The sequence below is a fragment of the Clytia hemisphaerica genome, unplaced genomic scaffold (genome assembly GCF_902728285.1).
Source record: "Clytia hemisphaerica strain Z4C2 unplaced genomic scaffold, Clytia hemisphaerica genome assembly, whole genome shotgun sequence".
In the NCBI taxonomy this organism is placed as follows: domain Eukaryota; kingdom Metazoa; phylum Cnidaria; class Hydrozoa; order Leptothecata; family Clytiidae; genus Clytia; species Clytia hemisphaerica.
Window position 1 is genome coordinate 711,055 of NW_027103836.1, and position 142,223 is coordinate 853,277.

Sequence of the window (142,223 nt, forward strand, 5' to 3'; positions counted from 1 at the left end):
AAAAAATAGTTTGGAAATCATAATGAAGGATATCTATTGGGAGACATGCTGATAAATAACGAGATTGCTCACGGGAATTTCTAACCCGCGCAAGCAAACCCGCACCTGTCAATCATTTTTTAGACCTGTCAATCATTTTTATCTGCTTTTCTTTTCACTTGTGGTTTCGAAAAAAGTGTTTGTAAGATAATAAAAAAGACGAAATTTATGCATTTTCATGCATTTTTTTAGTTCAAAGTTTTGGAATACTGGATTTTCAAGAGAAGGGAAAGTCATAACTCTTGACTCTTGACTCTCCACCCACCTAATCCATTTTGAAATACATTACTTGACACACTTGAGTCAAACTGCACTGAGGTGACACTACATAAAATTTTTGTTTCTTAAAAATATAACGGGAATTTCCAAAAATATTAAGAGCTCATAAAACCAGAAAAAGGTTTGTCAATGCTGACAAAATAACACAAACTTCAATGCACCGTATAGGATTCGAACTCTCAAAAAATGATTTTCACATATTTGACAGCTCATCGCCTTATCCACTCCGGCACTCATGTTGTTATTAACGAATAATGATTAACAAGATTATTTCTTTATTTGCAATGACCTGTATAATTTTATTTAACTTCTTAAGAGCATGAATCTGGTAATGTCACCCAAATAGATGAAAAAATTTGGAAAAAATAAAGTTTTGACTTTCACTTTTATTCCTGGATAATTTTTTAATTAATGACTTCAATTTTCAGAAAACATAAGTATCAGGGCTTAATCAAACTGGCTTGGTCAAGAAATTTGACCTAGAGTAATTATAATCAAACAAATTTGGCAAAAAACTCTTTGTAGTTTACACTTCATTTGAGATAAAATATGCATAATCTAATACTTGTCTTAGATTTCAGATCATGGCTAATATATTAAGCTGCATTGAAAAGCAATTTTTACCGTCCAGTATGTCATATTTTTCAAATTCTGACACTTTTTCCGAAAGAAAATCTAAAATATTAAAAAATATTCCCATAAAGTTTGACTTCATGAAAAGAAAACTGGCTATGGTCAGGTAATTTCATTCTAGATTTGAAGGACTCATCATAAGCCTTCCAAAAAACCAAAAGTTTGCTATATTTCAGTTAGCCAATAAAAGATTAGAAAATGAAACCTTGTTGGTTGCGGACATAACTTTTTGTTAAATTTGATTCAAAATCAGCAATAGACATTAAATTTATTTATTTTTTGGCTTTTAAAACTTGGCTGTACTTGAACCAAAACTTAATTATTGAAATTTGTTGTCTTGAAAGGTCTTTATAACTATGATTTCCTGAAAATTGAAGATTTATTTGTAAAAGAGAACCCAACCACATATATTTTTTGTTAAAATCTAATTTTAAAAGTTATGATTTGAGCTTGACATCAACTGCTGTACATCTTCATAATCAGTAAATATCATTTTTCTGTGAAAGTCACTCAACTTTTTCAATAGAAAGGGTTAAATGTATAATAATGATGTGTTGCGGACATAACTTTTTTTCTTCCAGGGTAGAACCACAGAACATTATACATCATTTATTTAAAATTTTGGAGTGTCTTTTTCTGTTGCCAAAATTTGAGGAATATTATAGAGACTAAATCAATATAAAACCAAAAGATTTGGTTTGGTTTGAATTCAGCTATTACATGTTTTTCTTTGAAAAGAACAAATGAAGACTTATAAATGATATTAAAACTTTCTCATATTTCTAATAGACGAACGACCCTAGAGGACACATAAAATTGAAAAAAGCAAGTAAATGCAAGGTTTTTACAAATGTAACTCTTTAGTATTGTCAAAGTGTTAGCATAAGTGCTTAAAAGGGTTAAAAATCTGATAAAAACCTTAAATAGTTATGTCCGCAACATACAATTTGCTGCAGAATATGACTCTGTTTTGAGCTATTGGAGCAAATCTAACCAGTCTGTAAGTGAATGTGTAGTAGATTATGTTGTGTGAACACTACACAATGAATTTAATATGCAAATTAATGCATAATTTATCCTTTATTCAAGCTCGCAGGCTCAGAACCGTCATTTTCAAAGAAACAAAAAAGTTATTTTTCTGTTAAAATTCTCATTTTGGACCTCAACTTGGCATCAGAGTATTTGTTTTCTATTTCTAATAGCCTAAGCACTACTTCCATATAATAAAACATCATGCCAGCTTGCAAATACATTTTATCAGCAACATTTTAAATGAAATAGTTATGTCCGCAACATGAAATACATATGATATGAGGTGAAAAGACTGAAATCTTGCCAATGGAAAATTATCAGACTTTTTTCTGGTTGTAACCAACTTAAAAGGACCTCAAATGTAATAATTTGTCAAAGAAACCTAAAAATGGTGTTTGGGGGCTGAGAAAACTTCATGATTTGTTGCGGACATAACTTTTTGTTACGGACATAACTAATTTTTGGGGAAACTGTTTTGTTTCACCGTCTCCCAACAAGTAGACTTTGAGACTTCAAATTTGTATAAAATGACCCCAAATATGACCCTTGATGTAGAAAAATGACTCAGCTGAGTAAGGATAACTCCTTTGAAAATTTAAAGGATAAAATAATGTGCGGACATAACTCAAAAGTGTGAACGGAAATCATACCCTGTTCACTTCAAAATTGAATATTTTTCAATGAAGGACAACTGGTATTTTAGTGTTACTTGGTTTGGTTCTCTAATGGATGGGAAGGGTTAAAAATCAAATAACTATAGATATTAACACTTTCACTTCTCTAGCAAATCAATAACTTTGTGAACGGAAAAAGTTATGTCCGCAACTTTTTGCATTTATTCTGGGAAAAACTTAATTTCAAAAAATCTTTTTGTAGATTCTGTTTTTCATATTTATTGGCTGTAATAAAAACAAAAATTAAGTATGATCAGAGATGATTGGCCTAGATTATCAAATAATGAACTTAGACAATTTGCTAAAAACCTAATTTTCCGTTCACATTTTGATGTAAAAAGTGAAAAAAATGACTGTTTAAGCTTGCCAGTATCAAGACTGATAAAATACATCAGCTTGTATCATTATTGCATGCACCTAGATTTTTCACTGGAGCCTTAAAGTTGACAAGTTGACAAAACCGAAAATGGGTGACATTAGCAGACTCATGCTCTTAAACAAATGATTTTAGATCATTTCCAACATGCGGGAGCCGATAACTCATCGAGATTTTCAGGGAATTTTCAGGACTCTTTATTAGTCTTTTAAAGTGGGACTGCAGCAAACGGGTTGTAAACCCTGCTAGTGCCTTTAAAATAGAATTTCCATCTGGGGGGTTAGGATACTCTCCAATCTCCTTGAATTCTCAAAAGAATGAAGAGAGGAGCTTTTTCTAGTATACAGTACCCATATACAGCAGACAGAATTCACAGAGCGTACACGCGGGCGATTAAACACGATCGTGCGGAATGCAGGTCAAAAATTCCCGTGAGCAATCTCGTTATTTATCAAAAAGTATTGGGAGACTTTTGCAAAAAATATAAAAAAACTATTACCCACTTTTCTATGTAATTGATTGTTTTTTGTTTCTGATAAAATCACAAACTAAGTATCATCTCTAATTATTAATAAGATAATTTGCTTTTTACTTCATAAATCTTGGGAATCGAAAGTTAAATGATAAAAAACTAAGACATTACAGTTAAGGATGAGTGACCAGACTGGACCAGATAGTAATAAAAAACCACTTTATTACTTCACTTTTTTACTTCAGGTAGGTCAAAACAATTTTTCAATGGCCGTCAGAGCAATTGAGAAAAAAGCTATACTTTAAAAGAACAAATAGTAGGGTGCGCACTCGTCGGGATTTTTCGCCCTGAACAAGGAAGAATTTACAAAAATGAACTTCAATGCTTACCTACTTACCTTTAAATCATACAAATCTGATCATTCTTTTTTTTTAAATCAATCAGGAATGTCAGGGAAACAATTAAAAAAAACTGCATCCAGGTATCTATTTTTTTTCTAAAGATATTGATGTTTTTCAATGTCAAGGTGAAAACACGACTTAGTGCTGACCACGGCACCGGAAAATTTTCGTCCCACATTGAAACAAATGGCTGTTGCTATTCATTGAGCTGGTTCATCTTTTCAATCGCGTTTTTTTTAGGAAACCCAGGGTAAAATTAGGCTACAATACGCTTTATTTGAAAATCTACAGGCCGACTGGAATTTTGAAAAATAGAAGAAATTGCAATTTTTTAACAAGTTTGCGGATTTTTTCATTTAAGCGCCATACACCATCTGAAAGCTGTGGATTTCAGCTTTCCAGACGGTGTCAATCGAACAACTTCGAACAAAAATCGCAATCCAGCCAATCGAACATAATCGAACGCAATCAAATAATTGGGATTCAATTGTCAAACGTAATCGAATCTGAATCAAACGGCCGATTCCTGGGTAATATACGATTGTGCTCGATTGTGTTTGAGTAAGAGGTTAGATTGGTTCCATTGATAGTTGAACTATGTTATATGTCATTTGCATTCGAATAATCTTTGATTTCGTTCGATTAGGATTATGTTTGATGAGTTTGATTAAATTAAATTGGATCACACTGTTAGGGCTTTTTAGTGGACGACCAAGTGCTTAAGGACCACACCAAAGCGAATAAAATCAAATATAATTGAATCAATCGAACATAATCAAATACAATCGAACGTAATCAAAGCAATCGAACAGCAAATCCTGGGTAATATTCAATTGCAATTCGATTGCGTTCGACAATCGAATTGCAATTATTCAATTGCGTTCAATTGCGTTCAATTGATTCGACGTTCGATTCATTTGATTGACACCATCTGGAGCTTTCTAGTGGTGAAATTTTTTTTTTTAGCTATCATTTCCAGATCATTAGCGATAAGCTAAAGTTTACCAGTCATTGAGCCAATTTTCAGACCGCACCCGCAAAACTCCCCACACCCTGCCACACGGAAGACTAGATTTCATCTACCATTTTTGGCGTGATTTTGGAGCTTCCGAAAATTATTTCTTGCTGGCGTGGTGTAAGGAGGCGATTCTTTGTAAGAAGGTGCTTTTTTTGTGTTTTGAAAATGGAATAACTTTGGGAATACTTAACCAATTCTAATAAATGACCCCTCATTTTTCTCACAAAGGTAAGGACTTTTAAATAAAATTAGTTTGGTTTCTAAAAATTGAGGGGAAAATTTTGGCCTGTCCACCCTACAAATAGCTTTTACTGTACCAGATTTTTTCCGCATCTCCGCACAATTTTTCGATGACTGCCTTATAATGAACAAAAATACACTACTGAGAAAATTGTCAGCAATTGGGCATCAACAGATGATGCAGACTATTCGTCTACAGATGATGATGAATGATTCATTTTGTAAATAGGCAGTCGAGCTCCTCTATAAGCTTTAAAGCTAGTAGTATACAGATTTGTACAAGTCATCTGGGGTATTTAAGGGACGATTTTGACATATTTGGGCATTACTCTAAAAGTATTAATCCTAGAGATCCGATTTTTTGATATTTCATTTATCAAATATATATTCTATTACTTTTCCTTGAAATTTAGTAGATGCTAAATTAAATACCCCGCATTTCGGGGTAATTACGGGACACCCTTGGGGTAATTATGGGACAGGTATAAAATGTTATTTAAAAATCCAGATATCTTTCCAAAAGGCTACGATATTTAAGGTTTTGCATCCACTTGATGACTTCAAATTCAAGTGCTATCATTTAAAGGACTTTAAGTTTAACAAAATTAGTGACAGTGTCCCATTTTTACCCCAGCCTTTTTCCCATTGGGGGGTAATAACGGGACACTTCAATCAATAATATTTCTATAGAGCAATCTAGACTAACTGAAGTATATTTAGATGCAAACCTTTGCAGGTCTTGAAAGACTTAGTGTAGTTATGATTCCATTAAACTAGAAAATCAAGTTTGTAGTTTTCTTATAAAAATAAACACTTCAAACTCAAACTTAAGTGTCCCATAATTAACCCAAGATTAAGATTTGACTACTGGGTAAATATGGGACACACTTTTTAGAGATGAGGTGTCTTGTTTGATGTGACTATTATGATTTCAAACCATAGTATCTTGATGTCAGAATTCAGTCAAAATATAATCAAAGTGATTGCAGTTCTTCCTGACACTAAAACTTGAAAAGTTCCTTCTAAAACTATGAAAATTGATTTTTATGGTGACATGTGAAACCTTTGTTGAATAATCAAAAGTATATGTTAGAATAACTTATATAAAGTATTCCCAATCTCCAAAATCCTCTCCATCTGAATCCAAATTTATAATAATACCACCATTTTTAGGGGTGTCCCATATTCACCCCTTAATTTTAACTGTCCCGTAATTACTGTACCCCAGATGACTTATACACTTTTTTCGACTTTATAAAGACAGTTAGGAACATTTGGAGAGTTCCTGTACGCGCCCGCAATCAAATAAATCATATTTCTGCACTCATAAAAAAATTACGTTTGTGTCTTTTTTTACCGTTTTTTGCCTAGGCGATATAGCAAACACAATAAGTATAAGCTGACTTTGCCTTTAATTTGGCTGTAAAAAATCTTTGCGTCGGTAGAAATTTCTCCAACTTTCAACAATGATAGCACACACCTATTTAAACAAAATTAACCAGTGCATTTTTTCTCTTTCTACTTCTTCATCTTCAATGAAGCTCTTAAAGTCAAATAGAATTAAGCACATAAGATATTCTTATAACTGTGAAATGGCGTTTGCGCTTTCACTACGGTGGTTGTAACTCGCGCGGTAACAAACTCGTCTTCTGTTGGCTGATCTTATTGGGCGTTTTGGCATTACCACCCTCGAAGCATCGGGCGCCTTTATCATTCGGCAATTCTGTCCATCATTTTAAATGAGTTAGGTGTCAATCACATATAAGTTGTGTTCACGTCATTTCCAGCCCCAAAAAGTGAGTCGGTCGGTCGATCGGCACTAAAACTACCGGAAAAGTGCACTCTGAACCTAGGCAGTCGGTCAGCACTAGAATCATTAGAAAAATGCGCCCTGAACATAGGTTTGTTCGCGCAGCAAGAATTATCAAGAACACCACCTGCATTATGATCTTTGTTACATATCACGGTTGCAAAAAACAGCACAGTTGCATAGCGCTTTTTAACGCAAACAATCTTTGAAAAATTACGGACGGAAAGCTTCTTTGAACTAACACTGGATGATCAAATCGGCAACTAACGATGAATGTACCGGGTGACCCACAAAAAAGTTCAGACGTTTCCCGACATCTTGAGGCCGAACAAATGTCCCAAAGTGCTTGAAATTTTGATATTTAGAAAGTAGATATCCTAACTTAAAATTTGAGCTATCACTTTTTAAATTTGACCGACTTGTTCTCTACTTATGAGCTTTTAAAGTCGAAATTCACTTTTCGGAAAGTGTAAAAAACACGTAAAAAAGAGGTATTAAATGTATGCAATCAATTAGAAAATCACTTACAAATTGACTTTAACGAGTTTTATGACTTTATAATTAATAAAAACACCTTTAAAAGTAATTTTTGTTTAAAACAAGACTAGTTTTTATAAAAATTGGCGCTTTTGTAGATTTTTCAGATTTTTTTCAAAAACTGTATATCAAAACCGTCTAAAAATACCAAATTTGATACCCCTTTTTCATGTGTTTTTTACACTTAATCCGAAAAGTGAATTTTGAATTTAAAAGCTCATAAGTAGAAAACAAATAGGTCAAATTTAAAAAGTGATAGCTCAAATTTTAAGTTAGGATATCTACTTTCTAAATATCTAAACTCCAAGCACTTTGGGACATTTGTTCGGCCTCAAGACGTCGAGAAACGTCTGAACTTTTTCGTGGGTCACCCGGTACAAAATGCTTTGAAAAATATTGGTAAAAAATCTGATAGATTTCCGACTTTCCGACTGAAAAGTGTCGGATTTTTAAGAAAGAAAGTGAGTCGGTCGGACGACGGCGAACACAACTTATTTGTGATCTACGCATTAACAATAGATATAGGGCGCCCTCATCAAGATAAATCATTTGCTCTGGTCTCCGGCTTTGGAAAGTGGTAATGCTTTCGATTGTTCTCGATGGAAAATGGTAAGAAACTTAAGTTTACAAGTGTCATTTAGTTTTTGCTGGATTAATCTGTGGATGGTTTCCGTAACTGAAAGAATATATACATTAACATTGTAAAGGAGGGAAATGTACGCCAGAGCTGCGCCAACTTAACTGGGAAAAGTTGAAGGCAGCAGATCTTAAACCTCAAATCTACGCCAGAAATATCCGACGCACAAGCTGCAATTATTTCCAGACCTGGCTGCCCTGGTATTGGAAGGTGTTGGATATTCCTTAGAAAATTTGTTTCAAAACCTTTAAGAAATAGACCCCTTTCTTGCCTTACTTGGAAACTAAAGTTTATAGCCTTTTGAATGAAAAGAAAGTGTGATACCTGAATGAAGGGCGGTTATGTTAGGATATAGATAAAATGTGCCAAAAATTTGATTTCATTCTTCACATTCCGATCATCGCAGAAAAGTCGGCCATATTTGTTATGGTCTTGCTCATCCACCCTATCCGAATTAAATATAGCCCGCAATATAACCGGGTATGCCACACTTATAAATCGCGGGCATGAACCTGTGGCGATTTAACGCGCATGTCTCAATAGAGATAGTCCTTCCGGTGAACGGAACAGTTCCTTACCCTTCATGGAATCACACATCACCGAGTTAAAACGAACCCCGACCTCCTAATGCGCATCTTAAAACATAACGTTCAGATTTTTCAGTAATTAGGAATCAATTAAAGTGTACAATGGAAAAATTTTTCTCAATTCTAGAAGAAAAGAGGTTTTACAAAAATTTCTGCTGCATGTAAAACTTTAACATCTCTTCTTTAGTTCCCGAAAGTTCTTTTTCAAAACTTTCAATTTCATAGATATTTTTCAATCGCTTAAAGATAGGTAGTTTTTGCTAATGGCCACCAAACCGTAGGTTTGCTTGATAAGATTTTTACAGTATATCCCTGGTTGTTAAAACCCCCGGGGGGGCAGTGGGTTTACCAACTGACGGTATGTGCGGCGAAAAAATTGGCTTTTAGAATCGCACCCTTAAATTGGTGAAATTCATCCCCTCACAGTGCATTTTTTCAAACTCTTTTAAAGCAAAAAAAATCAACATTTTCGAGCAAAAATTTGCAATTTTTCCCCAGATTTGCTGAAATTTCCACCCTTACAGTGCATTTTTGATATTTTGAAAAACATACCCTTAATAACCGCCGCACATACTGTGAAATGATTATATCTTTTCATTAAAGTAATTATCGATTTTATTACGCTCTAAATTTGTTTTCATTTTATGTTTAGCAATTATGACGTCATCTCAGTTTAGTATCATTTTTATGTCTCTAGGGTAATTATATATTTTGATAAAAGCGATGTGCAGTGAAACTTTCTTGCTCAATGAAATCAGTTTTTAATAAGAGACGTATGAGAAAGGTTGTGTGTGTGTGTTTACACGTTTCAAAACGCCTTTTCAACTCCAGGAAACTTGGTCGCCAAAGTTATGCTTGGTAAAGCATAATTCAAGTTTCCATCATTAACAACAACTCTGGTTGTGCATGCTGGTAAGCTTCTATTCTTTGTTTGTTTCTCTGCTTTTTGCTTGTGTCCTTTCACTGCACTGCTTAGCCTTTTTTAAGTTAGTTTTGTCTGTTTTATCTTAATCAATTTTTCCTTAAGTCCTTAATTTTCTATGTTTATAGTTCAATTTTCTAGCATTCAGTAGTCTATGTTCATAGCCTAGCATTTCATCCATTTTGATAGTTTTCTTTTGTATTCAATTTTTAGTTTGAACTACCTGCAAAGATCGTTCCAAACAGGCACATTTTTTGTTGTACTCCCGTCGCCCTTCTCAGACCACATTCAAACAGCAGCACGCTGCTTTTCTCCGACTGGTGTTTACCTTGTCAAATCGTCATATGAGGAAGGGTGGACCTATCTTCTAAAACATCGAAAACTGCCACGCCCATCAAAATGAGCAATCGCAAAAAGCTTATCAAGCGTGTCAGAATGATCCAAGAAGCTGTTCTGGACTACATGGATGAGAGCAGAGACGAACCATCCAAAATGACAGCCAAGCTGGACGAATATAGGGTTTCTCTGCGAGATGCCCACATCGATCTGGAACAAACCATTGATGAAGACGAATACTCCGAAAAGTTTGCTGAGAGTCGCAAACGAATAAGTGATCTCATCAAAGCCAAAATCATCCAAACCCTGGACGCTAAAGACAGCAAAAAGACTGAAGAGCAAGCTGAAGAGAAAGTCATTCAACATGCCAAGCAAACCTCTCAAGATAAAAGTCTGGAATTCCTGTCTGGTGAACTGGAGAGAGTCATTGCGGAGTTGGAACTGTTTTTCCTGTCATCAATCAAAGACAAGAAAGACTCCCAGCTAATTCATTGGAATGAAGAGCTCCCTGATCAGGTGAAACGTTTTTTGATACACTGGCAGAAAGGTATCATGTTATTATTCAGTCTCCCACTTCGAATACAGAGCTTGAGGAAAAAATCACCAAACTTGGCACCCGTTACCAAGAGCTTGCCAGCCGAAAGAAAGTCTTTGTAACAATTCTTAAGAAGGAAATTGTATCCAGGGAATTGGGGAAACAAGATCTCACCAAGGAAGCCCGTCTGAACATAAAATTACCAAGGTTCTCGGGATATGAATCTGAGATGGACATCTACTCCTATCAAATCGAATTCGAAAAACTTCATCTGCGTACTGTTCCCAAGAGATGTTCTCCCTGACGTTCTTATCAATAACTTTCTGTCTGAGCCTGCTTTGTCATTAGTCAAAGGTTTAGACAACATCGACGAAATTTGGCTTCGATTGAAATCGTCATTTGGAGATACAAGAATGCTTCTCTCACGTAAACTCAGCCAACTGGATAACATTGATACATCCGGCAAATCCAAAGAGGAGAAGTTGATCACCAAATACAGTCGAATCATCTGTGTCATGAAAGATCTCCTCAAACTTGCAACAAAGCATGGCATTGAAAGAAACTTGTTCTACGGAGGAGCAACCGAAAAGATATACAAAATCATGGGAGATCCTCTGGTCAACAAGTGGCTCGACTTGATGTGTGATGATGCTTCAATCGAAGTGCCACTCTGGACCAAGCTAATCGCATTCCTCGAAAGACAGATGAAAATCCAGCAACAAAAGATGCTTGTCACCCCACACAAGGAAGACAAGAACAAGGAGGAGAACAAGAGGGGGCAAAAAGGCTTCTTCATGGATTCAGACCAACCGACATGCTTCATTTGTGGAAACTCGTCAAATCACACACATTACAACAAATGGTCCAGGAAAATCCAAGATTATTCAATATTTTTTGCTTGTAAATTATTTACAGAAAAAACTCCGTCTGAACGTCTTCATCTTCTGAAAGAAAAAGGATATTGTATCCAATGTCTCTACCCGGGTGCAGATTCGTCAAAAGGGAAACACAAAAAGGGGAAATGCCAGAAAGAATTTGTCTGTCCAAACTCCGCTCATGAAAGATATACATCCCAAAAACACGTTCTTTTGTGTGACGAACATAAACATGAACCCGAAAATGAGGAAATTCTCGTCTTGTTCAAGTCCCGATACATATCCCGGAATACCAATCTGCCGGAATTCTCCCAGAACATCAAGCTTGCGTTTATGGCTAATACAAACTTCCATGCAAAGCCGAGCAATCGCCTCCGCCGCAGCTACCGCAGTGCGGACAAATGCGAGAATATCCTCGATCGAGGAATCTATATGTTGCAAGAAATTACCGTGAATTCCCAACCATTCACGATATTTTATGATACCGGTTGCAGCGATTTCATTGTTACGCGAGATGCCGCTAACCGCTTGGGTCCCCATGCGATCCCTGAATGCAGCGATCCGATTACTATCTCTGGGGTCGGAGACAAAACCGTTCAAACATCCGGTTCTTACGGGGTCCGATTACCGCTTTATGACGGATCCAATGTAATCCTTACCGGATCGTGTCTCGACAAAATCGCAACACCGTTTACCATCTATGATCTTACCACAGCTTCAAGTGATCTGATTACCGCTGCTGCTGATGAAGCAGACCGCTTACCGAAACTTCCTTCGTCTGTGGGAGGGAAAATCGATATGATGATTGGGATACGCTATCTCAAGTACCATCCACGAATTATCTTCCAACTCTATACGGGTTTAACAATATACGAGTCTGTTTTCCAAGGCTCCGACGGATCTAGAGGCGTCGTCGGTGGCCCTCACCCATCATTCTCGATCCACAGTAACTTCTACTCCTCTGAAGTGAATCTTAACCATGATCTACAATCTTCTGATGATGAGGAACCTCACTCCACATTCTTCTCCAATCCTTTGAAGTCTTTCAATCAGGCTGAAACCATCGGTAGTGAAATCTCATACCGTTGTCCGACATGTCGTGAATGTAAGGATTGTAAAAACCATGACTCTACCGAAGCCATTAGTATCAGGGAGGATGCTGAGCAAACCATTATTAATTCTTCTGTTCATGTAGACCTTGCAAATAAAGTCACAACAGCAAGGCTCCCATTCATTTGTGATCCAACCGAAAAGTTGTTACCTAACAAGTCGATTGCACTGAAAGTATACCAGCAACAGCTTCGAAAGCTGAACAAGCCAGAAAATGCTAATGACAAACAAGACATCATCCAATCTGAAGCAAAGCTCCATACAATGGGATTTGTGGATTACGTTTCAAATCTTCCACCAGATATCCAAGAGATGCTACATTTTCAACCGATTCAAAACTACATTCCATGGCGAGCTGTGTGGAAACCCAGTTCGTTAAGCACACCTTGCAGAATCGTATTTGACGCTTCTCAGAACACACCTTCCGGTCATAGTCTAAATGATTGCCTTGCAAAGGGACGAAATGGTTTGAACCATCTTCAGGAGATACTCATTCGTTGGTCCATCCACAAAGTCGCTATCCACTCAGATGTACGTAAAATGTACAATACCATCAAGCTAGATTCAAAGGACTGGTGCTTCCAAAGATATGTATGGCAACAGGACCTAGATCCGACAAAAATACCTGAACAGAAGGTCATTCAAACGTTAATCTACGGCGTCAAACCCTCCGGTAATCAAGCAGAGTTCGCTCTTCGTGAAGTAGCAAGGTTGCACTCAGACGAGTATCCAGAAGTGTCTCGGATTCTTCATCAGGATGTCTATGTTGATGACTGCGTTACAGGTGAGGAGTCCATGGAGAAAGCAGTCCAAAGATCCAAGGAGCTTGAACATGTCGTCAACCAAGGAGGATTTCAGCTCAAAGGAATCACACTTTCTGGTAAGAGACCAGATAAAGCACTCAGTGATGACAACGAATCGGTCATCGTTGCTGGATTCAAATGGCTGCCAGATGAAGATGTCTTATCACTCAATCTTGGTAACCTCAATTTTGCCAAGAAACGTCGAGGGAAGAAACCTGATCAAGCAAACAACATCATCCCAAGTGTACTCACTCGTCGTCACTGCACCTCCAAAGTGGGAGAAGTTTACGACATCCTCGGAAAAGTCACTCCACTCACAGCTGCCATGAAAATAGATCTTCATGACCTTGTCATACGAGGATTAAACTGGGACGACCCCATCCCCAATGATCTAAAAGCTTTGTGGACCAATCACTTTGAGATGATGCAAGAGATCAAACATCTGCAATTCAAAAGAGCTATCATCCCAGATGATGCCGAAAGCCTTGACATTTCAACCATTGACACTGCTGATGCCAGCCCATATCTCGCTTGTGTAGCCATCTATGCAAGATTTAAACGAAAATGTGGAGGTTATTCATGCCAACTTGTTCTTGGTCGTTCAAGGATCGTCCATGATCGAATGACACAACCACGTGCAGAGCTTTTCGCAGCAGTCCTCAATGCACATTCAGGAGAGATCGTCCGACGTTCTTTCCACAGTTGGCACACCTCATCTCTCAAGCTTTCAGATAGTCAAATTGCTCTCTATTGGCTATCCAACGACGAGAAACCTTTGAAACAATGGGTTAGAAATCGATCCATTGAAATCAGAAGATTTTCCCGACCCGATCAATGGCACTACGTGTCCTCCAAATGTATGCCCGCTGACATCGGTACACGAAAAGGAGCAACATTAGATGATGTGAAGCAAGACTCAACATGGATTCAAGGATTTGATTGGATGAAGATGGATACTTCAAAATTTCCAATGAAGTCAATCAAAGAATTGAAGCTATCTTCTGAAGAGCTGACTGAAGTCCAAAAGGAAACATCCATCAATCAAGAATCCTTCCTGACCATCAATAGAAAACTAGTCCCAGCCGAAGTGGCAGACAGATATGCATTCTCTGGGTACCTCATTGATCCTAACAGTCACTCATTTTCAAAGGTCATCCGCATCATGTCTTACGTCTTCAAGTTCTTGAGCAATATTCGAAAGAAAGTCACAATTCGTCCAAAGTCTTTACCTGTTGTTGTTCATATTCCTTTGACAGACGAAGAACTCAAACAAGGAGCCAACTATTTCTTTCGCAAGTGTACAGCTGAGATCAAGCAATTTCTACCCAAGACAAAATACCAAAACATCTCCAAAGAAGTAGATGGCATCCTGATGTACACAGGTAGAATCCTACCGACCAATGAAATAACGTGCACTGGAAAGTTCACCAAAGCAATGAAAGACCTTTCGTCAACCACCTTTTGTGTTCCAGTAGTCGACAAGAACTCACCTGTTTCATACAGTATCATTAATGACATCCACTGGAATCATCCCTCTGTAATGCATTGTGGTGTCGAAACAACTTGGAGACACACCCTGAAGGTTGCATTTATCATTGAAGGTAGAGCACTTGTCAAAATAATTCGCAAATCGTGTGAACGTTGTCGTTACCTTATCAAGAAGACCATTGCTGTCGAAATGGGACCCATCTCAAATCATAACCTAATGATTGCACCAGCCTTCTACATTACACAAGTTGATCTCTCTGGTCCCTACAAAGCTTATTCACCACATAACAAGAGGTCAACCATCAAAGTTTGGCTGATCATATTCTGTTGTTGCACCACTTCAACAACATCCATCAAATGCATGGACAACTACGGTACAACATCCTTTCTGCAAGCATTCGTTCGATTGGCATCTGAAGTTGGATTTCCGAAGACTGTGCTCTGCGATGAAGGAAGTCAACTCGTGAAGGGATGTGATGACATGAAGATATCATTCACAGACCTCGCCAACAAACTCTACAGAGATGTGAACGTCAATTTCGAAGTTTGCCCAGTTGGTGGGCATAATATGCACGGCAAGGTCGAAAGAAAAATCAAAGAAGTCAATGCTTCAATCTCAAAGATCGCTTCGAATGAGAAATTATCGTTGATGCAATGGGAAACAATCGGTGCCAAGATCTCAAACTCCATCAATAATTTGCCACTCGCATTGGGAAGCATCACCAGTGATTTTGAGACAATGGACCTTATCACACCCAACCGCTTGAAATTGGGTAGGAACAACGAACGCAGCCCTGTTGGTAAGATGATTATCACCAACAAACCAGACAAGATCATCGTGGAAAATTCTCGTATCTTTGAAGCATGGTTCGAAAATTGGCTTCAAAACCATGTACCCAAATTGATGGATCAACCAAAATGGTTTTCAACGGAAGACATCAGCAAAGGAGACGTTGTACTCTTTCTAAAAAGCGAATCGAAGCTATCGAATACTTATCAATTTGGAATCGTGGAGAACCTTGAACCTACCGATAGTGATGGAATCATTCGTAAGGTCGACGTGAAGTATAGGAACAGCAACGAGAACGTGTTTCGAGTGACGAGAAGAGCTGTTCGTTCATTGGTCAAAATCAAGTCCGTTGACGAGGGCGATATTGTTACCGAGCTCGGTCAAATGGCTTGTATTGTTAACAAAATTGGTTAATTGACTTTGGTGGGGAGTGTGAAATGATTATATCTTTTCATTAAAGTAATTATCGATTTTATTACGCTCTAAATTTGTTTTCATTTTATGTTTAGCAATTATGACGTCATCTCAGTTTAGTATCATTTTTATGTCTCTAGGGTAATTATATATTTTGATAAAAGCGATGTGCAGTGAAACTTTCTTGCTCAATGAAATCAGTTTTTAATAAGAGACGTATGAGAAAGGTTGTGTGTGTGTGTTTACACGTTTCAAAACGCCTTTTCAACTCCAGGAAACTTGGTCGCCAAAGTTATGCTTGGTAAAGCATAATTCAAGTTTCCATCATTAACAACAACTCTGGTTGTGCATGCTGGTAAGCTTCTATTCTTTGTTTGTTTCTCTGCTTTTTGCTTGTGTCCTTTCACTGCACTGCTTAGCCTTTTTTAAGTTAGTTTTGTCTGTTTTATCTTAATCAATTTTTCCTTAAGTCCTTAATTTTCTATGTTTATAGTTCAATTTTCTAGCATTCAGTAGTCTATGTTCATAGCCTAGCATTTCATCCATTTTGATAGTTTTCTTTTGTATTCAATTTTTAGTTTGAACTACCTGCAAAGATCGTTCCAAACAGGCACATTTTTTGTTGTACTCCCGTCGCCCTTCTCAGACCACACATACCCGTCGGTCAATTTGCCTGACTGCCCCCCCCCCCGGGGTTAAAACGCAGGTTTGTTTGAGGCCCCCAAAACGTAGGTGTAGTTAAAATCAAATTATTAAGCCCAGTGGTAATAAGGGGAGAAACTATGAACATATTTGTGTTTTCCCTTAAATTTACGACCCGATGCATGTAAAATTTATGATTTTTATAAAATATTTCAAGATTTTCGATGATGCAAAGTCCAAACTGAAAATTTAGAAATTTAGAAATTTTCAAAATGACAATTTGCCGTTTTTGCTGATTCAGGGATAATTTCTATATATTATGTAAGTTTTTTGTTCATTATTCGAATTTGCTTACTTTAAGTCAGGATAGAAGTCAATCTCGTTCCCAGAACCACTCGCAACACTTTTTTAATTTTAGTTTATATTGATCCCGGGGGGGGGGGGGGGTACTTAGGCAAATGGGTGCCGGGTATGTGCGAGCCATAAGGGTACCTTTTTTCATTCCTCAAAAGTCTCTCAAAGGGGTACAAATTCAAAAGTTAGTCTCTGAAAGGGTCCCAAAATCACAAAAATCAAAAATTTCTCTCTCAAAGGGTCACGATTTCCAAGAATTTTGACCAAAATTTGGTGAAAATCAAACCAAAATTTGGAAAAAATGGACCAAAATTTAGGAAAAAGTCTCTCAAAGGGTCCCAAAATCACCAAAATTTTGTCTCTCAAAGGGTCGATTTTCGATTTTCGGCTCGGACATACCCGTCACCTCGCAAACCTAGTACCCCCCCCGGGATATTGATAGACGTGATACAATTGCTCTGGGAAAATACTGTTGTAAGTTTCTTTTGATCTTTTGTTCACGAGTAAATAATCTGCGTGATGTAGACAAAAACACAATGGAAACCATTCCACAAGCATTATAATAGATTAGAACACCCACCATCATCATAGTACTTTCAAGTGCCCCTCTCCCGCTTGTTGATTTTCTGAAAATTTTTTATTTTGTATAGAATCCCCCTCCGTTTATTCAATTTTGAAAAGATTTTCAGCTGTCAAAAGAAGAAGTCCCTTTGGCCAACTTTTTTGTCATTGGGGTGTTTAGAACATTTTCCAACCTCCGGTAATTAGGGAGTGGTCAGAAGGTATCTACTATGGGGGAGTGCTAAAACTTTTTCCCCTACACTCTAACTGACTGATTAATAAGGCGAGGGTTATACTTACTTTTACTTACTTTTGGATAAGGGCGACTTATAAGGTTTATTACTTTTGGATAAGGGTCACGTATAAATCGGGTTTAACTACAGTAAATTTCCAGATTGTGAGTAATCCTATAAGCCTCAATATCAAGATGTTGTGCACTCATGTGGGGAGGACTACATTATTATACATTATTATATAAAAGGCAGCAAGTGACTTGATTTCAAACGTGCAGGGGCAAAGAATTTAGTGACGAAGGAGGCGCAAACATAGTTTGCGCCGACGAGAAGATTTTGATTTTGGACTCCTGATTTCATTCAAACATAGCTTTTTTTCGGACCAATTTTGTCCGGAAATGAGGCTTTCAATGTCTGAATCATGGAATTTAAAAGTAAATTTTTTCTTTGCATATACAATATCTTAGTATCACAGGAGTAATATTTTGAGTTACGTTTAAAGGTAATAATACTATCAGAGATTAAGGAGGAGCGACCATGGTTTGCACAGACAGAAGGAAATTTTGATTCTGGACTCCTGATATGCCTCAAACATGGCTCTTTTTCGGACTGGTTCTGCCCAGAAATGAGGCTTTTGTCTGAATCATAAGGAATTTAAAAGTAAAGATTTTCTATATAGAGAAAAATTTCAATTTTCAACCACTTTGTTCGCTAAAAGCACTGTATTTTCAGCTCTTTTTAAAAAGGCTAGACTAAGCTGACATATGAAATTGTAAGAAGAGGGATCCCTCTCTTAGTCCACTGAACCAATTTTTATACACAATGTTAAGACCTATAGGAAGCAAAATAATTTTCCAACCCCTCTGAAATCCTCCACCCCCTAGTAGATACTTTCTGACCACTCCCTTAGGTTCCCTCGTATATCAAGATTTGAAGACTTTGAACGGTTCAATCCACCCTCCTACGGATGTTAAATGGAACAACAACAACAATTAATAGATGCGAGGCCGGTCAGTTTGAACCTTTTTAACACCCCCTTCTCACAGACCCACTGGGAACCCTTCCCATTCGAAAAAGTGGCCAAAATATCGTCCCCGGTGGAAAATGGCAATATTAATCCCCATCGAGTTTCAGTCCGTTATTTTTATCCCCACTGGCTGAGAAATCCTACCGGGTCTGTGAGAAGGGGGTGTTTTTTAGGTTTAAAGCTCAAATTTTCATATAATTGTATAATTTTGTGAGTATCTTAAAAGTTTATGAAAATAGAAAAATAATATTCTAACGAAAAAAAAATTGAAATTATGTAGTATTAATAAAAGACGCAAGGGGAGACGCTCGATTTTAAACATACTGAGTGACTTATCAAAGAACATAGCGTAGATGATTGTGTGCTGGTTGAAAAGAGAGAAAAATAACAAGTGAGACAGCCGTCGCTTTTGGCTAAATCTATCAGTTGGTTGTCAGAATCAAAAACCTGAATTTTACGTTTTGTTAGAGGGAGAATACTCTCTCCACAGTTCCATTGATTAGATTTGCAAAAATCTATAACAAAGAAATTAGCTAAAAAATATAAAACTACTTTAGGAAAAAAGGAATTAACATTACACCAACAAATACTATATTCAAACAGTAGAAATGAAAGAGAGCCGATTATCATCTCCACCTCTATTGAGACTTATCTGTGGCATTAAAAGCCTTCTCTGGAGGAGTTCCTCAGCTTCTTGGCAATGCTGACATTCCTCCTCTTGATCAAAAGACAAACAACGTACAGCACCATTTGGTGTAAACTCGGTAGTGATATCTCTTGGACTGGAAACATCCTTCTTTTTATCTTTCCCTCGAGGTGTAACAGGACTTGCTCTACTAGAAATCTGAGCTAATTTTAATTTCAAATTTTGAAAACGTCTGGTGACTTGGCCAGATCCTCCTTCAGCAATCCCGGCTGCTTCCTTTTCCTGTCGTTCTTGTTCCTTTTTAGCATCTTCCGTTTTCCGGCGATTCCGCTCTTTATTATAAAAATATTCAAAGTTTGAAACTACAACAGGGACTGGTAAAGCAATAGTTAACACACCACAAACCACAGCCATTGAACCTACTATCTGACCCCAAAACGTCTTTGGGTACATATCGCCATAACCTACTGTTGTCATAGTAACGATTGCCCACCAAAAAGAGGCTGGTATCGATTTAAATTTTGTTCCCTCTTGTTGATACTCAGCAAAATATGCACAACTACCAAATATAAGAATCATAACGAACAAGAAGAACGCTAACATCATTAGTTCGTTAAATGAAGCTTTTAAAGTATTTCCTAGAATTTGTAATCCTCGAGAGTGTCGTGCTAATTTGAAGACACGCAACACGCGAATGACACGTAGCATAGAGAGAGAGCCTCCTCCTCCTGATTGGGCGAGCGCTATCGCTAAGTAGTATGGTAGGATGGATAAAAAGTCGATAATGCTTCCAGTATCGATAAAAAACTTGAGTTTTGATGGGCAACACAAGAATCTGAGAAATAATTCTATAGTGAACCAAACAATAACTGCTGTATTAACGTAGAAAAGCCATGTATCATGTTCGTTTGGGATTTTAATTTCCTTGGTCACTCCATTGATCGTTTGGTTCACGTAGCGAGGTGCAAATTCCGGTAACGTCTCAATAATGAACAGAACTAAAGATATAACAATTATAAACACTGAAGCAAATGCAAAATATTTCGCTGAACGACTTGATTGTGGATTCTCTAAAAATTGCCAGACAACTTTGAAAAGCCAATTATCCGGTTCCTCTTCGATTTTTTCTGGTTCTTTTAATCCGTTATCTAATTGCAGTTTTGATATGACGTCATCACCGATGTCAAAAAAAATAAGTTCGTTGATGAAAACGTGGACTGGAATATTTGGTGGCTTCGCCATGATGCCTTTGGATTGATAAAAATATAAGATACTTTCAAAAGTTGGTCGATGACGATCAAAAAAATATTCTTTCATATCTTCGCGGTAATAACGACTCCTTCGTTCCGCGTTACCAAGAAGCGAATCTGGAAACCTTCTTAAAGTGTTTTCCCATGTTTGAAAACGACGTCCTGAGATGTTTAGAGTGATAATTTTATCATCTGCAGGGTCGAATACCTCCGGTTCGATGAAGTCAGCAACGGTTGGTTGGTTACCCGGATTCAAGAAAGAGTTACGTCGTGCGCTCGCAGCATACATTGTTTAACAGATATTTCAAAGTTTCGTCCACAGAACAAAAAGCGATTTCAAATATTGATTCAGCCAAACCTTCATCAATCTTTACCAATTCTACTGCGGCTACATGCCGGATTCTATATCATAAAATATCCAGCAAACAATGTTTTGAAATGAGCTACGTGCTAGAAATGTATAAGCAGCGACATTTCTTCCTCTAAACAAGATCTTCTTCTCTTTCGCTATGAACTCACTCAAAAATGGCTGAATTTCTTTCTTTCTGTCTTTGACACACCGCGGTTATCAAAACACTTTCAAATGCTAAATGAATCTCTATTATTCAATTATTAAACACATAAAAAAATCTCCCATTGAACTAACTTAAGTCCTGATTGCAGATTACACAAAGATTTGCCTGATTTAACAAAGTAAGGTAGTGTTTCAATAATAAGGCTGGTAGGTAGGTTACCATCCATATGCTCTAAGTAAAAACTCTGGTCAAGAGAATTAAAACAACTATAAGAATTAGAAAAAGTAGTAAAGATTTTCAGATATTGCCCTACCATGAAAACGATTGTTACAAAAATCTTGAATCAAAGTTATCATAAGATATTGAAGTTCGATTAATGTTAATGCATAATGAATTAATACTTTCATTCACAAACACTGTATCGTTGCTTTCAACTTCCATTCAACTCATATCAAGTTGATGAAGAAATTTGTGTCTATTTTTCTTTTTTAAATTACACTGGTAACCTAGAGTTCAAATTCCTAAGTGTATCTTTTTAAAAATTTAACACTGGCCCGTCTAGTTAATAGGACAACTGATTGAAAGGAATTTTTTTAAATTTTGGTACAATTCGCACAACAAATGGTTAAAGAAGCTATTTCTTCAAATTGATTGGCCTACACAGATAGCTTTAAAATCTGATATTAAGGATGAATGGTACAGAAACTTTGATAACTAGAGCCTTGATGGGATTAAAAGGCACAGAAACACAAAAAATATCTAAAAATTTCGTTAAAATATATTTCCTTTCCAACATAAAAAATATTTCTTATGTACCATGTATATTTACAACGTATCTGTATATCGGTATTTAAATATAGAAATGAAAAGTGTAAAATATGGAGGACTAAATATCTCTCATTGCCAAACTGTATAGGGACTTTTGATCTATAACATCATAAGAAATCCCTGCCAAGAAATGCCTTGATAGTCCTAGATTACTGGGACTTCTTGGATAGATATACTTAGGAACGTGGTTGATCAGAAAGCTATAAGTTCATCAGAGAATAAAGTATCTTACAGTCCTCTTTTAACCTTCTTAGATCTCCAAGGAATTGAGTATTTTCGTTTTTTTAGTTATGAGCGTACCTGCTGCGATCAGGCCAAATCAATCCAGCACGAAGCGAAATAAAGCATCGTTTGGTGTATTTAAACACTTTCCTTCAATGAATTTTGGCTCGAGTTGGTATCGTTGATTCCTGAATATCGTACACTTCAACCAGCTCCTAGAAATAATAAAGCGACGAATGTTTTCACATAAGTGCCTTTACGCCCTTCAAGTTTTTTCTAAGGTCCTGAAAAAAGTCTTTTAAGTCTTTTAAGAATAGTTTTTGTTCAGGTATTTTACATTGAACCTTTTGACTATTTGTCTAGGAGTAGTATATATGGGTTTCTATCTTTTTTTCTCACGGAACGTATAAGGAGAAAATAAAACAAAAATCTATATATCAGGGTCAAAACAACGAACTAACGTTCAAAATGGAGAAAATCCCAAAACTGTTCACTTCTTCACCAGCCAAAGAATTATCATTGTTTAACATCTCATGAGCTAGAGCTTCCCGTAAAGTATAAATTTTACACATCTCGACAAATTTACCATCAGAGTTTTTTGTAATAAAACAATATTGGCCTACCTTCCATTCTTTCATGGTGAGCGGCATGACCACCTGTTTACGTTGCGTTTCTGATGTATGTTCTTCCGTTCGATTCTTATTCAAATCTACAAAACAAACAAAAGTTTCAATGTCAGCGAAAATTACATCATAGAACGAGAAAATCAATTATAAAGAAATTTGTCTACATTAAAGTAGTATATGAGGCTACGTGCTGATTTTGCAGAGGCAAAGCAAAATATATAAATGTAGAAAATATATAAATGGCTTCTTTGCTGGTACCACTTTCAAAATAACTCTAATCAAAGATGACGTATATAGCTTGGCCCAGGGTTTATAAAGGTCAGTGCAAGTATTATGTAATTTTAAAAAGAAAACATTTTTTTGTCAAACAATCAACTGACGAAATACGCAATGTTTTTTCTAATGATTCGTTTTAAAAACTGCAATATTTTTGCAAGCTCGACATTTTTTCAAAACGATTTGTTCCAACACATTTATCAATATTGAGATCAAGCCATCCTCCAGTTAGACCAGCGAGGTACCCGAGAGTAGAATATGAAGAGTGAGACTTACTAATTGTCGGGATGTCGTCCTCGTCAAAGTCAACGATCACACGACTGTCCTAAAAAGTGAGTAAAAATCGACGGTACTCATTTAGAGAGCAATAGCCAAGTGGTCAACGACGGATCAGCTTCTCGAGCCCGAATCCCCGTTCCTTCAAATGTTTCTCTCAGTTCATAAATAGAGAGTTCCCAAATCACAGCCAGAACGCATTCTTGAACCTCCGAGGAAACCCCTTGAAACGTTCTATTTTTTCGGGCGGGACTTCAGAGACACAAATAAGACAAAAATAACAACAAACAAGACAAGATGGCTAGTAATGCAAATCCAAATAATATACTTGATAACAAAGACAGTTCTCCACACTTATTACTCTGAGAATTTTGAGTGAAAAAAATGGCATGTTTTTTTTCTCTACGTGTTTTGAAAAAAGAAAGAAAATCGAATGTTTTGATTTTTTCCCGCCAATATTATTATCCATTAAAAGCCATAAAGCTACAAAATAGATATTTTGTTATTATGAATGATATTATACTTTACGGTGTGTGAGAAAAGAAAGCGAAATCGGAATATAGAAGACTGCTGACGACAACGACGACGATAAAGACCACTCACGTCGCCGTCACCGTTCTCAATGTGATTTTGAAAACTCTCTAATAGCTAGGCCGAAGGACCGTGGACCATGTGAAAACAATCAAAAGACTGAGGAAGAGTCCGAAATAACATGGCTATCCACGTAAAATATCGACTCCACCAGTAATAAAATCTATTTATTTAAGTATGAATTCGATAAATTAAAGAAGGCAATTTGCATCCTTGGTACACTTATTTCTTAGAATAATTTGTTTAGCCAAAAGGGTTGACAAGGTCTTGCAAGATATAAAGTAAATAAACAACAAACACTACTTACTTTTATGAGGAAAGCGATATGGAATATATTTTCAACCGTTTGACCAAACGATTCAGGATTGACTGCAAAGTTGAAGAAACAGATAGGACGAGAGCCATCTTTGGTTTTCTTTTTCAAGATTTTGTAAATTCTGTCCACCTCTTTCGTAGTGGCTTCCTCTTGTTTTTCAACACTGACAATCTGTGGGAAAAACAAACATATCATTACAAGTCAGGACTTGAGCTGAAAATGAGATCAAGAGGGGAACCTTGTATTTAACCAAGGAGGAAATCGAACGCTGTATTCAGTGGCATCGAGAACATGTTACATACTTATCTTTTCTAGCTTAGTTATTTAAGTAACTTTATTCTCAGTGTATCTAACCAACCCCATTATATCGGATCTTGTATACAACAACTATCTTAACTTTATTCTAGTATCTACACAGCAAATTATGCCCCTATAAACTATCAGCGTTTCTGATGAAACGACTGGATGATGTCCCCTGCTGTCAGTTGGGCTTGCTTATTTCTGTTATCACCCCGTAGTTTTAGTGATGAAAAAAAACAGAAAGGAAGTAAAATGAAACCTGTTCCAATTTTTTGGTGGCGACATTTTCATCCTTCTTTCTTTGGCGAACAACCTTTTCTTTGACTTGAACTTCAATTACCAATGGTCCCAGTCTTAGAAAAAAAATAAAAGAGAATATAACATTATTAATATCAACCGATGCTCTTTTAAGCTGAGAATTTCCGACAAAATTGTGAGGAAATTTTAATTAGACTAATTCCCGCCCTTGAGAATGATTTCCATAGGATAGTAAAATAAATCGTGAAATAATTTAGCAAGAAATAAATTATAAAAAGAAAGTAAAATCATACAGGAATTCGAATGCTGGGGCCTTCTTGAAAAGTGATACAGCTTTTCTCCCAAGTGTTTTCCAGGCATCTTTGGGAAGGTCTATTTCATCATCATCTTCCTCGGAACATCCAGTGAGTTGATATCCATTCACTGAACCAATCTAGTGAAATAGGGAAATAGTGATTTCATAGTCAGAGTCATAACTGTATTTGAAAATAACAACCCTATGGCTAACAATCAAAAAGTTTGCTCTTAATTCAAATGAATACATTTCCTCTGAAAATGCAAGTTACTGAATATTTTGGACATAAGCCAAGCTGGCTGCTCATTAGAACTGTTTAACAAAACTCTCCATAATAATGTGCCAGCTTGGTTTTAAATTATTTCAAGTAGCTGTACAAATTTTTTGTGATTTACACATTTTGAGTTCTCAGGCTATTGTCTCAACTAGGAGCAGCAAAAACCCTAAACATTAATTTGGCGAGGAAGTTATTTGGTGAAGCAGCGATTTTTTAATATTGAATAGTACTAATTTTTGCAAAGGGTATGGTAAATTAGCTTTTATTGTCTAAAAAAGGTGATTTTAGACAAAAACAAAGGGTTTTTATTTTAGAAAATCATGAAAAACTCAAATGTTGGCAAATCTAGCATCACGAAAATAAGTTCCCATAAGGTGTACCAGTTTTTTGATGAATGTTACATTATCAAATGCAACAATATCAGTTTTGAGTTCTTGTGCTTGCTCTCTTGATTTCTTTGACAGATACAACAGATGAGCAGAGTCATGGACTGCTTCTCGTGGTCTTCGAACTAAAATGAAAACATCGACCATTAGGGTGAATTGAATCATGAAGGTAATAAAGATAGATGGAGAGTCAATACCTTTTGTTCTATTCTGATTTATCATCGGAAGCAAACAGCTGTTTAGTTGCTTTGGGAATAAGATGATTAATTTTGGGTATACTCGTGGGAATATTTAAGATGAATGAAAAGACATTAGATTTTTAGCAAGTATATTGAAATATAATAGCCTTGTCATGAAAAATTGAAAAAAACTTCACATAATAAGCATGATACTCTAAACTTCTAGGGGAAGCTGCCCATAAAGCCATCGATAGATTTAAACAAAGAATTACGTGTTACGATTAGGAACCTTGTATCGATCATTTTGTCGGAGTATGAAAACCGCTGCCCACTTAGACGTGAAGATATTAAGATAAGAAACTTTCAATGATAATGTGATGCGACACTCAATGTTCACAAAATGCCAGCCCAAAAATATATCCTTATGAAATTAATATATTCTTTTATCCTTAAATCAGTTGAAACTATTTCGAATCGTATTTTAACTAAGATTTCTCGCAAAATTAAGTTTTTCAAAATCAACAGACCAGCCTTTTTCTGTTCTTATAAAGTTATAAATTGATGTTTTTTGCTTCCAATGATGGTACATCAAAGAAAAGCCGCTTTGAATAGATTTATAAAAGATTTCAACGACCATTTAGGTCATTACCGAGAAGTTTTCTCTCCATCTGTATATTTATTACCTTCATGATCGAATCAAATAAGATATATACTTGCACCGAAAAGGAAACTTACTTCGCCATCCAGAAATTTAACCCAAAAAGAAATTCATACCCCTTTGGACATCTGATTAAAAGTATGTAGTAGTTTACTATCTACAGAAACTCTTGGAACAAATTATCTTCCACTCGCTTAAAAACCAAATACTTTGTATTTATTGAGAGATATGTTTGATACAATTTTACTAAAAAAAACAAAAAAACCAACCTTTACTGAAAAGATCTTCTCCTACTTTGATAATTTCACTGATTTTTGTAGAAGTTGGCCGAATGATCTCCTCCGCATTTTCTGAATGCAAAAGTTATGTATTTGTTATTTGTCATGTATTCAAATGTAACCATTTTAGCTGTCAACTGCATCTTTAAAATCAGGTTCAATGAAAGAAGCTGAGTGATATAAAAAAAGAAGCGATAAATAGAAAAATGACACCAATCATTATTCTTAAAAAAGTCTAGTTGACATTGAATTTGAAAGTTCCTATATTTTTCTTTTACCTTCTGATATTTGGTTGAGATGTCGATATTCAGCTCGAACTTTCCTCCTCTCTTCATCTTCATCATAAATTGAATATTCACTCAACTTGGAATCTTTAGGTACATTTTCTTTATCATCTCCCATGGCTTTTTTTCTTTAGCTAAAAGTTTCAACACCTTATTTCCATAAATCTATAATAACAAGCCACATACTGAATGGACCTATATACCTGATGATAAGAGTCAGATAAAAATAAGCACAGCACAGAAGAAAAATAGCATCAAATAAAAATACTGTTACCCAGAGGTTTAGAATACAATAATTAGATTTCTAAACCTTTTTAAAGAAAATTGAAACAGGCTACCCTGACTTTGGGTAACTCTAAGAGGGAAATTTTATACACAATACGCATCCCTACATTAAAACCTAACAGAGGGGCTGCGTGCACTAACGCTTTGCCAACTAAATTTTAAAAAAGAGGAGAATTTCTACATGTAAACTATTTTATCTATACCCTGAGCGAAGAAAAACTGTATGTGGTGATTTTCAGAAGCTCGTGATTTTGACTTGAAGAAAGCTTGGGCTGGGCTTAAAAAATTGTTGGTTTGCCGACACCCGACCCTATATTTTGGAGGTGGGTCGGTCGGTCGGATTTTTTTTTATTTTGGCGATTTATGAAATTTTCATCCATGGAGGGTTAACAGTTTGTTTACATTTAGGTAATCTTGAATAAAAAACGGAAGTGCTAGCAGGGAATTTACAATTCTTATGCTTGAGACAAACAAGATACGAGTTTTGATTTTTTATTGTTTAAAGTTTTTGAAGGAAAAAAAATCTTCTTTAAAATGGCAATAAAATTTTTTGGGTCGGCCGATTTCAAGCTAGGGTTGGTCGGGTGACGGCAAACCAACAATTTTTTAAGTCCAGCCTTGAAAAAAGTCACATAAGGTTGTTTAAAGCAAACAAGAATTTTCGGAGAAAAATTGTTTCAGCAATTTTTTAGATTTTTAAATTTCTGGCGATACTGAAAGCATCTTGTTCGGCACAGTTTTTGCTATAATATAAGGAAGTCTAAGGGTTCTCAGCCACCTTTAATTATTCCAGCAAGTGCTCCAGTGAAAGCAGGGGTCTACTCGAAGTATTTCAACTTTTTAGATTAATCGATTCTTATAAATAAAACTGAAAATAAATAAGTTATAGCGCAAAGGAAATATCTTTCTCTTTTAGGAAGAAGTGTGTCTCAAAAAATGTAGTCTCTAAACTCCGTAGAAAAAGTATGGGAAAAAGTTATAAACAAAGTAAAAGAGAGAAAATATTTTGAAGTCTTCAAAGTACGATAAAAGTTATGACTTTTTTACCATCGAAGTTTCAGATTTTGCTAATTTTAACATGCTGAATATTTTAAAAGATAATTTCGAGTCATTTTGAGCTTTCTTTATACAGTAAGTAGTAGGTAGTAAGTATTAAGTAGTAGGTAGTAGGTGTTTTGTACTTGCTGTATTCTTAAAATGCTTTCATATGCAGTGACATTCGGAAATACCAAGTTCCACACTGGAAGAGCGCACCTGATAAATTTTGGTCCGGACAAGGTGCACCTATACCTCGGAAAAACGGCAAAAAATTGCTAAAATTAGCTGCACTTGAGGAGAAAATAGCGAAGCTATTATAGGGTTTAAAAAACCCTTTGCACTTGCACCTGAAAACCTCAAATTTTGCACCTGCACTCAACTTTTTCTGAGTTGTGCACTCAAGATCTCGACGAGCAAACGTGCTATACTCGGCAAAATATATGTGTGTTTTTTAATCAAACAAAGGCAGACAAAGTCATTCAAAAGCTTTCAAAAAACTACAAAGAAGGTACTCCAGTGATCAAAATAGCAGTTGGTTATGAGTTAAAACCGACCAGAAAAAAATCACTGACCCGAAAATTTTTGAAAAATGTGAAAATAACCAACCAATATTTGTGTGACCTAAACTAATCTTGATGTTCAGTATTATTCATGGACTATCTACTTTATGACTAGCTCCTTAGTTGTAACTTTCTTCTCTTATTTGTTGGTTACTTTGAACTATATTCCTCCGCCGTAACTTTCTTTTCTAATTTCGTCGTTACTTCGAACACTATTCCTCCATAACTTTCTTCTCTAATTTCTTTGTCACTTTGACTTATTCCTTCGTAACTTTCGCCTCCAATTTCTTCGTTACTTTGAGCACTAAAGAGCACTATTCCTTCCTAACTTTCTTCTCTAGTTTCTTTGTTATTTTAAACCCCAACCTCATCTCCCTGTATCCCAGGCTTTATTTACGTTACTGATTGACCCCAGAGAATACCCGGGTGTTGGCTGATGTGAGTTCCCCCTCTCAGAGTGGGAACTTCTCAAAACAATACGTTATAAAAAATCTGACCTTACAAAGTTACACTACAATGCAATGGTTTCAAATCCAGGAACAAATGAAATCTGACGTTTTGTTTTTGAATTACGTAATCCTACAAGTTTGAAAACAGACAATACCAGAGTATTATCTAGCGCCTATCAGTAAGAATAAAAAAATTGGTAATACACAGGGAACGAGGTTGTTTAAACCCTATAAAACATTTATATATTTTATACTATTATACTCCTGAATTTAACGTAGCATTTTATTACTGATGTCAGTTCGTCTTATATTTTCCACTTTTAAGTTGAGATATTTATACGATTTATATACTAATTGAAAATAAGGGTTTTAAAGCCATAAAAATAGACAAATTTTCAAAGTGTATGTGACACTTAACATGACTGTACTGACACACTTAAATAACAGGTGCATCTCACAACTCCGACACTTTCTAGTCCGACAACAAAACAGTCAGAATCCAGACAAAGTGGAATCAGCGCTGAAGTTTGTCTACTCCAACTACTTTTTTGGACTGAAAGCAGTCACACGATCTTTGATGAGTCTCATAATTTGTCTGGCGGTCAACCCCAATCTCAATCGAAGGCATCCAGGAAATCAAGTTTATTTTAGAGATGAGCCGTTTCAAACCTATACCAGACAGACTTTCACCTGCTATAATAACATTAAGTGATAAAATAAACAATTCACATGGTTGGTTGGCTGGCTAGGCTAGTCAGGGCAGGCTACTAATGTTTTTTGCTGAAACACTTAATTCTTTTCATCACTCGTTGTCAGACAAAACCTATTTCGGAAAACTAGCACAACCTTCGATTGCATTGTCAGAATTTTTAGTTGTCGGACTAGAAAGTGTGGAACTTCTGAATGAAGACTCCCCTAAATAACCGATGAGAAGGAAAAACCTTATTTCAACCACTGGTACTCAGGAGGTTACTAGAGATTGAAAGTTTAAAATTGAAATGAAAAGTTAATTACTTGGAATACTTGGAAATTAATCCACATGAAAATTAATCCACTTAAGGTAGCTGTTATTTAGCTAAAAGGGACCAGCCAGATAATTCATTCTTTTTAAACTGGATATTACATACAATTCTACAAAGGTTGGAACAACTAAATGCTGGCTTATCCATCTATTTATCTAGATAGAGAGAGAGGGGCACGTGCATTTGGTTTGGGAACGCGAAACGCGAACGCGAACTACCAGTGTCTAAACTTTTCAATACATCTCCAGAACTAACAGATTTTTTGAAATTCTGTAAAAAGGTCCAAGTTCCTGAATAGTTTTACTATGTCTGTGAAAAAATCATAACCCTCAGTGAAATACTCGTTCATCTATTTAAAATTGAAGCCAAAATTTGTGAAGAAAAATAAACCTTGAGCACAAAAAATGCTTTTTAAACACTTTTTTCCACCGAAAAACAAATAACTTTATAGACTTACCTTCCCCAAACATTGAAGAAGCCTCTACTAATCAAAGTAAATGAGATAAGATAAGATAAAACCTTAAAATCAACCAGAATTTACAACCTTCCGTCCAAAGCAAAAGACGTGCTTTTCTCGCCGCCATCTTGTTTTAGAATGAGAATTATTTTCGGTTCCAGTTCACATGGAAATTTTTTCATCCAATCAGATCGGGCGATTTCACTTTTGCTTTCTCTAGTCCAATAAGACTGCGAGATTTGAGTCATGTGACATCTCTATTGAAAAACCCGCGCAAAATAAAATAGAAAAATAGGGGGTCACACTACTTTTCTTTTTTTTAAATAAAATCAAATCTACTAACTATATCATTTTTGTATAGTCAAAAACCCTATCCCTAATAAAAAAAGATATTTGATCATATTGAACAGAGTGTGACCAAACAATTAAGGCCAATATTTTTGGTTTTTCTGAAAGACAAAAAGTATAGGAAGCTTTACAGAAGAAGGGATAAGGCTGGGGCTGTCTATTTAAAAGATATGGACAAAAATAGGCACTTTTTTGGGTGATAATTAAGATTTTACTTAGAAACTTTAATTCTCTTACCCCAGTCCCAGCCCCCCCTGATATGAGCAAGGGAACCATGTTGGCCACCCCTACTGAAAACTTCAGATCAAAACAAACAAGGAATTAATTCCTGTAACTCGATGAAAATTGGAAAAAGCTGGTTTTTGACTGTTTCTGATCCTAAAGTGCTATTTTTTGGTAAAAGGTATGCAATTTATGTTTGGATTTCTAGAAAGCTCACCCATTCATTGTCGATATATTTTTTAATTGAAAGTAATTGCTTCATTGAATAAAAAGATATAGTCAAATCTTGTAGGGTCATTTTTCAAAAACTGGTCATTTGCCAAAATCGATTTGGCGGCAATAAAAAATATGTTGCGTTCGGGTTGCCCGACCGACTGTTTATTTACAAGAAAACCCAATTCGGAAAGTCGGTAAATTTGTCGGGTTTTTTTGGGCGCTGTTCGCAGGTTCGGATCTTTCCCATAATGGCGAGCATGTCTTTGAACCATTATTTTTTGTTTTACTTAACCCACATTGAGTCCCGTTCAAGTTTTTTCATGTACCCTTATTGAAATTTTCATGTCAAAATTCAGCAACAGGTAGCGCATATTTAGTTTGGCAAATTAAAGATGGTGGCATAAGATTCTGTTGATTGCCGACTTGATTCATCTGGATTTACTAGATCTTAAAAATCCGACAAAATTTACTACTGACCAACTGACCGACTGGATTTGAAGATGTTTTAGGACCTGAATAGAACATATTGTTGATAGCCCCCTTTTCACATTTTGCCATTTTACCCTACACAAGTGTTACGCGTAAGCCAAATTGCGTATTACGAACAACCTCTAAATTGCCGAGTACAGGAGAAAAAAATCGAAATTCAAAATGGCGGCCAATCCACGCTGATAACTATCAAAAATCTTACTTTTTCAATCAGCTATTGCAGCTCAATAAATCAATGAAATAATTTGAAATAAGAAGTAAACAAACCTTGAACAACCTTTCATGAATCCAAATAAATAAAAGTATTCATCAAAAGTGAAGATTGCATTTCAAAATAAAACGATTTCCAAACCAACCTAAAGTCAGTGTCTGCCAACTAAAAATTTCTCTGTGGGGTCACTGGCAAGGAGTTACTACTTCAGACTTTAGATTCCAATTCTTGTATACGCTGCAACTACAATGCCAAATGATCTGTATTACAAATACTTACAAATGGGTCCATAAGTTAAGAAAATGAAATTATCATCTAGCACGGGGGTTTTGATTTTAAAAACAAACTTCAAAATGAAATTGTTAATGAACTTATTACTTAAAATATCACTTACTAGACTTACTTACATAATTTATTTATGATATAACACCACTTTCTTAAATAAATGGGCTCTTAAAGTCTTATGTTTGCCGCAAGAAGGGAAAAAAATTTAATTTGACCCCCGGTTTTTTCTTTCTTTTTCTAGCTAGTTCCCGCGTGTTAGTGTAGACACAACTTTAATCCGGGGAAATGAAGCGTTTTCATTGGTCTAAAATCACGGATGGTCATGTGACCAGAATTTTTATCCAGGGAAATGCCGTGGCAGCAATGTTTTGCTTTAGTGAGTTTGACCATTTTGTTGTTTCGATTTGAGCGGGCGAAATTTCTTCTGTACAAACCAAAATATGGCTTCCTTGGAATACCGGTTGAAACACTTGTGCCTAACACAAACACAGGTGGAAGCTGACCCTCCGATTAGGCGGATCTCTAAAAATTGTTTGGTTCCCGTCATCCGACCGACCCTGATTTTTACTCTGAAGTTAGAGTCGGAGAGTCGGAGACCCCTTTTGCCACTTCTGGATTCCTAATTGTCAACCTCTGCACGCTCAGTGTTTACAAGTTTTCAAATCGAAATAGAGAGCGCGGCGCGTCAGCGGAAAATGAACCAAAAACCAGTTTATCCATGATTTCCAGATTTTTTAACCCGATTTCATAATTTGGACCTTCGTGGAAGCAGACCATGCTCGCGAAGCATCACTTTCTAAAAAACAAGATGTTGCATGATGATTATGATGGGGCTCACAATGCAGGTACCGTGAGTGGTCCTAAATCCGACAGCCCTGCCTAATTCCGACCCCCCAAATAAAGGTTATGAAAAAAAATTCTATGTTTACAAACACTCCTTCTCCAAGTTAACGAAAAACTATTGCAAGAATTCTCAAAACAAATCCAAAACATCTAACAAGATGGCTATAATGTCAAAATGTCAATAATGTAATTAAAAAGTGTGAGTTGTAAAAGTCTGAATGTAATTACCTTTTATTATCATTTATGACAGTTAGGGAAACCATCCAGGATCCTGCCATTCTCTAAGCCAGCAAAAACTAAATGACACTTGTAAACTTAAGTTTCTTACCATTTTCCATCGAAAACAACCAAAAACATTGCTACTTCCCAAAGCCGGAGACCAAAACAAATTATCTTCCAAGATTATGGCGCCCTTTTGGATCTATTGTTAAGGCCATCTAAAATGGTGGAAAGAGTTGCGGAAAGACAAAGGCGCTCGCTGCGTCGAGGGTGGTGACGCCAAAACGCCCAATATGATCTTCCAACAGAAGGCGAGTTAGTTGCCGCGCGAGTTACGTCATGCACTCCTTCGCAGCGCATAACGAAGTGTGTTTTTAAATCAATATCATTAATTATAAGAATATCTTATGTGCTTACTTTCAGTAAACTTCGAGTGCTTCATTAAAGATGAAGAAGGTAAGAAGATAAAAAATAAGCTGGATAATTTTCATTGTAACAGTTTGATCAATCATCGCTGAAAGTTTGAAAAAGTTTTTCCGACGCAAAAGAAATTGTCAGCCAATTAAAAGCAGTGTGCTTATACTTACTATGTTTGCTACAACGTCTAGGCTAAAAAAAGTGCGAAAAGACACGAACGCCGTTTTTTATTGAGTGACGTTATGATTTTTTTTATTGCGGCCGCGTACAGGAACTCGCCAAATGTTCCTAACTGTATGACATATTGCAAAAAAAATTAAGTTTCGTATAAGAAGCAATTATTGTTAATTATCTGGTTCAACTGGTTTACTGTATCAAATTTCCCAGTTTAGTTGACACTTTGGTATTTTCGTTGCGTCACAGCAAAAGGTTTTTTTTATTTTAGTTTGTATCTTTGAAAGACCACGGCGGATTTAGGCAGGGCTGTCGGATTTAGGACCACTCACGGTACCTACAATGAACAAAGATGGTATGTATGCACAAAAAAATATTTTCGACCGATCGACCGACCGACCCACTTTGTAAAGTCGACATAATTATTCAACATGGCTGCCTCTTTAAAAAAAGGTATATTTTTAAAGATCCGCCTTATCAGACCGGGCCCTATCCGGTAGTTTCCTACCCCTAGATAGGGAAATCACAGCGCTTACCAGACATTGTACTCTGTGCTCGCGACACATCAGAGCCATGCTTTATCGATGATGATACTCGTAGTACTAGAGAACCTTGCGTTCTCGCAGGGTAGCGAACATATGAGTACCTTCGCCACACCACATCTCACCACATTCAATGTCCAGCATATCACCCTATACTCTTGTATCAGAGTGATGGTACCCTATTCCCCTCACATGGTATGGGTCAGTATGGGTTGACCCGGGCAAAGGAGCATTCACTTGCCAAGTGCGAAGTAAGTGGCAAGCACCGAGTGGGAATCAATCCCTGACCTCCAGCACGAAAGTCAAGAACGATGATAACTACACTACTGCACCCTTTTGATCTAGTTTAATTATTTAATTTAGATCTAAGACGGGAAAATCATCTCAGACCAAGTTAAACCTCTAAAAGACATAAAAATTTGATACCTTTTCACTTTACACGTTTTTTTCATCCGCCATGTTGATCTTTCCCGCTCAAAATCATTCCACTTTTAGAATATTCGACCTGGGCTAGCACCTATACTCGAATTAAGATAAGCCTTGAATCTGCTAGTTCAATGATTTTCGTATGATTGTTGATGGCTTTCGGGCAAGTCTGCAAATTGAACAAAGGAGGAGTTATGGAACGATCTCCTTGCCTTGCGCAACACTCCTCTTACTGTCTTAACAACATTACAAGTGATTTGCCTTTGCAGGGTGCAGGTTACAAAAACGGTTGGCAGAAGATTTCGTGACTGGGCCACTGTAAGTTATTTTTATTTAAACTTGCAATTTTCACGTGCAGTTGACAGTGTGTTTGTTTGCTTTTATTGTTTAAAATAGATCCGCTCTATTCAAAGTTTTAGAAGGACTTCCTGGGACCTAGCTAGTCTTTCCCTTAGCATTCTTTGGTAAACAACTCGAGCTACTTTACAGAGTGTTTTTGATTTCATTGCCTAAGTTAGAGGCTTCAAAATAGGTCAAGGATCTTTGAATATTCAGGCTTTTTGGTCTGAAATTGGGTGAAAAGTTCTGTATTGTATGCTGGCTGAAAAGTTTGATTTCCCAACTTGCAGCTCTACCCATATCTCAGCACTCAAAAAGACCAGTTTGGCAGCTACATGGTTTCTCATGGTTTATCGGGAAACCTGGATTTAACATATTTTGTCTTCTTTAAAGTCAGAAAAACTTGGAAAACATAAGCTCCAATTCCATTTAAATCTGAAAAAGGAAATCTGAAATCTTAGCCCCATATTACTGGGGGAATTTTTTCCAAAGGACTGGAAAACAGAGGATGAAACCTTTTCTTGAAACTGAAAAATTGGGGAAACTTTTTTTAATAATTGAAAATGTGTGAGACATATTTGTTTGAAAATTGTGTGGTACTGTAGTGACTGTATGAAACTCATGCTGAGAGTTGGCACCTCTGCTTTATCACAAATTTATGAATTACATATATGTATATTGGAGGCTCCCTCAGCGTTAACTCTGAGCACAATATCACACGATATTTGGTCTTCAAAAACAGAAAAAAACTTAGATAATGACGCAATCCATTGAAAAAGTCCGAATTAGGCATCGCAGCTCAAAAATCTTTCAAATACGATCATGTTTTGACCTCTGATCAAGCAATCACAAAGAAAAAATTTCCTAATTACGTAATCCAGAAAACCACTTAGGGGAGCCTCATATCTGCTCATATTGGGACCTTGAACACAACACTCATCAGAAAAATTTAAAACTGCTTTGTCAGATTGAGAGGCCTGTCTGCTTTGTAAAACAGCAAAAACAACACTTTTAAGATTTAATTTTTTACTTTTTATTATTTAACCTATTTTGGTCCTATCATTTGGCCAAAAAAAGTCCTACTCTAATACACAGTTTACACAAAATTGACCAAGAGCCTTGCTCTAGTCAACGAAATTTTTCCATTTTTTTTTCTTTCTTTTTTTTATCATTTTCTGATATAAATTTTTTCCTTAGATTTTAACTCTTTGTTAACATTTACTGTTCCATATTTTGTATTTTCATTTTCTTGGAACCAATATTTTGATCTTTAATCATATTTTTTTCTTGCAAAGTGTACATAGCACGAGAGCCACCAATGGTTAAAAACTTATGTACATAGTTTCTTTCTTTATGTTATTCAATTTGAAATAAACCTAACCTAACCTAACCTAACCTAATGAACAAATCAACAAAAATTGAGGTTAATCTTGTGTGGAAAAAAATCGTTCCATACAATGTAACCTGATCCCTTTCAGTAGGATTATACTACAACAAAATGTATTATTGACAGATTTGTGGTTTCCTTCAGTTTGTAAAAGCAAAGACAAATAAAACAAGATTTTAACAACCACAAGAGCTGTCAGAAGGGCTGAAGTACTGTTAAAGCATTTTATTAAAAACTAAACTGCCTTGCTTAAGGATAGAGAACTTTCAGTTTGTATATAGTTTTGTCAACCAAAGCTGTTGAGAAATTCCACTTGATTCTGATACTGTAATGAAAATTATTTTTCTTATCTCTAGAAAATCAGGCAATATGGTGTTTGAGGGGCTTGTTGGTTATTATGATTACATCTTGCAAACAGGCGATGTGCGAACAGCAACAATGCCATTTATCCAATCACCAAAATATGTTGTCTGTGCTGTCATTCTGTATTTGCTGATGGTTATTTTTGGTCCCAGAATCATGGAAAAACGCCAACCGTTTCAACTACGCAATGTACTCATTGGATACAACTGTTTCTCTGTTGTATTCTCAGTTTGGATGATGTGGGAGGTAATAATATTTTCTTTATGGATCATATTTTTCTGAAAAATGAGAGCACCAATTTCAATTTCTAATCTCCAAAATATCAATCTGTTTTTATTTCAGTTTTTTGCTTGCTCCGTGCTAAATCCAAATTTCAATCTGTTATGTCAAGATGTTATCCAGGCTGATACTTCTCCAATGACCATGAGGGTAACTAGATTTAATTTCTATTAATTTAAGAATTTATTAATTTTTAAGACCTTTTTTGAATTGGTTATCAAGGTTGTCTTTATTAATTTCACAACCTATGCTATATATTTTGTTCCTATTTTGCAAATTCCACATATATATGAGGCTTTACAAATAATTTTTAATTTACATTCATCTGAAAAAGCTTTGAAATTGCTTCAGTGGCTCTTTGTAGGAGAATTTGTAAAGACTTCGAAGCACTGCCATTTACCTTTCATTCAGTATTTTGCTATATAAATTGAAACACGCTTTCTTATATCAGCTTGTCAATGTGCATTGGTGGTATTTCTTCTCTAAAGTCATTGAATTTTTGGATACGGTAAGTTTTTTTTACTTGCTATTAAAATTTCAACCTACGGAAGGTTTACATTTCGCAATGCTGAAACATTTTGATTGTGCTAGAAACGCATATGGTTTACTGATAGACTCTTTTTAGTTTATTTGATGGAGTAGGTTACTATATGAAAGAAATGCTCTAATACTTTTGTTTTATTTTTTTAGTTATTCTTTGTCCTTCGCAAAAAGAACAAGCAAATTAGTTTCTTACATGTTTATCACCATGGGTCTATGTTAATATTACAATGGAGTCTTGTAAAATATGTTCCAGGAGGAGTTTGTAAGTACACCATCCTATTATTTTCTTCCTATTATATCTCCAGAGATATTTTTGAATTTGATAACTGATTAAAGAGTAGTTCTATTTTTATAACCTCCACGTTAATTAGTTTGCCAAGGCAACAGATAACTGCAACTAACATTGTAATTATCATCAATTTAGTCTTAAATAGGAACTTTTTTCTGAGCTGCAGTAATCTGCTTTTGAATGATTTTATCCATGTCTAATTGATGTTCAACTTGAAATTTCGGTTTATCTTGTTATTTCCTTCTTCTAGCTTACTTTGGTCCCATGTTGAACTGCTTCATCCATACTTTAATGTACGCTTATTACATGTTATCTGCATTCGGCCCTCACATGCAAAAATATTTGTGGTGGAAGAAATACCTAACCAGAATGCAAATGGTAAGATTGTTTTCCTTTTGCATGAAATTTATACTAAAACTGAAAAGGGTAAAAAGTTGTGCTGTCGCACTGAGCATAAGTATGTAATAGCTGGTTTGTTAACCAGGTAAACTATCTATTATTAGCAATCCACATTCATGAATCACTTAAGTTATATATCTTATCTGGGTTTGTAACAATGAAAAATGCACGCGTCTCACATACAAACACACTTTTTCATCACAATATCATCATTGCACACACCCGTTCTTCACCAAAGATTTGCTTTTCAGCTGAAATAAAATTTGCGCGAAAATCTGGGCGAAACATTTTTTGGTCAATTTTTTCAAATGAAGAAGGGATGTGCAATGATATTGGAAAGTCCCAGCCGAAAAGAAGGAAAGCAGCAAGACATCAAGGAAATTTTAGTCAGGTGCGTATTCTTTTTAAGCTGGGACTTTCCATTTTTTCTCTTACACTTGATGTGTATTTTCTCAATGTCTTAGAACTGCTTCTCTTTTTCTTTCTAGTACCAATTCGTTCTGATTTTTTTACACGTGTCAAACGCCATGACGCACAAGTATTCACCCAACGCAATCCCTGTTAATGTTTTCTTTTGGCTCCATTGGTTCTACATGATTTCACTTTTCTGGCTTTTCCAACATTTTTACCAAAATGCCTACCGTGCAAAGAAATTAGAAGAATCTTCAAAATCAAAAGCCGAATAGATAACACTGTCTGGTCTGTAAAAAGTCTCAGCTGTAATGCACTTTCCTCAACAAAGATTCAGGGAATTACAAAAGATTTTTGTCTCAGAAAAAGGTGAATGGATTTTCACTTCCATGGACTGAAAAATTGAAAGTTTATTATGCAAAAAGCAAGCAAACGCTAAGAGTTAGTTTTTACATATTTACGCAACAACGAAACAACAAAAAACTTTGAGAGATGTAGATATTTGAATTCGTAGAAGAAATTTTTTTTTTTCATAAGTTCCTATGACCCGTTTTTATACCATGCAATTATTTTTTATTTTGGATTTTTTTTCGTTTTTTAAACCTCCTCTATCAAATGTCATCACTAGCCGGGTCAAGGGGTTTCCTTTGGGACCACGTCATCACATTTTTATCTCATTCCCTTTCAACCAATACTTTTGGTGACTTGTATTGGTATTATGATGTCTGTATTTTAGGGGAGGTATAAGTAATTCTTGATAATAATAAATATTTTAAAGGTTTTGTTTTTAAATACGAGTGATATTGTTTGCTTACTCATCATTTTTGATTTAAAAGCTTTTTCACGTTGAATTGACATGGATGTGGAGCAAGACTTGTCAGAAAGAGGGGCAGAAAAACATTTTTTACTTAAATCAGCATAACATAACAATAGGGAGACACCGTCCTGATACGAAGTATGTGTCTGATATGAAACGGGAACACTCATGTAAAAACAAAACCTTTAATGATGATTTTTACATTACGTTTTTTGATTATTTAGATGTTTGCTTAAATTGTAGCTGTAATTATTTCAATATCGTGTAGATAGAATGAAAATTAGCAATTATATCACAGAAAGAAAGATTGCATTACATTTTATCATTGTGGAATATCAATGTTGTTATTCTTCTCTGATTTCAAAATGTTTCGTAAAAAACTGATACATACAAGCACTCAACTTTTGACCTTCGATAGAAAGAAATTGCAAAATCTCAATGCAATTGATATCCAAAGATATGAAGGATTGAAAAATATAGTCAGATATCTTCGTAATCTATCAATCATCTTACACTGCTCTATCTATTCTGTTATAAAGGGCAATCGAAAGTGAAAACTTGCGAACAAAAAAATCACATTTGCATGCATAAATCACAACAACTAGTAACAAACACACATCACGCACAAAAAGCATTCACCACGAAACACTAATCTGACTCTAATTTTTGACCTTTCATACCTTTAGATGCAGTTCGTGATGATTTTTGCATACGTTTGTGGCGCCCTCCACATCGATTGCAGTTACTGGCGCTACTTTTTGGTTTTTAATGGAACATACCTCATCTCTCTACTGTTTCTATTCGGTCAATTCTACATCTCTTCTTACCTTGAACGGAAAGAGAAGAGTAAAACTTCCTAGCTATTTATTACACAATTTTATATAGCTTTTCTTATATCGTTTTGTTCCGTTCTTTGATTTTTATATACGAAAAATATCGGCATTTTGTCTGTCATTAATTAAAACAATTTTTAGTGCCCCCTACACTTGATCGTTAAAATATTTAATTTTACTTTGATAAACTTCGTAAGTTGTCTGGCTGCAAGGAATTCCCTATTTGATTTATATTTCATTGAAAACTAATCTTTCCAACTTAGAGGTTTGTGGTCAAGCATATCTACCACCAGTTTAGTATTACAATAACTTTTTAGCAAGTTTTTCTGCTAATCTATTACAATCAAAGGCATTAACTTTATTACAAGGAAATATTATATAGATAGATAGGGTTGATATAAAAAATAAATCTTTATCTTGGCCATAAATATTTTTTTCTCGATTTGTGATCTGATTCCTTCTGCGGGTATTTTAACTCAACGTGTGTGGTACACGCTTGCTTTTTATAAGAATCTTGTTTTTTTCAATTCATCATGGATATTCTTAACTTTTTGAGGAAAATTGTCCTGAAATATTCTTAGGTCTGGATCTAATCCCAGCAAAACTTTGGCATTTTTGTTGAATCTTTTAGCATTGCTGTGTAATAAAAGGCAATTCAACGGTAAAATGCTCTAAAGATGGGCTTTAGGTTCAGTTGCCATATTCAATGATGGTTGTATTCTTACCATATTCTTAATCTTTTGGCCAATTTCATCATAGATATTCTTATAAAGTATATTCTTATTGAAAAAAAGCGTGTATGATGTTTCGTAAACTCAATTTGAATTGCAAATGATTTGACTTTGACCGATGAAATGAATCAGGGTTTCACAGTTTTCCCGAATTGACAAGCTTGTGTATTTTATTGATGTAAAAATACTGATATGAATACAGTAAACTCCTTCTAGCCTTTTCGTAATCCCAGCACACGCTCAGGTGGCTAATAAACGGGGGCGAGGTCGGAAAAATTTTCAAATTTTAATAAGTGGGGAACCCGATTGCCGGGTCTGGGTCGGAAATTGTACGCACCTGAGAGTAAGTAAGTTCCCTAAGATGGAAATTTGTAAGATGCTCTCCGAACCATACTTAACCCTTTGAGCATCTCCCCCCTTTTAATCTCAAGATTGACAAGTGCTATCTATGCATGTCCTTGAAATTTTGACCAGTGGTAGGTATGAATAATTGGGGATGATTTGTAATTTTGGTTCGGCCTCCTGTCTGGATGGTATTACAGACTACTGCTTGACTAAAACCGGCCCATATTTTACCGGAAACGCTCACTTTCAGCATAACCACAAGTCTGATTTTGCAGTAATTTTGGTTTTAAGTTTTCTATCATTAATATCTAATTTTTGCTTTTTTTGCGGTTTTTCGGCAAAACTGCGAAAATAAGGACCTGTCAGTTAAAAATTCAGCCATTTCTCATCGAAAAATTTGAAAAATTCCTAGGAAAATGAAAGAAATGTGTCCAAAATAACGGACATAACCGCGAAAATTATTTCCCGCGCGAAATGTGATTTTTTTCGACTGCGAAAATAAGTTCCCGCACAAAAAAGTTCCCTTAAGGTACCTAATAAATGCCAAGCCGATAGCATTTTCCAACCTAATACACTCGTTTAGGTAAAAAGCACAATTTTGGGCCGGTCTGTCGAAGATCTATGACTCTCACAGATGGCGGCCTCTCCTCCCCTAAAAGTAAATAAATACATGTCACATGAAGTTGCCTCACAAGATACAAGCAAATAATTACAGTGGAGGGGTCCGATGACGTCATCAATGATGCCGAAATTGTTATCAAAGATGTCAATTCGTAATATGTGCACACTTCCAAATTTCAAGTCAATTGCACTTGCTATCGACAATTTTAGTCACCTCCCCAGAATGTACGAAAGGTCAATTCGAAATTTTGAAATAACTAAACTGTGTTTTCTGATAGTTCTATCCGAAGGAAAGTTGAGATGTGTCCCATATAAGCTCCAGAAAGGCTTTGGATCAAACTAAGTTGGTCAAATAAGAATTTCGAATTCAATTCCTCTGACTTGCAAATATCAAATAATATTATATAAATATCAAAAAGATTAATTTAGAACTTGCAGGGAAGAAATTTAGGTGAATCTGGCGAATGAAAAAATTACTTTCTGCCAAATAGTTTTTTTTATTCTTCGAAATTAATACACTCTTCTCAAAATACATATCGGGTCTCATTTTCAAAGTGTTGTTGCCAATAGCCCGGCAAAAATATATATTTTTGGAATCCTCAACTATCCTAGTTTAAGAAATGGTCGGTCCCCAACCCTAATTCCTGGTCAATTTTTCATACTGGGCCCGAGTTTAGGGGATACTTTTTACCCTTTGTAATGATTTGTTAAGTAAAATATCTTTCCATGTATGATATAATTTGCTATATCTCACGAATGAATTGACCAATTGCTTTGAAACTTTGCCAAAAGTTTCAAGATAGATTGGTGATCATCATTTGCAAAAGATTTTTGCGAAAAATTATTTTTGGGGGTTTCCCTGGGGGGATATAGGGAAAATTTGGGTATTTTCACTGAATTTTGACACTTTATAAGACTGGGACCTACCAAAACAACTTTTAATGAGGCACAAACTTTGTGTTATGATAAAATTTGATGCGATACACCAGAAAAATTTCTTTTCAACTGTATTTAGTATCATTTTCGACGCTTCAGGGGGTAAAAATGCCCATTTTATTGAATTTTTACATAATTTGAGCAATTTTCACTGTTTATCTCGCCTAAAATGTTTTCAAAAATAGTTTTAATTTGATTTTAGTGTATTATACTCTAGAAAATTATAATTCTGACTTGAAACTATCACATTCAGAGTGCAACTGGACAAACTAGGGGGTAAAAATGCCCATTTTAGTGAATTTTTCTCGATTTTTATTGATTTTTGATCCCATTTGACCCATATAACAGTGTTAAGGTATGCAAAATTTGATTTCTAACTGCTGGAAACATGGATAAATTTGGTATGCAATAGAGGAAAGCAATTTATGTGGTTTTCATTATCCGTAATCAGGGATACAGATGTCAAATCAGGGGGTAAATATGCCAATTTCTAGTTCGCAGTTGCCTGAGTTTGGATGTTTTTCTTGAGAAATTGCCTCAAAAACCTAAATTTTTAGGATGGAAACCAGCTCTAACAAACTTTAAATTACCATTCCATCATTTCTTAGTACTTTTGATGACAATACGCGATATTTCGATAATTTCAACTGAAGTTATGGCTGCATAGTTACAGTGATTTAGCGTAATTTTGTCAGCTTTTAATTCCCGAAACGGTCATTACTGGCCCCCATTACTGCCGGTTTTTAAGTAGAACTTCTTATTTTGAGGCTTAAGCTACTGTTAAAAGGAAAGTAAATGGCGGAAAAAAAGGTTCTGAGAAGCAATATAAGAAATTTCAAAGGAAAAGCTAACAAAGTTACGCTAAGTCAATAACTATGCAGCCATAACTTCAGTTAAAAGCATCGAAATGTTTGTTGTTTAGTTGTCATCAAAAGGACTAAGAAATGATGGAAATGTATTTTAAAGTTTGTAAGAGCTGGTTTCCATCCTAAAAATTTAGGTTTTTGAGGAAACTTCTCAAGAAAAACATCCAAACTCAGGGAACTGTGAACTAGAAATAACATATTTACCCCTGATTTACCATCTGTATCCCTGATTACGGATAATGAAAACCACATAAATTGCTTTCCTCTATTGCCTACCAAATTCATCCATGTTTCCAGCAGTTAGAAATCAAACTTTGCATACCTTAACACTGTTATATGGGTCAAATGGGCTCAAAAATCAATAAAAACGATAAAAATTGTCTCATAAAATTGGCAATTTTGCCCCCTGGTTCCTCAAACTGCACCCTGTACTGTATGTGAAAGTTTCAAGTCAGCATTATAATTTTCTAGTGTATAATACACAAAGATCAAGTTAAAAATATTTTCGAAGATATTTTAGGCGAGATAAACAGTGAAAATTGCTCAAATTATGTAAAAATTCAATAAAATGGGCATTTTTACCCCCTGAAGCGTCGAAAATGATACTAAATACAGTTGACAAGAAATTTTTCTGGTGTATCGCATCAAACTTTATCATAACACAAAGTTTGTGCCTCATTAAAAGTTGTTTTGGTAGGTCCCAGTCTTATAAAATGTCAAAATTCAGTGAAAATACCCAAATTTCCCCTATTTTCCCCCAGGGAAACCCCCAAAAATAATTTTTCGCAAAAATCTTTTGCAAATAATGATCACCAATCTATCTTGAAACGTTTGGCAAAGTTTCAAAGCAATTGGTCAATTCATTCATGAGATATAGCAAATTATATCGTACATGGAAAGATATTTTCCTTAACAAATCCTTACAAAGGCTAAAAAGTACCCCCTAAACTCGGGCCCAGTATAAAAAATTGACCAGGAATTAGGGTTGGGGACCGACCATTTTTTAAACTAGGATAGTTAAGGATTCCAAAAATGTATAGTTTATCCTGTAGAATCTTGGGTCAAGCAAAAGTGCTTATTTAAGGAGATATAGGATTTGGCTCCCGGACTACAAGGTAAATGACCTACCATACGTGCGGCCCTTAAGGGTATATGTCCCAAGCTTACCAAAGTGCACTGTAAGGGTCAAAATCATCAAAGATGAGAAAAATTGCACTTTAAGGGTGTAAAATTTCGAAAATCTGACCATATATTTTGCCTGAAAAGGGTTAAAAAAATTCACGAAAATTTTTCATTCACCGTAAGGGTCGATTTTTCGCTTAAAATTTGCTCAAATATTTCCAAAATTTTCTCTGCACTGTAAGGGTCCGTTTTAAAAGGCCTAATTTTTGGCCGCAAGTATGGTCGTATTTAAATAATCGAGTGCCCCCGGGCAAGTTACATAATCGTTTATTACTTTAATCGGTCCCAATAATGTAATGCGGAAACTTTCATTCCAATTGTTTGTATGCCATTCTGTAATGCGGAAACTTTCATTCCAAGTGTTCGTATGCCATTCTATAATGCGGAAACCTTCATTTTAAGTGCTTGTCTGCTATTTTATAATGCGGAAACTTTCATTCCAAGTGTCTGTATGCTATTCTGTAATGCGGAAACTTTCATTCCAAGTGTTTGTACGCTATTCTGTAATGCAGAAATTTTCATTCTAAGTGCTTGTGTGCTATTTTGTAATGCGGAAACTTTCATTCGAATTAGAGAGAGAGCATAGATACTAAGAATCATTCGGACTCGAATTAGAAAGATAAAGTACATGTAACAAAAGTGGCAAGTTTGAAAAGAGCTCACACCATACGCGACAGACAGAGAGAAAAAGAAAAAAAGTATCAGACGATCATGTTTATTTAACGCATCAATAGCTCTATATATTTAATTTGATCACACCTGAAGATTTTAGTGGTTTCCACCATTCCATATTTCCGCATAGCGATATTAACAGGGAGGTTGAAAATTAGGTCAGATTTCTTCCTTCTTAAATCCTCTCATCCCGATAATTCATGTTGTATCTTTTTGATACCTCAACCCTCCTGCTTCTTCTGCAAATCCCGAGGTCTCCTTCAAACCCCAGGTCTTTTCATCGCCATCAGCGGAAACCCAATACCCATTGACCTTGAGACTTTTCACCTTCTCGCATCTCGCATCTGTCATAGTCCACAAATTTCATAACGTTCCCCATCCACTCCCCTCTTATGATGCAAATAATCTGACTTAATTTTCAATCTTTCCCTTCTTCAGGTGCAATTTGTGATGATTTTCGCGCAATTATGTGGAGCTCTTTACATCGATTGTGGTTACTGGAGGAACTTTCTGGTTATCAATGCCACATTCCTTCTATCTCTCCTCTTCTTGTTCGGCCAGTTCTACGTCGCTTCGTACCTGGAGAAGAAAGAGAAAAGCAAAGCTACTTAGCTACATTACATTACGATCCTTTTACATTGAAGGACTAGCATTTTATACTTTTGTACTCTCTATTCTGATCTTTTAATTTAAGAATCTTATACAGCTTTTGTGCTTGATTTATTGGTTCAAACTGAATGGTTGTACCCGTAGATCTTAGTGTATTTTGTTATTTTTCTAAAGTTTCCAAGTAACAAAAGTGTAAAACGACAAAAATTCGATTAACTTTATCGCGAATTGTCATAGGAAGTTTTTTATTTTTGTTGTACCATGGAAATATTGTATAATTTTGATTTTATTTTGGGCAAGAACATAATCTTTTTTTATCGTGATCAACTTTGGTATTAATTTCACTGTCTCACATTTTCCAAAAATTCGGACTAATTTTTGCCAGATAAAAATTTACGTTTTCGCGTGCAAAGAAAGATATTTTAGTTTTGGTGAAATATGCCTATTCAAGCTATTTTCACCTCAGTAGACCGTCAAAATTAAAGGATTTCCTGACCAAGCATATTCGTTTTCAGGAAAACTTAAACTATTAAGATGGATTTTTGGACTTCCAACAGCTATTTCCTCGGAAACATTTTTAGATTACTTCACCAAAGGACCATTTCACTGAACCTTAAACTTTCTTAGCTTAGCCATGACCAGCCCCATCAATGAACTTATTCTTCAATATTCCAGTTCGTCTTTTCCAATTGATTTTTCTTTACAGATACAATTCGTAGTTGTGATAAGTCACGTCAGCAATGCAATACATACAAACTGTGGATTCCCTGTCAATTGGATGTGGTTGTTGTTCGCCTACATATGGACGCTGTTTGGTTTGTTTTCGCATTTTTATCAAAATGCTTACCTCAAAAAGAAGAATTAATCTGCTCATATAAACCATTTCATAAATTACGTCACGAACATCACTTGCCTCATATTCAAACAATTACCATGGTGATTATATCCCTTGAGACATTTTTTTTAGATTTTTTTTATGAATAGGAAGTAGTTTTAATGAAATCCGCTGGGATTTAATCACCATGACAATGATTTCGAAACGAGGCAAGTGATGTTCGTGACATGATTTATGAAATGTTCTATGGTATTGGAGATCTTCACTGTTCTCAAACAACTTCCTTTGTGTTGTTGGGTTTTTTGTTAACTGTGAAGCAGACAAGCGGACGCATGTATATTTTGTTCATTACATAAAGTGATTTGTTGTCGATATTTTATTACGATGCCGTATGTAGGATTTGATGGAGCCAATGCAGAAAGCTACATGTAAGGGGGTTGGACTCGAGTTTACCTGTTACATAGTCGAATACCAGCAAACGTAGGCTGCGCTAGCATCCACTAACGGATTCGTACTCCTTATATACTACTTGGGGTTTTGTAAAGGTGTGCGATTCAGACTACAGCAAACGTTGAATAGGCGATGTTACCGCAGGCAGAGACAGGACGTGAAGATTTACTGAATGTTCGTGATATTCGCTAAAATATAAGGAAAAATTCTACTAAGTCACAAAGGTAATTTTACTAAGTTCCACAAAGTTAAAAAGGGCAAAAATATATGTACAAGTCAATGAGTAAATATACTTACTAAACACGTATAATCCCATGAGCTCTGGTGCGGTATAAAAATGTCTTCTATATTTCTGGTTATCTGGTTCTCAATCTCAAATCAGTTTTCATTCACTCTGATTTGTCTATGTAAAATTTGTACCTCACTCTTCTCTCATCAAAGTTCAACTAACCCAAAAGGCAACAAAAACAACCACAGAAAATGCAAAAGCGAGAGAAGAGAAAGTCCCAAAGGGACGGACGCAACAAAACAAAGACAAGCAAATGGGAATGCGTGTATATATAATTACCCTATAATTATAATAAATAATGGCATTTACATAGCCCCTCACAAAAATTTTAATTTTTGTAACCTTCAAAACATAAATAAATTCCTAAATAAATTTTTAATAATTTTTGATTTTCATTAAATACTATATTTTTTGTAGTAAAACTATTTTGTTCAAAGGTCTAAGTAATTTTGACTTGTTTGCCAGTTCAATTTCAACAGTTCTCGTGAGCCCAGTCCCAGGGATGAGCTTTGTTACTTTCGCTAAACACCATTCATTTCTAGGTTTCTCATCCTTTAGCAAAACAACATCATTAATACTAATGGCATCTTTCAGTTCCTTATGCCATTTACTTCGTTCTTGTAAAGAATTTAAGTATTCCTTACGCCAGCGCTCCCAAAACTCATTAACAAGATGCTGGACACGACGCCAATATTTACGACAATATAAATCGACATCACTAAATGAACCAGGAAGGGGGTATACAACTTTCGATTTGTGAGTTAGTAGAGTCATTGGCGATATTGGAGTGAGGCTGGTTGAATCGTTTAAGCATTCGACGCTTAATGGTCTTGAGTTGATTACGTTTTCGACCTCGGTGATGAGTGTGTGGAACGATTCTTCATGAAGAATTTCGCCATGTTTGATCAACATTCCGGACAAGATATTTCGGGCTGTCCGGATTTGTCGTTCCCAAACTCCTCCATAGTTGCTGGAACTAGGTGGATTTCTCTTCCAGACGACCCAGTCACCGTTGTGTTTTGATAGAAAATCGGCAATTTTTGAGTGATCCATATTCATAAATTCTCTGTAAAGCTGTTTTATCAGCGCCGACAAAATTAGTCCCATTGTCGGATCTTATCATTCTAATATTTCCCCGTCGAGCGACTAATCGTCGGAGAGATAAGATAAATGAATCGGTTTCCATGCTGTGGATTCCTTCGATATGAACAGCTCGAGATGCAAGACAGGTGAATAGAACGCAGTAACGTTTGACTAGTGATCTTCTCACCTTTATGTAGAATGGACCAAAGACGTCGAGGCCAGTGTAGGTAAACGGTGGAGCGGCTTCGATTCTGTCGATTGGAAGATCGCTCATTCTTTGCTGAATTGTAGCCCCTCGTAGGTGCCTGCACACGACGCATTGATGGATGACGTGTCGAACCATTGAATTGATATTGATGATCCACAGGCCATTGGTGCGAATCTCATTGATCGTCATACCTCGTCCTGAGTGAAATGTGTTGTTGTGATGGAAACGTACCAAAGGCTTTGTGATGACACTGTCCTTTGGAAGGATTATGGGATGTTTGATTTCGAAGTCCATGTTGGAACGTTGAAGTCGGCCACCAACTCGAAGAAGACCGTCTTTGTGGATGAATGGGTTGAGCTTGACGAGATTATCGTTCAGTTTGATCTTTTCGTCGTTCTTGAGGCGTTGTACTGTGTTGGCGAAGTATGATCGTTGAACTTCCTGGAAGATCGTCACTTGGGCAAACTTTAACTCTTCGACTGTTAGGGGTTGCATCGTTGGCTGTTGACCTCTCAGAACCATGGAGTGCGTCTTTGATTTCTTGCAGAAGTTGTTGATGTAGCGTAAGACGAATGCTGTAACACGAATGATTTTAATCCAAGACGACATTCTACCTATGACTGATAAGAGAACGTTAGTTTCTACAGCTGCTGTAGCTGCACAAGTCAGAGTATCACTACTCTTGACGATCTCAGGATCGTCGTCATTGACAACGAACTTTGTTGTCGTGACATCATCACTAAGTGGCTGCCAAAGGAATTGAGGTCCTTTAAGCCACATATTGATGCGTTCTGTGTCGTCTTGTCGTAGTACTCTTGATCCAACGTCAGCTGGATTGTCTTCTGAGTTTACATATCTCCAACTGGTTGACGTCGTTCGGTCTTTGATGAACGTCACTCTGTTTGAAACGAACATCTTGAACTTCTTGGTGTCATTGTTCAGGTAGCCCAGCACTACCTTGCTATCTGTCCAATATACTTCACGTTGAATGGGAATCTCGAGCTCTGTGGACAGTTTGCTACCCAGTTTTGCGGAAAGAGCAGCGGCCATAAGCTCGAGACGTGGCATTGTGATCGTTTTCTTGATCGGATTCACTCTTGACCGTCCATGAACGAAGGAGCAGTGGATATTGCCATCTGGATCTAACAGGCGAATGAAGGTGCAATATCCATGTCCAGTTTCAGAAGCATCTGAAAAGTGGTGCAAGCTAGCTTCTTCTACAAGGAAGCCTACTGGGTGAAAGCATCTTGGAATGTTGATGGTTTGGAGCGACAGAATCGTTTCTGTTGCTTTACTTACTCTTTGTTGCAGTTCGTTTGCGAAGTCTTCATCCCAACCGAAGTTTTCGGAACAAAGACTTTGGAGTAGCCTTTTGCTTTCGAGGAGGAATGGAGCAGCCATTCCTAAGGGATCATAGACTTGGTGGATAATGGAGAGCAAACCACGCTTGGTTGATGGTATGTCGAAGGTCTTCGTTCGGAGGCTAAGAGTATCTTCAGAGATGTTCCATTGAACACCAAGTGCATGGTCGTTTGGTAGGACATCTAAGCATTCTTGAAGTTCTTTGACGCGGTGGTTTTCAGGGATGGCTTCGATGACGTCTCGTGAGTTGCTGATGACTTTTGTTAAGTTGAAACCACCATCTTGACACATTGAACGCACGTTCTGAACGAGCTCTATCGTTTCCGAGGGTTCTTCTGTTGATTTTAGCATGTCGTCGACGTAGAAGCTTTTTCTGAGGGTGTCGGACGCTTCTTGACCATACTTTGATTCGCCTTCGGAAGCTGCCTTTCTTAAAGCGAAGTTAGCACAACTGGGTGATGAAGTGCTACCAAATGTATGGACGCACATCTCGTATTCTTGGACAACGTTTCGAGAATCTCCATCCTCCCACCAAAGGAACTGAAGGTAACGGCGTTGATTCTCTGGGACTTGAACTTGGTAAAACATACTTTCGATGTCGGCCATAGTTGCAATAGTGTGTTGGCGAAATCTGGTGAGGAACGCCAAGAAGTTGGTTGGTTAAGTCTGGTCCTTGAATGAGCTCGTCGTTTAGGGATTTGTCGTGGAACTTCGAGCTGCAATCGAAGACAAGACAACGCGAATCTTTTTCTTTCTTGGGTGATAGATAGACGCCATGATGAGGGATGAACCATTGTTCGTCATCTGGATACGACGACTGTACCTTCTGAGCATAACCTTTACTAAGCATGTTATTGATAAAGTTCACATAGTCGTTACAAAATGTATGATCTCGAGAAAATTTCTTCTTTAATAGATTAAGCCTCTTCAAAGCAAGTGATTTGTTGTTAGGCAAATTGACTTTATCATTGCGAAAAGGTAAGGGAAGAACGTAATGTCCACTTACCTTTTGACAGTTGGTGTTCATGATGCTCAGGAACTTGACGTCGTCTTGGGAGAACTCGTCACCTAATGATTTGTCGTTGACTGTTTGCTCTTCACCATAGACTGATCCAATCATTTTTTCGATCGAATGGTCAGCCACCTGCTCTTGTTTCACGAATCTATGGGTTGGTTTTCGTTCTGATTTCAAGTCGAAGTTGATACGATAACATGACGTGATGTTTGGTTTGGTGTTGTCAAGTGGACCTGCTATGCACCACCCTAGGTTTGTCTCGAAGGCATAGGGTCCTCTCTCAACTGGACTTGGGATTACGTTCGTGGGCTGAATTGCTTTGGGGCAGTTTGCACCAATTAGGATGCCAACCTTCATTGGATGATTGTCGCCAGTCTCAGACAGTTTGGTCTTTAAAGGATGGAGATGTGGCCATCGTTGGAGCAGCTCTTTGGTGATTGGTTGTCGTTTGTCGCTCACCGAAAAATCCTTTCGACTGTAGGTCTTTGGGAGGTTTATCCATTTTTCTGGTTGATCCACACCACATACTTGAAGACCTTCAACTACTTTAGCACTGGTGACTTCTTCTCCGTTTAGAGTTTTTTTTTATATTCAATGTGGTCTTTGGGAAATTGGATCCAAGTTGTGACAACAAGTCGTTATCGATGAATGTTCCCTGACTACAATTATCAAGCAGAGCATAGGTTAACACACGATTCTGATTTAATTTGATAAAAACTGGTACGATGCACATACTAACAAAGTCATTGTTTCTAATTACGTGAATTTCTAAAGATTCTGATGGCTTTTCAGGACTAGTAGCTTCCGTTTTGAAAAGACCCTTTCTATAGCCATGAAATGATGTTGGATGCTTGCCACCACACTCTTCACATTTTCATGGCGCTTTACACTCTTTAGCCAAGTGCCCTCGTTTAAAGGCATGAAAAACAACGACCACTCTTCAATGCCCATTTCCCTTTCTCTTTACAGTCTACTTTCTTAAACTCTGGACAATTGTCTAGATCGTGACCCTCTTCACAAAATGGACATTTTGAGAAATCAGTATTAAAGGTTCTTACAGTTTTACGGTTTGATGCATTGTTGTCAGTATCGCCGTGCATCGCTTCCCTTGAATACAATGGATCGTTGGCCAACACAGTCTCTTTATCTACGAAGTCGATTAAGTCGTCGAATTTTGGTTCACGATGGAAGGAAGTTCGAATTTGATATACGTAGCGATTCCAGCGGTCCCTCATACTGATAGGAAGTTTTGTCAGTACAAGACAAATGTTGTCGGGGGTGTCGAACTTGTTGCCGATGATAAACTTGCTTTTAACCAGGAAAGAGTAGAGAGTTCGGAGTGATGCAGCGTCAGCGTTCTTGATTGGTGTTAGTTCTTGTACTTCTTTACGATACGACGCCAGTATTCTGTATGGGTCACCATATCTTTTTCGTAACAAGGTCTTTGCAGACTGGTATCCTTCTGTTGGACGAAGAAGGCTGCATCCTTTGATGAGGTCCTTTGCTTCGCCCCCAGTGAATTGGATAAGACTGGCCAGACGCCTTCTGTCTTCGTCGATCTTTGTTTCAATGACTTCCTCGAAGGTAGACATAAAGTACTCGAACTCCATTGGATCACCGTAGAAGGTATCGATGGTCAGCTCAGGGGCACTTTGCATTCTCAAAAGGCTGGATATTGTGCTGGCAAGTGTAGATTGTGTTGGTGACACTGAACTTATTGTCGATTGTTGCGAGGATTGTACAGTTTGTTGAGATGTGGGTGTTTCGGCCGGAGTCATCACGGGCTGGGATGGTGTATACGAATCGGAGGGTTGTAGCTGTGTTCGTGGTAGCTGATGATCTGTTGACAGATACGGTGAAGTTATTGTCGATCTCGGGAAAAATGTTGGCGTTGTCGAGGTAGGTGATATAGTTGTAATTGGTTGCAATTGCAGTGATATGTTCGACTGTAGCTGGTTCGGCACTGAAGATGGAGCAGTAGGTGAAGGATTCAGTGAAGTTGTGACAAGTAGGGAATGGAGCTCGTTTGGTTGCTTCATCCTTTGCGCAGAGTTTGATATGGGAATCGATGAAGATGTGTCTGGTGTAGGATTCGATGACGTCAGAAAGTTTGTTGAATGGAAAGGTGGATTAGATGACGCCATGACTGGAGATGGGTGAAGTGATGGTTTTGTTGACGTCATAACTTGCGACGTATCGAGTGACGGGTTTGGTGACGTTGATGCTGATAAGTGATTTACCACACGAAATTCGCTTTCTTCTGATTTTAAGAACTGCCCGTATACGTTGAGCCTTGCTTGCTGGGATGCGATTTTTCGTTGAGATTCTAACTCTGTCAGTTTCGATTTGAACGATATTTCGGCTTGTAGAGCTGCCATTTTCGCTGCTTCTTGCATGTATGCATCTTTGACGGATTTACGACTGCCGCCACTACCACTGGATCTTCGACTAGAGCTACTCGAACGGTTTGAACGGCTAGAACGATGGCTCCCTTCTTGACTTGTCCTTTTCTTTGGCTGCTGAACGCTTTCCTCGTATCGTCTGATCCACTTCAACACGTTTGTCTTTGTGTCGAACACCTTTCCGTCAAATGTATCAACAAATAGTTCATCATCATGGACGTTTTCGCTTTCGTTTAAGGTTTTGATTCTCGCACAAAAAATTGTGGAACTCTTGTAAATCGTGATCTAGACTCGATAGCTCTGACTTGACAGTGTGGTAGTTCGTGATGTTTTCCATTAATTCGTCAAGGATTCCAATTCTTTCTTCCATGGTTTTGACCAGGGACTCGCGATTCTTTCTAACATTGTGTAACTGGTATTCTCTTCCTACAGGAGTGGGTACTGGGTTATTCCTCAAACCTTCTCTGGTGGACATTTTCGGGACGTGTTTACTGTTACCGCAGGCAGAGACAGGACGTGAAGATTTACTGAATGTTCGTGATATTCGCTAAAATATAAGGGAAAATTCTACTGAGTCACAAAGGTAATTCTACTAAGTTCCACAAAGTTAAAAAAGGGCAAAAATATATGTACAAGCCAATTAGTAAATATACTTACTAAACACGTATAATCCCATGAGCTCTGGTGCGGTATAAAAATGTCTTCTATATTTCAGGTTATCTGGTTCTCAATCTCAAATCAGTTTTCATTCACTCTGATTTGTCTATGTAAAATTTGTACCTCACTCTTCTCTCATCAAAGTTCAACTAACAGAAAAGGCAACAAAAACAACCACAGAAAATGCAAAAGCGAGAGAAGAGAAAGTCCCAAGGGACGGACGCAACAAAACAAAGACAAGCAAATGGGAATGCGTGTATATATAATTACCCTATAATTATAATAAATAATGGCATTTACAGCCTAGTACATTCATTTCGGCTTTACTGGGCATTGAGTTAAAAATTTGAAGTTTTTGAATGATACCGTGAGTCGAAGTTTGTTCGGAAAATACATTATTTTATTACAAAATTGCGACGAGGTACACTTCAAATCCGGTCATAGATGGCGGATATAGTTTAGTCGAAGGTTTCTAATGTTCAGTATTCCCTTCTTAACTCGGACCAAATATTCTGAAAACCAAACGGATTTCATTTCGTGAATCAACATTTTGAAAATGTTATTTGAATTTTGAGAGCTTATAATTGAAATGATTCTCTTCTCCAGCCTTCTGCGTTTTTAGTAGAGGTTTGGGTACAAGGGAACAACTGTCGTAACCAAGGAGATGTTGCCTGTTAGAAGTTATTGTTTTTATCCCTCAAATTTTATGCAAGTTGTAGTTTTCAAGTTTTTTATGTTTGAAAATATATTATAAATAATTTTTTTAAACTTAGGAAATTCTATTATTATTATATAAATTTTATGCTGAAAGTGACGGCAGTTTATATAAAATAATTTCGTATTTATTTGAAGTCTGTAAACAGATTTTTAACGCCTGAAAGATTGGATTGACTCAAAGACAAATTTAATTCTTCAAATAGATCATTGAGTTTAAAGCCCCGAAGGGGCTAGAGAGCTGAGCAAGAAAAATTGAAGCCTTCAAAACAACATTTAGAACGACGGATTGAATCTAGTCTTTTCTTCATCTTTTTTTAAACGGTATGTTTTTCGAAATTTTGCGATAGGTTTTACTCTGAAACGCATGATTGTGTCAAAACCACGCGCGGATCACACGTTTTGGATGGGAAATAACTTCTTCATTCCCCATTCAAGAGTTTCGGGTCTAGCTCGGGGCTGCCACATTCTCCATAAATAATAGTATGAAATTGTAACTTCGTAAACCTGCATACTGCAGGTATTGATAAATAAAAGACTTCCTATTTGCGCCTAGCAGTGAAGACATGAATCATTTTTACCTTTCTGCTTCTAGTTTGGGACATGATATTTTTACCTTAGAGTGATTTCGTTTTATTTATATTAGCTAAGTATAGTTAGTGGCCGGGTAGCTCAGTCAGTAGAGCATTCACCTTACAATCTAAGGGTTGTGGGTTCGATCTCCGGATGATTAGCTTATAGTTGGGTAATCTGATCAAGGCGGTAAGTTACTGGGAGCTGAAAACAGGTGTGGCGCTCTACCTCAGCATTCGATCTCCCAGGTCTAGCGCAAATAGAAAAAGGGATAGACTCCCTCACTCCCGGCTTCACCGACAGCCACCAGATGAATACACTATACTATACTACTACTAAGTCTAGTTGTTCTGCCAACTCTGGTTCTTACGTCCATGAAAATGATCATACCAATCGAAATCTTACCCAGCCCCTAACTAAATGGGATGGGTTGGAGTTTTTACAAGAGACTTCACTAATTGGTTATTTGAAGTAAAAGAGATGACGCGTTCTTTAGAAAAAGTAACAAAATTGTTTTATTACAGGTTAACGACCAACCAAATCATACGAGAGCTTGTAAAAACTCCAGCTTGTCCTAACTAAATTAGCATTTCTTCTAAATACCTACCATGAAATGCTGTTTTTCTGCTTCAAGGTTGTGAAAGTGGACAAGGATATTGTTCAACGATTTTTCAAGGATGTTTGAATAACAAGTAATAATAGCATAGTTAACGAAAAGTATTAATACACTAGTCATAACTTCACTAAATGTCCGGGGGCACTCGATTTCTAAACAACGGCGTATGCCGCCAAAAAATAACTTTCAACATCGGGTCTTACAATGCGGCCCTTGAGCAGTGAAAAGATACCCTTTAAGTGCATTTTACCGAACGTTTCTGACCCTTAAACTAAAGGCCGGTCTCCACTTTCGCGCGAAATGGGCGACAGTTTTTTGCTTAACCTTTTTTGCCTGAAGAAAAGATTACGTCATAAAAACGTTTCACGCGAACAAAAAAAAGTTGAAGAACGTTTTTGTAAGGTCATTGGTCGGTTAAAATTGGTCGACATTGACATAACGGATGAAAAAAGTAGAACTTCCTTCAACTTTTTTTTTGTTCACGCAAAACTTTTTTATGACATAATCTTTTCTTTAGGCAAAAAGAGAAAAAAAACTGCCCATCTCGCGCGAAAGTGGATACCGGCCTTTACAGTCTAGTTTTATTTCATATCTCATTTTGCTGAAGCCACCTCAAAATGATCCTGATATGTCGAAATCAGCTGAAAGTGGCATGGACTTAAAGATCGGTGTAGAGTGAGAAGTCTCAGCTGGTGTGGATGTCAAGGGCGTGGAGGTGTCAAGTTCATTCACTGTCCTACCACCACCCTTCCAAAGAGGATGGCGTAGTTCTGAAAACATGGAATTGTTTCTTTTCAAAGAAGAAAGGTATTGTGACGACGCAAATTTTTTTTCCGTACTTGGACGGGGGTATCATCGACGGTCGGGAGTATCTCATCTTTGTTGTTTAGTTTTGTTTTTTGGAATTGCTTAGGTCAGGGTTGCTAGTAACGGATTGTCACTGTGCCGGGTGCATACTCGGCGCCGTGGGCCCCGCAGGGTTGCTAGTAACGTCTTGATTTTCAGTCAGGTTAAAAAAGGGGCAATTTTACCCATATTATGATAACATTACCCCGTCTTTTTTGTCATTCCATAAATATTTCCAAATTTTGTGTTCTGTTGTGCGAGTGTGACTCGGATACGGATATCGATGATGATGACGACAGATGACGGATAGCGCACTGGGTTTCTGATCAGAAATTCTACCCCGGTTGGGTCGATATTTCAAGGTTTAAGGGCTCTGACCATATTCAGAAAATTGATTTTAGTATCTGAACATAAAAGTTATGTTTTAGATTCTTTAACACTTTTAACAAAGAATTGCCTTTATAAATTGCTTTTTAATCAAACCCCTTAAGAGTAATTGAGAACTTAATTGCAAAAATGACGTTATGAACTTTAAAAAGACGTTAATAATATGTTGCATCATCTTCTTTTATAAAAAGTGCTAAGTTTTAATGGGTAATTAACCTTTTTGTTTCGAACTTTTTTCAAACTGTCCGCAAAGAATTGAACTATTTTAAATTTTGCGGAAAATTTTTCTAAAAAGATGTGTCAAAAGTTATGGCTGTTTTTTTAAGGTGGTAGTTACCTGAGATTTGAAAAGTTACCGAAAAAATTATAAATTTTTGTTTTTTGGGCGTTTTCGAATTTACAACTATTCCTGAGAGTGCCTTGAAAATTTCAAACCCGTATCTCAAGTATTTGGGTCACAGGAAGCATTTTTGTGTACCATGGTAGTGGGATGGTAGTCCAAAAACCCCCCTAGCAACCAAATTTCAATCGGTTGCTATGGCCTTAATCGCTCAATACCTTTCCCAGCATAGCAAAGTAGCACGCCAAAAGAAAGCTTATTTAATCTACTTTGGTTTACGGGTTGTTTCAAAATATAGGTTTTAGTTCCATGACAAGCGAGCAAAAGGATGCTCTTATATCGGATGGCCAATAGTCACCTTCATTTTTTAATTTTATTTTTTTATCCACGGATCGCTGATAGTCACTTTTCCGGGGGTTAGGTAGGGTCAGGGTTGCTAGTAACGGCTTGTCACTGTGCCGGGTGCATACTCGGCGCCTTGGGCCCCGCAGGGTTGCTAGTAACGGCTCGAATTTCAGTCAGGTTTAAAAAAGGGGTACTGTTACCCATATTATAATATAGATTACCCCCGTCTTTTGCCAGTTCGGTATAATATGTTATGAATTGCGTGGTGTTGCTGTGCGACGATGGCTCAACGGATAGAGCGCTTGCTTCCGGATCTGAAGGTCTTTCTTTGGTGGTGGTTCGAATCCCACTCGGTGCGAAAATTAGGCTGGTCGAAATTGATGGACAAATGATTGACAGGTATGAAAACTCAGTCAGAAATGAGAAACTAAGTCTCAGAAACTCAGACAGTCAGAAAAGAGAAAAATAGGATAAGAGATAGGAAAGAAAACAAGGTGACGATTGGCCATCCGATATAACATCTACCCGAGCAAAAGTGTAAACAAAATGGAGGCAAGTTCTGTGACTTTGCAACTGTATTTTGTTGTTGTAAAGCCATTTTATTTGCATGAAATGACATTGCTGATGGATTATTCTTATTGTAATTTGTTGTTGAAGAGTTCTTGGATGTATTTGGACAAGCTTTTGTGTTGTTAATATCCTGAAGAGGTTGGCTATCCGGTACAAAACCATTTGTCGTTATGTGATTTTCTGGAAGGATTTCTGCAGCTCTTCTTGACATTCAAACTATTTTGTGATATACTATGAACCACTAGTTAATTGGAGTAACCAGAAAATTCCATTGTACCATCAATTAGACGTCCACAATACAATAAATGGTGTACTTATATGGCTTCGTCGTGAGGGTTGAAATCTGGTATGAGCAACCGGTCGCCCGGTCGCGCAGACCTTGCACCTTGACCGACATGACAACATAAAAAACCCTAATTGATAGTCAGAAACTGACTCGATTTGATTGAAAATGCATGATAATATTTTATTGAGTGAACTGAAATGAAATATACCCAAGATTTGGTGAATAAATGGTCAAAATGGACTTTGCGCAAGCCAATTACGTGATTTTTGTTAGTTTGGCGCAACACGAAATAGTACAAAATGCAAGGATTTTGGACGTTTTTTATGATTACACTGGTTATGTGATATAAATTATGGATTGTTTTACAAAAACAGTTAAAAGGCTGAAAAAACTAGGTTAAAAAATACATTTTTTCATAAGATATTACGTTTTCTTTACTTTTTTGCCCTTTTCCCGGAAACGCGTTTCCGGGGGTTTACTAACGCCTTGACGGATATTTCTCAGGATTGGAAAGTGCTAGCTTCATGAAATTTTCAGGGAAGGTTTCTTTCACCATTTGTCAGAAAACTAATGAAAAATTTTCATTAAAGAATGTTTCACTCCTTCTGAATCCAAAAATTTACAAATTTTAGGTTCCAGACCCCCTGGAAAAAAAATTCAAAAAAATTTTTTCATTAGTTTTCTTTTGTTTTCTCATTACAAAGCTGTGTGCCAAAAATCTTTAATTGAAATGATCTAGAACTCTAGAAAAGCCTGTCGAAAGAAAAATATAGAACGTTACCCCCTGGCCAATATTACCCCCGTCTTTGCTATTTCTAGAATTTTTTTTTCATTTTTGACATTGTTAATAGTTATGTTACATTTATGGAAAGTTTCATCAATATATCTTTGATATTTCAAAAGTTATGACTAAAAAGGTAAAAAAATGACTTTTTCCATTTCTCAGGTAACTACCACCTAAGCAAAATCCAGATGAAAAATTGATGAAAAACCACTATTTTGAAGATTTCGAGACAAAGAAGCATTTACAAAAATTTTCCGCAAAAATTTTTATTGTTCGGTAAAAGATACACCATCTACTGCGAAAAAATTTTCAAAATGTCTTTTCTTCGCCTAAACTAAGCTCTTCAAAGTTGAAATACTCTTCCTCGCAAAAGTCTTCATTTTCTTCTTCATCAAATTTTTTCAATGCAATTTTTGAATTTTCAGATTCAGGAATAGTTTGTCTAACAGAAAATGTATAACATGCCATAGTTTTGTTGGTTACATCAGTCAGAAAACACATTTTGAACACGGCAATTATGAAAAATTCACTATGGTCAGAGCCCTTAAGATAAGTTTAAGATACTCCCGCCCATCGATGATACTCCCGACCGTCAATATGAGATGTTCCCGACCGCCGATGATACTCCCGACCGTCAAGATGAGATACTCCTTACCGTCGATGATACTCCCTTAAAAATAATTTGCTGTGACGACCTCTGTTGGAATCTGTCTCTCCTATGAATTACGTTTGAAATAATTTCGCTACCCTCCTTTTACTGACAGTTTCAAGAATGCCATCCAAGAGTTGTATTCAGCATATCAGAAGCCTCGCCAACACCAAGTGAATGTTTTCAAAAGGTTTGTTAGTGATTTTGTTACTCATTTTCTGCTTCACACAAGCTGGCGTTAACAGATCATGTAAAAAATAAAGAAAAAGTCATCGAAGTATAAGAAAGCTTAAAAGGTCATAAGCCTATTCGGAATCTCAGAGACTCCTTACCTTACAAAAGTTACATAGAATATAGAATGTCAGAATTTGAGAAATTAAGATTACCAGAGCATTGGTGTTTGTTGGCACGCTAGGGTTGCAGATGGCATCTACAGGACATTTGTTATTGATTCCACATCCCTCTTTTGGTTGGCACTCCACACCTATCACTTTACAGTAATCCCAATACAATGGTAAAAACCAGCTACGGATCCTCAAGCTGTCGCTGATTTGATGTCCTCCAACTTTAATGTTATTCCTCTTCAAAATGGAATCGGTAAAAAGGTTGACGATAGGAGACAGCGTAAACTGAATAGGGACGGGTTGAAATTCCTGTGTAGACCATTGTTTAATATCGGTTGGTCGTGATCCTTGAGTGATAACAATATCAAGGATATTCGATCGACTCATTCCTCCAAGGCTCTTTTTATCGCTTGCTGTGCATTTCTTAGAGTCCTCTTCGACTTGAAGGCCGAAGTTTTTTGATCCAGCGAATTCGCTACATTCTTGTAATGTATCGACATTGTACGGAATATTTTGTCTCATGGATAAACCATGGAGGTATAAAGAAACAGGAGAAGTATGCTATTGTAACCAAGCTCGCCCTACGATTAAAAAAATTACGATGTATATGCATGCTCATAATCTCATATATCGTGCATTCTTAATGAGCTCTTTTATCCATAGGTGAAATCCTATTGGCTCATTTAAGCTTTAGAAATTAGATGAGACGAGATTCATTGTTTCTGACATCAGTGTAAGAAAATATTTGGACTAAAAAAAGGCCTGTAAACTTGGCAATCCTTCATCAAATGATAAGATTTTTCGATCAATGTTTTCCTTAAGGTGAACCCTATTGCTTGATACTTTCCTCCAAAATTCTCCAGCGACTTTATGTCTACACATTGAGTCTGAAATCGTGTGTGCTTATAAAGAACTTTTCATTTTCTGGCTTGAGAAAATATCTTTTCAAAACAAAATTGAACGGATAGCGAAATGGAACATAAACTTGCTTCGTGGACGAATTTTTATCTAATTTTCGTATATTAAAACACGAGAATCTTCAATACTGATTATTAGAATGTTCATAGCAAACTTGAGTTCTACTAAAAAGTCTTATTTCATCGGGCGAGCTTAGAATTTCTTTTGATACATTTTATAAAAGAAATCAAAAGACTTTAACGACCAATTACCGACACATTCAACTCCTGTTTTTCTTTATACCTCTATGGATAAACTCAGCGCCAAGGTCAGTTAGTAGTGGTACCTATCGGATAAATTTAATAATTTATTTTTCAATCAAAGAATGGACGAATTGGAGATGTACAGGCACGTGTTCGACAGACCAAGAAAGACATCGCACGTGCACGGGTTGTGATGAAGCATCTGTAAACCTGAAACTTGTTACAAAGATAAAAGTAAGTGCAATTCTTTGTTAGAATTAGCCATAAGTAAGGTTAGGCAAGAGGATAATTATAGACAATCTTGCATCACTGATTGATAAATAGAGTCGATGTTTTCCGTGGATAGCCCAGTAATCTAGAACTTTGACAGCTATCTATGAACTGAATAAAACATTGGAAGGAGCGGGGACTCCTGGGGTGCCGTCGCCTCAGACCAATCGACCATATCGCTCCTTTTTGTTGCAGAATCAGGTACGTAGTGTTTTCTTAGCCAGTAAATTATAAATACTTTTTCATTTACTTTCAGTTTTAAGGTTTAGAGATAAATATGGGAGTTGGAAATCATGGGATCATTGTCCTTCCGGCAGTTGGGTAGTTCGTTTCCAGACCAAAGTTGAGAGCAACCAAGGGAGTGGATCCATTTATTTCACCGATGACACTTCATGCAGTGATCGTTCGTTTACCAACATCTCCAGTGGACAACAAGTCTGGGGAGATTGGAAATGTGAATCAACCTCGTGCCGAAATGGATTCTCAAGATTTAAGCAAAAAATCGAACCAGGTCAGGTTTCTCTTCATTCTTTTTTCTTTGCCATTTTTAACGGGTACTTTTGAGTTTTAATCTTTGAATTTTACTGAGTGGTAGCTTTCTTTACCGAATTGAACAATGAAGGTTTAGTTTTTTTTGGAAATTAGTGGGTTAAAACATTTTAAAAATCATTTCATATCAACGTTGCTTCAGCTGTCATTACATTACATTTTATTTTGAAATTAGCCGTAGATTCGGGTCTGCGTTTATACCAAAGCTGGGTAGGCATTAAGGGAAGGGGAAGGTTCGTATACTGGAAGGCTTTTTAGCCTAAAAATGAAGTGAGAAACTATGGAGTCATGTTTGCCACCATACATAAAATTTCTACGGCAGTTCTCTTTTGGTCATGCACATTTTGCAAAAGTTAAGTAAAGATTTAGGATACTATGTGATATTTTCTTTAATTAATCTTTCTCCAGGGTTACAATCTTTTCCAAGACGACTCGACTACCAATGCTATCCAGCTGTGGTGCACAGAAATAAAGTCATGGTACAAGAGTGGCGAAGGAGGCCGGGGAAATTGGACACCTGTTGAATATTGTCCAACAGGTTACCGCATCCCTGGCATCAAAACACAAATCGAATCTAACCAAGGGGGTAGTGAAGACACAAATCTTAATGGTGTTCAGTTGATTTGCAAATACTTTGGCAATTAATGCAATGCAATGGCATCAGTATGTCAATTGACTATCCTACAATTTTCAGAAAAACCGTAAAACTTTGGAAACCCAGCCAGACAAGTAAAATATACACTTAATCAAACTAACTGTTTCTTTGAAATTTTTCCATTCCAAAGTTAATTTAACCCTTTAAATACCATGGTCATTGTTTTCCTAACTTTTTTAAAGAGAATCGCTAGTTCAAACCTTAAAGGCTTATATCTGCAGATGTAGAAGGAGCTAGAAGCTCGTATATAGTTCGTTGGATAGCTTAGAGTCTCTTCTTTCTTTTAAGCGTCTCCGGCGCCATTCAAGTTAGGAATGCCGGGGTGGGCAGTGGTAAAGGGGGTAGGTAAGGAGAATTGTAGCTGTCACACCCGCTGCGTGGACCTGCCTGGATGATAGAAAAGTACCCAGTAGTAAAACTTAAAACTAATTTGCTAGAAGACAGAATCAAGTAATGCAGGGCCAATTTTGGAGATTCTTGGATCACTCGTTGACCAAAAATAGTCAAAACCAAAAATGATAAAAAAACGGTCAAAATCTTTAAAAAGGGGGTTTTTGTTAAATTTTTGCATCTTTTTGACTTTTTGGTATAAAATCTCGCTAGAAAAGACTCACTTTTGATTTTTTTTTTTGCTTGACCATGAAACCCAATCCAATTCCTACGAGTTTGACCAGAAATGACGATTTCTAACTCAAACTGGGCATTACAGGAGGGCTTCGCCTTCCTATATAGCCCATGTCCAGTATACTCGTCATTGGTATTTAAAAGGTTAAAGAAAAAAGTGATCTTCAGTGCTCTATACAAGCGATGTTTAAAATTGGAAATAAAATCATGGTCGAAATATATTGAGAATTAAGATTATTTTCTCGTTTTCCAAAATTTGGGCGACAAAGTCGATTTTGGGCCATCTCTTAAATTTAATCGGATATTTCAATTTGGTTCGGGTTTAAAGACTTCCAGGCTATATTATGAGTCTTATTGGACCATTTTTTAACTTTTGGATCCTTAGTCATAAGTCTCATGTTAAAACTCTACCCTTCCAACCTACTTTAGAGCACTTACAAATCGATTGCAGTTTCAAAACTTCCTGGCGAATGTCCCCTTTTTCTCAAATATTACGACCATGATTGTATTTTCTACACAAAAATGCAAAATTTTGATGTTTTTGTCGATTCAGCAATATTTTTTCAAAAATTATATGACTTTTCTTTGGAAAAAAAAGGTTCTATCAGTAGAAGTTTTTCACATTCAGATTTTGAAATCCTGATTCAGGGACCCCGAAAATGCTGGTTAGCTTCAAGAAGCCATTTTTTCATTGGCTGCATTCAAAGATATTTATGTTCGGATTTCCTAGTAGCTATTGGATATAAGAACTCTCCTATAGCTATACCTAATCACAAGAGCTTTTCTGCGATATTTAGGGAAGCTGGAGTCAGTTAAACACGATTTTGGGTAATTTTGATGGTTCAATATTTAATGTAACCCACTTAATTTCACCTAAATGTACTATTTGAAACTAAAAACTTCTTTATCTTATAAAATATGATAAAGAAGCTTCTTATAAAATATGAAGTACTCGAAACAGCTTAGGAAAATTTTTCATTTAAAGTGTGACTGCAAGCACCAACCTTTATTTTAGGGGCCATCAACATTTTAGGGGCCATACACTAAGGGTAGATTTTTCGTTTAGACTTCCTACTTCTTTTACACGATTCAAAGACTGATGTATGCATGTTCCTAAAATGCATGTTCCTAAAACTGGGTTTATTAATGCGAGTACACAATAGTTCATTAAGACCCTTAATTAAAAAGCATACTGTGATGTCCGATTAATGTAGACAAAAGGGAAATGCCTTCTTAATGATGTTAAGTCGTTTCTTTATATGCAAAATACAAAAAACTGTTTGAAATCAAGGTTTGGCTTTAACAATGTTATTACGATGATTCCAATGTTTAAAATACAAAATCAGTCTAAAATTAAAATACTGAACTGACAGGATGAGGTGGTTCACAGGTGAACAAATTCTATGGTTTCTAATTATGGTGGATTTGCAAACAGTTTGTATCCTTGGGACTGATGAATTCATTGATGTCGAATATAGTTCAAATGAAGTTGATAAATTTAAAATACACGGCTCGTCATTTGAAGAGTCAGTTTGCAAAACAAAATTTAACGCTAGATTAGAATATAAATGGTCAGACGGTGTAGAATGTAAGTGTGCCGTAGGTGAAACATTTATCGCTTTGAATGGAGAAGTTCCTAAATGTCAAGTTGAAGATATAAACAATAGAATTTTCGGTAGGTATATTTCATCAGTATCGCTTTAACAGTAATCCATGTTTTTTAAAGAATTAATGAAATTATAAAAAGAGCTGCAATATGAGGATAATTATTTCTCCTGCAACTGCGAAAGAAAAAGAAAGAATAAGAAATACTTTCTTTTTTGTCATTATGCATTCCACTTAACTTTTTTATTAGATTGTTCTTGCAGTGGGCAATGCTCTCAAAATTTAAAGCGACATTACCTTGGCAATGTCATTGGGAAGATTTCTTTAGGAGACTTGGACTGCTCGGGGAATCAATTTCAGGAGAGCATCTACTCATGGAATGGTAAAAGGTTTATCCCAAGATCAACCTTTGCCGAAGATTTCACTGGAAAATTTCAAACAGCAAGCATTTTTAATGTCGAGGTACTTTTTTTTGTTTTTGTTAATCTTGATTTTGCTGAACATTTATTTCCTTTGAATTTGGCGTACTAAGTCAACTTAGATTTACTATGTCAACTTAGAATTGCCCAGTCAACTTAGAATTACTAAGTCAACTTAGAAGTACTAAGTCAACTTAGAAGTACTAAGTCAACTTAAAAGTACTAAGTCAACTTAGAAGTACTAAGTCAACTTGCTGCTTTCAGCCCTTGCCGCCGACAAATTTCTTCCTACGCTTATCTAACTCCTACGCTCACTTTTCCCGCCTGATACCGTTCCAGCCCGACCGGCATGCCAGTCTAGATTTTATAACTACTAAGTTGACTTAGTGCTTGTAAGTTGACTTAAAGAGACCCCCCAGCGGACCCTCAATTCATGCAATCACGCAATTTTTTTTCAAAATTCATGCATTCACGCAAATTTTCCTTGAGTTTCACACAATAATCCGATTTTTCAGAAAATCGGGAAATTTTCGTGAAAAATTGGGGAAACATTGGAAAATTAGGAAAACTACCCATAATTGGTAGAAAAAAGGGGAAATTCACGTATTCACGCAAAAAATAGCCCAGATTCACGCATTCACGCAATCAAAAAGTGGATTTTCACGTTCACGCAAGTTTTTTCAATACACGCATTCACGCAATTTTTTTTCAATTTTCACGCATTCACGCAACCAAAAATGCCCATTCACGCCATTCACGCAAACCGCTGGGGGCCCCCTTAAAGAGGATAAGTATAAGTAGTTTAAACATGGCGCTAATAAGCCACAGTATTTTTCTTCATCATTTCAACATAATTGTTTCTATTTAAAAACTTTAATCGTAATTTTTCAGTGGGAGAAGGATAGACCATCTGGTGTATACAGCAAGTACGAAGGCGTGTTGATTAAATACAAATTAACTTTCATTTGTGGTGGAAAAACGATCGAAAGATGTCTTATTTGGAAAGGCGAAGGGAAACAGGAATCTAGTAAGTTTTTCAACGCATTTTCATGTTCGTATTTTTTTAATTCGCCTATTTGAATCATTACAAGTGCATTGGGCTGTAATCTAGAGTCTTGCTTTTCGAGAAGACGAGGACGCTACTACTTTCATTACATAGCTCTCAACAAAATAGAGCCATTTCTCGATTGATCTTCATGTATTGGGCTGTTCCATTAGAAAACAATACAGGGGGTGGACAAACTATTTCAAATCAAAAAATAATTATTGGAAATGTGTGGATACCTCCTAGAAAATGGCAAGATTTGCTAAAACACCTTTGAAAAAATTATTTTCATACCTTAAAGTGAGGATGCAAGAAGTAAAATCAATACCCCCTGGAGATTTTTCTTGGATTACCCTCTGAAAATGTTCGTCCATCCACCTGTCCTGTATGGATATAAAATGGAATGGCCCGCTGCATGCCCATTGCAATCAAATATTTTATCTTAATTTTAAAATTAAAAAAAAAAGACATAAAGCAATGCAATGCCCTGTATAAGTCATCAGTCAGAATTTTCAAGTTAGAATTCTATAAGTGTATAAATTTCAGTCAGAATCAACTATGATATCATTACACCACCCACCACCCAATCAACCATTCCACCTAACACTCCATCCACAAAGCCAACAACTACTACGACAACCACACAATCAAAAACACCCACAACGACAACCACACAATCAAAAACACCGACAACGACGGCAAATCCTGAACGCACAACAAATAGCAATAATATTGACCATTCAAAGACATTTGACACCACCACCAAACCGATGATGACGACGCGTTCTATCAGCGGTAGCGATACAACGACACAAGACTCTTCAACAACGACGATCGTTATCGGCAGTTTGGTCGGCGTTGTCGTGCTTCTCATAATCGTCATTGTTTTGGTGATTGTTTGTTGTATCAAGAAAAGGTAAGACTAAAAAGACACGATATACACGTTTTTTTATAAGAATATTCAAAAATTTTAAGCCTTTGGATGCTCTTTTTTTTTAGTTTTAATCCTAAAAATGTTCTTAGAATGTTCGTAATTTTACCATTTTATGAGTATTTTTGCGCAATTTCCTTAGAAATTTGGTATCCAGAAAGCCTTAAAATGTTCTTAATTAGTTCTTAATATTTTTGCACTCGAAGCCTTTTGTTATGTTCATATAGTTTAAGGTTTTGTGCATCAAGGCCTCTCATTTTCCCTGAATAAAATTTCGAAATGAAAATTATAATAGAGACTATGTGCTGTTTTTGTAGAAGTAAGTAATGGAAAATATTTGTTCTTTTCTATTAAACATTTAGACCGTTCATCCCTATTCTTATGTTACACATCTCAAGGCATACTAACTTAGTAATGGTTTGTTATGTCTTCTGTTTCTGTTAGGGAAGGCGAAGTAAACAAAAACAAAGCACCAGTCCGATTTCACGCTAATAATCCTGCATTCAAAGCATCCACACAAAGTCAACAACAACACAACAATTATGAATATCAATACCCTGAAGTTGGACCTGCATCGAATGTCCATCCGAACCAACAACCGAGAACTACTGGATATGAGTTTGATCCTGGAGATGAAGAAAACTCACAGTACCAGCCATACCTCAAACCGGTCACCTCATTATACGAAACCATACCTTACAACGATTGACTCTGAACAATTATTTCTCAATGGCTTTTTATATTATAATTTATTATAGGACACTTTAGCAAGTATAATCATCGGGCCTTTTTCGGTGAATTCGTGCCTCTGTTACATGCTTTTTTCTACCGTGATCACCAGTTTAGTTTTTTTGCAATTTAACTTGAAAATATTATATAGCGTCAAAAACATGATGGCGTTTATTTCAATAACATTATTATTCAAAGGATCGAAGATAGGAAAAAACTTAAGCGTCCCATTTCTTTGTCGCAAAAGTTCTTTTTTAAAACTCTTAACTTAATTTTTTTTCAGACAGGTAATTTTTTTTCATAGCCCCCAAAATATGGTCATTTTAGAGCTTTCAAAGATGCTATTCAACTTCTCAAGATATAAAAATCTTTTTCGGATAGGTATTGATCTTTATAATGTTAATATGTGAGTAACTACAGAGAGATCTATACATCTATACATATTATCTTTGGCAGATTTTGGATGGGACACATAGTTTCCGAATCCTCTTTCCGGGGGGGGAGGTTGTTTTGCCGAAAAGGGGGGGGGAGAAAAAAATGAAAAATATGTGAGGGAATCCGCAAAAAGGGTGAAAGTTGTTTTTTCACATTCTTGTCCTTTACTCATGTATAAGAAATAGACCACATATCAGGTCATACTGATGTTTTTCTGGAACCGTTGCTAGACACTAGTAATTTTGATTAGCTGTTGGATAATAGTCTTCAGAAACACTATCTTTTTGGGCGAGTAAGAATTAGTAAAAGTTTCCAAAATAGGAAATGTCGGACAAAGGGGTGGGAGGACAAAGTTTTGATACTTTTGAAGGGGGATTAAACAAAAGGGGGTTGGGCAAAGAATTTTTCATTTTTAGGGGGATTTCATAACCTTGCAACTATTTTTTCCTGGGGGAACTGACCCAGGAGGACACTATGGGACATTTTTTCATTTAGAAATAAATTAACTACTTCATTTATGTTTTAGGCAACCAAAAAAAAATTTATTAAATAAGTTAAGACATGTTAAATAAGTTAAATTTGATAACCTACAAAATAATAATCTCATTTCAACCGATCTATAGAATTCTTACTTGAATCAAAAGGCGCAACCTACATTTTGGGGCCATATTCTGTAGGCAGATTATACAAATTACATATTTTCGTTTTTTTGTAATTCTTCTGGGGTTTACAATACATCAGTGCGTAACAGTAATTTTTGTATTACTTCAATCGATTCCTTATTATAGAAAATTTTTATGTTATGTGCAGATGTTTCTTTTCCATTGAAACTTATTTTCTACATTTCTTGTTCATGACTTGATTACAACGGCCTTCATCCAAGATTCTAGATGATTGCCATGCTAACCCTGTTCTTGCTGAGTGGGCGTTAAGTAGAATCGAAATTTGTCCTCGCAGCGTATTATAGGCTTTTTCATAAATTATTTTAAATGAAACTTATAAATTCTTCTGGGAATCAATTACTATGTCAATATTTTGAAAACAAGGTAAGCGTTGCTGTTACGTAATTTATAACCGACCGTCAATAGATTCAAGCCCTTTACTTACCCTCCATTATGTCAAAGTGGTAATGTAATTTTTGACCTTAACTCAATAGACTTAACCAACAGTTTAGTAAAGTAGTTTTACAAGGAGTTTAGAAAGGCATTTTAAACCAACTTTCCAAACCTTTATTCTAATTGTGATAATGGTAGGGGATCAAAATAAAGCCCCATGCAGAGACGAAACTAAAGTACTTCCTACGCGCATCCTAATAATCTTTTATTAATTAGGAAATAAAATCAAAGTGCATTTCAGAGATTTTTCTGGACCTGTACAGTACCTTTTCAATTTTTGAATAGCAAGAATGAGGTTTTGGTGTTTTCTTTAAATGAATATATGTTTTCGTGTGCAACTTTTCTATTCTCGTATCAAAACGTTAACAAGACAAGATGAGAATTTTGACTACCACAACATCATGGTGAGAAATTTTATTCTTTCTAGATAAATATCTGTCTCGTATAACTTATGGCGTTCAAAAATACCACAAACTTGGCGCAGAGAATATGGGGCTTATAGATTTTAGAATTCGCCTTAAGTTTAATGGTTGCATTAATTTTCGCGTGGATTAATTTTCGCGAATCAAGAAGGGTTTTCAAGAGTTTTCTATATTTTTCTCGCCTAAAGGGTTGGAAAATATGACGAAAAATCTGAACTCGAAAAATGTATCCAATATTGTACTCGGTACCGTGTGATAACTATTACATACATCTACACATTCGTTGTTATAACCATGAACTTGATATTACTTATGTTTTTCTCAAAAATCTAATGCGTAATGGTGACAATTGATGTATGATTTTTTTCGGCCATGGCTGTCGGGAAATTTATATTCTAGGGCTAAAGCTACTTTTATAACACGACAACACTTTTACTCCAGTGAGTTTTTTTATAAGAACATCCAAAACTTTTTAAGCCTTCGGATATTGTTAGCTTCACCAATTAAAAAAAGTCATAGCCATTAAAGCCTCTTATATTCTATTTTCTTATAAAAAACATGTCCTAAAACTGTCCTTTTCTAGGCAAGGTCAGGTTCTAAGCCCTCCATCACAGCCAAATGCAGCAGCTTTTAAACCACAAGTACAGGTTAATGCCCCTTATAACCAGCAATATCAACAACACCCTGCATTCCACCCACAAGTACCTGTGAATCCTGTATTCAACCCGCAATTACAGGTCGCTTATCCACAAACACCGGTAACTCCTCTGGTACATTCAACATAAATGTCTGTGGGCTTCCATCACCAGGCTCCAGGTATACACCCATCAACAAATGATAGTAGCGCAACCAGGACAAATGGTTGTAACACAGCCAGTGGTGCACCAACAACCAATCGTTATCCAGCCACCACATCACCAAGTGCCGCCACAATTCCAACTACAACCACCACAAGTTTTCCACCATCAGCAACCACAAGCTTTTCATCAACAAATACATCCACTACACCATCAACAACTAAATACCCAACACCCAAAACCGCTTCCACCAACACGCCCTACACAACCGAAGCGGAAAAGTTCGGTCGCCGGTGGATTGCGAAAAGCAGGTAAAAATCATTCATTTCTCGGTGACGGATACAGTTCGACAAAGTTGAAAAAAAATCTTCGTCAAATACAGTGGAGTCTCCATAACTTGAACCCGCACGGGGACCCAAATTTGTTCAAGTCAAGGAAATTTTGAGTTACGGAGTAAGGTTAACACCGCCTCAAGACCCACTGGGAAGGGGTTTAAGTGTTATGTGGGAAGGGATTGAAAAAATGGCCAAAACATTGTCCCCAGTAAAAGGTTATACTCCAATTTTTGTCCCGCCTGAAGATAATCAAATAGAAACCAATCCTCACTGAAAAATATTTCTTCCAACCCCACTGAATTTTTTGACTTTAAAAACAAAATAATTGAAATTTCCATTCATAAAAAATATGTGAACATCAATACCTATCGAGTTTCATCAGTCCGTTTTTTTTATCCCCATTGGCTGAAAAAATACCGAGTCTGTGAGAAGGGTGTGATGGTTTATGAGCCATCGTTAATTGAAGGGACAAGAAGAGACTCGTTCGAGTCACCATCCCTGCTGGAAAAATACATATAATGATATTTTTTCTTTTTCAATTTAAAAAATTTAGTGAAAGTTGTAAAAGCAGCGAACATGGCAAATAGGGCTTTTAACGCATTTGGTGGATCTTCGGATGGAAATGAAGGTCTTGGTGGATTTTTTGAAGGAGGTGAAGCATTTGATTGCAGCGCTGGTTTTGAGCCATCCTTTGATATGGTTGATGGTTTTGGATCATCCTTGGATGTCATGGGCTCTTTAGATTTGGAGAATTTTGAGAGTCAATTAGAAAAGGGATTATCTCATCTTTAATTTTTTTCGTGTATGTATGATTAACCCTCTTCATTCTGGAAAAAATATTCTCTACAACTTCCGAACAAATGCTACGAAAAGCTAGACGAAGCAAATTCCGAGGGGGGGGGGGGTCTATACTAGGTTTGCTAGTTCACGGATATTTTTGAGCGAAAGTTCGCAAATTTATCGACTGAATTTCATATAATTTGTCCCTTTTGACGTTTTACGACCCTGTGAGAGTCTATTTTCTTAGTTGCTGTTTTAGGATGTTTTTTACGTCTCATTATTCCCGTTACGAATTTTTTTATACCTTCATATCGAAATCAAAGTAAAGAAAATCGTGGTGAAAATACTAAAAGGGATGATAGGGATAAACATAGAAATGTTTTGAACTTGATGTACTTATCGGATTCTTCTGTATAAAGGGAAATTATCACGTCGTGGTATGGTGCAGCCAAGCCCTTAGGTTTCCTTTTTATATAAATTTTCATTTCTTAGTCATTATTGCTCACTTTGTAAGCTCATTTGGGGTTCCTTCCTCCTGGCGGTATGATCTGGTGGTCCTTTTGCAGGAGGATAGGAACCTTTAGATTTGTACTATTTGTTCGTGTTACTATACTATAGATAAAAAAAAAAAAAAAGCCCTTAGGTGAAGTTATTCACTCTTAGGTGCAAAATAAACGCCCCCCACTTTTTAATTTTTCGAAAATTTTCAAACCAATTTTTAAGAATATTTTCAGTTAGAAAGAAGAAGTCGCCTAATTTTGGTCCAAAAAGCCTTATTTTAGTCTATATTTACCTATTATTTTTGGGTTTTCAGAAGTACAATCTCCAACCCCCCCCCCGCCGATTAGATTCCCCCCGTTTATTAAAATTTCGAAAATTTTCCAACGGTCAAAAAGGTGTATAGTACTGTCAATTTATATAGTTTTTGCAATGTTGTATTTTCTTCTCGTTTGTTTGACAACTTTATTTTGAAATAATCTCTGTATTTTAATATCGGTACAATCATGGACGAAATATATTGAGATTCGAGTGTATTTTAACGTTTTTTAGAATATAAAGTTCGAGCGAGAATTGCTATTTTAGCACTTCAACTTTCTTTCATTGAAGATTTCGATTTTGGAGGGGTAAGGTGGCTTCTATGCTATATTCCAAGCCTTATTGGAGCAAATTTGAGCTGAGGTTCTAAGGTCCTAACTCTTAAGTCTCATGTTAAAACTCTACTTTCCTGCTTGTAGTTTAATACGCTTAATCTAAAATTTTGCAGGGAAATCCCCTTTGTCTCCAATATTTTATCCTTGATTGTGATACAGAAAGTTATTCTTCTAATTTCTTACCCTTTTTTAAATTGGTTTCCCATTTTCGGCAAGATTTTTATTAAATGCTACTTTTTATTGCAGTAGGAACAACGCCTTCTCACATACCCACTAGGACTACTTCCCACTGGGCAAATTGGCCAAAATATCGTTCCTAGTGGAAAATACTCTAATGTTTGTTCCCATTGAAAATAATCAGAGAAGCAAGTCCTCACAACAAAATATTGTGCTATTTTGAGAAAAAGATCACAAACAAACTTCTATTTATTTACAAAGGGGAAATTCAGCCCTGTGGGTAAGTTTATAGAAAAATTAATTTTAAAAAATACGATAAAAAATTCTAATTCTGATAAAATTTCTATAAAATTTCTGCATAGGTAATTTCTAGAAAAATAGAGGATGGCTCTTTGAAAAACTTTCCTCTTGAAATAAATATTGAGAACAATAAAGTATTGAATATAATGCACAATAAACAATATTTGTATAAGTATCGAAATGTAAAAGCCGCCGTGAACAACCCAACAACCGCACCTGTTCTCGAGCACGCGATGCGGACACTCTCAGAGTATGCTTGCATTGTGGAAGGAACCATTTCGGCCAATGTATCTAAAAAGAAAATATCCATGAACTGCATAGAGGCGACACTGATAGTGTACAAAACCCACATACCAACATTCAACTTTAAATTCTCTATCTTCAACGAGAAATAGAGAAAGCAACCGTAGCAAACACCAATACCTGTGAAAGCGAGAAGCGTGTATTGGAAAAGCCGCTCTTTGCCAGGTGATTTGTATGAAATGTATAGGAAGACGAGGATGAGAACCACTCCACTACCAGTGAGGACGGAATTTATTTCCCTGGGTTCCCACTGCAAGACGTCCACGACCACCATGGGTATCCAACAATCGAATGTCACATATGCCAAAAACAAATTGAAGGAGAAAAGAAAGATCAAGACAATATCAATATTCGTCAAAAGAGCTTTCGTTGTTTTCATAATATCCAAGTTCTCAGAATTCTCTTTTAAGTTTGTAGTCGAATCTCTCAAATCATATTCTCGCGATAGATCGCTTACAAAGAAGATGGATATGAATAATAACATCAGGAATAAGAATGTCAGCACCAAACCTGATCCATTGGCAAACACAATATGCACTCCAAAGAACCAAAAATCTGCGTGAACGAATGCGAAATTAATGGAAGGTCCTAACGTTAATCCTAAAGCTAACGATAAAGCCATGGGGGATAGTTTGTCAATAAGTTCGTCAGGGGAGTAGGATTTAGCCAGTTCGGACATCATGATTGGTTGAATAGCACCCCCAGCTCCAGAGATGAAACGTCCAGCCAATAGCATGTATGGTGAGGAAGGGATGGTGTATAGAACGTTACCAATGATTGTTAAGACATTAATGATGAAAAACATAAGACGAAGACGGCGATTTTGTTCAAAAACTTTGGATAAGATCAATGAGGACAAGATTTGAACAAACACATACAATCCAGAGATTGCACTGTAGAATGAATTTAGATTCTCATCGGCCACGTGGAGAACATCTTTCAAGTAAACGTATAACGTTGCGAATGTCAACGAGTATTCGATTCCAAGAGCGAGATTGGTCAAGTAGAAGATTTTAGTGGTTCTTGAGCGACGTTTCAGCCATTCTTTCATTGAAATTTTCGACATTTTTTTTTACTGAAAATACAATAAGATGATTATCGTGCTGCATATAGACCTAGGTATTTAGAATAGGCGTTTCGCTTTCCGTCTGAAATTGATAAAGGACTACTATAGGACCAATGGTGAAGTATAAGCCCGAAGGGCTATATTCGAATTTTTAACCTTTCTCAGGCAAAAAAGTGAAGCCTTAAAATATGCGCCGTATTTTTAACGACGGTTTGAATCTAGCGATTCCTTTGTTTTCGAGTGATGTCTTTTTCAAAATTTAGGTGTAAATTTTAGTTTCAATCTGTCATTTGTGTAAAAACCAGGCAGACTGCGCTAGCCCGCGCAACTTTGGTAGGATTTAGTAGGCTTCAAAACTCTTCCGGCTTATACTTCATTGACTAGGATCACTAAAACAAAACACGATCGATTTGAAAAGTATTCCAGACCTTTTTCGCGGACCGATTGTTGATGGCGTTGCTTGTACAAATCCCTCTGTAAGTAAGTCTTTCAAACGAAATTTCTACATTAATATAAAAATATTGAACAGAAAAACTAGAATTGGGTTATTTATAAGATATTAGCCACTTAATCTCAGATAGTTTCGTCGATTTGTTCGGCTCAAATGATCCAAAATTCCCCAGAATCTGACATTTCTCTTTTCTTCTGTCTCAAAATTCTCACATCAAGATCAAAAGATCTGATTCTGTCCAAAAACTAGCTAAAATTTATTAATTAGGCAAATAACATGATTATTATTATTGAGTCTATTATCAGCATATTAATGAAACTCCATTAGGAATATGAATCATTGCCAAAACATGACAATTTACGACTTGTTTACTACACCTTCTCATGTTTTTCTGTTTCTTTGCGTTCGTACCGTACAGTAAAGAACACCGGAAAGAAGTACCGGGTAAACCATAGTCCGGCGGCGAGGGCGCACTTGAGCGGCCCTAAGAACAGGCTTCAAGCGCACTTAAGCGTCCCTAAGAACAGGCTTCAAAGGTTTTCTCTGCACTAAAGGTCTAATTTATAGGTGAAAATCGCTCCCCCTCCCCCTAATATCAAAGTTACGCTAAACTTTGGCAGAGAAAATAATTTCCTAGGGCTAGGGGTGTTGTTTTATTTTTGAGTTCTTAATTTGAGAAAAAAGATAATAAAGTGGATCTAGTTTATTGCTGCAAAGAGTGTCTTTATATAATCAGATTTAGTATTCTTAAAAAAAGTGCAGAGTGCATAGTGAATGTTTGACATTATTCATACAATCTAATATAATAGTGCTTCATTAAATGCAGAATACGCCCCTGTCTCGGCGACCTACATTTTTTATACCAATAAGGACAAAATGACAGGTAAATGAAGATGGGGATTTCGAATCTCTATGGTTACTTACAGCTTTAATATTCAGGTTTTGAAGTTTTAGACTTACAACTGGGAAATATTTTCTTAGAAAAGGACTATTTTCAATCAAATAAGTGGTTGACCACACAAACTCAGCTGGAATTAGTTGCAAAGTAGTTGAAATAAACAAAAAGTTGCTCTACAATTAGACGATCCTATCGTCTACACAAGATCACTAAAAAGGGAATAGTTTAGGAGAGGCGTGATAAATTCGGGTGGAGTAAGCAGTGGCGGAGATGTTTACAATGTTTACGTTTCTTCGAAACTCTCCCACCGATTTTTTTCCGTATACCGCCATAACGCCATACCGCCATTTTTCCCGCCTTTATTATCACTGTAACGGACGATAACATCGTCTACTCTACAATCTACTTAAAATCGTTGTGATTTTTTCCAATAAGGGAAAATTTCATTTCTAAGCCAAAATCAATACCTTAATACAATCCTTTCATCTTTCTCAACCTATTGATTCGGGATCATATCAACATATTTCTAATATAGCCACTGTATTTAAATTTCATAAGGGCACCGCACACAGAAAGAATGTAATAGAAAGGATTTTTTAACAAGTAAGATTAGCATTTTGAATTTTTCAGTGCCTCATACATACAGTAGGTAGCCTGAGCAGAGGTTTTCAATATGTTTATCAATATCATAAGAACGTCCAAGATTTTTAGAGCCTTCGGATGCTCTTCCTTTTTGGATTTGAAGCCTAAAAATGTTCTTAAGTGTTCTTATTTTTACCACCATTTTAATGTTTAATGTCAGCAAAGCCTTAAAATGTTCTTAATTTGTTCTTATTTGGTCATTGAAGCCTTACGTTCATTAAAACGTGCAAAACGAAAGGGAATGGTATTTACAGATGCACAAATTCTATAAAATACAGCGAAGTAATGTAAAGATAATTTATCTTTATCGATACCGTCTTAGAAATCGGGATGTCATCGGAAGCCATGTATTCCGATCGGGTTCGAGAAACTGGATTTCGGCGTGGTCTCCGTAATCCCATTCACGTCTCAACAGCTCCACGTAGTATTGTTGATCTTTGACCAAGTAATGAAATCCACTTAATTGCTGTGGATACCTGAAAGATACAATTACAGATTTATGGTAAACTCGGATAGGAGAATAGCGAGTTTATGTATTCGAGATAAATCGAGGAGGACGGTATAAAGCAAAGTTGACATGCCTCCAAAATCACCGTCCATTTTGCTCGATGACGGTAAAAACACCAAAATACAGTCGTCTGTTTAGGTGAGCAAAGGCGATATAGAGCCGTACATCAACTATCGACATTGTTTTGTATCATTTCTCTTACCGTCGCCCTCTATATCCTGCCATACATAAACTCGGTAATTTCCAAAATTGACGGGTTTCTTATTAGCCGAGGGATGTTAAAGTCACGAAAAAACTTTGAGTAAATAAACTTTGATTGGTTGAGACGTATGAAAACAATTCCCAGCTGACACACAACGTTGTTTTAACATTCATCTAACGTTAAATGGACGTTGTGAACGTTAGATAAACGTTAAAACAACGTTGTGTACCAGCTGGGTTATCTCATAACCACATTCTCAAAAAATATGTTTATATTGTGTGCAGTATGTATTAACCAATTAAAAATTACTGATTACTCGCTGGCGTGAAACTACGCCATTCAATTAAAAGGAAGCCCGCACACACACCTTTTTCATAAGAATACATTCTACAATAATATCAATAGCTTAGGGCTCACCAAACTAACTTCACTCCTCAACAGTGGCGTTGTGGGAAAATTTTTCTGGAGGGGCCAAAATCATTTTTTTTTAATGGCGCCCCCCCCCCCCAATTTTCCAAAGTGGTGCCCCCACTCACTAGTTTCTAAACTTTTACTTCATTTGCCTAGGCATAATGAGTAAGGAAATATTTAGTGGAGAAGAATAGATATATCTTTGATGAATGAAAAAAGGGAAAAACAGGCTCCACCATGGTTGGGGCCGACTAGAAAATTTTCAAAAATCGACTGCCAACATCATTAGATAAAAATAGACAAATTTGACACTTGCTAGAGAACTTAATAAAACAATGTGTAATGCGAGCGAAGCGAGCGAAAAAATTGATGTTTTATGATTTCAATATCGTCGCCAGCAAATTGGTCTTGGGGTGCTGTTAGATTTTGTACATATTGTACACAAAAAAACTTGTAAATTAGCTAGATTGCAAAGAAGTTACCAATTAACTGTATTGCGAGCGAAGCGAGCGAAAAAAATTGCAAGTATTTTAAAATTATTTTAGTAAAATTGGTCCTGGGCGCAATTTAAGGCGTATTAAGTATGAATTTTGAGATTGGGGCGTTTAAAAAAATCTCTTTTGGCGCCCTTTGCTCTTCGGCGCCCCTTCAAAAAAGCTCCGCTGGGGGGGCCATGGCCCCCCCGGCCCCCCCTGCCACAGCGCCACTGCGTCCTCAAAATAAAAGAATTCGATCTTACACATGGTTATGACTAACATGCTAGACAATGACCAAATTTAAAAAGAAGTGGGGTATGGTAAGGAAAAAGGAAGAAAACTGTAGAAGTTATCCATTATCATATAACACGGGTATAACGACACATTACTACCTTAATTTCATTAATTTTCGCGCGCCTCTTATTTTCGCGCAGCTCGTAAAATAGAAGATTCACGCATCTTGCAATTTTCGCGCATCTTGCAATTTCTGGGATATTTTCTGAGAGTTTTTGACGATTTAAAGTGAGTTTTACTCACTTTCGGTGTGTATTCAAGCTAGATTTTGCATCCCATTTTGAATCGAGGTCCTATCTTATCAATAGACCCTAAGATACAAGTTCAGAACAATTACTAATTCGCGCATCTTTTGAGAATTAATGGAATTAAGGTACTGTATATAAACGACTGTAGTCTAGCTTACACGTCATACGTAAACATGGCAGTACTCAGAGACCAAGCTCGCATATCAATGACCATCGTCTTTGGTTCTCCGATATTGAACTCACACATGTCATCACAAGCCAACCGGAATCGATAGTTTCCTGTTGTTGGAGGAATGAAATATGCTTCCATGCGCATACCATAGTTATCTCGCCTAGTGATTCAATGAAAAGAAAAGTATTGAAAAGTCCAATAAATTTCGTTGATGGTTGAAAATCAGATGGTTTGAAAAATTTGATCTACATAAAATTTCTGTGGCCCTGAGTAAAATAATCTTCAAGTATTTTTGTCTATCAAATTTTCAAAATTGAGATATATAACGTGAGTATCACAGCTTATGAATATGACATATCACGCTGCGAAGACAGACCCCATTTCATTCACTGTGCACTCACCGAGAACAAAATTAACTATGGCAATCATCTAGGATTTTGGATGAAGTCACACCAATCAAATCACACGTAAAAAAAGATTCAATAAAAAAGTGTAATCTCGGAACATAACACAGATATCTTTATATAATTAAGAATCGATTAAAGTAACTTAAGAAATCAATTCTTGGCAAATTACCATTCTACGGCAGATGAGAGGAAGTCATCTTGATAGCTATACCAAGAAGGATTGTTTGGAAATCTCCAATCCCCAACAAAGGAGTTCCAACTTCTATCAGTAGCTTCATTTGGCAAATCGGTAAACGCTGTCACATAAACTGGTCCATCGGCTGAAAAGGATAAGTGATTTAAATTAAGTGCCAGTTATAGTCTGTCCAGTTTCATTTGAGTAAAGGTTTTTTTTCGTTAACTATTATTTTTTACCTTTGGCTGAAGCTAAATTATGTGACTTCATTAAATGTAGACCACTTCAGTGTCTCCAATTTTATTAATAAACACCACCCTCTCACCTCCCCGTTTCCCGCCATTATAATACACAAATTCCTTTTTAGCAGATTTATATGTAAATAAGTCACGAAAAAACGTCGAGTCAAGCTCTGATTGGCTGAATATTGCACACATTAGCATATATATTTTTTCAAAATGTCCAGAGTATGAGGTAATCTTTGAATGTCTCATCCAATTAGAGCTTTACTTGACGTTTTTCGTGACTTTTTTATATGAATCTGCTAATAGGAAATTGTGTAATTGCTATTGTATAAGGGATGGCCACCCCACTTTTTTGCTAAGAAAGGCCCGTCGGCGCCAACCATGGTGGCGCCTCCTTAGACACTTACTATTTGGCCCCTCCACTTTCAAAATTGATTCGCCGGCCCTGATTTACCTATCTTCTTAATATCCATTCGCTATAAGTATACACTGCAAAACAAAGATAATCTTTGTTTTGCCTGCAATGCTTTTTTAATTCTAACCAAGAAAGTCTAACATATTATAGACAGTTGAAAAGATCATTTAGAGCACTATAAAAAACTTTTAGAAAATGAAGAAGAAAAATATGAACTTTTAATTCTTTGGGGCTAGAAACTTCATTTTTGGTACAGAGGTGCTTTAAGGCCTCCTGATTGAATTGGGCTACTTTCTAAGATCTATAAAACAATTTAATATGAGAAATAATTGCCTAACTGAAAGGAGGCTTCAAAGTACCTACCTATGTATCAAAAATGAAGTTTCTATTGATAAAGCATAAATGCCTTCTTGCTTTTCCTGATCCCTTTATCTTGAATCCTCATTTACTAAAAACTTCTGAATAATGTCTCTCAGAAATTATTAACGATACATTATAATATTGATAATTCAAGCATTGGATGGAAAATAGCAAGCACAACAAAGATTAGCTCAGGCGAGACCAATTTAATTTGTTGTTCTACGGGCCCGACCGACCCTATTTTTGCTGAAATCAAAAAAATAATAATATCGAATTTCCACTACAATATATTTTACACACTAGTTATTTGTAAGAATTAAACTTGAATAAAGCTGAAAATTAAATCAAGAAATTGAAAAATCATAAAAATCATTCCATACACTAAAATTTTATTATGATCTTCATCGAAGATAAAAAACAAAGTGAATTTTTGATCCAGATACTTTTTGGGAAATTTTCTCGGTACCTTACCAACCCTGATAAATGAAAAAATTATTCTTATTTTGCCGACCGACCGACCCATATTTTTCTAACGATTTTTCCGTATAACAACAAATTAAATTGGTCTCGCCTCACACTGCTAAATTGAATGACTTCGCAAACGTTACTTACGGATGGATTTGAAGATAAAGCGATTCCGGACATCGTTGTTATGACATGGCTTGTAGATTTTAAGATATTTGTCTTGTAACCAGTCGTTATTTTCAACTATCAAACAATAGCTGTTTATATAGACATATCCCCCTGTTATAAAAAAAATAATTTTTGCTTCATTAGTTTTTTTGTTAATTCATTTGTATTGATGGAATCGGTATGATCAAATGCTTATATCGAAACCAATTCCCTAGCCTAGTTAACTAAGCTCGTATTCACAAGGCTAGGACAGGACACTAATAATACAACAATGACCGGTTAGTGAGGGCTGTACTGAGAAATATTGCCCGAGGGCAATATTTTCAGTACTGCCCGAAAACCGAAAAAATTACAATTATTAAAACCTACACTATTACACCTTTAAACTTACAAACATTAACACCTTGCTCACAACTTTCTGAAACTGTGAAATTGCAATTCAGGTGCTGAACCGTGATTTAATTGATCAAATACTTGCTAGAAATCCATTCCCAAAACAATATTTGTATTTTTCAGGATTTAATTCCCATAATGCAATTGCGCCTGCTTTTTTGTCAAAAAAACGGCTTTGAAGGGTCAAAACTTTTATTCACTTCATTTTTGACGTATGTTATTAATGTTTTTCTAAATCTCCATAAAATTTGTGAGATTTTGATATGCAATATGACAATGTTTTGATAAAGTCGATTTTCAGATTTTATTGGCCACTTACGATAAATGAGCTTTAAAATAGAACTTTGAGGGCCTTACGATTTCTTTGGGGTGTGACCATGGAAAAGAAAATGATTTTTTCGTACCTACCATTAAGTATAGGTACCTAAAAAGTGTAGGCTTTATGACCTTAAATTCATTTGTGTAATCTCTGAAAAACTTGATTTTTTAAAGGGATTTTTGATAAAATTTTCCATAACATCGAATTTTACGATACACTTTGCGATAATTAAAATTCTTGAAATTAGGTATTTTATGAAAGTTAGAGATTGTAAAAAAGTGAATTATACAATATTAAATTAAGTTCGGTGGTTAAGAGAGCCCAAAACCCAACTTGTAGGTTTTAAGAGGTACCGTGAAAAGCACAGGCCAATATCATAGTGACCTGTGCCGACCAATCGAGATTATATTCAGCGCGCAATCAACGCAGAGAAAAGTAACCATGACGACCATCCAAGATCTTGGATTAAGTTCAAAGTTGATATTTTATTCCTGTCGTTAAAAACACAACTTTAAAAGTCATCAATGCTTTGTAAAAAGAATCAGTGATAGAGAATCATAACATAAAGTCTGTCTATTATTTCGATTCAATTAAAGTGACATTTCCATAATTAAAAGTTTAGTAATTACTGTTATACATTTGGGGATCATGTAAAAGATTTCTTTCGAAAGAAACTCATTTCAATTACACTTGGAGGTTTCTGGGGAATTCGTAAATAGTAAACTGCATACTGATACAATCTGCTAGACATTAATATGGTAATATTTGCTCTTCATCGTTGATTCTTTCTACAGTGATTAGATTGACACATGCAGGATAAAATTTCTATTATTGGTCTTCAGAGGTTAATATATTCTTTGAAAACTTAACCTATGATACTCAGGGTAGTTTTAAGGGGTATCCACTGGTAGCTTTGCAGCATCAAAGAGACACAAAATACTCTCACTTACAAAAACCTCTTCGCCAGGTGTGCCAAAAGTTCTCGATATCAGGATAATATTGACAGCCATTTTTATAGATCTGCACCCAGTAGGTACTGTAGTCAGCACACACTGGATAACCAGTGCAGTGATGGTGTAAACGGCCCGTTCGGTGGTCGTAGTTAAACAAAGCGGCCCGATGCGTTGTACAGATATTCCAATCGGTTTCTACTTTCAAGCTGTACGAATCATGAACAAAATCACAAGTTACTACTGAAGGCACCAAACACTTATTTTGATCATTGTTGGTGATAATTGTCAAGGAGGTCCATCCTGTATCATAGTGGTCAACTCCTAGAAATAAAAATACGACAAAGATATTTTAGTGTCTTTATGAAAGAATTCCAAAGTAAAAGTTAATCTGAAAATATTTTTGTTGCATTTTTCCCTTTGACTTCCAGTCAGTTCTTTTCGGCTGGTTTGTTTTGCTTTTCCTCCCGTCGCTTACACAGTCCCCCAAAAGTCAACGCGGTCATATTTCTAGACTAGAGAAATATAAAATATCGCAAATATTTCGATGTTCTCGACCCATCAAAATGTTTATATTTTTTTGGGTCGGCAATAACAGTGTTTATTCACATATTGGGTCATTCCATTTTATATTTATACAAGGAGTGGATGAATATTTCATTTGAAGCAACCATTTTCTTAGTCATTTCTTATATTTTGAGTCAGGTATTTTTTTAATTTGTTGTTGGGTTTTTTCAAAATTGAGCCTCATTCTCATGCAAAATTGTTCTAATAAAAAAGTGTGTATTCTATATTTTCCGTAAAATTGCTTTCTTTGGAAAAGCAAAAATGATAAGGCGAAAACTGTGAAATTCATTTTGTTGGCATGTTGAAACCATGCCAGTGTTATTAGGCTATTTCACTTGGGAATGGTTTATACATACAGTAGACTCTCTCGAATTCGATTTTCAAGGGAATAAGAACTTAATTCGAATTACAGAAAATATTTTAAACGATTTTCGGGGGTCAAATATTTTAGTTCGAATTACAGAGAGATTCGAATAATAGAGGTTCGATTTAGAGAGAGTTGACTGTAATCAGATTGGATCAATCGGATATAAAATAAAATACCTTCAGCGTCTACATATTCGTCTTTCGTGTTTCGGTCATCAGCAACTAACTCGCAAACCCAGGGTTGATTATTCTTGTCCACATTGATGGATTTGCATGAAGTATCATATACGCATGCGTCTGCACAATCGAATAATTCGTTCACTTCGAATGTTTTGTAAGCTGTTGTTGCAATACGTTTGTTCTTTTTGCGAAGTGAAAAGATTCCTGAAATTTGAACATTTCGAAAATGGTATGATAGTTATGGATTGGTAAGTTCTCTGGTGGAACTTAATAGAGCAACGATACTATCTACTCAGAAATTCCATGGTCCCACTATGTCTCATCCGATTTCTTCCGATTATGTTATTATGTCTTTCACGTAAAATTCTGAAAGTCTAAAATGCTTTAAAACAAATCTTTTGCGGCTGAAATATTTTTTTCTGATTCAATAGTGGGATATCAGATATATCTACAATACCGGCCATAGTATTTGAGAAAAAAGGGAAATTCCCACGAAATCTTATAGCCACAATCGATTTGGAAGCACTCTAACTTAAGTTGGAAGGTTTAACTCTGATATTTAACATAAACTTAGAATCTGAGGATCCAAAATTCCAAGAAGGGTCTAATAGGGCTCAGAATATGGCCTGGAAACCCAACCCAAATTGAAATATTCGATTAAATTTAACAAATAGCACAAAAGCCATTTTCTTGCCCGAACTTTAAAATGCTAAAAACGAGGAATTAACCAAAATTCTCAATATATTTTGACCGATATTGTAGATTCATAGCCTTCCGTATTGATACTAGATTGTATACGGGATACATCTAACCAAACTAAAAGGATTTCAAATGTTTGATTCAGTTGACTCTCTTTAATTCGATTTTCAAGGGACTGAAAACTTTCTCCAAACTAGAGAATGATTCGAGTTACGGAGAGCAATTTAAACCACTTTCCAGCTGAGGGGACCAATAATTTAGTTTAAATTACAAAAAGATTCGTATAAATAGAAGTTCGAATTAGAGATAGTTGACTGCACTTCAGATGCAGATGGAATATATATATGATGGAGAATCGTTTGATACCTTCATTTGTGTCTGGTAGACGAATAATATTGTGCGTCGAAATTGTCTTGATCAGAATTGCAACGGCACAAGCAAGGTAGAAATAACAAGATAATTGCTTCTTCATGGTTCAGTCTTACTTATTTTTCCTAAATTGCTTCCATTTTGAAATTTTCTTCTTGAAAAACTTTTTAATACCGTAAACTGAAATTCATCTCTATCAACATCTCTCTTGACAATAAATAAATAAATTCAGAATTGAGGAACACTTGAAGAAAGTTTTAAGGACAGTCCATAAATAATATATGAATAAAATGCGAAAAAATATTTAAATTTTATGAGTATTTTAAATGGTGCTAAAAATATCTTAACTCTAGAATATTCATAAACTCATTCATTATAGAATCCAAACAGAACAAGCGATATTTCAACATTCTTTAAATTTTGACCTGAGAGGTTCAAAGCTCGTAAAAATCTTTCCCCTTTAGCCACAAAAAAGCAGAAAATATATTCACTCTCAAAATGAAAAACGAAAAAAAAAAATATATTGCAGAAGCACTTGAGACTACCCTTTGGTTTTCAGGATGCTGTTTTGATGCCTCATTCAAAGGGACATTAAAGTACTGATGAAATTTGTAAACAAACCGTATGCAGCGGGATACAAAATCAAAACAAATGTCACATGTCAAAATAAAAAATAAAAACAAATATGGCTGATTTTGATTGTTTCAATTGTTTTACAAGTTTGAATTGGGCTTTTCCAGCAAAAAATCGTGCACCCCCTGATGAGGAGGTCCATTTCCGTTCCAAGGGGGTAAGGTTTGAAATGCAGTGAAATTCCATAAGGGTAGACGAAAATCCGTCAAAAATAAGCGGAATTCCAAGGGGGTAATGATTGAAAATTTGTAAAAATTCGGAATTCCAGAGGGGTATGATCCTAAAATTGCCTGGAATTCCAAGGGGGTAGGTCACAAAAGGTTGGACCTCCTCAACAGGGGGTGCACGGTTTCTTTCTGGAAAAGCCCATTGGACACGTGACTTTAATTGTTCTTTTTAATGACACGTGGTTCGCGCAATGTTTACATTTTACTACTTTTATGTCCCTTTAAAGGTTTTATTTTTACATAAGTGTTTCCGTTTCATATCAGACACGTATTTCATATCAGGACAGTGTCTTGCTATTATTATATTATGCTGATATAAGCAAATTTTTTTTCTTTTCCTCTTTCTGACCAATCTTGCTCCACGTCCGTGGCAATCTAATGTGAAAAAGCTTGAAGATTAAAATTGATGAGTAAGCAAACGATATCACTCTTATCAGAGATTTGGGAAAAGAGGATAAGAAACGCCGCTGCCGCTCGCTGTTTTCCTATTCTTTCCCTTTGAATTCGGCACCCTTTGAAGAAGCAAGGCTGTAGAATAGTTGAGCAAGAAGGAAGGTCGAAACAAAATGGCGTTACGTACAGGTTAACCAATGTTCAAGAAAGAAGTCCTTGAATAAAGCTTTCCAGTGGAGTTCTTTGTGAAAAAGAGACTGGGGAGTGAAACTTTGATCTTCTGGGGGTTTCCCCTGAGAAAATCGAGGAAAATCATTCTATATTCTGGGAGTAAAGATGGCGGACATGAGGCATGCTTGAAATTTTGAAAACTTGGGACCAATTTCTTTCTGGCTTGTATTGCTCTGAATGAATTTTTTGTGTTGCAGACATAATTTTTATGGGTAGTAGGAAGGTTGATTGTGACCACCTATGCCTTAGTTTTCCATGGCACTCTCTAGAACTTCTCGGCATTTTGATTTAAGATGGGCAATATCGGTTGATAATGTTGTTGTTTTTTTCAACTTTTAGATGAAAAAAATTGTGTAATCTTAGAAAAACTTCCTCCATGGTAATGGAATTGAGATTCAGTAAGTATACTTGATTTCCTCTGTGGTACTTTTAGCTTTATCTAGGGAAAGCATTGACTTTTCGGTTGGAAATTTCAAGTTTCGACAACAAAAACATTGCAAAGTTCAAATAACTTTAACTTGTGATATATATAAAGTCTGACTATTGATTGGCCATGATTTTGGCCCGTCAGTGGATTGACTCACAAGGCTTTGGCAATTTTTCAGCCAAAACATAATTTCATCGGTGGACTTTACAGTCTGTGTTAGGGTAATTCATACAGATTGCTTACAAAAAAGCCCTAGTTTTACAGTAGATTTTCATTTTATATATTTTCAGGCTAGTTATCGTCATTTTCTCTATGAAATACTGTTTATAACAACACTTCCCAGAAAAACCAGCCCACAGAAAGTTAAGTATTGGCCATCCAAGCACTGGTACAATGAAACAAAGATTGACTCAGGATGACTCAACATTTTTGCATTTTGACCTTCACGTTAAGGCATAAGGGAAAAGTATGCTAAAAGGGGAAATTAAACCTGCAGAAACTATATTACGTGCATTATTTAGCTTGAACAAAACAGAATAGAATGGAGTAATATATAAATATATGCAATGGATGTTGATATTTTGTAAATGTTTTCTGGACAACCGTGGATATGAACAGTTAAACCTGGTTGAGCACCGCCTACATATCCTTTGAAATTGGATATATACTTGGAAAATGTTCTCTGGAAAAAGTGGATTACCATACACGTATTATGTAAATTTGATTAGTCTGGAGAATATTTTTCGAATCTGCATTTATTTGGATGTTTGTTTTGTATCCATGTTGTCCCTGGAAATATGGTCCAAACAAGTCGTCAGAGCCAGGGAACACGTGGGCCAAATTTACCAAATGTAAACAGACTAGCAGACTAGAAGACCTCAAAAGTGCTTCTTTTTAAATTCTACAATATTCTACCTGGACACATATTTTCACTTGTTATATACTGTAACAAGTTTTTCTGAGCACAATCATTATTTTGCCAATATTTTTTCCACATGTAAATGTATTTAATTTTTTAGCAATGAATTACACATGTAATTGGATTTAGTCCTCTATGGGGCATATTAATATAATTTTCTAGTCCAGCTTTCAAGTTATACAATCTGAATCAGTACTAATTAAAAATCAGTTGTAAGGTTTTGGTCTTTTTTTATAGTCTTCTCAATTTTATTTCAAGTTAAGTAATGAATGATACTGATTTTTTTCATGCAATACGTCTTTATTTTCCCAGGTGTTATGAATGAAGGTGAATCATAAAAAAACCTTTTTGGGTTTAATCTTTTTTAGAAAAATTTCAAATTATAATACACTTTTATTATACTGTTTTATTTGCTAGATAGATATATCATGATATCAGGGGAAATCCCTATATGGAGCTGTTTTGTATAACTATTGTATTTTTTTCAATAATGTTTTTGGATTATTTTATGCTTTATTGTTTCGAGTTCATATAAAGCTCTTAAAAGAAAGATTTCATGATATTTGTGATCTTCTAGCATTGATATCATGGATTATCATCGCTTCTTTTTTCTTTCTTTCTTTTGAGCTCTATTTTTGTCCTGTTTCCAATTTGTTCTAATACCCAACATCACTACCCGGCTGAAGAGGCCTCCATGATATTGTTTCTGAGAAACTCTAGTCCAAGAAATAACAAAAAAATATCCTAGTTTTACAAGCTTATCATTTTTGGTTTTATAATGTGAATTTCAATTCTTTTAGCTACAGTATGTATAAATTGATGCGATCATTCTATAAGGAAAATATTTTGGTCAAAGCTGGGAAATTCTCCCCTTCAAGCACAACGACGTAGGCTTGAGAAACACTGCGTTCAAAGTGAAAAGTGCTTATAAAAAATATCAAAATCCGCGATTAAAAAAAAAATTATTTCACTTTCGATATCAATCACGGCTGCCATTTTTTGTTTGTACTTCTAGTCTTGTGCGCATAACGAATCAAGCGCTCTGATTGGTCCAAAATAAAAACAATCGATCGGCCGCAGACATTTCAATAGAAACAAAAGATTCTACAGCCTAGCTTCAAATAGATGAATAGCGCATTTCTTATCCTCTTTTCCCAAATCTCTGCTCTTATTTAAAAAGAAAACCTTTAAGCAAATTAATATAAAAAGGGTTTCTCCCGCTCCAGGCGGCAATATCTGGCAAAGAGCTTCTAACGTCACTCTACATCGTGATAAAGCTAAATAGAAGGGGGTTCTGTTACAGGTTAAAGATACTTTCCCTGCCGGTGTCGAAATGTAAACAGTGCTTTAAAATTGAATCAACATTTTTATGCAATTTTTTTAGAACTAATTAGGGTCAGAAATAAGAACAATCCTGAGGTCAAATTAGTAAAAAAAATATCTAAAGAATCTGTGCCAAAGAAAAAAGTACAGCGAGTTTTGTCACAAATCAGCTGGTTCTTATAAAAAAAGGTTTTTTTCTATATATAGCTCTTTTTAATTAACATACGAAGAATATAAAAAAGGGAACGCCCTGTGGGCACAATAAATCAAGCATCTCTGACATTTAAATATAATCGCCTTGAGTAATATAGGAACAGCCGAGCCTCGACAAAAATTCACTGTTTCTTATAATAGAGTTGACGTCTAAATGAGACAGATCAATGTTTGAAATTAATCTCATTTTCACTGGAAAGCGAAAGTCGAAACAAAACGTGAATTGGATTAATTCTAAGATGTGATATTGATTTGATTGGACTTAATCAAAGTACTATTACTTTCGATAGCAATTACACTCATTTTCATAAATTATAATAATAGTCCTCCTTAATCTAACTTGTCTAAAGAACAATTTTGGAGATGATGAATGAGGTCGACAAGTTTTTGGTATGAAGAAAGAATGTTTGTGTTTTGCAGATTGGCTTCTGCTATGGGCCTGCTTATGATGCTGGATGGGTGCGATCAAGGTATAGATAATTATACTTTGTAGCCCCACCAGCTACAAGTTGTTTTTTCATTAAAAAAAACATAAGGCTTTGATGACTAAAAAGGTCTTTAAGGTCTTTAAGGTCTTTTTAATACCCAAATGAAGGTATAGATTTTTTATCGAACCATATCAACCATGGATAAGCCTTCCCTGATAAATGACCATAAATGCACTTTTATTCTGGAAGAATTTTTTCTCCTTTGTCTCTTTAGCTCGGATTTTTGAATATGCTGCCCCACGAGGTCAAAAGCCATGGACAGAAGACGAATGGCTAGGTCTTAACTGTTTGGTGGATGGGAACATACACTCGAAGGAGGATCCTTTTGCATCTCCTAACTGCTGGATAGGCTGGAACAAGAAGAATGTCACAAAACCATATGTTAAATTGAGATTTGGCAATATATACAATATCACTGACATTCTGTTAAGGACCTATATCAACACTGGGGAAATATCACCGCTTGGAAATGTCATCGTAAGAACTTCACCAAATGCATATTTATACTACTTCAGGAGTTATACGGACACAAATGTAACGATCCAACGCTTCTGTCTACGGGGAAGACTTTTTAAGGATGTAGAGTCTCATCGAGTTGTGGATATTGTACTTCATGTAGGTGGGCTTGTGGTAGAATCAATGGAAATCGAGATGGAATATTCTGTTGGAGATGTGATTTTCTTGAGACAACTCACTGCTTTTGAAGGTTCATTCCATTCAAACCATTTTTCTTTAAAATATACATTTTTCTTATAAACAACATCAATTTTCGGGTCAGGGCTGAAGTTACTTAACATTCTAGCTCATTTTCAGAAAAATTTATATTGACCACCACTGATATGCCGATATCTGACCTCGGCTCGAGGACAAGTTAAGTCTCAAACTAGCCATACAAAAAAGGTTGAATAAGTCCTATAAGCGTTTCTTAAACATTTTAAATAGTCAAAATCATTTTTTTAAAGATGGCACGATGCCGCCATCGACAGACTTTGTGAATATCCTTCCAACACAAAGCAATTGTACAATCCATTCATTGGGTGAGTGTCTTTTGTCTCTCAAACGCCTTTTACTGCTTTGAAAAGGTCTCTTTGTTCTAAATCCAAGGTCCCTGATTGTTTTGAGGATCTATAATGAGGCCCCCCAGCGGACCTGATTCACACAATCACACAAATTTTTTCCCCCCCAAATTCACGCATTCACGCAATATTTTTTCGCAATTCCCGCAATTTTTGTTCACGCAAAGCTTTCCAATTCACGCATTCACGCATATTTTTTTTTATTTTCATGCATTCACGCAAGTGAAAATACCCATTCACGCATTCACGCAAACCGATGGGGGCCTATAATCCAATTTGAGTTGGCAAGGTATTTCAGAGTAGATTTTTTCCATTTTTCAGGTGCTCTTTCTTCATCAAACTCTAAACTAATCATGTATGGTTGCGTTGCTGCCACTTCGGCTATCTTATTGATTGTTGCTGCTGGAATGCTTTGGAAAAGGTAGTTTACATATTAACTAAAGTTATTATCAAAATATACATATTAGTCTGTCTCAGTATGATCTACAGCAAAGATATAGAAATTGAATTAAATAGCGGCTTTGTGCTTGTTCAAAAGACATTCAAGAGTAGAATATTACCAAAGGTAAAAAGTTTGGAAAATGAAGGAATTTAACACAAAAAATGTGGGGGGAGCCAATATAAGATCTCCCTTAGGCCCCTCCCCTCCGAAGGCCCTGCCCCAAAAGCGCCAAATTTCTTTTTATCCAAACATAGACTTATTTTATCAATGGATGCGCAACTTGAAACGGAACTACAGAAAATCTTGAAAGTGAAGCCAATAAGAGCTATTCAAAGAATACTGTCTATTTTTTGAGAAAATCTGACTAATTCTTGTCATCTTTTTTGGTGTGATTAGCCTCTAGCTCACTTTCTGAATTGGTGGATGTAAACTTATCTTCTGTAAGGATACCTACTTCCCTAACTTGGTACTTTCAGGCATGTTTTACCCCCAGGTGGTGTCAAATAAAGATTTTGGTTTTGGTAGAATGATACTGTGTGTAGTGAAAATATCAGGAGAATTTACAACAAAAACACACGTTACCCTGTTTATGAATTAGATTTACCAGTGGTGTCGGCAAATAAACTTGGGGGGGGGCACTGGGTTTGCGGACTGACGGTATGTGCGGGCCAAAAATTGTCTTTTAAAATTGCACCCTTACAGTGCAGCAAAAATCAGTGAAAATCATACCCTCAGATTTTCCCCCAAATTTTCGATCCGTTTCGTGCAAAAAATGGTCCAAATTCTAGCATTTTTGGTCAAAATATCTAGATTTTTCAAGAATTTTCTGAAATTTCTACCCTTACAGTGCATCTCTAGTTTTTCCGACCCTTACAGTGTAAGTAAGTAAGTAAGTAAGTAATGAATTTATTTGTCTAAATAAGCGAGACGAGCGACCACACTCATAGACATAAAGCTAAACTAAGGAGGTGGCCGCACGCTACTGTTACAAGAAAAAATAGTTTCTAAGATCTTACTAGGATACATTGAAAATAAATTTTTTATAAAATAGCAATAAAGAAATGAAAAATTCAGAACGAAACTCGAAAATCGTAAAAATTAAGTATATGAAGAGAGGAAATATAATCTTGTTAAATCTTTGAGACGATCCAATGTTAGTGTAGAGATGTCGTCATAGGCTAGGTATTTTTGTATTTCGTTCCAAATCGAAATAGATTGGTATAAAATTGAGTAATTACCATAAGTCACTGTAGTTACTTCAGGAATTTTTAAAAGACCAGACTTACAACGAATTACATTATGACGGTCAGTATCATTTAGACGCCTATATTCAAGACTTTGCAGAAGAGGAAGAGGTAGCTTGTGATTTTAATGTGCATAATGTGCATATTTTAATAGTGCATTTTAAACATATTGGAAAAGGTACCCTTAGAACCCGCACATATCCGTCGGTCCTTTTTCCCAGCTGCCCCCCCCCCCCCGGGTAAACTTTAGGCGTACAAACTTTCGTGAGCAGAAACTTTTGCAAGGACTTTTGCGAAATTCACGACATTTACTTTCGTTCGCGAATCAAGATGTAAAATTGAGAATTTTTACATGGAAAAATGGTTTAGGGGGACAAATACTTCTTGGATTGGCTCGAAACATTTGTCCTTTGACTTATTAGTCTTTTAGCAGGCTAAAAAGTGCCATAAAACATTTTATTCAAAGTTTTAAGTTTTACAGAAATCCTATTTTGTCAAGAATTTTTCGCGAGCATAAACTTTCGCGAATAGCCCTTCCTAGAATTTTTAAAGACTTTTCGCGAAAAAGGTAAAAAATTCGCGAAAGTTTCTGCTCGCGAAAGTTTGTACGCCTAAAGTATGCTCAAAACTTTTATAAAATGAGATAGAAAGGCTTTCTTACATTTTAGCTATAAAATATCATGTGTAATTGTTATTATGGAATATAATGACTAAAAAATAAAAAATGATGTTATAATCATGATGTTTGGTAAAAGCTTCATTGCTAACTCAACTGTGTTGTACAATTCCAACCTGAAGTCTGCAAGGCAATCAAATTTCAAAATAATTGCTTAGTGTATAATCTGCTTGTATAATCCAATGAGGTTAGATTGGAAAGGTTAAAAGGTTAAAAGGTTGAAATGCAAGAGATGTGACCAATTTCAATAGCTATGAAGCTAAACTTGGATCAAAATTTTAATTGTTTTGTCATGGTATTTATCGTTTTATGGTATTTTACTTTCTGTGTTGCAGAATTTTCTCTTTTTCGTTATATTCCATCATTTTACATTGTATGACCACTTTTGGGAAGGTTTCAAGAGAATCCAATCATTTTTCATTTTAACGTCCCCTATAGCATGCCCATAGTAAGCGATATATTAGACGATGCTATCGTCCGCCGTTAGAGGGTCAGTAAACGCGGGAAAATTATATGCACAAAGTCAGGACGTCAGGGCGGTTTACGGGAAAAAAGTGACGCTAGAGTTTGGAACAAATGCTGTAAACACCTCCGCCACTGTTTACTCCGCCCCCGGGCTATTAACCACCGTTTTCAAATTCATCCCTTTTGTAGTGATCTTGTGTAGATAGGATCGATAGGATCGTCTAGCGATATATATAATCATAGGAAGTATAAAGGTCCGCGAATCAGACTTATATCAACATCTACTTAATATCGTATTCATACAGGCGACGGGCAAGCAAGATAAAAAGAAAACCGTCAACGGTTCGGTGGAATACACATGTGTACGAGGAAGTACAAAATGCAGGAGCACGAGAAGACTTTACAGAACAACCATCGGAAAATTACACGCCATTGCAGATTGAACACTATGAGCAACCTTATCTCAGTCTCGTCACACACGATCATGTAACCGTCAAGCCACAAGTTGACTCTACCACGACGATTGATGGATACACAGCTCTGCAACAGCATCAATCAGAATATCCATATCTTGATTTAACAAATCAACCAAAAGTAACAAAGGAGATAACGCTTCAAGAGAAAAGAGCAAAAATTACCAGAGATAATTCTAGTGTTGACGAACCAGGGAACAAAGTAGACAACAACAACAATCACGACGAAAAACAACAATCAAAATCACAGTATGAAGACAATGAAAGCGTAATCAATGAAACAAAGCCATCGTATGATTACAATCAAATGAAAGTGAATGAAGAAAAGACAATAACACCTTATGCAACAGGCGAGTCCATTTTCTTTCTGAATATGACGTTCTTTTCTTTATTACCGAGTTTATGTATGTGTGTGTTTTTCTGTAACAGGGACGGTTTGGTTCTAATTTGCCTACATCCTGACTGACTGACTGACTGACTGACTGACTGACTGACTGACTGACTGACTGACTGACTGACTGACTGACTGAGGACGACGGTAAATTAGCACACTTTTAGAGCCACTTTTACCGTCCTGGATTTTGCGAGTTATTCTACATCGCTTCACTCCCTTTACCGTCCTCAAAAGTGCAAATACATAAATTTGCTATTTAGAAGCATGAGTCTACACTCAAACCAAATTACTCTATGCTTAAAAATAATGATTACATAAGAATTAAGTCACTTGTTACCATTCTCCTACGAAATTCTATCAAAGAGACACTCCTCTCAAACCTCTAAGCTGATTGAACGTCCAATAATGAACGACTAGTTATACTCTTTGTGAGAACAATGAAGCTCAGAGAAGCCAAAAATAAGTGCAATTTAAAAAGTTGGGTAAAAGGCCGAAAGTAATTTTTGCCCGAAAAATAAGAATAGGAGATGAACAATTTTAGGCTCAAAATGCCAAAATAGTAAGAACAAAAATTTACTGATTCTTATAAAAAAGGGTGCATCTTTAATATTGTTTTTTTTTCTAGTGCAATGTGACGACCTGACTGACAGCCTACCCATCGTGCAATTCGTTGCACCGAAATACTTAACCGACGAAAAGTAAAATCAGACACAGCCCTCAAACAAAGCTGACAATATTCTTTTGCATTGTCCTTCTAATACTACACGTTTTTTATAAGAATAAACTATATAAGAACACAAGGCTTCCGTTGCCAAAATGTTAAGAACAAGTTAAGATTGTAAGGCTTTGTGGGCTCTAAAACGCCTGTTTTCTTAGGAAAATGAACAAAAATACTCAAATAATGCTGAAAATAAGAGCATGTTAAAAACATATTTAGGCTTCAAACCCTAAAGTTAAGAACACCTAAATGCTTCCAAATTTTTGGATGTTCTTATAAAAAAAACGTGTATGAATAATATCAATTGGAAGGGTACAATTAATTTAACTCCGCCTTTTTGGTCAATCAAATGCATGCGATTTTATAAGTAGACTGTTCAAAAGATTTAATGACCAAATGGAATAATTACTTTGAATGCTTCAGGTAGATGAAAGAGTGTCTTTAATTGGTAAAAGTTTAAGCAGTTGCGTTGACACTTGACTCAGAAAAAGTGTAAAATAACGTTGTTGGAATCGTACATTATTCTATCAAAAGAAATTTCTTTTCATATCACAAAATATATTTATAAGATTCTCATATTTACATTACATTTGTCAAGGTATTATTTCATAATAATTTTTAAAGTGTTTATAACAAAAAATATGTTTCATTATACAGTGCGTTTCAAAATGAAAATTATTATTTAATTTAAAAAAAATAAATTGCCATCAAATGGAATCAGTAACATCAAAATTCAAGTTTAATTTGTATTCATTTTTACTAGTAATTCATTCATTATCTATTATCTATAATTTTTATTCATTCATTCGCGAGTTTCGTTATAGCTTTCAGTTGTAGTATCCATGTAACGGCTTATAAACATGTCTGGGCGAACGTCAGAACGACGTCCTTTGAACTTCTCTTGAACTTGTGGGTGAATAGCGGACATATCCAAAGAAGTTCTATTTAACGGACACATAGATGCAGTTCGTTGCAAGGAGACTTCTGATTGGACGAACGAGAGAATGGAATGTTCCTCGTGTATCCCAAGATCTTTTTCGATCTCTTGAACCACAATAGCTACTCCAACGCGCACAGTTTTTCCAGCGAATTCGAACTTCTCAATACAAGAGCGTAACAGAGATAAAGTTTCTTGATCTAAGTTCTTTTTAGTTGATAAAAAAGCTACAAGATCTCGACCTGCTTTGCAGATACATTTTGTGGTATCCGCAAGCTCCACAGGAATATCCATGAAGTCTTCTATTGCATCACAGTTAGAGGCAATTTGTCTCGATTGCCCGACAATATTAATGACACTCTCGTTATAATCAACAACAGAAGTGAGAAATTTCCGAAGGATAAAACACTCTTTGACATAAAAGACGGTCGTCTCCGAAATGTTGATGTCAGCATAAACCATCTAGAGTGACAACATTTTATGATTGATTGAATGAAAAGAATGATGATTAAAATTCGTATGTTAAATTTCGACTCCACGGAATTTTAGTATAACAAAAGGAAAGATATGAAAAATCTTTTTAACACAAAAAAGGTAAATATGCAACATGGTAGAAACAGCGGTAGATTTGGCAGCATATTCTTTCTAACGGACGCACCGGAATTCACCCTCTTCTGTGTATCAAATCATGTCGTACAGGGTGTAGATTTTGATGCTTCTCAGATTTCTGGGTGTTTTCACAAAGAGTAGGAGGTTTGATGCAATCTTGACTAATTAACTTGATTAATTTATAAGCGCGATAATGAGGGTTTTTCCATAGAGAGAGGCAGATGTTTGATTTGATTTAGGGATAAACAAAAACAAATACAAATAACAATTTCTAATTCGATTTTCAAGGGGAATCGCATATTCACCCAATAAGGGATCGTTTCGAATTGTAGAGCTGTGACGATTTCATGGGCAAGATTGACAAAAGAGAATGTTTCTTTGTGATGAAGGACAATCGACTTCAAAGCTTTTGTAGCAAAGAACCATGAGCCAAAATATCGAAATGATACAGGGATGGGGGGTGGTAGACTTACCATAAGGTCTTTACACCTTCGAATGAGGGTAGTTGTTGATGTCAGAATGTTCATAACACCATCCACCAAATCCTCCGACATCTGGCGGAGAAAAAGTATCGAGAATCAATGAGGCTTTTATGTCGTTTATAATACATACAGTAATATAGATGTTATAAAACATGTTATATATAACAATGTAATACTGTAACTGTTTTATACAGGTTAATGTTGTAAAACCTACTCTCTTTCTTAAATTTATTCGTTCGGTATGCTAGACTAATAAGATGTGGAGAATGACTGTCCTTTCACTACGCACAGAAATTGAAACCACGACTACATATTCAAATGATTCACTGTTTCGCTCGAACTACAACTACAGTCAATTTTTCATACCTCGTGGGTTTGTGTGAGTTGTAAGTGTTTGATATTTTGGACACCTTTCACGACAGTGTTCAATGCTTCATCCATCATGCTGGATAAGAAACGGTTTTGTTGCTTCAAGAAATGTATGAAGATATCGTTCTCATCGTCCTAAAAATTAAATGGAAGTTTTCTGATACATACTTCCATGATAGTATTAAGGCCGGTCTCCACTTTCGTGCGAAATGGGCAACAGTTTTTTGCCCGAAGAAAAGATTACGTCATTTTAAAGAAGTTTCGCTCGAAAAAAAAAAAAGTTGAAGGAAGTTAAATTTTTCTCATCTGTTCCGTCAATTTCGACCAATAGAATTACTTCATTTTTGAACCGACCAATGACCTTATACCATAAACGTCAAAAAGTTTTCGCTCATGTCGCACAAAAGTGGAGACCGGCCTTTAGCATGGTTGTGCGGAAGGTGTATTGTCATGTCATTTTCGCACAAGCATGGTAGAAAGCCCAAACTAACATGACCATACTCAGTAGTTTCTAGGATTTTTTTAAATTGCTAACCGAATAAGAGATTTTGATTAAAGAGTCAACATTGATCGGGATTTTCAATGTTGAGCAAAAATATAAAATCTAAGAATGCTTTATCTCCAACTGTTGTGCTATAAGTGCCCGAACTGACATGGTTTTAACATTCAGCAGTCTCTAGGATTTTTGTGAATGATAACTGAGTAAGCGGAAAAAAAAAGGGTTAAAACTGATTAAGATTTTTAATGCCGATCAAAGGATGACTCATCTCCACTCCAACTTCAACTCACGTTATCAATGTAAGAAATCTCGTCATTGGTCTCATCCAGGTGGTCGACAGCTGAAAGTGATAAAGCTCCAGTCAACTCGATCAATTGGTAAATCAAATGTTTAAACTGCTTTTTGATCAACTCCGTACTATCCTCTCTTTGCTAAAAAAAGTGCATAGATATCGATTTTTAAGTTAGTTAAGACACTCTGTGCCAAATCCTTTTTGTGCCTCTTCCAGAAAATGTTCGTACATGAGGGTGGAGGATATAGTGTCCGGGGGGTAGTGGAAAATCTAAAAAATTTGCCTTGCCCGGGGGTAAGCTTGCTCTGTTTGGGGGTAATATTGCTCTGTTTGACAGGTATTTTGAGTGTCCAGGGGGTCAACTATGCTTGTCCAGGGGTTAGACCTGCTGCCTGGGGGGTCAATGTCCGGGAGGTAAATTTCCAAAAAATGTTAGATCCTCTACACCCTATATTCAAATTTTTTCTGGAAAAGCCCTTTGCTATAACATAAGAAACTTTGATGGTTTTAGATTAAAGCGTGTTTATTGTGTCCGTGCTCGTCGTCATATGAGAAGAATCAATTATGTTGCTTAAAAACCACTTCAAAAAACTAATCGGTTAACAATACACCAAATACCCACCTTTAATTTCAGAGGCATGGTGATCGAAATTCAATTGAACGCCATGTTCAGAGAGTTGATATTATTAAGATTCGATAAGAGAAGAGACTCACTAGAATATATTTCTTGACGAAAGAGCAGGTCTCAAATATGTCTTCTCGAAAGGCTTGTGAAATTCTCTTCAAATCTTCTAGACCAACTGCTTCATGTACAGCACACAGGATGGAGGCTTGATCTTTCAAACATTTCAAATTACAAGCCATCCGAACTACAGGTCCGTCCATGTCCGATAATTGGGTTCTCTCCCCAACACCGGACATCATAGAAGTTGAGCCACCATCTTGCGATAAAACTAGTTTCCAGTCCTTGTAGATTGAGATGATGAGGTTGATCAAAGATGCAATGATTGAAGAAGCTCCTGAAAGAAAACATGGGTCTGAAGTAAGTAAGACCCCTAACCCATAAGACGACTTAACGACTTACGTTTCTAGTAATGTGTCAATAAGCGGATATGGGAATTGAGAAGCTGTGAACAAATGGTGGTTCAAGTGAAAAATATGCCCAAATTAAATATCTATTGTCGTCCTTACTATGGAAAATGAAAAATATCATATGATTTTCCATATATTTTCATATGACTAATATACAATTTACCTTGAGAATTTTGAGTATCGATTTCGAGAATCGTTTCAAAAAAAGACGTCCTCGATATTGACAAATCTGACTGAAAAGCTAAAAAAAAGTAAATAAATCAAGTTTGTAAATATTAAGACCAAAACTTTTCTTGAGATTTCCCTCAGAACCAGGGAAGGATTTTTTTGTAGGCTAAAAATCACAAAACAACTGATTACCCGTTCAAACAGTTTTCAATGCTTCATAAGAAAAAATTGTATTGGGCCATTCCATTTTATATCAATACAGGAGGGTGGACGAACATTATCAGGGGGTACAAAGGAGTAGTTTTCATTTTTCCAGGGATAAAGAGTTATTCTAGAATTCCATGGGGTAAAAGACCGATTTTAGTTCGTCAAACTGCACATATCTAAGAATCAATTTTTGCCTTGAAAAGTTTCTTCCCCCCCCCCCCCACTGTATGGTAATTATATGGAATATACTTTCAAAGCCCAACTTTCAAAGACGGGAAGATAGAAATCTCTGTTTACCAGTCGAACTTTGGTTGACAGAAGAGAGACGCGTGGATTCTGCAGGCGTAAGTAGTTGGGAACTGTCATCAATCATCTGCAAACGGCTGCAACTTTCATCCGCCAATCGAGAGTTCTCCAATGTTCGTCTTTTCATCTGTAAAAGAGAGTTCACTTCTGTTCAGCCGTTGCAGTGTTAATCAATGCTACTTTAAGGCTTAATAGTGAAAGACTTGAGGTAGCAGTTCTGTAAGATTTCACCTGAAACATACTTCCATATTTTACTGTAAATAGCTGTAAAAAGATTGTTTTAAAAAATGATCTAAACTGACACGTGTTACAAACCTGTTCAAATGATTGGTTAAAATTACTGATAAACGAATCTGATTGGTCCATGGGTTTGCCACCAAAAGAAAAACGTGTTCGTTTGCGATTCCCAGATTCTTCCTTCGTCCATTTGAAATTCTTTTCGTTGATCAAATTTTGGTTCTAAAGGATCATTTTTATTCGATTAATGGTTGAAAAGACAAGGATTTATTTCTGGTAAGGAATGGCGTGTCCTAACAAAGCAATTTTGGCGGGAGTTTAATGAGGTGAATTACTAAAGAAGTTTTTGAGGGGAAGTACAATTTGGAAAATATGGTTAAAATCTAAATTTGTCACGAAACAATTTCAGAGACTTTTGACAGAAATTGTTTTCGAACAAAGGACTGTATCAGATTTCAATGGAAACTCTACCTGTGATAAATCTTTCATTGTGGACAGTTCTTCTTCAAAACGATCAATGTTGATAAAGGTGGATTTACACGTCACTTTGTTTGTGATGCGAATACGAATATCAACCTTTAATTCAGGAAGAATGAAAAAGTAAATCGGAGGGTCATTTTGGAGAATTAAAAATAAACCAATAAACATGACTCAACTGTTTGTCCCCAAATTTCTTTTAACTGGAAAAAAACAACATTAAAATCTTACCTTACCATCCCTGCACAAATCAACTCGATCGAAACTCTAAAAATGAAGGAAAGTCCAAAAATTATCTTTCAAAACAGTCTTCATCACATTTTCTCTACACACATCTTAGAATGGAATCTTGAGCATTATTATTTTAATCTTAACAAATGAATATAAGCTTTCTTACATAGGGCTGCTTCATGCATTGGCTGATTTGATTTGCCTCACGAGTCATTAGAGAGATTTTCAACAGGTCTTTGGCTATGAAAGAATCAACACTTTGCAGTTAAATTAAAATAGCTATTATTGACCAAACTATGTATTATTGTGGTAATGGTAGTTAGGGCCCACGCCATCTTATAGAAAGTGCAACCATCGTTTCACATTTTCAGTACTTTCACGAATTTGGTTAAAACGATTATCCAAAACATATTGAATGTGGACTACATGTGGCAAAAAGTGTTAGGTATCAATATTGGTTAAAAATTTCTTATGAAATGTACTTACAATCGTCTTTGCTCGGCTCCTGATTATTTACAGTAAGGTGTATAGAAGATCGCATCTTGTCTCGATTTGCCTGTCAAAGAATAATGATCTTTTTTAGAGAAAATCTCCAGTAGAGAAGCGGTTGCTCCATCATAGCTGACTATTTTTCAAACAATATGCTCCAAGTCCTGTAAAACTACGCTAATAACGACTATCCGCAGGAAGATTGCAAACCACCATTATAAATTCATACTTTAGCATCTTTTAGCTGATTCAAGTCATCTTGCATCTTCTGTTTTTCACTTTCCAATGAACCGATCAATTGGCTTTGTTTCGATCTCGTCTCTTCTAAAATCTGTTAAAAGGAACGTCCGTTCATCATTCATTTTTTCTCTAGATTTGTTTTCACCTCTAAGTAGATTGGAAGGGATTATAGGGAAATAAATAAAGAGAAGATCGAAATAACAGGTTCAGAACCTCCATACAATTTCAAACCCTTCTGTAATTCAAAAGAAAATGATGATTCCCTAAGACTGCTTAACTCGAATCACTCACTATTTCAATAAAAATACCCATGCCGCGAGGTTTGCGTAGAGATGGTCGAATGTAAAGGAAATATATAGTATTTACTGACCTGTCTTGCAGCTAAAGCTTCTGTTTGGAGTCTTTTCCGATTGGACAAAATCTCGTCTTCTAAAACCTTGGGTAAAAAATAAAAGGGAAAAAAATGATACAAAAAGAACTTATCTTCTAAAACAATCAAGCCCAATCTTTCTGATGTAAAAATCATAATTCAGTGTAACACGTAAATTTTTAATCAACGTATACAAAACCAAATGAAAAGAAAGACTTTTTACTTTTTGTTGTTCTTTCAATTGAGAGATAATTTCTTGAGCATTTTGTTGGCCATCTTCAGCTTGTTTTTGTTTACTTGTGCTGTCGGTCTAAAGAGAGAAAATGAAATGGAAACCAATAGCTTTCAAATTTGTTACACTGATTTTCTTATAGAGACATAACGTCTGATGTCATTCCTACCCGGTAAACTCGACCCTTTCTGTTTGTATCGTTTAGTACTGGTAGGTGAATTCTTAAAAGATTTACATAAATGATTCGGAAAGGTTCATACGAGTTTCTTTTGAAGTTCATCCATTTGTTGTTGGAAGAAAGATCGCTGTGATTTCATTTCCTCTTCCGCTTTTATCTAAATAACGGTAAAAAATTTTGTGTTGTTTTTAATGATGAAGGAATGATATCCTGTTTGAGCTCAATACAAGATGTTGTCAGGTAAAAACAGCTCTGAACTTAAGCGCATTGGCTTAAACCATCTTATGATTGCAGTACTAATTTCTCAAGCCAAGAGCAAAGGTCATTTGTATAATGTCACTCACTTGAGCATTTTTGATTTGCTCCATTGCTTCTTCTTCAGCTTTTAGCCTGGCTTCCTCCAATTCGTCCTCCAGTCTAAATAAAAGATAATATCTTCCCCTTGACACTTTTCAAACACCCAGCATGCCTCCTCTTAGATTTGAAATGGATCGTATGAAAAGCTGAAAAACTAATTTTCGCGGGAATTAATTTGAGCGTTTTTCTCGTTTTTTTGGCAAAACTGCAAAAATTTGAACCCGCGCTATACAATTTTTCCAATTTTATCGAAAAATCTGAAAAATCCTTACCAAAACGGCAAAACCGCGAAAATTAAAACCCGCGAAATGCAGTTTTTCCGATTTTTTTTTCGACCACGAATATTAGTTACCACGAATATTAGTTCCCGCGAAACAATAAGCTATGTAGGAAATTTAGAAACAGCCACCTTTTGTTCTGCTTCTCGATGAATTCTTGTTTGGCGAATTCGAATCCTTTGTTGGTTTTGTCATTTTCTGATGAATTTTGATCTTTTAGTTTTAATGCTTCTTTTGGGTGATTTAACCTACGAACAAAAAGATGAATACATATACCTCGTTTATTTCACATTGTAAAATCTTTGTAGAATGACGAGAGGGGTTACTACAGTATTTTTTTATAAAAAGAAGACGTCAACCAAAAATAAATGTAGTAATGAACTTACCGAAAGAAATGATCACCTCCGATAACTAAGCGATCACCCTGTCGAAAAAAAAGATGAAATGAAAAAAAAACTTAGGAGAGTCATTTCGTAATACATGCACCGGTACATATAGATACAAACCCCCCACCACGCGGGTTAAAAAATTTGAAAGTACTTTATTTGGTACTCTTGAAAACATTCAGATTCTTAAGCATCCAGCACCTAACTTACAGAAACTAATTTTCGCGGTCGAAAAAAATTTCGAAAAAATCGCATTTCGCGGGAATTAATTTCCGCTGTTTTGCCCTATTTTGGACACATTTCTTTCATTTTCCTAGGGATTTTTCATGAAAAATGATGAAAAAAAGCAAAAAACCGCGAAAAAAGCGAAAATTAGTTCCTACGAAAATTAGTTCCCTTAAGGTACATATATAATGAAAAATTAAACACAAAGACATATTAAGGACATATAGTCTTACATGATGCAGAGTGGTTTGTTCATTTACTAAGCATCCATTCACATAGGTTGGCGAATCACCTGAAAAAAGCATATATGGTCGAGTGAGTTTTCTCTCCTTGAAGGCGGTAATTCGTCTATAGAGTCAATTACTGACAAAGTTTCAGCCCACATTGAGGTAAGGTGCCCCCTACGATTGGCAGGTCCCCTTGAGAAATTGCTTGAGTTAAGTAGCCGTTATAAATTTTTAGAATTGAATCTTTTTTATCGTTCTAAGAGCCTTTATGATTTTTTGGGTGGTTTGGGAATGGAAACCACATGACAATAAAAAGTGGATATGGAAATCAATCAGATTTGTCTTCTTTTTGATATTTCAAGCCCCCAGAAGATCCTCCCCAAAACACCTAGATACCCCCTAATGAATAAGGTAACTCCATGGATCTGCAAAACTTTAGCCCCGGGCCTAGTCCCCTTCAGGTTTCTGGGGGCTGACACCATGAATGAAGAGTTAGTGGTTTGAGAGCTCACTCTCTCGTTACAGAAATAGACTTGCATAAGAAAATTTAAATTTTTAGAAGATTTTAATTACATGCTTACCGGCTGGGGATAGAATAACAGTTTCCTGTGAATATGTGATTATGCTGAAAAGAAGATATGAGAAAAGGAGTTCAGCGGAACCTCTAATTAGCGGACACAATCGGGAAAACGGGTCCGCTTTTAGAGCGTCCGCTAATTAAAGCTTCTATTGTAGTATTGATTGTTAAGGTTGAGATTAAGTGTTGAAAGCAAAATAGGTTTAAGATAACATTTAACGAAAGGTGGTATAAAGGTTTTACCAATGTTGATCGGCGATCATGTGACTTTTTAATTGAATGTCATTATCGTTGAGTGGCTCTTGTTGCCCGATGTTCGTTACGCCTAAAAGAGAGAAACTTTTCAAAAAGGTTCGTGAAAAATGCAACTTGTGTGTGAACATTGGGTAATAGTAGTACACATAACACTAATAACTGATAACAAAAAGGATCATCCAATCTAAACCAAGATTTTAGGAACAGAAAAAGCCTCAGTCGTGTGCATACGATATCTTTTAATATCTTTCGCAGATTTTCGAGACATACCTTCCTGCAAAATATACAACAGGACTTCTGCTAGTTGAGGGTCTTCGTTTAAATTGACCAGACTTGGTAAATGCTTCTCTAATTTCGTGAACGCCACACCAGATCGCTGTATATAACAAAAAGGAAAGTTTGTATTTTAAAGCTCTAACGGACAAAATTACCGGTTTCCATGAAATACCGACACAATACTGCATACGAGACCTCAAAGATAAGCTAAAAGAACAATTACCTCATAGATAAGTTATAAGAACAATTACCTCATAGATAAGCTATAAGAACAATTACACTTGATAATTATGGGTAATCAGAAGGTCTTAAGTACAAATAGTGTAGAAAACATCCTCCACATTGCTCGATGATGGGATAAGAATCTCTTGAAACGTAACCAAACGTAAATCTCGTGATCCAAGACACGATAAACTTCCAATATGAATATCACTGAGTCGATAAACTTATTTAGATTAAACAATTGCTTACCCTCAAATGACTTGCCGCTTCTTTTTGTTTCTTTTCCGATGATGCGAGTTTTTCTTGCCAAGATCTGGAGACGACAAAGAGAAGGAATTGTGTAACCATCGAAACTATTGATAAAGCAGACTTTGATGCAACATTGTTAGACACTTTATGGATGAAAATTGAAAACCGAACCTTGTCGAGGTAGCCAATGCACTTCGAGTGTCGTTTAAATTTTTTCGCAATACCATCACTTCTTTCTCAAGAGCTTTTCCTGTGTCTCCCGTTCTTTCTTGAGAATTCTTCAGACGTTGAATTTCGGCTAGCATTTCTAAAGATAAAAAAAGGCATAGGATGAAAGATTAAAATATCTATTTTTGGAAAGAATGGGCAGTCTTTGTTTAAATATCAAGAGAATTTTTACATTAGAATTAGACTTTCTTTGGTAAAATAAACCAGAGGAATGTAAAGAGATGGAAAAACAGCTTTTCTGATAACTCAAAGTTATACGATCACTTCTATTGAAAGTTCTATTGTAAAAACGTTGATTAGGTCATTAAATGAAAGTTCAGAAAAGACGGCTCGCCATACAAATCGGACGGTTTCTACATGATTTGACGATAAAAATGAAAATTTGTTTTTCCTTTTTTGCCGATTACTAGTTCAATTTTTAAGAATAAGGAGCAATATTTTTACCAATGTATAGCAAAATAAATTCTTAACGCAATGATATTAAATTGGTTCCTGTAAAACTGTCAGAAGTCGAGTAAAATCAAGATGAAGTTATAATTTTCTCGCGCTCTAGCTTTCCATATAATGATGCGGTCATGATGCGGTTATATCAGTAGAATCGCTAGGAAATTCTGAGCAAGAAGATATAGGTACCTTTTCGTATAGGAGAGGTGTACCCAAAATATAAGCCGTAAAAGTTTGCACATAATCAGGCTTGAAACAAAAGAATTTTGTCGCAACACGCTAATTATGCAGATTTTTTATAGCGACAACAAAAGAAACCTATTTACTCGACATAAACTCCCTTAAGGGCAAGAGACCTGGTATATGACGAGCCGTTTTTCCATTGTTTTCAAGAAGCTGTTTTTCCATCTCTTTACATTCCTCTGAATAAACTGCACAGAAAAAAGCTAGAATTCAACCACATGAGTACAGATATCAAGAATTAAAGACAAAATTTTTGATAAAATATAAAGCGAGCCCACATCTTGTTGTGGGGAGGCTCATAATTTTGTGATCGAATGACGTGTTGAGATGATTGAAGGTTTGTTTTAAAGCGATGCAGAGCGACGAGAAAGCAAACGGTAAAATACAATAATTGAAGTCCTTTTTTTAAAAAGGAAAGAGAAAAGTGGTTTACTCTGACCTCGTATGAGTTTGGATTTCGGGTCTTCGTTGACTTTGGCATTGTTTACAATACTTCTAGCTTGTTGAGCATAACGTAATGTACTTAACGTTTCGGAGTAATGTAAAGTTGAAGGACTGATGGTCGCAATCATTGTTGTTTTAGCATTACCACCAAGACTCTCTTTTAATAACCTGTTAATTGAAAGGGAAATCGACTCAATCAATAATTCAGATCACAAAAACATACTTAGTCTTAGGCCCCAAAAGGTTTTCCGTGTTCAACAAGCTAGATGCTGATTGGACCTACCTGATAATGAAAGTTAGATAAAATAACGAGAAAAGTGACAACAATCAGTCAGAAAATATAGCGTTAGCGAAAACGCCTAACGCATTAAATTTCATCATCGATTGTTGATGGGGGGAGAGGGAAGGGTTGTAGGGAAAAAATAAATAGAAAGTGTCGCAAAAATCAGTTTTATTGACAATTGAATCATGCTTGATGGTGAGCATTGTTATCAATAATGTCTTTGTGTGAAAAACATAGAAATACAAGGAAAAAATCTAATGAAAATCTGCAAAAACGGCGATTTTCGGCATTTTCAACCGGAGAAAAATTTTTTCTCGAAAATCGTACTCGGCCATGTTTTTGGCATTGTAAATACGCATCTTTCTGCAAAAAATCAGAAAAAACTAAAGATGAAAATTCGAGAAAATGTAAAAAAAAAAACCGGTTTTTCCGGCATATTTCCGGCTTTTTTCCGCCGGAAAAAAATGTTTTTCGAAAATCGAGCTCCGTCACTTTTAAGGTATTATTGCATCAGTGTGCAAAATTTCATAAAAAATATAAAGTACAGCTCGAGAAATTCAAGAAATACCGTTTTTCCGGTGAAAATCGGCTGTTCAGGCGATTTTTAAATAGTTCCGGCTTCAAAAATCAATTTTATTGAAAATTGGAACATGCTTGATGGTGTGCATTGTTATTAAAAATGTTTTTGAATGAAAAAACAACCAATTATAAGGAAAAAGTCTAATGAAAATCCAGAAAAACTGCGATTTCCGGCCTATTTCCGTCATTTTCAAGATATAGATAACTCATACGCACCAAGTCAAAACGGAATCTCTGTAAGGTATGTATTGTCCCTTCTTTTTATTTTTCAACTCCATCTCGGATAACATTGAAATAACTTTGCCAAGAGTGTGAAGTGACTTGTTTATACAACCTCCTTCCTAAGAAGAGAAATCATTGATTATCAATACATGATGTGGCAGGATGTGGGTGAAGGAAAAAAGCTCTCATGCGGCCGGCCGGAAAATTTTATTTTATTTGCTATTTTTGATAACTTAAGATCATTGAAATAGAACTTTAAAGATAACTTTTATGTACAAACAGTATGTGAAGCAAGCCCTGAATACTAATGTATAAACTACTAACGAAGTCTGCGGCCGGGTCAGAAAATTATATTTTTTCATCCGGCCGGTTTCCGGAAACACTACATTTTTTTATCATTATTATTATCAATATTTGTTCTTGTAATTTCAAAAGCGATTGACAAATAACAGACAACGACATGCTTCTAGTCAGAAGACCCAAGTTAAAGACTTCTGTTTACAAAAGTAGGGAAAGGGATGAAATACTTGGTGTTGATAAAGAAAGTTGTTCCATCCGTTCCTTTTTGTTCATTAATTAAAACTGAGATATTTCGACCAGTCAAATTATTCAAAACACCTTCGTCCTCCACTCACACTTAGGTGAACAATATTACAATCAAATAACTTTATAAGGTGCTGCAGATAATGAAAATGAAAATCTTTAGAAACTACTTACTTTAAGCCTCGTTTCCATGACTTGAGGACTTCCTTGAATGACTTTATCATCCAAAACTTTCTTGGCCCTCTCACTACCAGCCAAATCAATGAGATTAATTTTACTTGTCTTTTGTAGTTGTGTCTCAGTCCCTTCAAATTCCTCTGTCTGAAAATAGAAAGAAACAAATCAATTGAAAATCAAACTTTGCATCTGTTACTGAAAAACTTAGATGTTGCTGTAGACTTACTATGACTTTGTTATCAACAACAGTATAAGATTATTTAAAGCAAAAGTTTTATAATACACTTCATATTTTTTACTTACAGTGACTTGAGTGAGAATGATTGTGAATACTGAATGTGAGCGACTACTTTTGTCATTCATACCAGTAGAAGCTGTTGCTCGGTTCTTATTGCCAACTTCCAACCAATCCTGATAAGTAATGAAAATTGAATACAGTATATTTACAGAGCAAATGCTCCTTGATCATTATCAGAGTTAAACCCTGGTGATATCAGAATATTTAATATATTTAGTTGGGGTTTAATTTATACTGTATTTCTGTACATCCACTTCAACGAACAGTAACGAAATATACTAAATCTCATGAAATTTACCAACCTGTATATCTTTATGGTTTCCAACGATATTTCTATAAAGGAAGTCAAAAAATTTAAATTAAATTTGAGACTATTAAGTTTGTTTTGTCTGAAATTATTTTGAGTAAATTAATCTTTGATAGGCATTGAATTTTTAAAGTTGAGGATTAAAACAAACTATAAAATGTAAGCTGAAAAAATAGAATGACATTTTTACGTGGACAATCCTTGAACATATGGGCCACTGTCAGGATTCTCACGAACACATAGCCGCTGTTGTTGCTGCCTTGCTTCGTTCACAGATAACAAATCAAAGATCTTCTCATTGTAAATCTCATAATAGCTGATTTCTACTGAATATTGAGCCTGAAAACAAGAAAATATTGACCATTATCGTCCACCTCTAGGCAAAACGCACTGTCGAATATTTTTAGATATCCGATAGCAAAATATCTCTTCTGTAGGAGCGAGCATAAAGAAAATAGTTTTTTGATCAAATAATTATTTAAATGTCACATTATAAAGAAAGTTCTTTTTAACAAAAGAGAAAGGAAATTCGAACGTTTTGTAATTAAAGAGAAAAAAACAATGAAATTGACATCCTTAAATAAGATACTTAGTAAAACGTTCGAAAATGTCATAAAAACAGAGAAAGACTGAATGCAATACGCAATAGGGAAAATTAAAATACTTTTCTGCTAATTGGTGAACGATAAACCATATATTCAACGTGAAAAATCGGATATCGAAATTATTCAGTCTCGCTTTAATGATATTCGACTCAGCTTCGCTTCGTCAAATATCATCAAGCTCGACTGAATAATTTTCGATATCCGATTTTTCTTGTCGAATATCTGCTTATTGTAATCATTTAAAATAAAAGAAAAAATTACTTAGTGAAATTTTGATTCAACTATTTTCAATTTGTTTTTCATAGTAAGCAACTGTAGTAAGTTTTACAGATAAAACCCATACACTCAGAAATGTCATCAATGTAACATCAATCATAGCCTGGCTTACCTTATGTTGGTTCTTTAAATATTCAATTTCAATAAAAAGATCTTTAGAAAAGCGTGGAATGATTCCCAACTCATTGTCACTCTCGTATCCCATCACACTAAAAAATGAGAAGAAAAGGGGCATTTAAACTACTGATTTATAAAGTTAACATCAAGAAGAGATCATAGGTGTATATCAGTCACTTTTTTGCACAGCAAATTAATTCGAAATGTTGATTCAAGTCGTCTAATATAAAAACAAAAAAATGACTTACGTGTAAGATTTCCCAGAGCCAGTCTAGAAATACAAAAATTTTTAAAGATAATATTAAAGGATACGAAACGTAGTGCATACTATCATGTCAGTTTCTAATGAGTGAAATCCTTCTTGCTTAGAGAACATGGTGTCAGCCCCCAGAAATCTGAAGGGCACCTAGGCCAGGTTAGTAGAGGGGGCTAATGCCTTGCAATTCTTTGGGGTTACCTATTCATTAAGGGTACCTAGCTGTCTTGATGGAGGCTCTGGGGGCTGGTTATATTTTCCAAATCGAATATTTCAAAATATTTCAAATATTGAATTTTTTACCCAGCACCTAGTTTCCCATCCAATTTCTCTTTCGTTTCCCATCACGCCATCTTTTGCTATATTTTTCTAATGTGGTTGTTTTTATTTACAGCCGCCATCTTTATAGCATAACAACAAAGCTTATTAGCAGGCGTTCATGCACGAGCGCTTTCCACGCTATCATTAAGATTTTAGGAATGACAAAAGAACAAAAAGTGTCAATTCAAAAATAAATTTTTTGGCTGAATGGGGGTACCTAACTCAAAGCAATTTCTCAAGGGGACCTAAATTGCTGGGGGCACCATGCTCAATGGGGGCACCTGAAAAGTGGGCTGAAACCATGGAGAATCGAAATGAGACTTGAGACAATGAGACATTATAGATTTGCACGCCAGGCTGTTAGCGAGAGAAAGTGCAATCTTACCTGTCCATAAGCAAACAGACAAGTATTATATCCTTCCAATGCATAATGAAGTAGTGGTTTGGCAACAGTTCTGTAGACATCCTCTTGTGTAACATAAGGCGAGTGAGGATTGTCTGCATCGATTGACCAAAACGAGTGATCATAAACAAACTCGTGGTCTTTTCCAGAAGGATTTATTACTTTTGTAATGTTGCCAGACATAGTGATAACACTGTTTAGAACGTCTGTGCTTGATTTCACCTCCCTGAAAGTATTGTCAAATTTCTTCTAATTATGTGCTGAACGGTGAATTAAAGAACATGGCTATTATTTGATTCTGGTTTTGATGAGTCTGAACAGACTAAATTTAAATACAAGTGTTTTCTTCTAAAGACCGTTATTACGTCCAGAATAATGACTTCAGTTTGGGAATTCAATTGAAAAAATTTGCATCAGTTATGGAAAAGTTAGAGCTGCTGCTCTCAATGCAAAATATTACCAATATTTCTATGCATACAACACAATTAGATATATGATATAATATTGACAATAATTTAACAGTTCTTTAATACCTTTCACTGAATGGTCGCACTCGAACAGCAACTTTGATACTTGAGTTCTCATAACTTGGTTCATAGCTTTTACCATCCATCAGGATTGAAGCTCGTTGTTTCAGAGATTTGTTTTTCCTTTCCAACAAATTAATGGATGAAAATGAATCCTCAAGTTGTGCTTCATCAATCAAATTAAGTGGTCTTTTTTTAGGAGTCTCGGGATTCTTAGCCTTCAAACCAGAAGATACTGGTGTTGTATTCATGTTTTTCAAACTTTTGTTGGCTGGAGGTATATTAAAATTTCTTTTAAGTTTCCTTGATGATGATTCACTGGTGGTATTTGGTGTTCCATTCTTTGGTTTTTGTTCTCTCAACGGCTGTTTTGTTATTGACTTGGGAACCCGTGGACTCCTAATTGTTTGCTCTTTGGGGGTACTGGGAAGTAACCTTTTCTTATTTACAGGAGTTGACATCTTCAAAATTTTTTTTTAAACTAGATATAGAAATATATCAATTTTAATCCTAATAGAAAGCCTGTTGTATGATGGGTTATTCAAAGGATTCCTGAATCCTGACTTCTGAAGAAGCCAAAATGGTTCTTTGTAGGATTGCCAAAACTACAGAAATATGCCTTTTTGATAACCAGACAATAAGTAGCAGCAATGAAATCATTCAGCAACCAAATATCTTACAAGCTCACTCATGCCAAACTGGCAATATAACCAGCAATCGGGATATCCGACCAAAGTAAACATAATTTTGAATGGCATACCTAGTGTATTTTTCTGTTGGATGAGAGAGAGGCACTAACTCATCTCTTTGGTTGAAATTAGAAATTGACTCAGGAGCAGGGAGGGATTCACTGCTAAAAGTAAAGTAGTTTTCAATTATTTAACGTGACATCCAAACTAGCAAAAGGTCTATCACTTGTTTGACTTGCTAGTCGTTTGACAATTAAAATAAAATGTCAAACAGTGTCAAATGTTAGCAAACAAGTGAGCACCCAGTTATTAGACGACCTAGTTGATTGGTTGTATCCCTATTCTCTTTCTTATCTTGAAAAAGGGGGCCCCAGCGGCTGATTTCTTTGGGGAGGTGCAGATATACAAAGGGCGCAAAAAGACACCTCTGATAACTAATTTTGGTGCCGCTTTGCTTTTTTTACAACTTTGAAGCATTGGCATTTTTCCAGGGGGTGTTGTCAACCAAACCCTATTGAAGCAATTTTCTCAATCGAGTTGTCCAAATCAATATTGAACTTAATTGACGGATAGGTGTTCGATTACCGAACTGAATCTAACTTTAGCACAGAAATATATCTTGATTAGTTTGATTAAAAAATACCATGTTGTTTGATGAGAGTTAGAGTAGTTCGATGAGTGTTTGAGTAGTTCGATGAGTGTTTGAGTAGTTCAATGATTGTTAGATATACTTGCTTATTTAATGGGTTCAATAGCCTTTGGTTGAGAATTTGATACATTCTGTGATTATTCGATACAGTCAAAGTGCAAAAGAACCTGGTTTCTGGACTGAGAATCTTGGTGCTTTTCTGGAATCATTCCACTATTTTTCCTTGGGTATACCAGCAAAGATGTCATGAATACTCTCGGTACCTAATAGCCATCCCCCCGCTAATTAATTTTTCTAAAATTTTCCATCCATTAATTTTTGGGAAAATGTTTTTGAAAGTTCCCTTTTTTGTCCTAATTCTGCTGTATTAGGCTCCTTTTCAAAAATTTTCCACCCAGGACATTTTTATTCCAACCCCCCCCCCCCCACTTATTAAGTTTTGAGAGTTTTTCCAATCCCCCTGCTTATTTCAATCCCCACGGCTATTAGGTACCCGAGAGTAATGGCCCAGAAAAAAGCTAGACACTTATACTGAATCATGTTATTAGAGAGAAATACGATACTTATTGGATTTCAAGCCTGAAATTCCTGAGTTATGAGTTTGCGATGACGTCATAATCCCCAGTATATACATAGACATATGAACAGTGAGAAAGACTCACAATGGCTATTTTCTTTTGTTCTAGCCGTTCATGTTGAACTGGTGGTACATTCATAAAAAAATTCTTTCTCTTTTGTTAAAATTTTGATTGATAAGAAATGTGACGTAACCATACCTTTTGTTTTGAGAAAGGGGAGATAATTATGCGTGAAAGTATGAATAAATTTTCTTCCATGAATTTATTATTTTTGTTTTTGTATAGAAATATTTCAGTCAGACAGAAGGCTTTTTGTCGATTTATGGTAAAAATAAGGAAGCATAACATATATAGAAAACTTCCAAAAAACTCTTGCAAAATTGAATTTATGAAGCAAAAGTTTTAAGTTTGTTCTCGATGGTTTTACTTGTTTTACCCTTAACTCATTGATTTATATTGCAATTTTATGTTTAATTAAGCGTATTCAGAACATTTAATTTTATGGATTAAAAAAACCTCCCAATTAGAATTACTTACTTAATTTTCATGTTAACAAAAAAGGCTACAAGCCCGCTAGATTGATTGATAAACAAAGTTGCATTCACAAAATATCACTAATTATGCAAAAAAATAAAGAAAAAAATTACTGACGAAAAATTCTGTAACTTTGGATAGCCAAATGGCTAAACATTAAAATTTGGAGGGAAGCTACCTTTTATCATTGTTAACATTATATTCTATAGCCTTTCTGTAGCCCTTTGTAGTTAAGAAGTTTCAATTCTCTCCCATTCCACATTCGTAATATCACAAACTGCACAAAAATTAAATTCAAAAGACAACTTGACCTTTTTCTTTCCACACTGCCAGACGAACCAATGCTCCCGAATTATTATCCCTACAGGAGAGCGGATTCAAACAGTGTGAGAGAAATGGTGAATCATCGAATTTACAAATTGGATGATTGAGAGACTCAAAAAACCCATCAAAAGTATCAAAAGTAAGAAGATATGTGCTGGAGAATACGAAATACCTCGAAAACTGAAGTGTTATATTCAAGTATGAATATCTCCTCTTGTAATCAGTGAAAACTCCTAATTCTTTCTCCCAGTACTACGTAGTTCTTGAGTAACGAGAGTGTCGCTCTGTCAAGCTACCGAGTTACCAAGTTTCCAATTGATCCTAATTAATTTCATAACTCAAGAACAGCACGGTGAAAATTTTAGTTTGAATGCTCATTTGACCGCAAATTTTTTAAAGATTACCTTCATGCAGATTTCATCGCCTGCGGCCCAAAAGTTTGCGCCGCGGGCAGAAACACAAAGAATAAAAGTGATAGAAAACCGTTGCTTGATCGGGCTACACCGTCAAGCGACGCATGTACCCAGAACAAGCTACGTAGTTTGGTCAGGTGTGACGTCCCCGATCCAGGCAAAATGCTGTACTGTATGTATAAGAAGCGTAAGAGAGAGAGAGAGAAACAGCTGGTATTTTGTAAGGAACAAACGAACAATAATTCTCTTTCAAAAGATTTTACATGTAAAATAAGGGCTATGAAAAAAATTTTTCTGTGTACTCCAGACCCGATCAATCGAACTTGTCGAACCAATCGAACAATCGAACTAATCGAACTCCATCGAACGATTAAAGTTCGATTAAATAAATTAATCGAACTGTAAGATTTTTTAAAAGATTGTGAGTGTTCGATTAAGTTCGATCAATGAGTTTCGGTTCGATCAGTTCGATAAACCAATTTTGTTCGACAAGTTTGTGCTGCTCCGCCATCGTATATTAGCTTCTTTTCAAAGCCAAATTCGGAATGTAAATCGGGAAATTACTTCCGATAATGGATTACACACTTTTCCTGTATCCTTTTAGCGCCAGAAGCAGCGGTTTGTTGGGGCGGGCGTAGTATTCCGCCACTCGGCCACGCACGAAATCGCAACAGAGGGGCTACGGACTTTTTTTCCGGATAGACAAATATCCGGGTACAATAAACATCAAGCTGTTAATAGTCCCGCTGCTGAGGTCGATAAATGTTTCGTTTCGTTACACACATCTTAGAACTAACTTTTTTTGGTGGAAACTCACGAATTAGTATATGTAGATTCCAAAATCAAAAAGTTTCCACAATATTATCGTGCAAGTAACGAGTAATTTTTAAAAAAAGACCTATATCACATGGTAGAGCTCTTCAAACTGAGCAAAAAAGTGTATTACACCAAAGTCCCAACTTCTCTAGATCAAAAGTTATGGGCCTATTTGTGGTCAAAAACTGATGGAAAACAGGGAATTTCCCCACAATCTGCATTAATTTATGCAAAATTAAACACCTTTTTGACCACAAATAGGCCAATAACTTTTGATCTAGAGAAGTTGAGACTTTGGTGTAATACACTTTTTTGCTCAGTTTGAAGAGCTCTATCATGTGATATAGGTCTTTCTTTAATTTGAAGACCCCCCAAAAATCATGAATTTCCAGGCCTTGCAATTTTGCCTGCAAACGCAAAAAATCGCCAATTACTCGTTACTTGGACGATAATATCGTGGAAACTTTTTGATTTTGGAATCTACATATACTAATTCGTGAGTTTCCACCAAAAAAAATTAGTTCTAAGATGTGTGTCAAGAAAATCGTTTTCTAGACATTTTTTTCGATCTCAGCAGCGGGACTATAAGTCCGGGAACTGTCGAAATTGGCAATCGCGTGCCAGGACAAAGTTTTTGCAAGCGAGGGAAGATATGAGGATTTTAATATCATCGAACTAATCGTAATCGAACTTTTTACTGACCGAACTAATCAAACTGCTATTGCTTCAAAAATTGTGAGTGTTCGATTAGGTTAGATTAATTTTTTTAATCGAACTTTAATCGTTCGATGGAGTTCGATTAGTTCGATTGGTTCGACAAGTTCGATTGATCGGGTCTGCTAAAGAGATTTTTGAAAAAATAAACTGATTAACATTTTCAAAACCTATACAGTATATTCAATATTAGAAATTACCTTAAATTAACTGAGCGACCCTTGAAAACTAATTTCAAGAACAACTTCCCAAGAAAAAGACTACTGTAGGTAAACTGTCTGGGGATTTCAAAACATAATGTTCCTACTTCCTGTTGTGATAAGTGATATTCTCCTACATCTCCTCACTACCAAGGAAAAGTCAAGGCAACTCAAACTTCCCTTTTATCACCCACAAAAAATGGCTCCTTTCTTTATCGATGATCAATTCTTCTCACAAACAGACAATACATGTAATTTAAAATTTCATTTCATGGCATTTTCTTCGAAAGAAGCACACCATTTTTGATTTCCAGCGCGCGATTTTTTTTCAAAATAAAGCAGCTCCGGACCGTGTCATGGTTTCCGACGCCCACTAATAATGAATTCCGTATAGCGGATCATGTTACATACGACGCGCGCGGGAGGGATCATTTTTTATTACGTTTGACTTTGGTACTCTTATGTTCCAAATAAACGCCCCCCCCCCCAATTTTCGAAACCCCGGGACATTATTAAACCCCCCCCGTTTATCAGTTTTTAAATTTAAGAATATTTTCAGCTGTCGCAAAGAGAAGAAGCCCGCTTATTTTGCTCAAATGTCTATGATTTTAGCCTATATTTACCTTATTTTTGGGTTTTCAGAAGTACAATTTCCAACCCCCGGCAATTAGGTCCCCTCGTTTATTAAAATCTCGAAAATTTTCCAACCCCAAAACCCCCCACCGTTTATTTGGAACTTAAAAAGAGTAACATGTTGCGTCAAACTTTGACTCAAATTTGATTCTTCCTTTCAAAATGGATTCTTCATTACATTCGAGTGGCATATGTGCGCACCATGATGTATGATAATAAAATACGCTTTGAAGGTTTACTACGCGCCCACTACGCGTTACTTAAGTATTTTTATGCGACCTTTACATCCACCAAATTTTTTCTGAAGCCTTCGTGTGGATCTTTGGATGGGTTCAAAATTGAGTTATTTTTTAGTGAAAACAATGAAATAATGAAAAATAATGAGATGGTGAGCTTTGGTACCGTGGGTATTTCGATTTATGTTTGCGAAAAATGATAATTTGATCGTGCATGGGATGTCAAACCTTGAACGTTTTTGCAAAATCCTCGGCAAAATAAAGCTTATTAATTAAGAATAATTACAAAACTGGTATTGAAAAAGTCATTTCGTTAGACAAAAGTCTAAAGCTCAAGCTTGGCTTCGGAGGAGATTGGGGAGATTGGTCTGTGAATAATAAATTTATAATTTTCCGTCATGACAACAAGAAAAGTGGGAAATCAAAAAAAAGTCGAGAGAAAATTGATCTTTTTAACGAGATGTAAAAATTAGTAATTTCTTTCATGTATAATATACTCCGTGATAATTCTATACATCTCATGTTTACAAGAGATCTATTTTTCTAAGCTAAACTCAAATATTTAGTTATCTCGTGTGAAAAATGAGAAAAATATTGGATTTTAAATGGAAATTTTATGATACAAAATGGTACTTTTGAAGAATATAATATATTAAATAGCTAAGAAGAATAGGAGTATATCATCACTATGAATATAAATAATGCATGAGCGAACCATTTCTCCTCTTCTCAATGCACTTCATTTCAAATAAATACTGTTTTTCAATTTTGTGGAGGATTTTCAATTTTCATGGTCTTGGAATCACTTGTCAAATTAGTATTTTGGTGCAGCTAAAGCTCTCGGAACAGATATATATATATAAAACTTGAAAGTAGTATGCATAATATTTGACATAGAGTCGTTTTACATGTTCGAAGTAACTGTTACAGGATCAAATTACAAAATACAATTCCAGGGCAAGCACTTTGCTTGAAGTAAAGTTTTAGTTATAGTAGTTAGGGTTTTCAAGAGGTCGAAGATTGGAATACTGGCAAAAGAAGCCAGCATAAAGGATGATGTCAAACTCCTACGTAGATTTCGTAGCTCTACATATGGAATAAAAAACAAATGATAATAAATTTTTGAGACTAACTGGACTGATCATCAACGACTAAAATAATCTCTATAACTTTGATAATAAAACCTAACAAAGTCAACGTTAAAGGAAAATGTGTTGAAAAAGAAGATGAAGAAGAATAGCCAAAGAAGCAGCGTGGAATCAAGAGACAGTTTGGTTGCCAAAGCGGTCGCCAAGAAACTGTAAGTTCCCCTACATGTCTATTCCATTGCCTTTTTCCTCTAAATTGACCAGGCGGTGAGGAAGAAACCGTTCTACTGGCGATAAACAGTGTTAAAGAAAGATGTCCAATAAAAATTGAAGTTACAAAGTTACTCTTGTACAGTAAGAAGTAGTCTAGTAGAGCGTATTAGACCTTTAGCCTAATCCATACCCCCTGTTTGAATAACAAACCCCTGTCTTTGGTGTTCAAACAGTGGAGTTCCGCCTTTGACCAGGTATGAATTTATGTTATTTTTCTTCTTTTGATGGAGTCAACTTGACTTCAACAACAAACTTATAATTGGATGATTGATTTATTCAGTGTGTTAAAGGTCATTGTATCGACTGATGGATCCCACTTGGTCAAAATGAGACGAGGCCGATCTTTTTATACGTTACACGAAAAGGTAGCCCGAGTGTTTGCTGTGAATATGTTACGACACCCCCTTCTCACAGGCCCGGTGGAATATTTTCAGCCAGTGGAGGTAAAAATAACGGGTTAAAACTCGATGGGGATTGGATATTCCCATGTTTTTTTTATGGCTGGGGATTTGAGTTGTATTGTTTTCGAGTCAGAAAATTCAGTGGGAATGGAAAAAGTAGCGAAATATTGCAGTGAGGATTTGTTTATCTGACTATTTTCAGCGGGGACAAAAATTAGAGTATAATTTTCCACTGGGACGATATTTTTCGTTCCCATTTGGACTGTGAGAAGGGAGTGTGTTACATGTGGAGTGAATGACAACATTTAGTTGTAGAATTGCTTGATATGGCCTGAAGGATTACTGAAGGTCGCCACGTCTGTGACGTCATTAAGTGGTCCAAGGAAAGTGAGATTACAAAAGTATCAACCGACTCTTTCATGAAACTTAAAAATAGGAGCTCAACATACAGAGGTAAGATTAAGTTCAAATTCGATAAATAAAATATGAGCTGGTGACTAAAATATTGAATTTATTCTACTTGAAGATTTTTGAAAATTTTGAAATTTTTATGAGTGTAAGAAAAGCCGTTTAACCTTTGCTTGTGCTTTACAGAATATAACGAGGAGTATAAGAACTTAATGAAAGACTAAAAAAACACTCCTGGATTGCATTGTACAAACAGAAAATTTACAGAAATTAAATTCATCAAGAGACAGGAATTTGACGAGGTTGAGAATTTTGTCGCAATATTTCACATTTCAATTTTAAAGTTTAGAGGTTTTCAAAAGCCGACTTAAAACATATTTTTCATCTTCTTATGAAAAAAAATTTCGAAAAAAATTCTTAATCACACCAGTAGAGAATCACCGAGAAGAAAAATTATGAAATTAAAAGAAATTCTTTTTTCGAAGAAGAACGATATGATAAATGGAAATAGAGTTTATCAAAACAAAACGTACAGCACAACAAATTTTCATTGAAGAATTACAGTTTCATACGGCGTTTTTAGATAATTTTGAAAGTATAATTTTCATTAAATTTGAATTTTAGTGAGGAAGTAAATGTCTTATTGGAAGAAAGATACGCAGTTTCCTTTGTGAGTTCAATTTTTTTTAAGTTTGAAAGACGAAAAAGGTAAAAATAATAACAACAATAATAATAGCAACAATCACATGCCTGTTTTATATTTTGGGAGCGAATTGCACGTTTAGTTCGCAAAGGCGAAAAAAGATTGAAGGCTGAGAAAGTTATCAAATTAAAAAATCAAATAATGTATGCGTATCGAATGAACAGTAGAGCGTCAGTTGTGGGTATAACATACAGCACACTACATAATGCATCCTGGGTGTTTAGACCAATAGCTTAGAAGACCCACATGCAAACTTTGTCCCCGTTACACAAAGCTCGCATGTGTTAAAAATCGTTATGTTGACATTGAGAGATTTGAATTCGACTGTGGCCAATGAAAATGCCGAGACGATAATCAGCCAACTTTCTTTTCAGTTTCCCCTGTCTATCTTCTAAGGATCTCGGTAATAGTCGGAAGAAGACACTAACTGTCAAACTACATCTAGTGATTTGATTCTAAATAGGACACCCCCTTCTCACAGACCCGGTAGGATTTTTTCAGCCAGTGTGAGTAAAAATAACGGACTGAAACTCGATGGGGATTGATATTCCCATATTTGTTATGGATTTTTTATGGGGAATTCAATTCTTTTGTTTTCAAGTCAAGTCAGTGAGGACGAAAATTGGGGGATGATTTTCCAACGAGCACGATATTTTTGTCAATTTTTCCAGTGGGAAGGGGTCCCAGTGGGTCTGTGAGAATGGGGTGTAATAAAAGATTCTTCAACAAATTTTAGGAAGAAGTATTTGGATATCCATCGCCGTGAGGAAGCATTCGATCTTTCATCATCAAACAAACCTTTAGTTGAAAGTGACCTTTCCAAATACCAGGTAAAAAGAGACATTGAGAATTGAAGCTTTCGATAAGCTAGATGAGGTAGATTCTCGCTGTTTGAAAATGACTTAATGCTTGGTTTAATGAAGCAGTTAGATGAAAACTACCCGATACACAAATACTTGAGATAGGGGTGTTTTGTAAAAGAATCTCAAAGGATTTTTTGCTAAAAACAGGTTAAGGAATTTCAGGATTCTGATCAAGGACAAGATGTTTTTGAAAGTTATCTACGCGTAGTTATCCTATTTTTTTTTCTACAAACGCCAGGTTGCACAGGGCAGTCGCTTAGATGAAGATGACATCAAACATTTGACCAAAACATCTTTCATCGACAATGAGATCAAAAAATTGAACACAAATAAACACCTCACAACACGAGAAGCTTCAGTCAAAGCAAACCTTGAAATGAATATGTCCCAATACTCAACTGGTTCAAGCTCCGGCGCTTTGTCGCCGTACAGTGTTCCGTTGCTGGGTCCTCAAAACAACAGAAGGTCTAGCCAAGCACTAACGGGTGAAGAAGTTATAAAAAGACGAAAGAAAAGAAGGTAAGCGTTTAGCTGTTTTCTATAACATTTACTATTTACGGGCACGCCAAACTGTAGAGTAAGCTATAAGACAAATCACTATCTAAGAAATAAGCCCAAAGCCGAAATTCGCAAACGGGTTGTTTGCCGATAAGAGTTTACAGTCGGTAGAGTTTGCTGTTGATTTCATTTATTTGCAAATAAAAATGTTATCCATAACATGCCCACCAACAAGCAACCGGTAATTTTAAATTTTATCATAGGGTAACATCAGCACGAGTGGGACGTGCCAATCGAGCAGTTCGTACGGCACCTCCTAAACGAATTACAAGCGCTGAAAGAGAACGAATCGTGAACATGACTACCAAACTATTAGTAGCTACCGTAAGTTCACCCCTGTCTCACAGCCCCACTGGAACTTTTTTCCTCAGTGAGGATAAAGATTTCTATTGAAATCCCGATGTGGATAGAAATTCTATTGCTCCAAGGTAAAAAGATGAGGATGGTTTTAGAGTGCAACTTTTAAACATTGAAGTTCGAATGGGGGTGAAATAAAAGTCATTTTCCCAGTGAGGCTGAAATTCCAGGGTATTCCAGAGTATTTTCCCACAGGGGACGAAATTTTTACTAAATTTTCCAGTGGGACTGGGGTCCCAGTGGGTATGTGACACAGGGGTGTAGTTTCAAACAGCTGGTCCCAAAAACCATGTTTAAATTGATATCTTTCCATTTTTAAACTTAAAGATAAGAGCTAGTTTCATAAAAGCACCAAAAAAGATTTCAAAGTAATTTTCTTTCTTCCATCCAGTTTTTCTTGTAGTTCTGATTCCCTGGATTATGCTGCAAAAACCTATTTAAAGTTTACAGATCTCAAAAAATCTTTTTTGTTGTTCTGCTCTAGGAAACGATAGCTCTTCCACAAGACAATCGCCCACATTCAGGAAGCTCAAAGGATTCAGAGGTTAGTAGATTGAGGAACAACTTTTTGATGTTTCGTTCGTCTTTGTAGACCTTTTCACGCTGTAAATATAAATCTCCTGAAGTCAAAACTTTGAACACGAGTAATATATCTAGTCTAAGTAGAAAATTTGATGCGAGTGACATGAATATTGAATATAACTTTAGGAATCCTGCCGAATTTTACCAGAAGTTCGAAAAATGCACCACAACAGTTCGAGACGTCCGAAAAGCGCCTACTCAGGTAAAACTAAAGACTCAAGTCACTTATCAACCTCACTAAACACTCATAATTAGTACATTTCTCCTAATTCACTGATTCCTTACCTAAAAAGGGATTTCTTGTCTGCCAATAATCAATATTTACTTTCCTTTCTTCCTATATTTACTTACGTATTAAGTTTCAATGAAAATCAGGTTATCGAGATTCTATTTGCCTCACTTAGTACTAGAACTCTTTCCTTAGTGAAAAAGGAATTTCGAAGTTTTTTTCGCGTCCACTTTCCAACAAAAATATTAATATGTTGAATCGTTTTTAGCGCTCAGACGATCGTTTATTGTTTTGTTTTTTCAGATCCTGGAAAAGGACCATCCTCAAAGGTTAGTATGCCCATGTAATTCTTGTTTTTGGAATAGTTGTTTTTGGAAATTAATGATATTCAGAGCTTGGACTAGATTCTAGCTAATGTCGTTACTTAGATAAAACAATACTCATTATAGGGCAGAAAATACGCACCAAGTTATTGAAAAATCACCTCTAACTTTTCCTTAATAAGTCCTAGCTATCTAGCAGCTTGTACATTTCGCTCACTTCTAGTTCTATTTACCTATAGGAATATTTCTACAGCAGCCGGACGAGAGCAAACCTTGCAGAAAACACAAGATCAGAGAACAGTGCTAGCTCTGAAACTCCTTCAACGAAGTAAGTAGAGTTATTCTTATTCTTTTGAAGGTAGCTAGGAAAGCATTCTGAGGAACCAACGGACTGGGCTCTAAAATGTCAACATTGATATGTATACCTTTCAAAAAAATAATTCCATACGATAATTCCTCCTTGACTAGTTTGCAAAGCACTTTGAAAATTGTGGAAACGGTGACAATTTAAACTGTTGGGAAATCTTAAATTTCATGAAATAAAGAACTGATGATAGATTGAAAATTAGTGTGAACATTATCAACCTCAAAAAGGGGAGTGTGATATAGAATTTGAAGTCAACGTTAACAAGAAAATGGTACAATCAATAGCAGATTTCCCGTAAAACCATGACACAAACGGTTTTCGAATATTTTTAGGGATGGTGACTTCTCTGTGAAGCGATTGAACGGTAGTTACATCATCACAAAAAATCAACACCACTATCCGTCATCCATCTTATCCGGTAATTCACTTAACCGGCCGAAGAGTGGACGTCCGAGATTGAACTCGAACCGGACAACACACGTGAATTTCAGCTCTGAGGAGGAGGAGGACTTGTACGATCGCACTCCTCCGTTGGGATTCACTCCTCCACCTTTGGAAGCACCAAAAAGAGCGTGGAAAGAAGAAGCTATCAGTAGTGATCAAGGTGAGCGGTCATGATTATGATTTATTTTCTACGACAATACTTTATGTAAAAAACAGTCTAATAGGTTTTCATTTGAAAACAACGGCGAAACCGCAACTAACTCAACTACCCATTCAGGAAAACCCAGCAGCATCTTCATCAAATAGCATCCAATTCAAAAAAGTGAAAACCTAATAATAGCCCGGAATACGCTTGGTTGGTGCGAATAAGTAGTACTTATCCGCACTATCAAAAATTTTCAGAAAGCAAAGTTCAGTCACTAAGCAGACTCTTTTTTAACAACACTACATGAAATCTGAAATGGTCCAATCTCGTTTGGGTATCTGATTCGATAAAACCAAAAGTCGCATCAAATCTACACAGCTGGAATCTTAACTAAGAAATAAATTTTTTCAGCTTTTCTTAACATGGAATAATTTTTTCTCTTTTCTTTTCTAGTCACAGCGGGCGATTCGTCACCTCACTCAAGCGATCTTTTACCGTCCGTCCGCTCACCCAACGATCTTCAACATTTTCCATTGGAGTATTATAAGAAAAAAGAAGAACGAGATATGTCAACCCAAACAAGACCTCCGCCTAAAGGTTTGAACTTTGGTTTACCCAGGAATTGGTCGAAATATATAGCGTATTTTTTCAAACACACATCACAAATGTTTACTGTACATTGACTCAAGAAAGGAAATGTAGGGCTAATACCCGCAATTTACAAATACGAAAACAAAAAAATAAAAGAATATAATCAATAACATGAGCTGATAGTAAAATTCCCAAACTTTGTTTTTCACAACTCCCACATTTCAATCATCTTCCTTAAACTTTCAGTAACTACGTACGCAGTATACGTTGTGACGGGCAACAAGATGAACTGCGGAACAACGGCAAGTGTCCGGATCAATTTGTTCGGAGAATACGGTGATTCCGGAGATCGACCGCTGTTCAAATCGCGCACCAACAAAGAACCTTTTAAACGAAACCAGGTACCAAAAACTACGAAATTACGCAAACTCAAAATCCAATCTGAACAATGTTTGTCTATGGTTGTATAGATATGGAAGACGTATTTTTTTACTTGTCTCCCTCGGTCTTTCTCAGCTGAAGTGTCTCAGATAGACTCACTGATAGATTTATTTTTCGAATAAGACTTGAATTATGTTAGGGTGAGCTAGATTTCAGCTAAGAAAGAGCTATCCCAACTTAAGCGCTAAATAATGACAAGACAAGGTGAATAGACTTCTGTTGACAATTTTAGGTAGATGTATTCAACTTGGACTGCATGTCTCTGGGAAAACTTTCAAACATTCGAATCGCACACAACGGTCTAACACCAGGTATTGTACTGATTCTTAAACATGTATTTTATCCTGAAATATTTCTTAGCTGACTCGAAATGTAAACTATTACAATCTCTGTTTTGATAATATATACTTCTATCGTCGCTTCAGATATCTATGGTTTGGATATTGAGAAAAACTACAGCTAACAACAAACCAAGAATTTCAGATTAAAACTTTCAAACATATTTGACTCTTAATCTGCAGCAAATTGTTATCAAGGAAAGGCCTTTTACCATTAAAGAAGGTTAATTTTTATCTTGTCTCTCACACTTTTATAGAACAAGGATGGTACTTGGATCGTGTTGTAGTGAACGTCGACAGTGAGGCTTACGAATTTCAATGTCAAAAGTAAGACATTAACTACAAAAACTTTTTTATGTGAAAGAATAAGAATTTATGCCCAAACTATATTCACTTAGTAGATTTGGGTGATCGAGCAAGCTATTCTTATCGAAAACTTAGAGCTCCAAGTGTATCAAAAGCAATGACTAACGAGCTGCTCTCAATATTAGTATTCTTATAAATTAAAATTGACTATGATCTTTTATTTAGTCCACAAAGCATTTAATATACAACAAAACTATGTTACAGGTGGTTATCAGTACGAGAAGGCGATGGCCAAATAGTTCGAGATGTGCTGTTCTCTTCTAAAATACCAAGTAAGTATTTACAGGGTCTAGAGCTCGACTTTCAATCAAAAATAGCCTCTATAGTCATAACCAACCTTCTTAGGAATTTGTTAACTTTTTTAATGAGTTTTTTACTTTTCTTCTTCTTTATTTTTTGACTTTGAGGCAAGAATTCTCCGACGTTTAGTGTTTAAAAAGAATATCGAAACTAACCCCTTAGTGGTAAATATTTCCACATTCTATTTTTTACTTCATCATCTATATATCCATTAGAACTTTAAACTCCATTATCTTTCTTTCTCCATATTAGTCTCGCAGTTGCCGTCACAGACAGGCCGCAAATTATCGGCATCAAGTCGAATTTCGTCAAGCGATGAAAACCCTCGGAGATCTTCACTCGTAAGGCGCAATTCTTCTAAGACAATGAACAATAAGAACAATGTATCAAGAAACAATTCTATTAAACGAAAGAACAAAACCAGTAAAAGTGGAGATTCTTACAGCTCATCGAGCGATAGCGAAGCGGAAAGAGAAAACCGTAATATAGAAAAACAAAAACGGCGTGAGAAACGTCAGACAAAAGAATTACCCAACCAAGACAAACCAAAAGCAAACGTGGGCGGTATCATCAACAAAGTAAACCAAACGCCACGCAATAGACGCCTAAGTCGTGATGGCCAAAACATACAATCACCAAAAAAGTCACAACAAAACAGTCCGAGGAATAAGACGCCGTCACCGAAAAACTCAAGAAATACGTCACCCTCTCCTACCAAAACGCCAAATTATAAACCAGGGCGTCAATTGCCAAACGCCCCTAGAACGCCCTCGCCAAAGAAAGAAATGAGAACGGACACTAAAATAAAGTTGAATGGAAGCAAAGACTCTGAAAAAGCTGATACTCAAGCTAAGGAGGCTATACCTTCAAATATGTTAGCACCACCGACGCAGTTAGCTCGTGAACTCTCAAGAGTTTCAAGTTTAAGTGAAAGTAGCTCTTTGAGTTCATCATCTTCTGACGAGGAGACGGGACCTGGTAACGAAGGGAAAAAAACGTTACAGAGTGAAGATCAACTGGAATTCTCGAATAAAGATACAATCAAAAAGGTTTGAAAATATTTTTGCTTTTCTACAAAATGACGAACTTTGGATAAAACTGCTATTTTTTTAAACTTTGAAAGTAGATAAAAGTGTTCATTAAACGATTTTCTCTCTATTTGTTTTACAGTATTCTGAGCCAGCTACAGCAGAGGGTTCGAACGATTTATACATGGCTGGCTTCTTAGCTGGAATAAAAGCTCACAAACCGAAAGGCGAAGGAGAAGAGGATGAAGATGAAAAGAAGAAACGAGAATTCGAAGAAAAACTGAAAAATGGTAAGAAGTCAAGTTGAATTTGACTACTTTACTTACATGACATTGGTGAAAAAAAGGTCCCATGTCTTAAGTTAGGAATCGGTGGATTGTACAGGTAGTAGCTATAGATCAATGGGTACCTTCTAGTGACAGATATTGCATCCACATATTCAAAGATTCGAAACATGTATTACCAGATTATCAAACAGATTGCCGAACCGGTTTCTTATCGGAAAAGTGTGAATGGGCTCTTCCAGAAAATGTCCGTACATGGGGGATGGAGGATATATTGTCTGGGGGGGGGGGGGGGGGGGGTAGTGAAAAATCATCAAAATTTGCCTTGTCCGGGGGTAAAACCCGTTGTCCGGGGGGCCAAAAGTCACTTTGTCCGGGGGGTAAATTACTGAAAATTGTTATATCCTCCACCCCCATATTCAATTTTTTTCTAGAAAAGCCCAATGCTGTTTTTCACAATAATCTGCTTTCTCAATATAGGTCCGACCATCCACCAAGCTTGTGAGAATGGTGACATAGAAAGATTAAAAGAACTCGTTGGTATGGTTCCTGAGTTGAAAACGAAAGGTGACGAAAGAGGCTGGGCACCAATTCATATTTGCAGCGCGTTCGGTCATTTAGATCTGGTGAAATGGCTATCAGTGAACGGCGTGAATTTGAAAGAAGAAACTCCCACAGGATACACTGCAATCCATCTGGCAGCAATGAATGGTCATGTCAATTGTATGATGGTAAGTGTTGATGGAACGTCAAAAAAAAGTAAAAAAAGTCTAACGTTCGATGAATATTGAAATTACGTTATCTGTCAACTGTCAGTGAATAGCCTGTTTTGAGAAAGGTTTACGAGAAAAGGATAAAGAGACAAAGTAAGAAACGGGTAGAATGAATATCTTTATTTTTAAAAACTGATTGGCTGGAAATAATAAAAGGTTCGTTTTTATGGAAAACTCTTGTTATACATTTTCAGATTCTATCAGCGATGGGTTGTCCGATCAGCTCACGGACAGTAGATGATTTCACTCCGTTGCATTTAGCATCCATGAGGTAAGTAATGTTTTGAAGAATTAAAATGCTCAGGAAACCCTTCGAAAGTTTGTTTGCAAAGTTGTATTTGCGTTTTGGGAATGTATTTAGTATACATGTTTTTTTCATTGCATTATAAGCATTGCGCTTATAAGCATAACTAGGCTCATACATAGCAAATATTTAAGCACATGCTAAACATTACCTTGAGCCTTCATACTCATAATTTGTTTCTTTTTGACTGGAATTTTACGGATTTTCGAAATTACTCTAAAATTTTGCTTAGGATATAAGAGCATCCCTCAAAGCATTTTTCAGCTTTGTAAATCTCTCGATCTAAACATTTCCGAGCCAGCTTTTGGATTTTTGTATGCTTAAAAAAAAAACATGTATATAACGACGAGAATGGCAGAGAGTATGGTTGTACACTGTACGCTCTGGTAATGAAGGCCTTTAAAATGTTGTAAGGAGATTGAGTCTTTTTGGTTTGATAAAAGAAAAGAGAAAGCAAACAGTTCAACTTCAGTTTAAAATTGCGTAAACCACACCTTTATGACAGCTCTATTGAAAGTACAAAAGTGGCACAAGGTGTTATACTCTAACTTACTGCTGTTTTGGCAGTGCAGTGATTAAGAGAGCTTCAAATTGAAAGTATAAAAATAAAAAGCGAGTTGTAGCTGGAGTTTAGGTTCAAGTATAAAGTTCTTTTATGATAACATCGATTTTACTCGATTATCTTTTCAGTGGCCATATCGAATGTGTGAAATGGTTGCTGTCTAATCGAGCAAAATTGGACGTAAAAGATGTGAATGGGAGAACACCTCTGGATCTGGCAGAAGAATATCAGCACGTTGAATGTATCAAACTTCTCAAAGTTATGAGTAAGTGTTTGATCTGCTGTTTTTCTTATCAGTGGTCACAGGCTTTTTGAGAGTAAGTGAGTCTTGCGACAGCGTTCGCAATCACAGGCCTTCTATTTGGAAATCTTTCCATCAAAGGCTAGAGTGTGACTCTTTCTCGGGTCCTCCATAAACCTAGTCACCAATCCACCGCATTGCACAACCTTCAACACATTGGCTATGAATCTTCATACGGCAGAGTCTCAATAACTTGGTCCAATGAATTTGTTCGAGTTAAAGATACCTTCGAGCTACAGAGGTTCGAATTATGTAGACTCGACTGTTTTTCTTTAAGCTCTCGAACCAACCAATTATGTTTTACTTGATTTCGAGAAAGCTAAAATTTAAATTTAATCAAGGTTTCATATAAATTATACCATATTGTTTTAACATTACATTATAGAGCGAGAATTGAGCCGTAAAGACAGTGTAATGGCGATGCTGAGAGATTCAAACGCACTCAAACAACAAATGTAAGTCCCTTGTCAATCTTTTTTGAATCACTCTACTGACAAACACCGAAACTTCTGTACCGCAATAAATCTGGTCGGAATGTCTGTATGAAGAATACAAAACAACGTCTGCCTACTCTGTACAAAATGTATTACCATATATCACCAAAGAAATTTCCGTAGAAACTGTATTATGTCGGATTAGACAACGTTCAAACGCAATGCTTCTTTAGTTCTAATCGCTATAAATACAGCAATGTAATTTTTCTTTGGTTGATTTCCTATGACAACTGTTTTTTTTTAGAGTTGAAAATGGAGACATTTTATTTGGAGGGCGTGACAGTGGCGTTGATGGGGCGGATGAAGAGGAATGGGTTTCTGATACTGAGGTAAGGAGGGTGGGTTTATCCTCTTTAAAGAGAAGATGTAACGAAGGCGGCGCTAATACACTCTACTCGAGATGCATAAATTTATTGTTGTCCTCGTTTCCAAACAGATTTCATTGCTGTAAAATTACATATTCAAAATGATAATTGTGTTAATTACACCTCATGAGACATTTTGAATTTCAAGTACTTTTGTTTTAGAGTTAATATTTGCCTTTTGGAAATTTAAATTGGTTTAAATGTATAATTTCATAGCAATGAAATCTGTTTGAAAACGAGGACAGCAATAAATTTATGCATCTCGAGAAGAGTGTATTTTAACGACCATAAAGATGACATTCAGCTTCGATTGGCTTGGACGGTATTAAAATTGAGAGGGTTTAGAAACGAATAGAGTAAGCGTTGAATGGCTTTGTAGTACTTAACGAAAATTAATGGATCGGTAAATAAATGAATAACTCTGTGGGTTTCTTTTTAAATCCAGGGGACAAGTGACGTGGTAGGGAGAGGAGGAGACGACCGCACCGAAGCCGCGCGACGAGCATCGGTCCAAGGACGGAAGACTTCTCTTGCGATGAAAGGAGGAGTAAGCAGTTTGCCACCAACACCACAGAGAAGATTATCAAAGCAAGAAATGCGTCAAGTTTCTGAGCTAGAGGTATAATGACGGTGAACTATTTGCTCATTATCTAAAATTTTCCCTTTTAAAATCTAGAAACCAGTTAACGTCACAAAAGAGGATTTTTGACAAAATATTATGAAATTTAAATGAAGTATTGATCAACATGAACTAAAAAAACAATGGCCCTAATAAATCTTTACTGGTTGCTTAGTGTCGGTTAACGAATAAAAACATTCTTTAAAATTGAACGAGCTATCATTGAAAACTGGCAGATTTATTTAGATGAAAAAAGGCAGAAGGAAGAAGAATCCTTTGATGTAAGTGCTGATAGCCGTGTCTTGTGAGTTTTTTAATCAAGTACATATTCTTTTGGGACCTTAGGACAAGAAGAGAGTATACCAGCAGCAAGTTCGAAAACAAGTGACACGACGGACGTCTTTCTTGGATAGCATTCGAGCAGAGATCGATGGAGGAGAAGAGGGACAACCTGATGATGAATTTTAACATCAAACTGTTGCATTGTGGTATTGAATGGAGTACTGGAGTTTTCATTGTGGATTGGACTCACTCTTGGAATCAAAGCATATTGAATAAGTTTAGTTTACACAAAGACGCATGACAAAATAAACGTCATTGGCTTTACTTATACAGATGAGATTGGACATATGCGGCTCTAGTATAATGAGGTGTCGATACCGGTTTTTTACATGATGAAACTATTACATTTTCAAAGGAGAGATGAAAATAACAAAGTCAAAAACTGTTAGTACTTATAAAGACATATCTATAAAAAATCTGTGATTTGTATGTGACATTTATACATTATTGTAAAATAATTGCGAGTGAAAAATGAAAATGTTGAAAAAAATTCATTATTAGCCTACTTACCCCTTGTAGAAAATCTACTCAAAGAAGTTTTCACGCGAGGCCAATTTTCTTCAAACGTCTGCGATCAAACTCCTTAGTATTTAATTGAGGCTGAAAAAGCATGACGAAAAGTTTATAGCCATACAATAAAACAAAATGTATAGTGTTAAAAATCAAGGTCACAAGTAGGACGATATAATTGCGATAAACTTTTGATTCTTGTGTAAAGTATATTGCTGTAGACGCAACGAATACGATTGCCGAGATGAAGGATGAATAGATCACGTGATTTGTTTCTTGGTAACGCGATGGAAGTTTGCGTGCACGAAATCCTTGGATACCGTTGCTAACAGACAAAATAGTTGCCATGAGTAACTGGACGTAGATCATGAGTTGGTTACTGCAGTTATATTCCTTGGTAAGGGAAGAATCAAAGTATCTTGTTTCTATGGTAACCGGTTTGTTGATTAGCGATATCAAATGAAGCAATCCATTAACGGTAAGAACAAATAATATGATGATCCATTCTGAAGCTTTTGTCATTAAAATCTGTGATCTGCTCATGCGCACTTTACAACCAACGATCATAAACAGTTTCTGAGATTTTGAGATGTTGATAGATAAAGTGATACTGAATGAGAGACCAAGGAAGATTTGACGTCCCAAACAACTTCCTGGTGTAGTGATAAGAAACAAATAACTTGGCAAAACAAAAAGAAGAAGATGGTTTAGTAACTGGAGCATTGTCATTTTACGATTTGCTAATTTGACAATCGGTGTTTCTCGCTTGTTTAAAAACGCAACCATAGTGAGTAACGTTAATATGGTTAGAACTCCAGAGGGAATGATCACTGAAAACAGGATCCATGATTTCGTCGGGTCAAGTGTAAATTCTGTGTAAGGATCATAACAAATGGTACGGCCAGAGTTCACAATAAGAGGGTGTGAGCATTTCTGACATTTATCCTCGTTCCCAGGGTTTGTTTTGTAGAAGAATCCTTGGCATGGTCGACAGTTCCAACCATAACCTTGTGTCCACTCATTGTCTTGATAAAAAGAATGTACAAGTTCTGCACCTGCTTTGCATGATGGTTTCTTTGTATTGCATTGTGGTCTTGATTGAAGAGCTTTAGCTGGATTGAATGTCTTTAAAGTGAAAAGTCTTTCCCCAGAAATGTTCTCAATATAATAAGCTTCTTTCCAAAGTGATATGAGAAGCAGAACTGTATCCTTCTGGGGTAACACTTGCTCAAGCGCATTTTCAATGATAAAACGTGGAATTTTCAACCACTGTTTGATAGTCACTTTGTCTCCACATTTAAAATTTCCATCAACAAATTTAAACACTTGACAACCAAAATTCTTTCGAAGCAAATCTTGAAAGTTATCATTGTTTAACAGTTGGTTAGTAATGGTTTTAAAGTTTACACTTGGGTCATATTCAAAGAGTAATTGATGGTAGAAATTGAATGCGTAATAAAGGAAATAATTAGTCGCGAGTGAGCCTGGCACATTAAACAATACATTCCCTTTCTTGTAAGACAAAGCTTGGTTCAGTTCTAAGTGATCAATGTTTTTAACTTTAGTGAGAAAAGAAATAGCGAATGTTTTAGAAATGTACTCTTTATCGATCTGCGCATGGCTTCTAAAAATCAAATCAGATCTTGAATCGCCAGCTATCACCAAAAATGAAAAGTTATTCTTTTTAACCAAGTCCATAGCTGTAGAGACATCTGCTTCTCTGTTTACATTCACGTTCAACTCTTTGTAACAATCGCCTGGGTTCGAATCGATATAAAAACACATAGCTGAGGAGGTTGGGTTGGTAGCACAGCGTTCTCTTGTCGAAACTCTGTTCGATTCTCCTTGACCGAGGTTTAAAAATGCTAAGTAGGTAACGTTAAGTCTGTTTTTAATACCAATAAATTCGTTGTGTATGTCAACTCCGAAACTTGCTTCGTAACTGTAAATGGAAAAGGGATTCTCTTTCAAGTATGCTGGATACATCGGTTTATCTGTAATACTTATCAGAATAAACGAGTCCAATGGCAGAATGATGGAGCTGGCAAATCGAGTCAAATCGAATGAAAGATAAGTCAGAATAAATATTTGGTCTAATGATCCTTTATATACGCCGTTTTTGTTTTGACAATTCATTTTGAAGTGTTTTTTCTCATCCGTGGCTAGCGGTAAAAGTGTGTCCATTAGTACTTTTGAACTGTTTTTCATATCTTGGAAACAAATATTGGTTTTGTACCAAAACTCTTTCTGTCGGTGATTCTGTAGTACGGAGTTCTGGTTAACCAGGGCGTTGGCGCACTCAAACTCCATTCCTGTAGCACACCTAGTTGTAGTGAATAAGCCGAGTAGCTGGATTTCATGTCTTTTTTGAAATGAAGATCTTGTAAAGTACAACAGAAGGATCACAAAACGTGCCATAAATATTATAACCATATCTTGAAAAAGAAAGTCCACTTCAGTGAAATTTAACTGTCATTCGAGTAAAAAAACAAGTATTAAAATTCAAGTTCAGTAATATTACTTGATATTAGTTTGTTTGAAAAATCTGTTCAAACAAAATATATTGCATGTGTCGTTTGATTTATTTGGCTTGAAGAAGGAAGTAAACTCACTGACATTAAAAACAAACAAACATAGTAAGCAGATTTTTAAAATCATTTTCGCAGAAAGTAATTTAAAGAAACTGGCTTATCAACCACAAATTACCAGTGATAAAAATCTTTACCATTTAAAATCTGATCGAAAAGAATGTTTATAGCTTTCAGAGCAATTAGATTCGTCATAGTACAATTATTGCCAAAACAAAACAAATTTGAGAACAGTACAGTCTCTAGAGATTCGAGAATTAGAAGTATCTCAACGTGAAGATTTTATGAGACATTTAAGGAAGGGAAATATTAAGAAGAGTAAAACCTAAAAAAAGAACCCTGAAAGAAATCGACAGTAATTAGCGGTTTCACATCTTTAGAGAGAAGTTTGAGATGTAAAATGACGAAGAACAGTTTAGTTTCACAGTTGAAAATTTGTTGGAAGTTTTTAATATCAGTCAAACTTTTTCGAGAGTAATAGTGTTCGTTCACACGGCAAAAATATCGGCCTTAAAATTAGAAAGGTTTAACAGAAGAATAGGGAGTGTGGTGATTGATCTACTTAAAAATTTGTTATTTTCTGTATAAATATGATTGAATAAGTTTTTCTAATAAGTATTATAAAGAATGAATAAAAATGTATAAAGAAAAAAAATCCTAACTAGTTAGATACCGATACAAATGTCAATATTATCTACATGATGTCAAAAAGGGTTAAAATTTACAAATCTTGATTATACTCTTGTTATATTAAAGAAAATATCCCTTGCAAGGCTGAGTTACCCAGAATAACTCGAAATAACCACTTACCTTACACAGCCATGTCCATCTTGATTTTGGGGTGTGGTTTGTAGCCATCCAATTGGAAATCATCCATAGTGAAATCTTCAATGTTGGTCACCTTTCGTTTGATGGTCAACTTTGGAAAAGGGCGTGGTGTTCTTTGCAGCTGGATTTTCAAAGGTTCAACATGGTTGGAATAGACGTGGGCGTCTCCCAAACAGTGGATGAAATCTCCCGGCTGAAAAAAGAGAAATTCAAAATTATCCGTCTGACCAGATAAGTGAAAAAAGATGAAAAACAGCTTCTTGAAAACGCAAATCCACTTTTATGGTCATAGCATAGAGTAACCAGCCAATTAATTTTTCGAAAATTTTCCACCCAGGACATTCTTATTCCAACCCCCCCTGCTTATTGATTTTTGGGAATTTTTTTTTGAAAGTTCCCTCTTTTGCCCTAATTCTGCTGTATTAACCTCCTTTTCGAAAATTTTCCACCCATGATATTTTTATTCCAATCCCCCCCCCGCTTATCATTTTTTTTAGATTTTTTTCCAACCCCCCGGCTATTAGGTACCCGAGAGTATATACTTTTTTTTGGAATCAATTCAAAAAGCTAAGGTGTATTTGTTTGAAGCTACCTTCAAGTTGCACACATGGGCCACCATAACGGTTAAAAGGGCGTAACTTGCAATGTTGAATGGTACACCAAGACCCTGGAAATGGAAAGAATATCAAAAGTATTAGATTTCATCTTTTTAGAAAGTAGACGATATAATTTTAAGCCAACCATAAAATTCTTACATTTCGTTTGATTGTAACTACCACCTGCTACTGCTACACAGAAAGCCTCAGAATTTATGTAGATTACACAAAAAGAACATATTAAGAGAAAAGTTTTTCTTACCATATCACAGGAGCGTTGGTACATTTGACAAGATAATTCGCCGTCAGAAACATAAAATTGACAGAATGAGTGGCATGGTGGTAGCGCCATCTTAGGTAGATCTGAAACAATTGAGAAAGAAAGTTATCATGCGATGATCTAGTCTAGATCTAGACTAATATTTTAAATTTCAGGTCTATAATCAGCTTCACCTAATTATCAAACACTAAAAGGTGAACAGTACTGCAAAAGAGAAGTGCGCTCGTCAAAAGAGGAAAAATTATTTTAGACACTCCTCGCACAGTTTTTTTTATGGCAGACATACTCCTCTTTTTTACTTTGTTGGAAAATTGCCCCTATGCCTATTTTGCGTAAAAAAAATAATGGTCTGGAAATCGAGACTAGCGATGATCTAGAGGAGATTGAATTTTAACAAATTAAAAAAGTATTTCTTTTCTTCAGCAGTTTTCCTTGTTTAGTTAGTTTCCTAGTACTTTACTCTCATTAATCTTTTTTTTAAGAGAAGCTGCTTACGACCATAGCAACCGGTCAAAGGGTGACTTACCGACAGGGTTCCAAGCCGACATGATCATCCGTCGATCATCTGGGTTGGTTTTGATGGTCTGGATAATTTGTTGCAATTGATCAATCCCTTGCCCATTGTAGTCAGCATATCGTCCACGGTATTCAGCCCCAAAATGACGCCACTGGAAACCGTAGACTGGACCCAAGTCACCCTCTTCGTAATGTTGCAAGCCTAAGAGGAGAAAATACAAAGTCCATAATATATTACACAATCTCGCCATTTAGCTGGTCAGTTTAAAAATAAATCAAAGCTAATAGCCGGCCAGTATTATAAGTGATTTCATTTTATAGTCGGAGGGATATAAAAATAAAATATAAAAACGATACTTGAGTTGGCACAAGTATAATCAAGACCCCTACCTCTTCCATCCAAGAATTCTCGTGATGCATTTGCGTCCCAAATGTGAATTCCTTTGTCAGTCAACTTGGTAGCATCGGTACATCCATTGACAAACCAAAGCAACTCTTCAGCAACACCTCGCCAAAACACTCTCTTGGTTGTCAGCAATGGAAAACTTTCCCTCAAACTAAATCTCATCTGTGCTCCGAACAGTGAAATTGTTCCAGTACCTAAATCGAATATTGAAGAAGTTTTATCTGAAAAAGCTAATTAAAATTCAGAAAACGCGTGCCAAACTAAAAATCAAAAACATTGAAACTGAGCGAGAAATCATTTTCACAACTTAACGCGACAAGGACAAAAATTGTATAAAGTTGCCGTATAAAGTTTTGAAAGAGAGAGGGGTAAGTTTAAAAAAGCTTGAAACCAAATTGAAGCAACTTTGAATTTAAGGTCTGAAAACTACCCAAACATTTCAGCGTTCACTTATAAACAAGAAATATTTGCAGACCCAAAGTTTCCTGTTTTCAGGATAAGCAATATAAATATAACTATCCGTATGCGCAGCGTCGCACGCTGCGTGTCCCAATCCAGTGAATCACTACACATCTAAAAAATTCTAACGGATGAAAGGTAGCCGCCGATCGATGATTTGATTTTGATTTTAAGAAATAAAGGAGAAAGAAGATAACATTGCATTGCAATTTTTAACCACAATTAAATAAATGGCTTAGCAAAAGTATATTTTAGATCTTCTTAGCCATCGTGGCTAGCAATCGTGGTTGGACATTCGAGGGTGACTTTGAAAGACTTTGAAAAGTTTTGAAAGTGATAGGGAGCCGCTATTGTAAACAGAAAGTTTTAAAGAGCATCTGAATAAGAATTCTTTAAAATGACGAAAAAAAATTGGAAAAAAGGTTGATTTTAACCAATCAAGCTCCAAACTTGGTGAATAGAAAATAGTATCTTGGGGTCTCAAAGTTAGTCTAGTGGTAGGAAATCTGCTTAAGGTGCAAAAAGATGATGGTTCAATGCCATGAAGAGGAGGCTTTGTAGAGCTTTGTTAGATTTTCGAAAACTTTTTACAAAACGTTGTAAACACACACGTTTAAGCGTATTAATATATAGATTTAGGTTGTACAGGCAGAAAAGCAGAAAGTATTAAATAATACAGGCAAGAATATCGACAAAACAGCAGGGACTATAGAATAGTCTTTTCCTGGAAGTAATAATAATCTAGAGAAAGAATCTCCCTTACCAGTCCTATCGCCCTTGACTCTTCCAGTGGCCAATATTTTTTGGATCAGTTCCAAATATTGACATTCATCATGGGGTGGTGGTGCTTGTTCTAGTGTTTGCATCTTCATTGGAGCTTCTTCGTTTGTTTTGATTTCTTGTTTCTTCATAGATTGATCCTCAACATCCATGCTCTCAATATTTTCTTTGTTTGATGGCATTAGGGAAGCCATTGTTGATTTATTTTGATTTTTGCTCTTTGGATTATAACAAAAATAAGCGAATTATTATTAGCTTTGAATTGAATAGAGTGAGCTGTTAAAAGCATTTTCCAGAAAATATTTGATTACATGCACCCCAGAAAAAGACTGATGCATTTCATTATAATGCACTTTCTCATATATCTAGCCCTGTAGAGGAAATTAAAAAGCGTTTTGATCCAGATATAAAAACTCCTTTACAGAAAAAAATCAACCAGATCTATGTAACAATCTTCAAAAGCCAGTTAGAAGCCTTACGGTTGAATGAAATAAAGATACAAGGTCTATAGCAAACGATCATGAAGTAAGATTATGAATTTGTGTGAATTTGTACTACTACAAAACTAATAAAACATTCTTTCAATAAACAATGGACTCTCATTGTTTTAGGAGAGCTCTGTGTTTCTAGTTAAGTTGAATTTTTTTCTTCTCAGAACATTCAATATATTACATAATGTAAAATGAGTAAATAAACAAAAATAGATGATGGAAATAAAAAAACTTTCTACTATCTTATGATACACAGACATAATTAAGGAAAATTTCGAACCTCAAAAAGTACTGAAAAGCAGAAGTATGAGTAATTTAATCTAGAACACAGTGAACTTGAAATGGAAAGCAAAAAGTAAAATGCTGAAAACAGCACATTATACAAATTCAATTAGCAAAGGTGGCACCACCTGATACCACATCAAAATATTACTTTAAAACAATGTCAAAGGCAAAATAATGTTGAAATAAGCTTAGTACAATCTCTGTATAAATTAATGGGAAGGATTGAGTCTTCTTCCCCTGCCTGATGCCCAATCAATCAGCAATACAAACACCATTATAATAATATCTTCTTCAAAACTTCAATTCATGTTTGGGTTTTGAATGACAATCAACATGTACTCCTTGTCTGGGGCCACCATTATTTCGTGTTTCTTTGAGCGGATACGCATAAAAGTCAAATCATTCTGAGGATCAATGTCTCTGATTGTACTCTTGGCTTTATCAGTGAGTGAATGAATCAAACCAGCATACTGTACAGTGGTGGAGTTATCAAGTGTTGTCCTGATTGGTATTCCCTCATTGTTGACAACAATAGAGCCAACAACACCTTTATGTCCACTGATTCTCTTCAATGTTTCTTCAACTTCAGACATTTTGTTTCTTATTATCTAGACTGAAATGTGAATAAAAATTCAATAAGATTAAAGATTATG

The 142,223-nt window shown here is 35.9% G+C and overlaps 12 protein-coding genes across 16 annotated transcripts; 6 read left to right on the forward strand and 6 right to left on the reverse strand.

The window, feature by feature from the left end:
- The first annotated feature begins 10,746 nt into the window (after window positions 1-10,746).
- LOC136807077 (uncharacterized) lies at window positions 10,747-16,008 on the forward strand. The gene has a single exon (XM_067063645.1). The coding sequence runs from the start codon at window positions 10,747-10,749 to the stop codon at window positions 16,006-16,008; it is 5,262 nt and encodes a 1,753-aa protein (XP_066919746.1).
- A 3,037-nt stretch (window positions 16,009-19,045) lies between these two features.
- On the reverse strand, window positions 19,046-21,249 carry LOC136807118 (potassium voltage-gated channel subfamily A member 7-like). Its single transcript, XM_067063688.1, has one exon. The coding sequence runs from the start codon at window positions 21,008-21,010 to the stop codon at window positions 19,421-19,423; it is 1,590 nt and encodes a 529-aa protein (XP_066919789.1). The 5' UTR covers window positions 21,011-21,249; the 3' UTR covers window positions 19,046-19,420.
- Window positions 21,250-21,996: 747 nt separating this feature from the next.
- On the reverse strand, window positions 21,997-27,457 carry LOC136807119 (non-structural maintenance of chromosomes element 4 homolog A-like). Its single transcript, XM_067063689.1, has 9 exons — window positions 27,281-27,457; window positions 26,994-27,074; window positions 25,882-26,012; window positions 25,223-25,362; window positions 24,931-25,024; window positions 24,363-24,542; window positions 23,465-23,513; window positions 22,910-22,995; window positions 21,997-22,501 (listed from the first exon to the last, which is right to left on the reverse strand). Exons 1-9 carry the CDS (start codon window positions 27,402-27,404, stop codon window positions 22,439-22,441), a joined length of 948 nt encoding a protein of 315 aa, XP_066919790.1. The 5' UTR covers window positions 27,405-27,457; the 3' UTR covers window positions 21,997-22,438.
- Window positions 27,458-35,699: 8,242 nt separating this feature from the next.
- Window positions 35,700-48,043, forward strand: LOC136807120 (very long chain fatty acid elongase AAEL008004-like). 4 transcript variants are annotated; one of them, XM_067063690.1, is made up of 7 exons: window positions 35,700-35,807; window positions 37,572-37,824; window positions 37,921-38,007; window positions 38,309-38,365; window positions 38,548-38,662; window positions 38,940-39,067; window positions 39,577-40,649. In XM_067063690.1, the coding sequence occupies exons 2-7, from the start codon at window positions 37,585-37,587 to the stop codon at window positions 39,772-39,774; spliced, it is 825 nt and encodes a 274-aa protein (XP_066919791.1). In that variant the 5' UTR covers window positions 35,700-35,807; window positions 37,572-37,584; the 3' UTR covers window positions 39,775-40,649. The 4 variants fall into 4 exon arrangements, with proteins under 4 accessions (XP_066919791.1, XP_066919792.1, XP_066919794.1 ...); XM_067063691.1 differs by lacking the exon at window positions 39,577-40,649 and adding an exon at window positions 41,003-41,577 and having other exon boundaries at window positions 35,712-35,807; XM_067063693.1 differs by lacking the exon at window positions 39,577-40,649 and adding an exon at window positions 47,818-48,043 and having other exon boundaries at window positions 35,717-35,807.
- Window positions 48,044-49,691: 1,648 nt separating this feature from the next.
- Window positions 49,692-51,944, reverse strand: LOC136807078 (uncharacterized). Its single transcript, XM_067063646.1, has one exon. It carries the CDS (start codon window positions 51,942-51,944, stop codon window positions 49,692-49,694), a length of 2,253 nt encoding a protein of 750 aa, XP_066919747.1.
- A 14,483-nt stretch (window positions 51,945-66,427) lies between these two features.
- Window positions 66,428-70,156, forward strand: LOC136807307 (uncharacterized). The gene is made up of 5 exons (XM_067063916.1): window positions 66,428-66,799; window positions 66,980-67,191; window positions 68,040-68,175; window positions 68,740-69,109; window positions 69,569-70,156. Exons 1-5 carry the CDS (start codon window positions 66,499-66,501, stop codon window positions 69,831-69,833), a joined length of 1,284 nt encoding a protein of 427 aa, XP_066920017.1. The 5' UTR covers window positions 66,428-66,498; the 3' UTR covers window positions 69,834-70,156.
- Window positions 70,157-71,657: 1,501 nt separating this feature from the next.
- Window positions 71,658-73,855, forward strand: LOC136807308 (uncharacterized). The gene is made up of 3 exons (XM_067063917.1): window positions 71,658-71,807; window positions 72,409-72,933; window positions 73,511-73,855. The coding sequence occupies exons 2-3, from the start codon at window positions 72,660-72,662 to the stop codon at window positions 73,747-73,749; spliced, it is 513 nt and encodes a 170-aa protein (XP_066920018.1). The 5' UTR covers window positions 71,658-71,807; window positions 72,409-72,659; the 3' UTR covers window positions 73,750-73,855.
- Window positions 73,856-75,261: 1,406 nt separating this feature from the next.
- LOC136807122 (major facilitator superfamily domain-containing protein 8-like) lies at window positions 75,262-76,776 on the reverse strand. Its single transcript, XM_067063694.1, has 2 exons — window positions 75,789-76,776; window positions 75,262-75,656 (listed from the first exon to the last, which is right to left on the reverse strand). The coding sequence occupies exons 1-2, from the start codon at window positions 76,732-76,734 to the stop codon at window positions 75,409-75,411; spliced, it is 1,194 nt and encodes a 397-aa protein (XP_066919795.1). The 5' UTR covers window positions 76,735-76,776; the 3' UTR covers window positions 75,262-75,408.
- Window positions 76,777-92,936: 16,160 nt separating this feature from the next.
- LOC136807309 (uncharacterized) lies at window positions 92,937-97,628 on the forward strand. The gene is made up of 4 exons (XM_067063918.1): window positions 92,937-93,005; window positions 93,366-93,465; window positions 96,177-96,694; window positions 97,364-97,628. Exons 1-4 carry the CDS (start codon window positions 92,939-92,941, stop codon window positions 97,438-97,440), a joined length of 762 nt encoding a protein of 253 aa, XP_066920019.1. The 5' UTR covers window positions 92,937-92,938; the 3' UTR covers window positions 97,441-97,628.
- A 334-nt stretch (window positions 97,629-97,962) lies between these two features.
- On the reverse strand, window positions 97,963-114,679 carry LOC136807123 (kinesin-like protein KIF14). Its single transcript, XM_067063695.1, has 35 exons — window positions 114,203-114,679; window positions 113,652-113,895; window positions 112,938-112,960; window positions 112,685-112,781; window positions 111,882-112,030; window positions 111,687-111,717; window positions 111,390-111,497; window positions 111,084-111,230; window positions 110,361-110,485; window positions 109,278-109,450; window positions 108,095-108,230; window positions 107,924-107,987; window positions 107,447-107,552; window positions 107,165-107,246; window positions 106,926-106,969; window positions 106,351-106,409; window positions 105,893-105,930; window positions 105,638-105,754; window positions 105,216-105,288; window positions 104,954-105,028; window positions 104,685-104,771; window positions 104,462-104,527; window positions 104,081-104,182; window positions 103,849-103,918; window positions 103,529-103,602; window positions 103,363-103,398; window positions 103,126-103,230; window positions 102,733-102,876; window positions 102,409-102,544; window positions 101,900-101,977; window positions 101,359-101,663; window positions 100,643-100,783; window positions 99,851-99,988; window positions 99,476-99,556; window positions 97,963-98,855 (listed from the first exon to the last, which is right to left on the reverse strand). Exons 1-35 carry the CDS (start codon window positions 114,655-114,657, stop codon window positions 98,259-98,261), a joined length of 4,506 nt encoding a protein of 1,501 aa, XP_066919796.1. The 5' UTR covers window positions 114,658-114,679; the 3' UTR covers window positions 97,963-98,258.
- Window positions 114,680-120,723: 6,044 nt separating this feature from the next.
- Window positions 120,724-134,314, forward strand: LOC136807124 (uncharacterized). 2 transcript variants are annotated; one of them, XM_067063697.1, is made up of 23 exons: window positions 120,724-121,282; window positions 123,592-123,685; window positions 123,957-124,237; window positions 124,480-124,600; window positions 125,118-125,177; window positions 125,342-125,417; window positions 125,748-125,773; window positions 126,007-126,095; window positions 126,467-126,738; window positions 127,177-127,320; window positions 127,561-127,715; window positions 127,988-128,066; window positions 128,351-128,420; window positions 128,664-128,731; window positions 129,012-129,808; window positions 129,930-130,077; window positions 130,552-130,802; window positions 131,039-131,115; window positions 131,839-131,975; window positions 132,397-132,466; window positions 132,750-132,834; window positions 133,316-133,489; window positions 133,835-134,314. In XM_067063697.1, exons 1-23 carry the CDS (start codon window positions 121,209-121,211, stop codon window positions 133,955-133,957), a joined length of 3,471 nt encoding a protein of 1,156 aa, XP_066919798.1. In that variant the 5' UTR covers window positions 120,724-121,208; the 3' UTR covers window positions 133,958-134,314. The 2 variants fall into 2 exon arrangements, with proteins under 2 accessions (XP_066919798.1, XP_066919799.1); XM_067063698.1 differs by lacking the exon at window positions 120,724-121,282 and adding an exon at window positions 122,740-122,822.
- A 3,168-nt stretch (window positions 134,315-137,482) lies between these two features.
- On the reverse strand, window positions 137,483-141,036 carry LOC136807125 (thymidylate synthase-like). The gene is made up of 6 exons (XM_067063699.1): window positions 140,778-141,036; window positions 139,540-139,749; window positions 139,160-139,351; window positions 138,616-138,716; window positions 138,350-138,424; window positions 137,483-137,950 (listed from the first exon to the last, which is right to left on the reverse strand). Exons 1-6 carry the CDS (start codon window positions 140,986-140,988, stop codon window positions 137,741-137,743), a joined length of 999 nt encoding a protein of 332 aa, XP_066919800.1. The 5' UTR covers window positions 140,989-141,036; the 3' UTR covers window positions 137,483-137,740.
- Window positions 141,037-142,223: the final 1,187 nt, after the last annotated feature.

Excerpts from the sequence above, each read along its gene's own strand:
- LOC136807123 (XM_067063695.1), bottom strand. The coding sequence starts at position 114,657 with ATGTCAACTCCTGTAAATAAGAAAAGGTTACTTCCCAGTACCCCCAAA. Across the intron at positions 106,970-107,164 it reads ATGATCGCCGATCAACATTG|CATAATCACATATTCACAGG; the intron begins GTAAAACCTTTA and ends TCTTCTTTTCAG. Across the intron at positions 104,772-104,953 it reads ATGAACTTCAAAAGAAACTC|ACCGACAGCACAAGTAAACA; the intron begins GTATGAACCTTT and ends TTCTCTCTTTAG.
- LOC136807307 (XM_067063916.1), top strand. The coding sequence starts at position 66,499 with ATGAGGTGGTTCACAGGTGAACAAATTCTATGGTTTCTAATTATGGTG. Across the intron at positions 66,800-66,979 it reads TATAAACAATAGAATTTTCG|ATTGTTCTTGCAGTGGGCAA; the intron begins GTAGGTATATTT and ends CTTTTTTATTAG. Across the intron at positions 68,176-68,739 it reads CGAAGGGAAACAGGAATCTA|TCAGAATCAACTATGATATC; the intron begins GTAAGTTTTTCA and ends TATAAATTTCAG.
- LOC136807125 (XM_067063699.1), bottom strand. The coding sequence starts at position 140,988 with ATGGCTTCCCTAATGCCATCAAACAAAGAAAATATTGAGAGCATGGAT. Across the intron at positions 139,352-139,539 it reads AGAATTCTTGGATGGAAGAG|GCTTGCAACATTACGAAGAG; the intron begins GTAGGGGTCTTG and ends TTCTCCTCTTAG. Across the intron at positions 137,951-138,349 it reads CCCATGTGTGCAACTTGAAG|CCGGGAGATTTCATCCACTG; the intron begins GTAGCTTCAAAC and ends CTCTTTTTTCAG.
- LOC136807118 (XM_067063688.1), bottom strand. The coding sequence starts at position 21,010 with ATGTATGCTGCGAGCGCACGACGTAACTCTTTCTTGAATCCGGGTAAC.
- LOC136807122 (XM_067063694.1), bottom strand. The coding sequence starts at position 76,734 with ATGTCGAAAATTTCAATGAAAGAATGGCTGAAACGTCGCTCAAGAACC. Across the intron at positions 75,657-75,788 it reads CACGCTTCTCGCTTTCACAG|ATACATTGGCCGAAATGGTT; the intron begins GTATTGGTGTTT and ends TTTTCTTTTTAG.
- LOC136807078 (XM_067063646.1), bottom strand. The coding sequence starts at position 51,944 with ATGGCCGACATCGAAAGTATGTTTTACCAAGTTCAAGTCCCAGAGAAT.
- LOC136807119 (XM_067063689.1), bottom strand. The coding sequence starts at position 27,404 with ATGGGAGATGATAAAGAAAATGTACCTAAAGATTCCAAGTTGAGTGAA. Across the intron at positions 27,075-27,280 it reads TCTCAACCAAATATCAGAAG|AAAATGCGGAGGAGATCATT; the intron begins GTAAAAGAAAAA and ends TTTTGCATTCAG. Across the intron at positions 25,363-25,881 it reads TAACATTCATCAAAAAACTG|ATTGGTTCAGTGAATGGATA; the intron begins GTACACCTTATG and ends CTATTTCACTAG.
- LOC136807308 (XM_067063917.1), top strand. The coding sequence starts at position 72,660 with ATGATAGTAGCGCAACCAGGACAAATGGTTGTAACACAGCCAGTGGTG. Across the intron at positions 72,934-73,510 it reads CGGTGGATTGCGAAAAGCAG|TGAAAGTTGTAAAAGCAGCG; the intron begins GTAAAAATCATT and ends TAAAAAATTTAG.
- LOC136807077 (XM_067063645.1), top strand. The coding sequence starts at position 10,747 with ATGAATCTGAGATGGACATCTACTCCTATCAAATCGAATTCGAAAAAC.
- LOC136807309 (XM_067063918.1), top strand. The coding sequence starts at position 92,939 with ATGCCGCCATCGACAGACTTTGTGAATATCCTTCCAACACAAAGCAAT. Across the intron at positions 93,006-93,365 it reads TTGTACAATCCATTCATTGG|GTGCTCTTTCTTCATCAAAC; the intron begins GTGAGTGTCTTT and ends TCCATTTTTCAG. Across the intron at positions 96,695-97,363 it reads AATAACACCTTATGCAACAG|TGCAATGTGACGACCTGACT; the intron begins GCGAGTCCATTT and ends TTTTTTTTCTAG.
- LOC136807124 (XM_067063697.1), top strand. The coding sequence starts at position 121,209 with ATGAAGAAGAATAGCCAAAGAAGCAGCGTGGAATCAAGAGACAGTTTG. Across the intron at positions 125,418-125,747 it reads TCCGAAAAGCGCCTACTCAG|ATCCTGGAAAAGGACCATCC; the intron begins GTAAAACTAAAG and ends TTGTTTTTTCAG. Across the intron at positions 127,716-127,987 it reads AACCTTTTAAACGAAACCAG|GTAGATGTATTCAACTTGGA; the intron begins GTACCAAAAACT and ends TGACAATTTTAG.
- LOC136807120 (XM_067063690.1), top strand. The coding sequence starts at position 37,585 with ATGGTGTTTGAGGGGCTTGTTGGTTATTATGATTACATCTTGCAAACA. Across the intron at positions 38,366-38,547 it reads TCATTGAATTTTTGGATACG|TTATTCTTTGTCCTTCGCAA; the intron begins GTAAGTTTTTTT and ends TTATTTTTTTAG. Across the intron at positions 39,068-39,576 it reads ACCTAACCAGAATGCAAATG|TACCAATTCGTTCTGATTTT; the intron begins GTAAGATTGTTT and ends TTTTCTTTCTAG.